The sequence below is a fragment of the Chrysemys picta genome, chromosome 7 (assembly GCF_011386835.1).
Source record: "Chrysemys picta bellii isolate R12L10 chromosome 7, ASM1138683v2, whole genome shotgun sequence".
Taxonomy (NCBI): domain Eukaryota; kingdom Metazoa; phylum Chordata; order Testudines; family Emydidae; genus Chrysemys; species Chrysemys picta.
The window spans coordinates 125,852,810-125,989,462 of NC_088797.1; the positions used below are offsets into that span (position 1 = coordinate 125,852,810).

A 136,653-nucleotide genomic window follows, 5' to 3' on the forward strand; every position below is an offset into this window, starting at 1 on the left:
GCCCTCCAGTGACGCCCCCCATGCCTAGGGGGTGCTGTGCTGCAGGGGGGAGTCAGTAGGGGGCCCTCTGCCCTCCCAATGAGTACTGACCCCTGATGTGTAGGGGGCTGCAGCCTTTTGAACAAGGCAAAGATCCAGTGGCATTTTGCCCGAGACCCACATGCTGACCCTGCCCCTAAATGCTCCCTGCCCGGTGCTGCTTCCACTGGGTCTGGGATTCCGCTGCCCCCTGGTTTGCTCCCGAGGGGTACAGCTCAGCCCCACCCGATGGTGTTTCCAGGCCAGCCCCTGGCCCCGATGTGGCAAAGTGGGGCCGTCCTGATGCCGTGGGGCTGTGACATCCGTCTTGGTGGGGCAAGGCCACTGGGGCAGCAGGGCAGCTTTGTACAGCACCTGGCACAATGGGGTCAGCCTGGTACATAACTGGGGGGTGGGGCTAAATGCTACCATAATATACACAAGAAATGGGTACTGACAAAATCCAGGGGGCCCCCCATCCCCATAGCAGGATCCTATGGTCTCCTGCCCCTAAAGGGCCCCCAGGGGAGCGCTGATCTGGGGGGTTAGGGGTCCCCAGCCCCATAGCAGGATCCTATGGTCTCCTGCCCCTAAAGGCCCCCCAGGGGAGCGCTGATCTGGGGGGTTAGGGGTCCCCAGCCCCATAGCAGGATCCTATGGTCTCCTGCCCCTAAAGGGCCCCCAGGGGAGGGCTAGTCTGGGGGTGGGGCGGGGCCGTCGCTGGGGCCGGGCTCCGTCTGTAGGGACCCCCCCGAGTCGGGCCCCTCCCCAGCTGCGGCTCCTTGTCGGTGCCCTCCCCGCTGGGGGGGCTCTAGGGGGGTGGAGGCGGCCGGGCGGAGCCTGGCGCTGGGGGCTCCGGCGGGGGTAGGAGCCGCCGTGCGGGGGAGCGCGGGGCGGGCGATGGGAGCGAGCGGAGCCGCCCTGGCCCGGGACGGGAGCGGAGCGCGGAGCCGGGGGGCGCCGGTGAGTGGCCGGGAGGGTCCCGGGGCCGGTGGGTCGGGGCGGTGGGGGGAGAAGTTTGGAGGGAGTTTTGGGGGGATGCTGGGGGCAGCGAGGTGAGGAGTTTGGGGGCTGTTGGGGGAAGGAATTTGGGGGAGTTGTGGGGAGATGTTGGGGGAGGAGTTTGTGGGGAGTTGTTGGGGGATGGCGGGAGGAAGGACTTTGGGGGAGTTGTGGGGGGATGGTGGGGGCAGCGTGGGGAGGAGTTTGGGGGGATGTTGGGAATGGTGGGGGAAGGAGTTTGGGGGGTTGGGGGAGGAGTTTGGGGGGAGTTGGGAGATGGCAGAGGGAAGGACTTTGGGGCAGTTGTGGGGGGAGGAGTTTGGGGGGAGTGTTGGGAGGATGCTGGAGGCAGTGGGGGAGAAGTTTGGGGGATGTTGGGGGGGGATGTTGAGGTGGGGGAAGGACTTTGGGGGAGTTCTGGGGAGATGTTGGGGCGGTGTGGGGAGGAGTTTGGGGGAGTTGTGGCTGTGGGAGGCTGGGGCATGGTGGGGTGGTGGGGTTGGGGGGCTGGTGGAATGAGTGGGGGATATAGAGGTCCAGTGTGTCAGCAGTGAATGGGGTGGGTTGTTGGGGGAAATGGGGTGAGGGTTTGGGGGATGTGTTGTGGGGGGATAGGGAGTGTTGGGGGTGGTTGGGTTTGGGGCCATAGAGGGGTGAGGTGAGGAGGTGGGAGGTGAGTTGTGGGGGCATGTTGAGGGGTGGTGGGGTTGGGGGGCCAGGATATTGGGGGTGACTGGTCTGTGGGGGGGTAGGGTGAGGAGGTGGGAGGTGAGTTGTGGGGGGATGGGGCATGTTGGGGGGCAGTGGGGTTGGAGGCTGGGATGTTGGGGTGAGGACTGTGGTGAGCGGGGTGTTTATGGGCCTTACTGGGCAGTGGGGGGGACTGTTGGGAGAAGTGGAGGGTTGTTGGGTATTTGGGGGAGGGGGCAGTAGAGGGCAGTGGGGTTGAAGGCTGGGATGTTGGGGTGAGGGGCTGAGGACTGCGTTGAGCGGGGTGTTTATGGGGGTTACCGGGCAGTGGGGGGGACTGTTGGGTATTGGGGGAGGGGGCAGTGGGGTTGAAGGCTGGGATGTTGGGGTGAGGGGCTGAGGACTGCATTGAGCGGGGTGTTTATGGGGGTTACCGGGCAGTGGGGGGGGACTGTTGGGTATTGGGGGAGGGGGCAGTGGGGGCATGGGGACGGTTCACACCACGCTGGGCACTGCCCTGCTGCCCTGATTGCTCCATGTCCCCAACCCTCAGTGGCGAGGTCCCATCCCCAGAGTGCTGGGAAAGTGTCTGGCCCCTCGCTGGGCTCAGGAGGGTGACTTACAGAGGAAGCAGCCCCTGCCCGCTCTCCCTTTGGGTTAAAAGCCGCAAGGGGCCGACCCCTTCTGTGTGACCTGGGCCAGCCAGGCCTCTCTTCCCCCAGCCCTGGCCTGCCCTTCTAGCCTGGACAGCTGCTGTGGCATATGGATCTCCGTCCTTTTGGCAAAGCGCAGGGGTGCGTGTTAGGGGAGACGTCCTCTTTCTCTGCCCCCTTCCCATAGGGCTGCTTCTCCTGTCACCTTTGCTGCCCTATGCAAACTCCTGCGGTCTAGCGTGAAAGGCGGGTCTGTGGTTAAGACACTGGATTTGGACTGCGGAGAATCTGGTCTCAGCTCCTGGTTCTCGGGCGAGTTGTTGAGGGCCGGGCTGGAGTCCTTCCATTCGCTCGGGTAGGGGTTGGATCCTCCCCTTAGCCTCTCGCTCCGTCCCTCGGTGGAATGTAACGGCCGGGCTGGAAAGCGCGTCTGCAGCGCAGTCCTCCAGAGCAGAGAGTCTCATTCCGGAGAGCATCGTCCGGAAGCTTCGTCTGGGGAGTTACGATGGGAGAACGCCAAGCGTGGGGCTGGCAGGGTGCCCGGAGAAGGCTAGGAAAAGCGTGTGTAGGGGGATGCGTCAAATGCACCCTGGTCTGGTTTTGGAGGAGCTGGCTTTCACCTCCGCTCGATGGGGAGGGCAAGCCCTCTCCTCTCCGGCTCGCTTTGGCTGCCACGAGAATGCGTGGTTATCGCTGCGCTGCAGCCAGCCCCGGATTTCGAGCCGACGCCAGCTGCGCCGTGAGCTGTTCCTTGAGCCCAGCATAATATGCCTGTTTGCGGCCGGAGCTCGAAGGTCTGAAGGGATCTGTAATGTGATTCTTGGATTGGGAAGGCTGGTGGGGGAGGGGGAAGAGCTGTGACCTGCTCATGTTGATGCCAGCTGGAAGGAGGAAAATCTCACAGTCCTTCCTCTGGCTTCATGCTTTGCTGCCCAGCAAGGACACAAGCACCCTCCTCCCCCCCCAGTTGCTGCATTAGGGCCTGATCCCACTGAGGTCACCGGAACGGTGGCCGTTAACTTCGGTGAGGCCCGTAGGGCGGGCGGTATGGGAGTGGGTAAACGTGACCGGATTCCCACGTGTGAACGTGCACATGGGATCCAAGCCACGAGCATGAGAGAGACATGCAGCGAGAGGCAGGCCTCCCCCCCCCCCCCAGTACGTTCTGATTAGCTGGGGAGGATATTTTGGTGTGACGTTGGAGCCATCGGCGTCGACTTGAAATGGCAAATGGTTTGTTATTGCAGGGCTTGTGAGCTGATCTCATCTGACTTTCTCCTGTGCAGACAAGCTTCTCCAGCGGGTTGTCATTCCTTTCTGAAGGCTGGCTGCTTTCCCCTTTTCATTTCTCCTGCCCGTGTCTCTTTCTTTCCCCCACCGCCTCCCTTCCCTCCAGCGGGGTCACGTCACTGAGGCGTGCACAGCAGCACCCCAGCTTTCGGCTTGGTTGGCAGGAGCGTGTGACGATGCCTAGAGGAAACCTCGGCCCTGCCCTGCTCCCAGTGGCATAAATTTCACTAGGGAACACGACACCCACTGTTTGGCAGCTGTTACATTAATTGCTTGTGTTGTACTTTGGACTCCAAGTCTGGCGGCTTGGGTGGGGAATTCAAACTCGGAGCAGCGGGAGGTGTAGTAGGATCAGTGCTGTGTGGGAGAACTGGCATCTCATCAGCTGTGTGGAAAACCTGAAGGTAGAAAATAGTGTGTGTGTGTGTGTGGGGGGTATGTACACGTGCGTGTGTGCATTGCTCCTATGCTTGGATTCTCCATTCTAGTATCAGCAGGGTTATGAACATTGACCAGGCACCTCTGAGCCTGAGGAATAAACCTAGTAGCCCTAGGCAGAGAAGAAAAACCAGGGGGAAAAAGCTTTCCCAAGCAGTTTCAGAGTGAACTTGACATGAGTCTTGTCAGTTTCCCTTCTGCCTTGGCCTTCTGAATAGCTGTTGTGATACTGACCAGAGTCTTGTGAGTTTCACACTGCTGCTGCTTCAGAAACTTCTGAGCAGCTGCAGAGGAGAGCTGTCTGTCTGCAGACTCAGGGTTCATCAGGATGCTTGGAAGGCTTTCTTTGCAGCCATAAGGGATAGAAACTCACTCACAGGTTCCAAATTCATTCACACAGCACACATTAAAATCTGACTAACCGATAGGTCTCAAAATGCAACAAGGAATCATCGCTGACCGGGTCCGTTTCCGCTGGAGTCCTGCAGGGGTTATTTCTTGGTCCTTCGCTATTTAACATCTTTATCAATGAGTTGAGAGAGCACATACAATCATCACTGATAAAGTTTGCAGATGACACAAAACTTGGGTGAGTGGTAAATAATGAAGTGGACAGGTCACTGATTCAGAGCGTGCGATCTGGATCGCTTGGGAAAGTGGGCGCAAGGAAACAGTTTGCATTTTAACGTAGCTCGATGTAACTATCCATCTGGGGACAAAGAATGCTGACCATACTTATAGGGTGGGAGATTCTATCTGGGGAAGCAGTGACTCTGAAAAAGATTTTGGGCCGTGGTGAGTAATCAGCTGAATGAATGTGATCCTGGGATGCACAAACAGGTAGGGTGACCAGATGTCCTGATTTTATAGGGACAGTCCCAATATTTGGGGCTTTTTCATATATAGGCCCTTATTCCCCCCCCCCCTCCCCCGTCCCGATTTTTCACACTTGCTATCTGGTCACCCTACAAACAGGGGAAGCTCGAGAAGGAGCAGAGAGGTTGTTTTACCTCCGTACTTGGCACTGGTGCGACCGCTGCTGGGATCCTGTGCCCAGTTCTGGTGCCCGCAGTTCAAGAAGGATGTTGATCAGTTGGAGAGGGGTCAGGGAAGAGTCATGGGAAGGGTTAGAAAACCTGCCTGATAACGACAGACCTAAGGAGCTCAATCTATGTAACTTAACAAAGAGAAGGCGAAGGGGTGATTTGATTACAGTCTATAAAGTACCGACACGGGGAAGAAATCTCTAATCTGGCTCTGCAACCTAGCAGAGAAAGGTATAAAACGTTCCGGCGGCTGAATGTTGTAGCTAGACAAATTCCGACTGGAAATAAGATGGATGTTTTGAACGGTGAGCGTGAGTAACCATTGGAGCAGTTTACCAAGGGTAGACATGAGTTCCCTCTCACTCCCCATTTTTAAACCAAGAGTTTTCTAAAAGATCTGCTGTAGGAGTTATGTGGGGGCAGATCTCTGGCCTCTGCTACACAGGGGGTCAGACTAGAGCATCACAATGGTTGCTTCTGGCCTTGGAATCTATACAGTTCTACCGAGATTGATGGTGTCCCCCCCGCCCCATTCTAACTTTCAAGATGTCCCGTGACACTGGTGTACTTGTGTATACTGAGGAAAGATGGAAACTATAATCACCCTTCACCATCGCACGGCCCCATAAGGCGGTTGCTTAAGAGGGAGGACATCTGTTGTGATCCCCCGAGGGGGAATGACTGTGGAGCAAGTTACAAAACAGCATTTCTGCAGAGGCCACGGGGGCGCTGGGACAGAAGCGCCAGTGAAAGTACATGCCCTTCTAATCCATTTACCCACATGCTGGCAGTTCCCGCTTCCAGGCAGAGGAAGTAACAATGAACGCAGAGCAATGAAAGTTAATCTGCGTGCAGCGGGGAAGGAAGAGCCGGACGGCCACGGGTCTGGCATCTTCTCCTGGGTGTCTGGCAGTGTCTGCACGGTGCTGGGCTGCTGGGTGTCTCAGGCTAAGCAGGGGTGGGTCTGGTCAGTACTTGGACGGCAAATCGCCAAACAAAACCCAAGTTCTGGAGGAAGTGAAGTTGCTTATTTCCTAGGAGGTGCCGTCCTCTCTCGCTCTCTCCATCCCCCACCATGGTGCTGCGCTGCCGGGTCTTTCAAAAGAAATGTCATTCCAATTAAAGGTCTCCTGTCCCTTTCCCCAAGAGCGATTACAGGCGTCTAACCTAAAATTCCCTATGGAATTTCAACTGGACCGGGGGATCCCTTTTCACTTCCTCATCTAAACAGTCCCCTCGCGTTGCTGTGTGACATTACACGACCCAGAGGTGGCTGCATTTTGGTGGCAGGCACAATAATTCCTGCCTACGTTGTTCATGTCTAGTGAGCTGTGAAGCTTTGGGATGTCCCACGCTCTGGTTTTGGTTAAAAATGAGGCCAGAGAGGCGTACTTGGGAAGGGCTTTGCGGGTCGGCTTCCCCCACGTGCCCATTTCAGGCAATGGCCCAGCTCAGTGGTTTGAGCATTGGCCTGCTAAACCCAGGGTTGTGAGTTCAATCCTTGAGGGGGCCACTTAAGGATCTGGGGCAAAATCAGTACTTGATCCTGCTAGTGAAGGCAGGGGGCTGGACTCGATGACCTTTCAAGGTCCCTTCCAGTTCTAGGAGATAGGATATCTCCATAAATTTAAAAAAAAAAATTTCAGTGGCCCTAACCCCCCGATGGCTCCATTGGCAACTTCTCAGGAGCCAGAGGGCGAGTCCTAAACACTGCCCCAGTCATAGCCCCCCCCGCCTGAATGCAGCTATTGTTATTTGTCTGGTGGTGGTCCCGGGAGCAGGACCCGTCTGCGCTAGATGCTGTACAAACAGCACAAAAGACAATCCCTGCCCCCGAAAGCTCAGCTTGGAGGTCCCGACTCCTGATCCCAGGGGAGACCGGTCACATCACGATGGAGAAGCGTGCTCGGGGTTTTACAGCCGGGGGTGTGCCCATAACAGAGGAGGGCAGCTACGGGCCGCGTGCCAGCGGGATGCCCGCAGGCTGTCCCCAGCAGAGTGAAACAAACCTTGACTCGGGCACGCTGGTTTCTAACTGATCCGTGCCCGTGCCTAGGACGGTGGCAAATGAAGCGATCGCTTTCCCCTGGCAGAGGCGGGGGGTGGATTGGTGAGGACACATGGGGCAGGAGTTGGAAGTGATATCCAGGGGAACTAGCTTGAAATATTTACGCTTTCTGGTGGAAAAACCAGCTCTCCCCTGCTTTGCTAGAGTCCTGGGTCCCCAGCCTCTTCTGTGTAAATGCATCGGCTGTCCAGCCCTGCTAGCCTCCGTGAGCATATTCATGCTTGTGATTTATTCACAATAGGTTTAAACTGTCCCTTCTGCCCAGGCCTGTATGTCCCCCCCCCCTACGATCCGTGGAGACGCTGCCATGGGTCTCACTAACCTGGCCCAAGTGTATTTCTCTGCCAGGTTGTTGAGTGGAGCAGCCGTTCCCCGGAGCTTTATTTCTCCTCGGCGGTTAGTCCCTTAGCGTCTCAATTAACCCTCCCATTGTAGTGGTTCAGCTACGCCTTGGGGGGGACCCACTGCCTTTCCTTTTCAACCTGCCCCTGTGGGCAGGCATGTCTGTGTGGGCGGGGCCTCTCTGCAGAAGGGGGTGTGGCTTTTCAGAGGGCGGAGCCTGGCTGCTGAAAGTGCCACTTAGCCAAGCGGGTGATGGAAACCCCCCAAGTTGATCAGCTCATCTGCTTTTCTTTTGGGGTTTTCTCCTGAATGTAAATAGCTGCTCGGCAGAGCTCCCGGGGAGAGAGAGATGCCGCGGGGCTGAGCTCACCGCCACAAGGGCTTGACTGTGGGTGTGATCAAGGGGAAGAGGTGCCAAGAGACTTGAATGGCGTTGGGTGACTTGATGTGACCCCGGGGTGACTGGCGGCTCGTCTAATTTCTGGGTGTGTTTCTGGCCCACGGGGTGCTGGGCCTGGGGCCTGGCTGTCTGAGGTGCTGGAGGGGAGCTCCAGGGGCCCATGAGACAGGGTTTGAAATCAAATCCTGCCTCTCCCCCGGCCCGGCAGAACGGCCCTGGCTGTGCCCCCCTGCTGTGGGGTGGGGGGCAGGGCCAGTCCCCGAGAGGGGGCTCCGCAGGGGGCTGTGATTGTGGGCGCCGAGGCTGGCTCCCCCCCGGCTGTGACGAGGGCAGAGCCGCCGCATCCCAGTCCCGAACGGGGACGGCCCCCTGTGCGCACCCCGCTGCATGTCTGGGGGGGCCTTCCCCCCGCCTTCCAGCCCCACCCCGGGGCCCTGCTGCCAGGGAGGAAGATCCGCTGCCTGGGGAGCTGCTGGGAGACTGGCACAGGGGACCCACCAGCTCCTGGCACCCGAGGCCCTTCCCTGCGGGTCCCTCTGCGGCGGGCGGCACAGCTGGGTCATTCTGTCCCTTGGGCCGTACGAGAGCCGGCCCTGGGCCACGAGCTAAACAGATGAGAAAGGGGAGCTGGACCTAGACCCCCCTCTCCTGGGCCCCGAGCTGCACCCTGGTCTCCCAGGCCACGCTGCCCTGCACGCTTCTGTCGGGGTCCCCAAGCTGAGGAGGGGGCCCCGGGCCAGCCTGAGCCGCGCTCACATTCTGGGCTGTTGATTGCACAGTGCCAGGCAATGCCCTGCTGCCAGACCAACCTGGAGCCCGTCTGTGTCCCTGGCCGGCCTGGGCGATGCCCTGCTGCCAGACCAACCCGGAGCCCGTCTGTGTCCCTGGCCGGCCTGGGCAATGCCCTGCTGCCAGACCAACCCGGAGCCCGTCTGTGTCCCTGGCCGGCCTGGGCAATGCCCTGCTGCTAGACCAACCTGGAGCCCGTCTGTGTCCCCGCCCAGCCTGGGCGATGCCCTGCTGCCAGACCAACCCAGAGCCTGTCTGTGCCGGCCTGGGCAATGCCCTGCTGCCAGACCAACCTGGAGCCCGTCTGTGTCCCCGCCCAGCCTGGGCGATGCCCTGCTGCCAGACCAACCCAGAGCCTGTCTGTGTCCCTGGCCGGCCTGGGCGATGCCCTGCTGCCAGACCAACCCGGAGCCCGTCTGTGTCCCTGGCGGCCAGGGCGATGCCCTGCTGCCAGACCAACCCGGAGGCCGCCCGTGTCCCTGGCCGGCCTGGGCGATGCCTTGCTGCCTGCCCCTTTAAGGAGAGTTTGTTTTCCTCCACGCCCGGCAGCTATTTTCGTGCCAGAGCAGCTGAGAAGCGTGTGGGCTCCGGGGCTCCACCCGCGGCAGGAACTGAATGGGCTGCTTGCCCAGCCTTGGCTCTCGGGTACAGGAGCACCAGCAAAGCACCTTGGTCTGCCTCTGCCCTCCTCGCTCTGGCAGGGCCCAGGCGCCTTCGGCCGAGGCAGGGCAGCACCCGCGGACGCTGGGAGCTCCGGCGGAGACGCCAGCCACGCGCCAGCTGAGCAACTTGGAAGGTTGCCTCTTCAGAGCTTCTTGGAGGCTGATTGTGGGGGGCCGGGCACAGCCCTGTGCCCACTCCCTTGGCACGGGAACGGTGGGACGCTACCTTCCCCAGCAGGGAGCGGCCTGTGGGGCTGCCCCCTTGGGCAGGCGGGCGGCATCTGTGCCAGGTGGTTCCTGCTTTTGCAGCCTGTGCTGCCCCCTCTGCTGGTGCCCCTCTGAAATGCCGCGGGGTCCCTGTGCCACCCAGCAGCCGCCGGTCCTCACCTGCAGGCCGGGATGTGGAGGAATTGCATCCGGTCCCGAGGTGGCAGTTCTCTGCTGAGTCTTCCCAATCCACTGCAGGCCTGGCCGCTGTTGAGGGGGGGGGGCATGTTTGGGGGGCAGAAGGGTCCCGTGGGTCGGAGCACTGGCCCAGGACTCCGGAGACTGGGTTCTCTTCCTGACCTTGGGCAAGTCGCTGCACTACTCCGTGCCTCGGTTTCCCCCGCTGTAAAATGCAGATCACCGTCCCGACCGCGTCTGGAAACTGCTCTGAGATTGGCTGATAAGGGGCCGTTCGGCGAGGACGTAGGGTTATCAGACCACGTCTCTGCCCTGCAGGGTCTGGGCTCGTGACGCCTTCGCAGCCCTCTGTCAATGCGGACCGCCATTACCTCTCTTGGGGGGGGGGATTAGCCTGTGCCCCAATTTACAGATGGGGAAACCGAGGCACAGAGCAGGGCCCCAGCGTGTTGAGGCCATGCTGCGGATAATAGCCCGGGAGCGCCGGTGCTCAGAGCACTAGGCCGCGCTGCCCTTCACCGCAGCTCTGCCCTGTCAGCCCTGCCCAACCCTGCTCTTCTCGGAGGAGAAGCTGGCACTCACCCTGCCTCTTGTGCCAGGCAGCATTTCCCTGGGGCATGGCACCACAGTGCCCCCGGCAACCCATGAGGTATTTGCCCGATGCCAACTGGGGGGGGGGAGCGCCGCCAGCCGAACAGCTGGGGGCTGGGGTCTCCCCTCCACGCGCTGCCCATGCCTGGCCCTGCTTGGCGGGCGCAGCCTGCGTGGGTGGGGGCTGCTGGCGTTTGCAGCCCCTCCCCCAGCCTGGGGCCGCAGTTGCTGAAGGTTTTGCTTGAGGAGCTCCTGGGTGGGGTGGAAAATCGGGGTGGGCGGGACAGCGACCGGCCTGGGAGAAACTAGCAGCCCTTTGTCCCAGGGCCTGACCTCAGTGGCAATTCAACCCACGTAATGCTCTGGAAACAAACAGCCGGGGCTCCCGCGGGGTGGGCCTGGCTCCCTAGCTGGGGTGGTGGAGGAAGGAGCGGGCGTCTTTCCTGGCAGGGGTCCCTGCAGCCACGGGACAAAGCGACCGGCTGAGCAACGCTCTTGCCGGGCCTGATCCCCAGCCCCACTTGGGCTCCTGGTGCCGTCAGTGGGGCAGGCCTGGGGGTCGGTGTGTGGCAGGTGGGGAGACGGGAACCCTGTTCTAATGAGTGCGGCTGGCGACTGACCGGGCACAACTGGGCTGGGGCTCCTGTGAGATGCTCTGTGTCTTCCTCCTCCTCCCCCGCCTGCCGCCAGGGCTCACCCCACAGCTAATCCCCAGCTGCCAGCGAGAGGCACGTGCTTCCCACGGGTACCCCAGAATCCTGGCCTGCCCCTAGCCCCCTGCCCCTCTAGATGGGCCCTCCAGCGGGCGCTGCTCCAAACGGATCAGTCAGCTGGTGCCCAGGTGCCCGGCTGGGTGGGCATGGGGCACGGTGGCTGTGTGGGGCCAGAGCTTCTTGGAGGCTGATTGTGGGGGGCCGGGCACAGCCCTGTGCCCACTCCCTTGGCACGTTTCCTTGGCACAGCACAGCTGGGAGCACCGGCCAGCAGGATGTTCGCTGACCCCCTTGAGGCTGGCTGGGGACACTCTGGAGTTGTCTCAAGCTGGGGATCGGGGTGGAAAGGCACAACAGGGGGAACCCCTGCCCCAGAGCTGTCTGGGGGCCATCAGGATTCCTGGGTTCTAATCCCGGCCCTGCCATTGCCTCCCTCTGGGGCACCTCCCAGCTCTGTGCCTCGGTTTCCCCAGCTGTAGCCTGGAGGGGATTGGGAGGATGGGGAGGTTAGTGCTTGTGGTGGCGACGGGGCTAGGGAAGGGTTAAGTGCTGGACAGCACCAGACGGGACCCAAGGCCCTCCATCCGTGGGGTGAGGTACATGCCTGCAGCTCCGTCGTGCCCTGGGGTCATGACGGGTGAGGGGGGCTGATCTCACCCTACCCCATAGTCTGTGGGGCAGCATGGACAGTGGGCACAAAGCTGGGAGGAGGGTGGGACTAGGTGGCTGGTGCTACCCGGCGGTGGGGCTGTTTGCTCCCGGATCCCAGGGCTGTGGCCCGTGCAGGGTGGTCCGTGCAGGCCGAGCACTGGCTCCTGGTGAAATCGACACGCCCCTGTTCCATGCAGCGCTAGCGGGCCCAGCCGAGGGCTGAACGATAGCGGGACCCAGCGGGCCGGGGCTGAGACGAGTTTGCCGAGCAGCAGGGGAGCAGTTCAGACTGGCCCCTACCAGCAGACAGGTCGGGGCTGGACCCCAGACCCCTGCTGAGCCCTGTGTGCCTGGAGCAAGGGGAGACGCCGAACTGTCCCAGAAATCGGCTGGAAATGCGGGTGCTCAGTGCTGGCTGCCTTGTGAGCGTGATTCAACAGGGAGCGCTCTTCCCTCCAAGGGTGTGAGCCTGGGTGGCCCTGTTCCCATGGCAGCTCTGAGCTGCCCCCGCCCAGTACCGAACGCACGGGGCAGGGACTTTGCGTCCTCTCCTGCTCTGTTAAGCAACATTGCGGTGGGCTGTTAAACAGCTGCTGTGCTCCGCTCCAGAGGTGGCTGCATTCCAGTGGCGGGTGCTGTAGTCACTTGTAAAGGGTCTCTGGGGTGGAAGGAGGCCGGAGAAACGCTGGGCCAGTTGGGGTTTGACGAGATGCCTCAGAGGAGGTTTGCTCGGGCCCAGACGGCGCAGGGCCTGTAGGACACAGAGCTACAGGGTTTGTCAGCCGGCACCGGCGAGGTGCCAGGAACAGCTGCTGGCGAGTCATGTGGCCGCCCCAGGCTCGGGGCTGCTGGTTAAAGAAGCAAAGATCAAATGAAGGCCCGGGCCACGGCTGCCCGAGCGGCACTCCCTGGGCGCGTGATGTGGAGGGTGGGGAGAGGGCCGGGGGCTTGGCATGAAGGGTAGATCCCTCCCTCCCAGAGCCAGCGTGTGGCCAGGCACCCCCGTCACTCCCACAGGGGTCGGGAGCCAGTATCACTGCCAGTGAACTGGTGAAAGAGGGTAGGGTGGTGGGGGCTGGGCACCTCCCCCCACAACGCTGCTGGTGCCCCTCACTCCCGACCCGCAGCCCCCTGCTAGCCCAGCCCTGGGCTTTCTCCTCCCAATTCTGCTGGTGCCCCTCACTCCCGACCCGCAGCCCCCTGCTAGCCTAGCCCTGGGCTTTCTCCTCCCAATTCTGCTGGTGCCCCTCACTCCCGACCCGCAGCCCCCTGCTAGCCCAGCCCTGGGCTTTCTCCTCCCAATTCTGCTGGTGCCCCTCACTCCCGACCCGCAGCCCCCTGCTAGCCTAGCCCTGGGCTTTCTCCTCCCAATTCTGCTGGTGCCCCTCACTCCCGACCCGCAGCCCCCTGCTAGCCCAGCCCTGGGCTTTCTCCTCCCAATTCTGCTGGTGCCCCTCACTCCCGACCCGCAGCCCCCTGCTAGCCTAGCCCTGGGCTCTGACACCTCACTCCCCCCAATGCAGCTCCTTGTCCCTTGTGATCCTACCCAGAATTTGCACCCAGGTCTGTGCTGGGTAGAACAAGGTTCTGGGCTGGATGGGCGAGTGGTCATCCCCAGGGGGCCAGTCTCCCCCCATCCTCAGGGCCCTTCCTGCCCCCTCACTGCAATGGGCCGACTGGCGGAGTGCCGAGGTGTGGGGGGTGCCAGGGTCATTGGGCTGCAGGAGTGGGGGTGTCGGGGTGTCGTGGCCCCACGGGTGTGAATAGAGCGTGTGCGGGGCCCTGGTGCTGCAGGCCCTGGGGTGGGGCCGCACCAGGTGTGGGTTGTGATACTGCCTCTTATGGGGGAGCCGTTGCAAGCAGTGGAGAGGTCGCTGGGGGCCTCCATTTCTGTGCCCGGGGTGGTTTGCGCTGCCCCCAGGAGCTGCGGGTGGGCGCTCAGGGTGGCGGGTCGCTTTAGTCTCCATTCTGCTGGGAGGAGGAGGGGAAGGGCCTGTGGCCTGCCCCAGTGTCCCCGTCACGGGATGCCCACAGGGGCAGCGCCTGGGGAGGGGTCCCAGCCTCAGAACCAGGGCGTGGGGGCTACAAGGGAAGGTCCCAGAGGGGGGACGCCGGGCGTGGAGTCCGGGTCTCGCTTTGGACTGGAACCTCCTGCCAGCCTCCTGCCTATTGTCCGCCCCCAAACCTTTGGGTCACCAGGGTGGGCGAGGGAGGCAGTGTGTTGGGGGAAGGCCCAGGGCATGGGGGGGTCTGGATCCAGCAGCTGGACGTCCCTCTGCCCCACCCCGCCCCGCCCCGCCACCAGTTTGAGTCCAGCCTGGGTTGACTGGGACTAGAAGTTGTTCTGGTCAATGGCCAGTCCGTCTGCCTATCCAGGTCCTCGTCTGGGCCTCACACGCACTGCTGGGTCTGTCCTCCCGGCATGCCCTGATTCTGATCCCAGTTCTACAGGGGGAAACCGGGGCACGTGTAGGGCAGGGTCACAAGGAGTGTGGCAGAACTAGGGATTGAACCTAGCCTGCTGCCTTAGGTCAAGCCCATCCTTCCTGAGTGCAGCGAGTGGACAGGCCTCAGCCCTGGTCCTCACGGGCTGGCGGTCACCGGACCCAACCATGGCTGGGTGTCTGGCAGCTTGGTGGCAAGGCCCAGGGATACCTGGGGTGAGGTTAGAGGGGGCTGTTTAGGGAGCAGCCCCTCCAGGACCTAGTGCCCCCTGGTTTGGTGCCTGGGGGAGCTCTTCCATGGGGGGCAGGAGGAAGAGGAGGGGCTCCGGCCCCACCCTGAACTGGCCATGGCAGGGTGAGTCTGCCCGGCTGCCGAAGGGCATGGGGCTCTGAGTGGTTGTGGGGTGGGGCCATGGGGCACAGGGCGGCCCACGGAGGTCTCCTAGCCAAAAAGTTTGGCCCTCGGGTCTCCGCAGATGAGGGTTGCCCCTGGGCGGGGCCGTGGCACCACGGGTACATTTCTGTCTCAGCTGGGAAGGCAGAGCCCCCACCCATGGGGCTGGGGGTGGGGAGGGGCAGGAGTTACTGGCATCTGGCTGCTGTGAGTCCGTGTCTGTCCCCCGGGGTCCGTCTGTCAGGGCGGTTCCCAAAGGGCTGTTGCCTGGCACTGTCTGCCACTGGCCCAGGGCTGAGCTAGCAGGGGCTGCGGGTCGGGAGTGAGGGGCACCGGGAGAGCTGGGGTGGGGGGGAGCCCAGGGTGGGGCTAGCAGGGGGCTGCGGGTCGGGAGTGAGGAGCACCAGCAGAACTGGGGGGGGAGCCCAGGGTTGGGGGGCAGCAGGGTGAGGGGTCTCTCATGAGCGCCCAGTCCCCCCCTGGACGAAGCTCCCTACCCTGAGCAGTGCAGCGACCGGGGTGAGCTGATCTCGTGGGTGGGCCGATGGACAAGGGGGATCCCCCCTCCCCCCCACCTTCACCCCCCTGCCGTCTGCTGGGCTGGGCCCCTCCCCACCCTGCTGCTCCAGGGCCAGGATCCCTGTGTTGCCCCCTCCCTGGGTGATTTTCTGCCCTCCCCCCGCAGGAGGCCGTTTTGCTGCCTGGGGTGACCTGGATCTGAGCTGGCCGGGGCAGGTGGGCGGCCGGCGCTGCTGGTGAGTTGGGGCTGCAGCTGTGGGGGTGGGTCTGGGGCTGCAGCCTGGCCCCAGGGCTGGTCCATTGCAGAGCGGCCAGCGGGGGCTGGTCCGTTGGCCCCAGCCCCAGTGATCCCCTGACCCGGTTCCCCTGAGGTTCCGCCCGCGCCGGTGCCTCTGGTCCAGGCTCTTTGGGATGGGAAGGGGCCTCCCCGGCCCGGTGCCTGGGTCCCATGTGGCTCCAGGGCCAGGTTAAGTAGTCGGAGCGTCTGGGCCTGGCCCACACGGGGTTAACACTGGCCGGAGGAATTCTGTGGGGTGGGGGTGGATGAGCAGCGCTGCCCCCTGCTGGACGGTGCCACACCGCCATGCGCAGCCCTGGGAGCCGAGCAGCTGGGGCTGAGTGGGAATCCCAGGGGCACAGGGACGTCCGTCTGTCTGGGAGGGGAGACGCTGGGGTCCCTGGTGGGAGGCACTGGGGTGCTGGCAGGGTGGCAGGCGCAGAGGACCTGGTGGGGGGATACTGGCAGGGTGGCAGGGGTCTGGAGGTGCAGGCAGGGTGGTGGGGTCTGGGGACCCTGATGTGGGGGGCACTGGGGCCCTGGTGGGGGGCACTGGGGGTGCTGGCGGGGTGGTGGGGCTGGGGGCCCTGGTGGGGGGGCACTGGGGGTGCTGGTGGGGTGGTGGGGCTGGGGGCCCTGGTGGAGGGGCATTGGGGGTGCAGGTGCAGAGGTGCTGGGGGGGCCCTGCATGTCCCATGTGCCTCTGGCCCGTGTGGCTCCTCTCCCTGCGCGTGGGTGGATTGATTGGAGGTGGCAGCGAGGCACCGGGCTCTGTGCTGCCAGACCCGTGCCAGCTGCATCCCTGGCTGCGGGCACTTCACAGCCGCTGTGCAGCGTGAGAGCAGGCAGCCGACTGGGCGGGCGAGGGGGCGCGGTGGTCTGACCCCTCAGCTGGCGCGTGTCACACGACTGGCTCATGGCATGGGCTGAGGGGTGGGGGATGTGTGTGCCCAGTTAGGGATGTGTTCAGGGCCTAGGACAGGCGTCGTGGGGGGGGTTGTGAAATCCCCCCCTCAGTCCCAGTGCCAGCCTACAGCCCCCCCTTCACTCCTGCACCAGAGCATCCATCCCCCATTGACCCGGCCCCCCCGCCCCTGCCCCCACTGGTCGTCCCGCCCCATTAACAGCCCCACTCTTCTCCTGCACCCGGGGGGCTCCCTGGCCCAGGCCTGGCGGCTCTCAGGGAAGGGATTGGGGGGTGAGCAGGGTCCCCAGCCCTGCCTGTGAGTGGGGCCAGCCAGGTGGGAGCTGGCCACGCTGTCAGGGCCGATTCCCACCCAGCTCCGCTGCGTGTCGAGGCAGCCGGGTCATGGGGCATCTCCTGGGGGTGTGGGGGCAGGAGGCACAGGTCACTGCCCCCCTGAGCTCCAGTGTGGGGGCCGGGGTCCAAGCAGCCAGGCTGCACGCACACCTGATCAGAGCCGAGAGAGCAAAAGAGAGCTAGCGCTCCTCACTCCCGACCCGCAGCCCCTGCTAGCCTAGCCAGCTGAGGGGGGCCCGTCCGGCCAGGCTGTTGGTCTGGGACTGTGGTCTGGGCTCTGGAGAGCTGCTGAGTCCTGGGAGGGTCCCTTGCCAGGCAGGGTGTAGGGCTCTGGCAGGCAGGCGAAGGGCAGCCGGAATAACATTATAATCTCCCTGTGCTGGGCATCACGGCCAGGGATAGGGCTGGTATCCTGCTGATCCATTCGAGCTAAAGGAGAATCCCCCTGAGGTGTCAGCAGTACAGGGCCTATGACACACTGGATCAGTTCCGATTCCATCCAGGAGAGGGCGGCATTGCTCAGACACCCCAGCCAGCTCCTTCCTGCCTAAAATAGTCCAAATCTGCCAATCTGCCGCGCCCGCAGCAAGGCGCCTCTGCGGAGGAGAAGCGAGTGGTTGGGGCGGGGAGAGGAAAATGGTGAATTTGGAGGGTTTGGGGCTGCCTGGTTTCTCGGATTCTCCCGCGCTGGGAGCTGCTGTTGGCTCCATTGATCGTTTTGCAGTGTGTGGGCAGGGAATGCCGGGGGAGGTGCCTCTTGGCTGTTATGACTCTACGGAATAAATAGAGCGACTGGAGAAAGAACAACTTTTCTCTTTGCCTTTTGTGCCTCGCTCAGCCATTTTCGAAGCCGAGGAGGAGAGTTTAGTCTTGTCCGCGGAGCTGCCCGGGTTTGCCTTTAAATCGATGGGGAACGTCGACAAGAGACCCCAGTTTTGCTGATTTCAGTGGGGCTGGGTCTAGATCCCTCTCCTGGCTTTAAAGAATTCAACCCTCGTGTCTGGTCAGTTTCCTCTGTCCCAGGAGGTCTGTTGGGGTGGGTGAGCTCTGAGCTCTCTGGTGACCTTCCCCAGACCTGAAGAAGGGCTCTGTGGAGCTTGAAAGCGTGTCCCCTCCACCACCAGCTGTTGATCCAATAAAAGACGTTGCCCCTGACCCAAAGACAGCTCGCCCCTTTGGCGCCAATAGGGACCTCCTCGCCTGCGTGGTCCAGACACAAAGGGTGAGGGCTTCCCCCGAGCCAGGGCATGGAAGCGTCTCCGTGTGCAGCATGCTTGAGGGGGTATGACTCCGAGCTGTGACCTTCATGCTCCCTTTGCTTTCCCAGCTCTGCGGGTACCACTGCCCTGGCGTTATCCCGGCTCCGTGCGACAAATTGCTTTGGTGGCTAGAGAGAGCCCCGTGGAGGGAGCTGGGCCAGCGTGGGAGCCCTGGAGCACTCCCACCGGCGAGGGAGCGCAGGTCGTCAGCGGCTGTGCGTATGCCAGTGCGCCACTGTGGTTTGGTTTGGTTTCTTCTACTGCCAAGCTGAGTTCACGGGGGCACCAGCAACAGATGGGCGGGGGGAGGGGGTCCTCGCCGTGGAACTCACATCTTTTGGAGGATTTTGCTGTTGGCATGTCAAAGAGAAATGGACCCCTCCCCCTGCAGCTTGATCGAGCAGGAGCCCTTGCATGGTGGCGATGTCTCAATGGGCAGATGCCCGCTGTGCACTCTGAAAGGGGGCTTTCTGGTCGGGAAGGCCCCAGTCCTGCAATGAGTTTGTCAAGTGTGTGGCATTGAGGGTCCAGCAGAGATAAGAATTTAAGCTCTCAGCTCGTCTTTGGAAGGTGTCGTGCAGGTTTCCTTTGAGGATGAGGAGCGAGAGGTCAGCTAGGGAGCGATCTCTTTGTGAACCACCGGTGATATGGTGGTTTTGGGTTTGATCGTTTTCCTGGGTGAGCTCATTCGAGGGCATCGTGATTGGTTTCACCCACATAGTTGGTATTGGGGTATTTGATGCACTGGATGAAATACGCCACATGTTGTGATAGGCGTGTGTGGGACCCCTGGATCTTGAAAGGTGTGAACATAAGAACGGACAGACTGGGTCAGACCAAAGGTCCATCCAGCCCAGTATCCTGTCTACCGACAGTGACCCATGCCAGGTGCCCCAGAGGGAGTGAACCTAACAGCTAATGATCAAGTGATCTCTCTCCTGCCATCCATCTCCACCCTCTGGCAAACAGAGGCTAGGGACACCCTTCCTTACCCATCCTGGCTAACAGCCATTAATGGACTTAATCTCCATGAATTTATCCAGTTGTCTTTTAAACCCTGTTATAGTCCCAGCCTTCACAACTTCCTCAAGCAAGGAGTTCCACAAGTCGACTGTGCGCTGTGTGAAGAAGAACTTCCTCTTTTTTGTTTTAAACCTGCTGCCTATTAATTTCATTTGGTGGCCCCTAGTTCTTATATTATGGGAATATATATTATATTCCTTATTCACTTTCTCCACACTACTCATGATTTTATATACCTCTATCATATCCCCCCCCTTAGTCTCCTCTTTTACCAAGCTGAAAAGTCCTAGCCTCTTTAATCTCTCTTCATATAGGAGCCGTTCCAAACCCCTAATAATTTTAGTTGCCCTTCTCTGAACCTTTTCTAATGCCAGTATATCTTTTTTGAGATGAGGAGACCACATCTGTACGCAGTATTCAAGATGTAGGCATACCACGGATTTATATAAGGGCAATAAGATATTCTCCGTCTTATTCTCTATCCCTTTTTTAATGATTCCTAACAGCCTGTTTGCTTTTTTGACTGCCGCTGCACACTGCACTTATGAAGGCCAGAAGAAGGGGTTCAGAAAAGATTTCTTTCAGGATGGGGCCCTCATCAAATATGGGTTGTAAATGTTTAATAATACCCATAGGGGTTCCTGTGTGGGGTGGTAGGTGACAACTAGGGGTGTGCGGTCAGTGGGTTTTGGTTTTTTTCTGTATTGAAAGAGGTTTTCCTGGGGTATTTGGGTGGCCCATTCCATGATGGAATGTCCGGTGGAGTGTCCTTTAAGGTGGTTTAAGTGTGTTAAGGTGTATATCCTCGACTTTCTCCTCCAAGCATGTTCTGTGGTGTCTGAGTGCCTGGCTGTAGATAACTGAGGTTTTGGTGTGTTTGGGGTGGTTACTGGACCTGGGAAGGGAGGTGTGCCAATCCGTGGGCCTCTTGTATATAGTTGTCTGTAGGGTTCCATTGCTGAAGCTGATTGTGATGGAAGTTGATGCTGGTATGGGAGTATTCTAGAGAGAGTTTAATGGATGGTGGTGGTTGAAGTTGTGGTGGAAATCTATGAGGCAGTTCAGGTCTGTCCAGAGGATGAAAATACCATTGATGTCCCTCAGGTTTATCATTGGTTTCGTGGTGCATTTGTCCAGAAATTCTTCCTCAAGGTGGCCCATGGAGAGGTCAGCACACTGGGGAGCCGTCCTCGTACCCAGGGCTGTTCCCACGGGTTTGGACAACGGGTTTGTTGTTGAATGTGAAGCTGCTGTGGTTGAGGAGGAAATGGATGGGTTTGGCATTGTGTTTCGGGTGGATTTCTGAGCGTTGCGCGTTAGCTTTTAGATACGTGAGGCAGACGGCGATGCCATCCTGGTGAGGGATGTTGGTGTTTAGAGAGGTGACACCATGGTGGTGAGGATGGGGTTCTGAGGGCAGTTGTTAATGGTGTGGAGTTTCTGGAGGAAATCATCTGTGCTGGAGGACGCTGGCCCTTTGTGCGGTGAGTGGTTTGAGGCTGGTTTCTGTGAGTCCCGATACGCCTTCAGTCAGAGTGCTGCGCCCCGATATGATGGGTCTGCTGGGTTCCCTTGTTTGTGTATCTTGGGAAGCACGTAGAAGGTCCCTTTGATGTGGGCTTGTGGGGGGTAGGCTTGTAAAGTGTTTCTTGGAGTTGTTTGGGGAAGATTTGATGGTATCGTTAAACCTCTGGGTGTGAGGTCTTTGAGTTCTTCACGGTGGGTGGTGTCAGAGAGTTGTCTGTTGGCCTCGTTGATGTAGTCATCTTCTTCTTCTTCTTCCATATGGCTGGTGTAGAGCAGCAACTGCAATTTCACCTGAAGCTGGTCGAGCCAGGCGGCTACAGCAGGAGTGGCAGAATTTATTGCAGTGACGCCTCCTTCATATTTATACATTGGGCAGTGGGTGGTGAGATGTTGGTCGTGGGGACACACTCGGAGGCCGGGGAGTCCTTGACTTTCCATTTGTGCGTCAGATGCCCGCATCTACCATGGTTGGTTCGGATTCGATTCAGAGATGCCCAAGATGACCGTGGAAGGTGAAACCCAGGAACCTCCTGCGTGGGATCCGGCACAAGGTGCTTATTTTTAAAGTCTTGTTTAGCCCAATCTGCTTCACAAGCCTCCTTCTGATCGTAGCCCGATTGCATGAGGCTAAACGAATGTTCCCAGAAAGGCTTGCGGGACTTAAGATGCTGCGGGGGGAGGGGGAGGAGCGGGGTTTGTTGAGGTCTTGGTGGATAGGAAACATCTGTTTTCTTGGATTCGCTGAGCTTTGTGGAGCATCGCAGCGTTTGACCTGCCGGCGGGGAGCAGTTAGACAGAGCGGTGTTGGAGTTGACTGAAGGGTTCCCGTGACACGCCGCATCACTGTATTCAGCTGGGTGTCCACAAGTCATGGGCGGCTGCATCCGCACAATATTCAGCTACCAAATATACAAGGGACATTGCAGATGTTCGCAGCACTGATGCTGTAGTCATTGTAATTAAGGACTGCAGTAGCGCCCCCTTTGCCTGCTGGTTGGATCACTAGCTGGTGGTTGGATTTCAGGACAATGTCGCTGTCCTCTCGGCAGCAGAGCGAAACGCCGTGTCTACACAACATGCCTTTGCCGGCGCAAGTTACATCAGCCCAGAGCGGCCGCAGTTAGTCTGTCGCTTGTGCCTGCACATCCTTGGCTCAGTGTGGTGCACCATGGGTGGGTAGCCCAGGATGCAACGTACCACCCTCCAGCGCACTGTCTCTCGGGAAGTTTTGGCAATGCATGATGGGGCAGAAAGCAGTTGCTCAGGGGTGACTGGGAGCAAGGGGACAACTTCCCAGCATACAATTTTCTACATCCCATTATTTGTGCACCTTTTAAAAAACTCCCATGAACTCGCGCGTCCCGCCTCGCTATCCGCCATCTCTGACAGAAGCACGGAACCTGCACAGCTCTGAATTATTGTCATGGGCATTGCAAGCACAGGATACACAATCCTCTGGTATGTGCCGAGCCGGAAGAAGAACGGAATCAGCGCGGAACATGATGGTTGTTGGAGGACAGATTGCTGGGGGACAGACCGAGAACCAATTCAAGGTTGTTGATAGCATTCACGGATCAGCAGCACATGGTGGGTCACCACTTCTAGGCCTGAGAAACGAGCACTGACTGGGATTGCATCGTAATGTAGGTTTGTGATGATGAACGGTGGCTGCAGAACTTTTGGATGTGGGAGGCCACGTTCCTGGATCTGTGTCCCAAGTTTGCTTCAGCCCTCCAGCACAGGGACATCGGAACTAGAGCTGTACTGACAGTGGAGAAGCAAGGGCCAATCGTACTGTGGAAACTTGCAACGTTGGATTGCGACCGGTCAGTGGGAATCATTCTGGAGTTGGAAAATCCACTATGGGGGCCATTGTCATGCAAGCACATGGGCCCATTAATCACCACCTGTTATGCCAGACTGAGAGTCTCAGCAACGTGTAGGACATAGTGGATGGATTTGCAGCAATGGGGTTCCTGAACTGCTGTGGAGCAATAGATGGCATTCACATGCCTATTTTAGAACTAGTCCACCTTGCACAGAGTATGTCAACAGAAAGGGCGACTTTTCCATGGTTGTGCAGGCGCTGGTGGATCACCAGCGACGCTTCACTGACATGAACATTGGCTGGCTGGTCAGGAAGGGTGCATGACGCTCTCATCTTTAAGAACACAGGACAGTTCAGAATGCTACAAGCAGAGACCTTCCGTCCTGACCGGCGGATTACCATTGGCAATATTGAACTGCCAATAATGGTCCTGGGGGACCCAGTCAACCCCTTTCTCCCCTGGCTCATGGAACCGCATACTGGCCACCTCAACAACATCGAGGAAAGATTCAGCTACCAGCTCAGCAGGTGCAGAATGACAGCTGAATGTGCTTTTGGTAGATTGAAGGGACGCTGGCGTTGTATACTCACAAGATTGGATCTCAGTGAAAAAAACTTGCCCCTGGGGTGTAGGGAAGGGGCAGAGTGGCTATCGGCTGAGTTTGAACAGTCAGACGTAAGGGCTATTAGAAGAGCTCAACACTGAGTGATACAGTTCAGGGAGGGTTTCAAGAGCACTTTAACAGTGAGCCACAGTAATGCATTGTGATGGACTCTGCTCTACCTGGCCCTGCTGTTTTGGGGCGTGTTAAGAATTGTGTGGTGCTTGGTGTACATGTATGAATATAACACTGTCAATGCACCAGATAATTTTTTGTTTTTTGTACAACAATTTGTTGTACTTGCTGTACATTTATGATTATTACTGTCACTAAGACTATGAGTTGTCACACTGCACAGTAACAAGTACTGAAGTGGGTGCTTTCATTGCTCTTTGCAGCATACGTTGGGAATGAATAAAGATGAATTATTTTCCAAACAATAGAATTTTGGGTAACAAAACCGGGCATAGAAAAATCTGTGCAATTTACAAACAAATACATAAAAAAGTAATAAAGTAAGGAAATGGAAGTTAACAAGGGGGAAAGAACATTCATGTCCATTTAATCTACACATACAGCAACCATGGCTGTCACAGGTCAGTGTAGGTCAAGCTGTGTCTGTCTGCGCTTGCTCTTAGTGTGGGTTGGTAGAGGTAGGCGTGTAGGCCCTGAGGCCATATGGAATGGCGCGGGCGGCGGGGGGTGGTGGTGTAGGGACTGCAATGGGAGTCGAGCCCAGGATTGTTGAATCTGGAGGTCCCAAGAGTCTGCAGCATCTGCGTTTGCTGGTGGAGAAGCCCCATTGTGTCCTGGTCCTTGTCCTGCTGGGACTCCTGGGCCATTCTTCTGTCCACGAATTCCTTCCCCAGGCTGTCTGCAATATTCCCCCTCCTGCCCTTTGTTCGTGGTCTGATGCAGCACCGGCTTGTAGGATCTCACTTAACGTGTCACCTCAAGTCCTCTTCTTTCTTCTCCTTGTCTGGCTCAGGTGTTCCAGGGGTGTGGAGAGGGAACCACTCAAGGCTGCAATGGCAGCAGCTATAGATAAAACACCCAGAGATACCATTATCACTATAGTCACAAGGGAAAGCGAAAGTTAGGGTTCAGAGCTGCTTTCTCTTGCTCCTCTAAAGTTCTGAACAAGACCTGCTTACTGACGCTTCTGCTTCGGAGGGATTGTGCCCGGCACCACTCGCGGTACTGGCCACGGTGAGTATGGTCCACCAGAGGCGAGGGGAATGAGGGGGGAATTGCTCGGCTGCAAGACGTGGAGAGTGTCGGGCAATGGCACTGGATACTGGTCCTGTTTTCCACAGGTGATGGTGATTTTAGCCGATCTATCACTCCAGGGGAACGAGAGCACAGAGAGCACCGCTGCTGCTGGCGACCTGAAGCCTGTCCAGGCCCGTATGCCGTTAACGTGTTTACTGCAATGGTGCCTGCTAAAGTTATCACTGATTGGCATGAGAAAGTGTCCTACCGTGGAGGAAGAAATAAAGCTGCCATCCCTAGAAACCTTTGGGAGAGGATTGCAGAGAACCTCCCTGAAAGTTTTATCAAGATCTCTCAGGAGGTCTAAAAGGACATCCCTGTGTATATAAACAAACTGCTGCCCCACCCCCGCTTAACTGTCTAGGGGAACGAAAAGCGGATAACTTTACCTCTTTTTGTTGTACCACTGCCTCTTCTAGTGCGACTAAATTAATGTGATGGGAAATACATTTACACACTTACCCAAGGTGCCTTCCCCTTATCGGGCGCACCCCTGCTCGCTGCCAAGACTGACTGGATTGTGGGGGAGTCTCAAAGAGGTGCTGGCTCGTGGCATAGCTGGATCCCCTGGGCTCATGTCACCTATTTTCGTCCTCGCTGTTCATGCCAGGGGTTTGTGACTCATGCTCCTTGGAGGTATCCCCGGCGCTCTGCGGGATGTGATGGGGTCTCCACCAAGTATGGCACACAGCTCTTTGTAAAAGCATCAGGTCTGTGGCTCTGCTGTGGATCGAGTATTGGCCTCCCTGGCCTTCTGATATCCAGTATCTCCTGTCTGCTCCGTGCCAGAGTGTGACTGGAGCGTGGAGCCGGCCCGGCCAGCTGGGCAGTTGCACACAGTGGAGAGCACGCTGGGCAATCAGGAAAAGGCATTTCAAAGATGTGTGGGGTTTTAAAGCAGGGCGGGGAGGGGGCACTTCCTGTCTCTGTGACCCCTGAGCAGTGGAGTTCCCAACTGTGACCAGAGCAGTCAGTGTCAGGTATTGTGGGACAGCTGCTGGGGGACTTTGAGGGTTGACACAGGTACCCAGATCCAGGCAAGGCTGCTGATGTCTATCTAACTTTGCAACGTAGCCCAGGCGGAAGCAGGGGCCGTGATGTTTGTTACGGATTTCACAGTGGAGGTTTTTTCCCCCTGAAGCAATCGAGGTAACGACCCAGTGTGTGGTTTCGCCTGCTGGGGGTGTCCAGTCGGTGGCTGACTGTGGGTAGGAAGGTGAAAGAATTCTTGGAGGCGGAGTTGGCGGAAGAATTCTTGTGGTTCTCCGCACGTTAGGATGGTATCAGGTTGGTTCAGTCCCTTGAAGCGTGCACATAGTTCCAGTCAGGGGCTGTCTTGATAGGTTGACGATGTTGGCGTGTCGTGTGGTGGCCATGGGATGGGTCCCGGTGCCGTGGTTTCTCTCAGAGGTTGGGTGGGGGGTTGTTGGAGTCAGTGACATGCCTTGTTTTTGGGTTGGGTGACCATCATTGTTTTGAGTGTCCTGCATGATCTCCAGGTAGGTTTCTGGATTTTTTCTCTTGCAGTGTGTGGGAGCAAGGGATGATTTCTACTTTGAGATGGTCCCTTCTGGAGCACGTGGGGTGCAGGAGATGGTTCCCCAGTGTCTCTGAAGTCTCTCTGCAGAGCTGTTCACCGTATCTGGAGTTGTGCGTAGTGATCAGAGGGTGGTAATTGGCGAGTCCTCTGGGCATGATGTTTTGTTTCTTGCATTTGCTCAGGAAGTCGATGTCGCTGTTTAGCCTGGCTTCCTTCTTCATCTTGTGACATTTCCATTTTCAACAGCAAAATTCAGTCTCTTCCCGAGTGGTTTTTAGCGTAGTGGTAGCTGGGTTGTTCACACGTCCACCCTCGGGGGGTTTCCCAGATGTTTTCGAGCTCCTGGAGGAAAGAAGTCAGTCTTAAACCGCACAGCCATTGTCTAATCGTCTCTCTTACTTGTCATTCTCATGTACTGTGTGTATTATCACAGCGCGTAGGTGCTCACGTTGGGTCCCATTGTGCTAGGGGCTGTACAGACACATTTCAAAAAGCCAGTCCGTGCTCCACCTTACATCTAAGTGATGCCCAATCTCTAGTAACTCACAAACCTGTACAGGGATTTTCCTTGGACTTCCCACCCAGCAGCCCACCATCAGCCATGGAACTATTTAGATTTCATGAGGAGTGAGATGCTAGCGACTGCCTCATCCGACCCGACCCTGCCACGAAGGCCCCGGCTCAGACTGCGCTCCCCAGCGGGTGCTGGGCCCTTTGCCCCTAGTGCACAGACAGGGACCAGAAGCACAAAGAGTCTAAGGCCAAAAGTTTCAACAGTGCCTCTGATTTCTGGGTGCCTGGTTGGCACCTGTAGCTCCCACTGATTCCAGCTGGCATGGGAGGTGCCCAGCACCCCGGAAAATTCAGCTCTAGGTGGGTCTTGTGAAAGGCACAAATAAAACCTTGACGTCCCAGCCCAGAACTCTAACCGCTAGGCTACACTGCCTCTCCTCCCTGAGGGGTGCAGGCTCAGCCCATGGGTGCCAGACATCACCCGTCTTGCCTGGCGCTGGGTGTTCCTGGGGTTGCAGTGACTCCCCCTTTCCCCCCGAACCCGTGCTGTGTGCCCCAGGAGCCTGCCTTGAGGGGGGTGCTGTGTGACATGCACTGGGGTTTCCCCTCTGATGCAGGGCAGCCCTTGGTGCTGCCCTGTGGGGTGACATGAGTGTGGTCGTTCTCAGCCAGAGGGCATGGCAGTGGGCTAGGGATGGGGAGGCTCCCAGTGGAGCTCCAAGTGTTGAGGTGCTTTGTGCGTGTCCTTGGGCAAGTCGCTTAGCCTCTCTGTGCCTCAGTTTCCCTATCTGTACCATGGGGACAATAGCCCTGCCCTGCCTCCTAGAGGGTGTTGGGAGGAGAAATCCATCCAGGGCTGTGAGGGGGGGGGGGGGGCAGGAAGAGCCGGGGACAGTGAGTGCAGCAATGCAGTGGAGGGTGTGGGACCGTGGGGGTGTTTATGGGGCAGTGGGGGTATGGCAGAGTGTTGTGGGGTGCAGGGGGCGGGGCTGAGCGGGGATGGGGGTGGGGCCGGGAGAGGGAGGGACCGGTCTGGGCAGGGGGCGGGACCAAGCGGGGCTGGGGGCGGGGCCGGTCCGGGCAGGAGGCGGGGCCGAGCGCGGGGTGGGGGAGGGACCGGTCCGGGCAGAGGGCGGGGCCGAGCGGGTCCGGGGGCGGGGCCTGGCCGGTCTGGGGGCGGGGCCGAGCGGGGCCGAGTCCAGCCGGCGGCCGGGCCGGGCCGAGCCAGGGGAGCCGAGCGGGCGGGGCTGCGGGGCCGCCCGGCGTCGCGACATGGAGGCGGCCGGCGAAGGTGGGTGCGGGAGGGCCGATGCCGGCCCCGATCCCGCCGGGGCTCGGGGAGCAGCAGGTGGGGCGGCCTGAGCGCCAAGGGGCCGGGAGCCGGGCCCTGCCCCCCCCCGCGTCCTCAGCCCCCCCTCCTGCCCCCTCGTCCTCCTCCTGCCCCCAGCCCCCCCCGCGTCCTCAGTCCCCCCTCCTGTCCCCCTCGTCCTCCTCCTGCCCCCAGCCCCCCCCGCGGTCCTCAGTCCCCCTCCTGCCCCCAGCTCCCCCCCGCCACCTCTACTCCCTCCTCCTCCTGCCCCCAGCCCCCCCCGCGGTCCTCAGCCCCCCCTCCTGCCCCCAGCCCCCCCCCGCCACCTCTACTCCCTCCTCCTCCTGCCCCCAGCCCCCCCCGCGGTCCTCAGTCCCCCCTCCTGCCCCCCGCCCCCCCCCCCGCCACCTCTACTCCCTCCTCCCCCAGCCCCCCCCCTGCGGTCCTCAGCCCCCTTTCCCCCGGGGCCGGTTGCCCCATTGCACCCGCGCGGGGCCTCTTGCGGGGGTGCTGGGCTGCGGGAGTCCCGCCTTAATGCCGGGCTGGGGCTGGGGCGCCCGTGGGACCACGAGCCGCCGGGCTGGCCTGTGGGGAGCGGGGGGCGAGGGTGTTGGAGGTGCTGGTCTGGTCCGTGCATGGTGGGGGGCCCTGAGGTGACGGGGTGGAGGTGCTAGTCTGCTCCATGGGGCAAGGGGGGCTGGAGGTGCGAGGCTGGTGCGTGCGTGGTGGGGGGCACGGGGGGCTGTTGGTGCGAGGCTGGTCCGTGGGCGGTGGGGGGCACGGGGGGCTGGAGGTGCGAGGCTGGTCCGTGGGCGGTGGGGGGCACGGGGGGCTGGAGGTGCGAGGCTGGTCCGTGGGCGGTGGGGGTCACGGGGGGCTGTTGGTGCGAGGCTGGTCCGTGGGCAGTGGGGGTCACGGGGGGCTGGAGGTGCGAGGCTGGTCCGTGTGCGGTGGGGGTCACGGGGGGCTGTTGGTGCGAGGCTGGTCCGTGGGCGGTGGGGGGCACGGGGGGCTGTTGGTGCGAGGTTGGTCCTTGGGCGGTGGGGGGCACGGGGGGCTGTTGGTGCGAGGCTGGTCCGTGGGTGGTGGGGGGCACGGGGGGCTGGAGGTGCGAGGCTGGTCCGTGGGCGGTGGGGGGCACCGGGGGCTGGAGGTGCGAGGCTGGTCCGTGGGCGGTGGGGGGCACCGGGGGCTGGAGGTGCGAGGCTGGTCCGTGCGCGGTGGGGGACACGGGGGACTGGAGGTGCGAGGCTGGGCCATGGGCGGTGGGGGGCACGGGGGGCTGTCAGTGCGAGGCTGGGCCATGCGTGGTGGGGGCACCGTATTGCCCGGGATGGCAGTGTGCTGTTGGACACTGTTTATCTGTGGAGTTAGTGCCCGGTGGCTGTGGGGAGCCCGGCCCAGGGGCAGGCCTGTGTGCCTGTCTCTGTCCTGGGGTGGGCAGTCATGCTCTGCGGGGCTCCCAGTAGGGCTGGGGCACCCCCCGCATAGCTGCGTGGCAAGTTGGCTTCCCTGGCCCGGCGCAGCCCCCCGGAGCCGCCCGCGTGGGTCTCCTGACGCAGCCTGGCCTCGCGCCACGTGCCAGGCCTGGGAAAGCTGCCGGCACCAAGCGGCAAGTGGGGGCTACGTGCCAGAGGCTCCTCTGAGCCCCCTGGGGCCCGCTGGGAATGCCGGCCGGCCGCGGAGCCCCCCACGCCCGCAGGGGGAGGGCGCTGGTCCCGGCACCCAGCTGGTTGGGGTGGATCCAATGGGGTTACCCACTGGCCCCAGAGGGAAGGGCCCATAGTCTCTCGCTCTGTGCCCCTGGCTGGGCCGGGCAGCCTGGTCCCGCTCTGGGCCCCTCGCTGGGCCGGGCAGCTCCAAGCGGAGCAGGGGCCTGGGAGTTGGGGGAGACCCAAATGAGGCTCCAGGTGCGGGGCTCAGGCTGGGCCGGGGGCTGACCCCAGTGATGGGCGGGGCCCGGAGGACGGGAGGAGCCCAGTCAGTTGGGCCGCAGAGACCCAGGCTGACCAAAGCCATGGCAAGGGGGTAGCGTGGGAGAGGCTGAATTTGGGAGGTGGGGAAGCGCCAGACCCCCCAGCTCCCATTACTGATGTCTGGGGGTCAGCGGTGGTGGCCAGGTTGTGGGGGGTGAACTCGGCATCGGTAGGTCTGGCTGGGTTGTGGGGGGCCCTGTGATGGGGACATGGCTCCTGGGCCATCCCCTGAGAAGCTGGCTGGGCTATCCACCTGCCCTGCAGTGCGGGGTGCCCATGGTGGGGGGGGGGGGGTAGTGACTGGAGCACTGGTGCGAGGCCCCCTCTCCACTGACGGGCCCCATGGGGGGGGGGCAGCTCTGCAGGGCTCCCTTGGTGCAGAAGGGCAGTGGTTGGGGGTCAGATGTGTTGGGGACCCAGGGGACTGGCCCTGCTGGGCTCTGCTGATTGGGGAGCCCCTCCCCTCCCCCGTCTTCCCCCCCCCCACACACCGCCCGTGCTTGGGCTCAGCGCTCTTGTGACTTTCTTCCCAGGCCTTGATCTCCCGGTAGGCCAAGGGACGCTGGAGGGGGGAGGCTCTTGAGGAGCATGGCCTGACTAACCCCCCCCCTTGGCATGGCTGCCCCCCCACGTGGCCCCCCGGGGGACTCCTCGTGCAGAGAAGCAGCAGCCGAGCCTGCGCCTGGAACGCACTGGGCTTTGTCCTCCTAGCCTGGGGAAATAGGCCGCGCAGGGGAGGGGCACGTGGGGTGGGGTGGGGGGGGAACAGGCTGCTCCGCGCGGCTGGATGCAGCCTCCCACCAGCCCACGTGCTCCTGGGGGAGGCTCAGGGCCTGGGGGGCCGAGGTGTCTGAACGGTTCGGAGCCTGGCTTGGGAAGCTCTGGGCCGGATCCCGGCCTTGGCTCCCGTGTCTCGGGCAGCCCAGCCCGCAGGGCAGGGAGTCCAGCGAGCGGCTCTGCACTCGGCCCCTCAGCAGACCTGGCCCCAGACCCCGGCGAGCTCACACATGCAGTGAGCTTGGTGGGTCTCTGCTAGTAACTCACCTGTCGACTGTGCCCTTCCCAGCTACCACCTGGCAGGCACCATGGTCACCTCTGCGCAAGAGAGGCCCAGAGGGCTGCGGGTTGGGATTGAGGGGCACCGGCAGAGCTAGGAGGGGGCAGGGCTGGGCTAGCAGGGGGCTGCGGGTCGGGATTGAGGGGCACTGCAGGGCTGGGCTAGCAGGGGGCTGCGGGTTGGGATTGAGGGGCACTGCAGGGCTGGGCTAGCAGGGGGCTGCGGGTTGGGATTGAGGGGCACCGGCAGAGCTGGGAGTGGGCAGGGCTGGGCTAGCAGGGGGCTGCGGGTCGGGAGTGAGGGGCACCGGCAGAGCGGGGGTGGGACCCCAGGGCTGGGCTAGCAGGGGGCTGCGGCGAGAGCTGATGCAGGTTCCCACGCCTGCGGGGGCAGCTGGGGGTTGTCTCTTGGCAGGCGTCTCTGGCTCTGCTCCACGGCCCGGGAAATGGGAACGGGCCCAGATGCTCGCGTCGTGTCAGCGTCACTGAGTCTGTTCCAGGCCGATGGGCTTCTACCTTGATAGCTTCAGCAGATGCCTCCCCTGCCCTGGAGGGAGATGAGCTGGGTGGGGGAGGGGAGGTCTCACCCCCCTCCCTTGCTGGAGGGGACCCTGGCCGGGCTGGGGGTGCAGGGGAGCTGTTGGCTCCGGGCTAATACAGGAGCCTCCAACTGCCAGACAAACAGAGCCGGGAGCAAAGCTCGCTGGGCCGGGGTGAGATGGATGAGGGGGGTCTGGGGGGGCCATGGGGCTGAGCCCAGGGTGATGCAGGCCAGGTTGTGGGGGTTGTGAGCCTGGGGGATTGTCTCCCGGAGGAAGAGTGCGGAGCCCAGCCCGGGCCGAGGGGGGAGCCAGTGTTCAGTCTCCCAGCGCTGGGCCTTGCAGCCCCTTTTACAGTTGGGGAAACTGAGGCACAGAGCATGGGAGGGTCCTAACCATGTGCTCAGACCACCAGTCCCTCCCCGCCTGGGATGGCTGTGTCCTGCCTGTACAGTTACCCTAATTGAATGATGCCTATGGGCAGGGCCCCAAGGCGTTGGCTCTGGGTGCAGCACCCCTGGGGTGTCCTCCCTAACTCTACCAAGCGGCATCGTGGTGCCCCCTCGTGGGGCATGGCCGGGACCCTTCTTCTATTGCATGGCCGGTCGGTGGTGGGGGTTACAGCAGAGAGCAGGCCCTGTGGGTGGGGGAGGGACACGCGGGTGCGGCTGGAGGTGGTGGGGGGCAGTGGGTTGGGATTGAGGGGCACCAGCAGAGCTGGGGGGAGAGGAGGGGGAACCTTGTCCAGGAGGCACCTGTCTCAATCCCTTGCTTCCCTCCTGAACCAGCACCTGCTGTAGGGGTGGGGGAGGGCATCACTCTGGGTCCCTGGGCGAGTGATCATCGCTGGTTAACTCCCCGTGTTCCTCACGTGGCCCTAGTGCTGGGGAGGGGGGCAGGAATGGCTCTTAAAGGGACAGGCCCTGCCCAGCTGGGCCGCTGAGTGGTCTCCAGGGATTCCTCCAATTCATTTCTCTGGCCTCGTTTCCTGATTGGCCTTTTCGTCTGTCAAGCTCCTTGTAGGGCCCGGCTTTACCCTCCCACCCACACACCCCCTGTTGCGAGGGAGGGAGCGGTAATCCCCATTTTGCAAGTGGGGAAACTGAGGCACAGAATGAGTCAGTGACTCACCCGAGGTCACATGACGAGTCAGTGGCAGAGACGGGACTTGACCCGAAGTCTCCTGTGTCCCAGTTCATTGATTTGTAAATGGCCGGCTGGAATCCGGAGCGCGTCCTGCCCCACGTGGTCCCTGGGTGGTACTGGCTGTCAACCCACTGCATGGGGTCCTGTCTCCTCGCCCTCCCTGGGGTCTGACACACAGAATGGGGCGGGGGGGTGGGGGTGACTGAAGAGATTCACGAGCAGCTGCTGCCCCCTGTGTGCTCGGCTGTGTGGGGGGATCAGGTCTGGAGCTCGCTGGCCCCTGCTCCGATTTAAGGAAACACAAACTCACGGGTTCCCTTAACATCCCCCCGATGAAAACCCTTCCTGCTTGGACTCTGTTCTCCCCGGGTCCGGTCTCTGGCTGGGCCTGCGGGCGGAGGTTCTAGGGCGCTTGGTTTGGCCCAGATGGGAAATTGGGATCCGGGCGCCCCCCAGTTTCTGGGCTGGTGGTTCAGGCGTGGCTCTGCCAGGGGCATTTACTGGAAAACCGGCTCTTTTATCTCCTCCGAGTTGAGTGGCTGCGGCTGGATTATTGCTCCCTAATCCGCGCCCAGCCCAGGCCGGTTGCCGGGCGATGCCGATTGTGCTGGGAACAAGAGGACCCGGCCATCCGAGGGGGAATGCGGCAGCAGGAGCTGGGCCAGGGACGAACAAATGCCTGCAGCAGGAGGGGAGGACGTGGGGCTGGGGGTTGCCCGGGCAGGGCTGGTTGAAACAGCTGTGCCGTGCCCGGGGTCTGGGCTGGGCGAGGAGTCGTCGGGCTCTGCTCCGGATGGGTCCAGGCCTCAGACCCGTCACTGGTGCAGGGAGCCAGTCCCGGGGAGGGGCAGGGGTCCCTGCTCAGCAACCATGACCCAGGGTGGGGAGAACAGACTGGGTTCGGGGCCCCCTGAATTGGCCAGGCAGACCCTGAGCTCTGCAGAGAGCTGGTTGGAGGCGGGCGGGGGGTGCGAGTGGGGTGGTGTCCCTGGCAGGTGGGTGATATGGGGGGTGGGGAGCGGTGCCCCCGTTGGAGGGCAGTGGGTGGGGGAGACAGTGTCCCTGCAGTGGGTGGGGAGCGGTGCCCCCGTGGGAAGGCAGTGGGTGGGTGGGTGGGGGGAGCGGTGCCCCTGCAGGTGGGTGGGGAGGGCAGTGGTGCCCCCGTGGGAGGGCGGTGCGTGAGGCGGGCAATGGTGCCCGCGGGCTCAGTGCTGGTTTCCCTCTCTCCCTGCAGGCTGCCTGCGTGGTCCCCCCCGTCTGAGCCCCGCACACCATGGCCATAGTGCAGACCCGGCCCGTCTCCATCGAGCCCGCTTCTGAGGCGGCCACCCAGCTCCGCGCCGGCGCCCGTTCGCCCGCCTCTGCCTGCGGCGCCATGGGGAGCGTTAGCAGCCTCATCTCCGGCCGCCCCTGCCACGAGCGGCCGTGCAAGGCCGCGCCCGGCCCCTTCCGCCAGCAGGACGGGCTGCTCCAGGGGCTGCCCCCCGCCAAGCCCTGCTCTGGCCCGGTGCCCGGGGGCGGCGCCTACGCCAGCGAGGACTTCTGGGCCAAGGCTGTGTCCCCCGTCAGCCCCTGCAGTGACGCCGAGGAGCCGCGGGACGATCGGGCTCGGAGCGGCAACATCCAGGGGCCGCCCCCGAGACTGGTCCCCGTCTCCGGGCAGCTGGAGAAGGTGAAGATGGGGGGAGGGTGCATGTGGCTGGGCTGTGTCCATCCCCTCCCCCGGCTGGGCCAGGCCATTGGGGCATCTGGGTGGGGCATCCTGCCTCCAGCAGTCACCAAGACCTACGGCTCTGGAGACAGTTGCCCCATTCCCCAGCGATACATTTGCCCTGTTTAGTCGTCCATGGGGCGGGGAAGGGCTAGTTACTTCCTGACCCCCCTCGCCATGGGCTTCCACCCTGACGTACAGCGGTGCTTTCCCCTCCTTACTTGGTATCCGTGCCATCATTAGTGGTGCCAGCAGGTAGACAGCACCAGGTGGGCAGGAGCTGCCCAAGGGAGCCTAGTCCAGCCCCAGAATGCTGCTCCTACCTTCCTGCAGCAGGGAGTTCCGCAGGCCCTGAGCGGCGGGCATCGTCTCTCCCTGTACTTGGTCTTGGGGCCTGCTGTTGCATGGTGGCTCCTTTGCTTCGCTGGCACGCTGGCAGCGTCCTGTAGCTGCAGAGGCAGTGGGCAGCTGCCTGGCATTAGTGGGTACCTGCTCCCCTACATTCCAGCTGCAGAGACGGGGTCAATTGACCTGGCAATGCCACTGAACCCACAGGCGTCTCTGGCTTCCCCTCTGCCCTGGGGGGGGGGGGGTTCATTGTCACCAGCCCTAGTTTGCCAGGTTGACTGGGCTGTGGGCACACCCTGCTTAGTGTAAGAGCCGCCGATCCCTAGTGCTCCTGTTCTTATAGGGGAAGTGGGTTCTTCCAGCCCCCCGCTGCCCCGTCAGACCCGGGGCGCACTAACCCATTGGTGCCCATCGAGGGTGAGGATGGCCCCGGGCGCTTCCAGGCCAAGCTGTGGGAACTCTGCTGCTGGTGCCCCCCCGGGAGGATGATCGTTGGCGCTGGGCCCTGGACAGCTGGTGCCCATGTTTGCCTCGCTACTTGGAGCTGGTTGTTTGCTGGCTTGTGCTTCAGGGAGCATGGCTCTTAAATCCCTCCTGCAGGCAACACCCCCTGGTGGGCAGCAAGTACCCCCCCTCTTCCCTCTGCCCCGAATGTGCCCTGCCTTGAGGTTTGGGGATCCCAAGTGTAGGATGTGGGGAGGAGTTCCAGGGAGCTGGAGCGGCTGGCAAAGTCCATACCCCAGCCTGGCCTCGCTCGGTGGCATTGCTTCAGCCCCAGAATGTGGCTCCTGCCTTCCTGCGACAAGGAGTTCCACAGGTTCTGCTCCGGGAATCCTTTAACCCGGTGAGATCCCCTGGCAGGCCCCATCTGCAGGAAGGGGGTGGCCTGGGGCTGGGGAAGGGATCAGGGTCGATGGCGGCTGGGTCGTCACACCCCTTGGATGGAGGGGAGCGCTCCTGGGGGGTGGGGCAGAGGGATGCCAGAGCCAGCAGCCGAGCGGTGGTGTCTGAGGAGAGGAGGCGATGAGCTGCTCCAGGCCCCCTTGGGCGACTGGGAGCTATGGGAAACCCTGGGGTCACGCTAACCTGCTGGCCTGGGCCCCTCGGATCCAGCTCGGAACCCCAGCTGACCTGCCCCTTTAGCCCGCTAGAGCTGCCCTGAGGTTCTGGGTCAGGAGCCCAGCCTGTGGCGGGAGCTCGGGGGGGCGGGGAGCGCAGAGGCGGGCTCGGTCCCCGTAGCCCGTTCGGCCTTTGGCCTCTCTGCTGAGGTTGCCCAGCACTGATGCCCCCCTGGCCCTCTGCGCTGTGGGCAGCTGGGCCGAGACCCCCCTCACCCAGGGTTCTGAGCGCTGGGGGGCCTGGGGCTGGCTGGGAGCCGGCGATGGCTTTGGGGGGGATCTGGCTCAAAGCGAGTCGATGGCCCCGATCTGCCAAACTGCTCCTGACCCGCCCTTAGCAGAAGAGGGCAGTTTAGAAAATGGGCTATTGGGGGGGGGGGTCCCCCTTCATTTCAGTGGGGGAGGGGGAACCACACAGAGGATCCGTGTCCGCTTTCGTCAAGGAAACGGAACATTTAGAGGTTTTTTTCCCAGTGAAAACCAAAGGCCGTTGCATGGCCAGAAGGAACCATTGCAGGGCCCCCTCCTGCCTCCCTCGCCCAGCCGCGCTCGCCCAGGCAGAGCCAGGGGGCTTGGGACAAGTGGCGAAGTAAAATGAATTGCCGCTGCTGGATTTTTCTCTTATTGGCCTCAGGCCCGGCTTGTGCTCCCCTCCCGGATCTCAGCTCCCCTGCCTGCCTCCTCATTCAGCCGCTGCTTTACAATTTTCAACTGAGGAAAAAATGTCCTTTTCGCTGTCTGTATTTGAACAAAGGAAGGTGTGGGGTGGGGAGCCAGGACTCCTGGGTTCTATCCCTGGCTCTGGGCCGTGGGGTCTAGTGGTTAGGGCAGAGGGGTGGGGAGCCAGGACCCCTGGGTTCTATCCCTGGCTCTGGGCAGTGGGGTCTAGTGGTTAGGGCAGAGGGGTGGGGAGCCAGGACCCCTGGGTTCTATCCCTGGCTCTGGGCAGTGGGGTCTAGTGGTTAGAGCAGAGGGGTGGGGAGCCAGGACCCCTGGGCTCTATCCCAGGCTTTGGGAGGGAGTGTTGCCTAGTAGTCCAGACTTGTGGCTGCTGGCCCTGCTGCTCATTGGCTGGGTGACCTTGCTCAAATCACTTGCCCGCTCCGTGACTCCATTTCCTGGCTGGGGAGTGGGGGTGACGATCCCGGCACCGTCCCCAGCCCACGCTGTCAGACAGCGCGTAACAGCCGGAAATCCCAAAGCGCATTAGGAGGATGGCATCGCTGTCATTTGACAGAGGGGGAAACTGAGGCACAGAGCGAGGCAGTGAGTTGCCCAAGGTCATCCACCCAATGGGCTGGGGGCCAAACCGGGGCTAGAACCCAGGTGCCCTGAGTCCAAGTCTGCTAGGCCACGCTGCGTCCCCACGAGGTGTTGATTAGAAGGCGCCAAGTCTGGCAGGCCGCATAGACTGGGGCGCTGGGCCGGGTCTGAACACCTGGCAGGGGTGGCACCGTGTTGTGTCAGTGGGGGGGGGGGGGGGGGAGGGTGTCCTCAGCCCCCGTCCTGCCGCCCCATGGTCTCTGCTCTATGCCTTTCAGAACGTCGAGAAGACCCTGATCCGTCCGACGGCTTTCAAGCCGGTCGTGCCCAAGGGCAGGAACTCTTCGCTACCGGGGTACGTGGTGCCGCGGCCTGGGGCGTCGGTGGTCCCCGAGAGCCAGGCCAGCCTCGCCCACCTCCTGGGCGGCACCGCCGCGGCCAGCGCCGAGAAGCACCACTCCCTGAGCTGCCGCCACAGCGCCCACTCGGGCACCCTGTCGGACTCGGGGCGCAATTCCCTCTCCAGCCTGCCCACCTACAGCACGGGCTGCAGCCAGCCGCCGGAGCCGGCCAGCATCTCCATGGGCCACCTCAGCCTGGACAGTCACGGCGGCTACCCGGAGCGGGGCTCCCGGGGCCTGGCCGGCCCCTCCAACTCGGACAGCGGGCGCTCCTCCTCCAGCAAGAGCACGGGCTCCCTCAGCGGGCGGGGCCCCCCCTCCTCCGACGGCGGCTCCTGCGCCCGCTCGCCCGTCGAGGGCGACGAGGCTCTGCTTGTCCGCGAGCTGGAGGAGAAGCTGCGGGAGCGGGAGGCGGAGCTGCAGCACCTGCGCCAGAGCCTGGATGAGAACGAGGTGGCCATCTGCCAGGTACCCGGCTCGGCGGGCGAGCCCAGCGACTCCCAGGCCTGCCGCCGCGGGCAGCTGGAGGCGCTGGGCGTGTCTGCGGGGGGCTGGGCATGTGGGTGGCAATTGGACACTAGGGGGTGGGGTTGGTGTTTGAAGGGCTGAGGTGGGGGAGGGGCAGGTAGCAGGCTTGTGCATTTGGAGCCTGATCCCTATGAGCGCCCCCTAGGGGTGCAGGCAGTAAATGCCTTCCCCGCTCAGGAGCGCCCCCTGCTGGAACTGCTGTAACCTCGGCAGAGCTGTGCAGGTGGGCAGGGGCACCAGAGGCCTGGCCTGAGAATGCCAGTGCCGAACATGGGCTCCCCGAGGGGGAAGGCAGGCAGGGGGCAGGTCTCAGGGTTGTCCGTGGGGCCCCATGTTCTCAGTGTGAACAGGCAGCCCGTGAAGCCTACAATACCCAGCATGCCATGCGCAACCTCCTGCAGAGTAGCCATGGCACTGCAATGCATGCTGGGAGCTGTAGTCTTGGTGAGCCACACCTCCACATGTGCTCAGGCCCTGGCGATGCAATGCATGTTGGGAGCTGTAGTCTCGGGGAGCTGCACCTCCACATGCACTCAGGTCTGGGCACTGCAGTGCGTGCTGGGAGCTGTAGTCTCTGTGAATCAGACCTCTGCATGTGCTCAGGCCCAGGAGATGCAATGCATGCTGGAAATTGTAGTCTCACTGAGCTATGTTCTTACATGCACTCAGGCCTGGGTGATGCAATGCATGATGGGAGCTGTAGTCTCTGTGGGTCACATCTCCACATGTGCTCAGGCCTGGGCGATGCAATACATGATGGGAGCTGTAGTCTTGATGAGCCATGTCTACATGCACTGAGGCCTGGGCGATGCAATGTATGCTGGGAGCTGTAGTTTCCTGAACCACATGTGCTCAGGCCTGGGCGACGCACTGCATGCTGGGAGCTGTAGTCTCTGTGAACCGCATCGCCACATGTGCTCAGGCCTGGGCAACGCACTGCATGCTGGGAGCTGTAGTCTCTGTGAACCGCATCTCCACATGTGCTCAGGCCTGGGCGACGCACTGCATGCTGGGAGCTGAAGTGGGTGCAGGGCACCCCCAGCGTTAGCGGAGGACGGTTGCGATCAGGTGCAGCCCATGGGCTGCGCTGGGTCTGCGGGGCAGAGTTTGGAGGCCGTGGCCGCGCGGGGCCCCCCGGGTGACGCTCTTCCCCCGCCCCAGGTGTACGAGGAGAAGCAGAAGCGCTGTGAGCAGGAGACGGAGGAGCTGCGCCAGGGCTACGCCTCCCAGGTCAAGCAGGCGGCCCAGAAGGCCCAGCGCACGCAGCAGGTGCTGCAGCTGCAGATCTTCCAGCTGCAGCAGGAGAAGAAGAAGCTGCAGGAGGACTTTGCCCAGCTGTTGCAGGAGCGCGAGCAGCTGGAGAAGAGGTGCGCCTCCTTCGAGCGCGAGCAGACCGAGCTGGGGCCGCGGCTGGAGGAGACCAAGTGGGAGGTGAGCCGGGACCGGGTGGGACGGGGCCCCTGGCTCCAGTCCCAGCTGGCCGGGGCGCTTGGAGCCCTGATGGTGAGACTCGCGGGGCTCCGGCAAGAGAAGGTCGAGGGGGGACTCGATCCCAGTCTAGAAACCTCCACCAGGGGAGCAAATACTCAATAGTGGGCCCGTCGGCCTCGCAGGGACGGGGCTGCCACCCTTCGATGGCCGGCAGGGGACGCTAGCCAGCCACGGCGGACGTTTGCACAGGGAGGGTAGTTCACCGTCGGAGCCGTTCCCCCAGGGCTGTGCTGGATTCTCCGCCCCTGGCAGTTCCGAATGCTGCCTCATGGTCTCCCTACTCGCCTCCCCCGTCTTGGAAGGCTGTCGCGGGGGGATGGGGGAGGACTCCTGTTCGGTGGGGGTGGGGGGCTTCTGGTTCTGCAGGCTGCCCCGTTTGGTGCCGGTTCTAAAAGCCAAGCCGCCCCGTTGGGAGGCAGCTCCGGTTCTGGAGGTCGCCCTCTTGGAGGGCGGTGGGGCGGGAGGGCTTGCTTAGGCCGATGTGTCATTGGCAAACATGTAACTTAGAGGTAGGATCCTGGTTCTGGGGGCCACCCCATGGTGGAAAGGGGTGGGGCCTGGCTCGGGCAGCCCCATTGGTGATGGGGAGGTGGGGGCAGAGTTCTGGGGGCCACCCCATGGGGAGAAGGGGCGGGTCCTGGCTCAAGCAGCCCCATTGGTGATGGGGAGGTGGGGGCGGAGTTCCAGGGGCCACCCCATGGTGGAAAGGGGCAGGGCCTGGCTCGGGCAGCCCCACTGGTGGCTGGATGGGTGGGAGGTTCTGGAGGCTGTCCAATGGCTCGGGGGACCCTAGCTCTTTTTGGGGGTGGGGTAGGGCCAGCCCCAGGGTCTGATCCCCATCCCGCCCCCCAGGTGTGCCAGAAGTTGGGCGAGATCTCCCTGCTGAAGCAGCAGCTGAAGGAGTCGCAGACGGAGCTGGCGCAGCGGGGCACCGAGATGCTGCTGCTGCGGGCCCAGCTGCGGGAGGCGCGGGCGGAGCGGCAGGCGGGCGAGGAGCAGGCGCTGGGGCTGCAGGAGGCGGCACGCACCCGGGCGCTGGAGCTGGAGGTGTGCGAGAAAGAGCTGCAGCGCCGGAAGGGCGAGGCCGAGCTGCTGCGGGAGAAGCTGGGCCGGCTGGAGCAGGAGGTGGCGGGGCTGCGGGGGGCGCGGCGCCAGCCCCGCTGCCCGGAGCCGCCCGAGCCCAGCCTGCTGTGGGCCAGCGACGAGGCCAAGGCCCAGCGGCAGGCGGCCGAGACGCTGCAGGGCCTGCGGGCCGAGCTGCTCCAGGAGCGCCGGCGCGGCCAGGAGCAGCGGGCCGCCTTCGAGGCCGAGCGGCTCACCTGGCAGGGTGAGAAGGACCAGGTGATCGGCTATCAGAAACAGCTGCAGCACAACTACATCCAGATGTACCGGCGCAACCGGGAGCTGGAGCACCACCTGCACCAGCTCAGCCTGGAGCTGCAGGCCCAGCGGATGGACGAGTGTGGCCTGCACGGGGCCGAGATCTGCTTCGAAGAGATCACCGCCACCGAGATCTGAGCCGGGCTGTGCCGGCTGCCCCGTGAGCTAGAGGGGGGTTAGCCGGCTGCTTGGGGGGCAGCTGGCAGAGGGGCCCATGGCTGGTTCATGGGGGGGAGGGGGAGCTGGGCCTCTGGCTGCTGGGAAGAGCCGATTAACAGCTGATCCCTTTAGCGCTCGGGAGGGGATTAGCAGCACCTGCTTGTAGCCGGCTGGGGGGTGGCAGGATCATTTCTCTGCCGTATGGGCCCTGTCACCCTGCCCGCCGTGCCCCAGAGCCTCTATCGAGCTGGGAGGAGATAGCAGGGCTGTGTGGTGGTCTGCATGGGGTGAAGCCCCCTCCTGTGCCGGGGAGAACGGGTCCCTCCGTGGCTGCCAGGTGGGCTGGCGTGAGCGCCAGGCTCGACACGCTGCGGGGCTGTGCCACCGCCTGCCAGCCTGCTGTGAGGTGGGGCTCCCCCAGGGGTGGTCTGCGGTGCCAGCAGTGAGAGCAGCGCCGTGCCCCGAGCATGCCCCGGGCTGCCCCCCCAGGGGGGCTTGCAGGCTGGGGCTTTGCCCAATCAGTGGAGGGTCCAGCCCAGGGCTTGGGATCTCCACGCCCCTCTTGGAAATCGGCTTCCTCCTCCTTTTGTGGGCCTGCTCCCTGCAGAGGCGGTATCGGCGGGCAGGGCACAGGGCAAACACCGAGTGGGGGACGCGCCTTGCGGCTGGACTCACCAGGCAGGAGCTAGCGGGCTGCGTGCAGGGCTGCTCTGCCCTCGGTGTTTAGCCCCCGTGCCTGGCATCCCCTGCCCGCGGCCCATCGGGTTCAGTGGTCCCTGCGCCCAGCCCTCTGCCCGGAGGGATCCTGCCCGGCCAGGCTGCCCCTCTGCGTTCCAAACACCCGGCTTTGCAGGGTTGCGTTTCTGTGCCATGCAAAGGTACTCTATTTTTGTAGGCCCTACAGAAAGGGCTCTGGGCTCCCCGGGTGCAGCAGCAGTTCATTAGCCGGCGTGATTCCGCTTCCCATCCCTTGGCCGGGAGGTCTGCGCACACCCCTGCCCTTTGCCTCCTGTTCCCGTGTGCTGAGCTCTGCCCCTGCCCCTCCATTGCCAGGGGCCTGCTGCACGGTTTTGCTAGCCAGCCCCAGCCTGGCTTTGCCTTTTGCTTCTGGCCCAGCAGCTGCCTCTGCCCGGCACGTCCCGTCTCTCTTCCCCTCCCGCCCCCCCTGCTGTGAGCACCTCTGCATGGGGTGCTACTCACTGCCCCACCCTTGCCCAGCCCCCACCCCCATGCCCGCCTATGGCGAGGCAAGGGCAGCGGTGCTGTGGGCGGGGGCAGGGCTGTGTGGTGCCTGGCTGGCAGAGGCTGAGCTGTTGCCCCTTTCTCCCTGGCGTGTCCCAGGCTGCCCTGGGACTGGCCCCATGGGCACTACAGAGCTAGGCAGGGACTTTGCTGGGCCAGGCCCTGGGCACCAGCTCCCTCCCGGGGCGGGGGATGGGGGGGGAATGCTCCAGCCCTTCCTGTGGGAGTTTCACATGGAGGGGACCATGCAGCAGTAGGAGGCACCCGTCCCCCACCCGTGTGGGGGGGGGGGTGTCCTGTGCTGGGAGAGATGGGGTGTGGGGGGGGGGAATGGTGAGTGGGCCAGACGTCTGCCAGCCCTTGGCTGAGCCACATCCTCATTGGGCCCCTTTCCTTACATTGGGCTGGGCCCCCATCCCGCCCGCAGGTGCCAGCCCCCTCCTGGGGCCTGCTCATACTGCGTGATACCAAGCCGAGGGCACAGAAAACAGGGGAAGCTGGGGGTGGGGGGGCGCCTGCCTCGCTGGAGTGTAGCCGAGGGGCTGGGGCAGCTGCTATGCCCAGCCTGTGCCCCCCTCTGGGAACTGATGTGCCCAATTGGGCACTGGCAGCGTCCCCAGCCCTCCAGCTACAGCCCCCCCCATCTGCCCTGGGGTGCCCGGCTGCCCTGGCACGAAGGGCAGGGTTGGCACTAGACCAAAGGAACATCTGGGCTGGCTCCATCCATTCGTTACCAATCCTCCCCCCTGCCCCAGGCAGTGCCAGCCAGTGGGTCGGGGTTTTTTTACTTTATTTCTGACCTTGTCTGGTTCTCAGGCTGTGTAAATTTCTTGTACAAACCGAGAGGAACGTGCTAATAAAACCCACCCCTCTGTTTTTAAGAGACGTGTGTGTGTCTTGGGGAGGGAGGAGGGCAATGTGAGCACCCCCCACGGGCCATTGCCCTGCTGCCCCTCGCCCTCTTCTGTGAGATGCCAGGGGCTGGCTGAACCCGGGTACCTGTAAAGTGCATGGGGTGCCCCATACAGGTTAACAACCTACAGTGGGAGCCGGCTAGTAGAGCGCTCCCTGGGGGGCAGGGGTATGGGGGGGTCATTGCACAAGCAGCCTGCTCGAAGCAATGCCCCCCCCCCTAGCCAGGCTGTGGCAGGGGAGCGGGACAGCCCCCCAGCAGCTCCTGACAGCAGTAGTAGGGCTTTTAGCCTCTCCCGGGCCCCCCAGCTCAGAGAGGGATTGTGGGGCCGTGGCTGGGAGCTGCCCCGGCCTGCGAGGTGCCAGCTGGACTGCGGCACAGGGGGGCCTCGGGCGCTGCCCTTCCAGCCTCCCCCCAGGGCTGCTGGAGCAAGGACAGTCCCAACCCCGTGACCCCTCCTGCGGGAGCTGAGCACCCTCGCTGGTGCCACATGGTCCCCCTAGGGGCCGGCCCGGCCCCCTCACTAGCCCAGCATAACACGGTGACCTGTCACCTGCAGGAGGCGACACATGGGGGCAGCCTGGCTCAGCTGGGGAAGGTGCGGGGTAGGCGTGGGTTGCAGCCCCATGGCATGGTAGCCCCCTGCTGCTCCCCCCTGCCCCCGGGGCTGAGTCTTGCCCATGAACCCAAGACCAGCATGTCAAGGACGTGCCAGGCCCAGCTGAGGCCACCTGGTGCTCTCGGGCAGCGCACTGAGCCGGGGGCGGGGGGGGGGCTCTTCCCCCACTCCTGCCAGGCTGCAGTCAGGCTCGTGGGGCTGGAGGCCCGTCGCCGCGGGCTCTGCTTGTCCTGCCGTGGGCCTGGAAGACGTCTGTCCGGCTGTCCCCTCAGCCCGTCGCTGCCGGCCTGGCACCGTCCCTGGCTGGGCTGTGTCACGCCTTGGGCACCTTCACCACCAGCTCCATGGGCGCCTGCCGGTTGGTCCTGTAGGCCTGGCGGATGAGGTCCACTGCTCGCTGGTGGGTGACCTTCTGCAGGCTTGCCCCGTCCACCGACACCAGCTCGGCCCCAGCCTGGCAACGCCCGAGAGACAGGGTTGGGAGCCTACAGGGATCGGTCGCCAGCCACTGACATGCAGCCACCTCTGGGGTGGGGTACGGCAGCTGTGGCAACCCTACACTATGATGGGGGCCAAGCAGTGACAAACTCCCCTGGGCCCGGGGGGTTGGTTAAGGGCAGGGCAGTCATGGTGGGTAGGATGCAGAGCACCGAGGGGAGGCATTGCCCTCCACTCTGCCTGCAGTGGGGCACCTGTGGGCCTGGCGCCAAGCCAGCTGCCAACTGGTGCTGTGGGGCAGGGCGAGGGGGTGGCGGCTGCTGGGTGAGCACCACACTGGGACAATGGGGTCTGCATGGGCCGCCCACCCCACCGCTCCCCCGCACAGCCCAGCTTTGCCAGGGCTGGGTGCAGTGGCTGTGGGTGTACGGAGCAACCCAGGGCAGGGCAAGCATGTGGTTTCCCAAGTTGCATGCAGGCAGGGGCAGCTGGTTCTGGGGGGCACCTAGCCCTCCCCACCCCCCAAATGGGGCTTGACCCCAGCCAGCTCCTCCCCACTCTGGGGGTTGCTGGATGTCCTGGGCCAGTGGCGCTAGCTAGCTCCTGCCTACTTCCCCTTGGGGCTGGGCTAGCCCCGCAAACTACGGCCCGCGGGACCCTCCTGCCCGGCCCCCGAGCTCCTGGCCCGGGAAGCTCGCCCCCGTCCCCTCCCCCCATCCCCCATCCTTCGCAGCCTCAGCTCGCCCCGCCACAGTGCTCTGGGCTGTGAGCTCCCGGGGCAGCGCGGCTGCAGTGCCCGGCCTGACCCCCTCTCTGTGCTGCGCGGTGCATGGCTGTAGCGCCGCCAGTGCTCCAGGCAGCGCGGTAAGGGGGCAGGGAGCAGGGGGGTTGGATAGAGGGCAGGGGAGTTCGGGGGCTGGTCAGGGGGGAAACGGGGTTGAATGGAGGCAGGGGTCCCGGGGGGCAGTCAGGAAGGGGAGGGGGGGTTGGATGGGGCGGCAGGGGGCAGTCAGGGGACAGGGAGATGGGATGGTTGGATGGGGCAGGGGTCCCGGCGAGGGGGTGCATAGGAGGTGGGGGCTGGGCCACGCCCCCCTCCCCGGCTCTCCATACAATTTACGAACCCCGATGCGGCTCTCAGGCCAAAAAGTTTGCCCGCCCCTGAGCTAGACCCTGGCTACTTCCCTGCCAGGCTGGGCTGGCCCCACAGGAAGCCCTGTCCCCCCCACTCCCGTCTGGGCTCCAGGCTACATCAAGGGTGGTGGCAGAGCTGAGCAGACAGGGGTGCCAGGGAGGGGGCTAGTGGGCAGAGCGCTGGGCTGGTACACTGGAGTCCTGCGTCCAGTTTTGGGCCCCGGACTACAAGACGGATGTGGAAAATTTGATACTTTATGATTCTATGACAGCTGGGTTCTAAGGGTCTATCCCAGCCTCCCTGAATGTCACCTCATCGTGCCATGCCTCAGTTTCCCCACCGCTAGTGGGGGGACAGTGACCCTGGACAGCAGAGTGAATGGCTGTTAATGCTTTAAAATTTGGGACTGCAGGGGCCCATCCTGCCAGCTGCTTCCAGGGGTCTGGAAGCCATCAAGCTCCAGGCTGGACACATCCTGCAGCCTTGCGCTTACAAAGAACCCTTCCAAATGTGACCTGAAGAGTACCTGACGCCAGGGCGCCTGCCTTTGGCTGTAGCCAGCCTGAACCAATGGCTCTGGGTGCCTGAACTGCCCCTTCTCATTCCAACGGACTGTTAACTCTGAACCCTACTGATGGCAAAGGCACCCGTTTTGCCTCTCTTGCCCCTGAGCAAAGCACACAAAGGTGCGCGATGCTCCCGCTATGCAGAGCTGTACCACCCACCATGCGCTTTGCCATCTCGCGAGGAGGGATGTGGGGGGCACGGGCAGAGAGGTCCGTGCTGGTGTCTGAGTTTAGTGCAGGCGAGCAGCTGGGCGTCTGTCCTTCAGCTTTTGTGTCCAACTCAGCCCTGGCCAGTGCCGCGGTTGTGCGTCCCTCCCTGGGCACCCCCAGGACCCCCGTCTCTGCCCAGTGTCTGATCACAGAGCTGGTCTGTCCCGCAGAGAGACCAGTTAACCGCCCCGGGGGTTAGCCCCAGCCGCAGCAGGGAGCTCCCACCCTTCCCCCGCCACTCCCCCTACCTTCAGGACCCCGCTCAGGAATGCCGCCCCTCCAGGAAAGATCTTCTCAATCCTCACCATCGGCTGCACCTTGGACTCGATCCCGCCCGAGATGCTGATCCCTGGAAGGCAACGAGGTAGCGGTGGAGCAGCCCCAACCTGTCCAGTCTGCCCGGACCCCTCCGGCTGTGGGCGGCCCCCAAGGCCTGACCCGCTTCAGCCAGCCCCGGCCCTACAGCTGGGATGTGCAGGGGGTGGGGGGCGGAGGGCTAGTGACCCCACATTGGCACCATTGCAGGCGCCGGTACTCACACCCGCTTCCAGCCCCATCCCCGGCCCGCGCCCCACTGCGCCCACCCAGTGCTGGGTCCCCCGCCCGGTGCCTTTGGCACCCGAAACTGGATGGAGACTCATGGGGGGAGGGGGAGGAGCGCGCCCTTCAATACAGATACCAGCTTCCCACCCCCCCCGCCGACCTCCAGGACCAGGCTGGGCCCAACTGTGACCCCTCCCAGGCATGGGCCAGGCTGGTTTTCAAACGCCCACGTGACGGGCTCCCACGTTCCTGAAATTCGACTCCACGGCCGGCCCGGCGCTGGGGTCTGTGATCACGGCCCTGGGGGGACTCGGCTGCCCCGTGACTGTGCCCGTCTCCAGCCCCTGCGTGGTGCCCACCGTGCCCCAGCCCACCTGGCGTCTCCCTGTCACAGCCGCATTTCAGCTGCCACCTGGGAAAACCCCAGCCTGGGTGCAGGAGCAGCGGGGCGGCCTGGGATGACAGGTGGAGGCTGCAGGGAGCCCAGAGGCAGGGGGCTCAGGGGGTGTACAGGGGGCAGAGAGGGGCTGCAGGGAGCCCAGCGACGGGGGGTGATGGGGTGCACAAGGGGTAGGGAGGGGCTGCAGGGGTGCACAGGGGACAGGGAGGGGCTGCAGGAAGCCCAGCGACAGGGAGCTCTGGGGGTACACAGGGGGCAGGGAGGGGCTGCAGGAAGCCCAGAGGCAGGCGGCTCAGGGGGTGTACAGGGGGCAGGGAGGGGCTGCAGGGAGCCCAGCGACGGGGGGCTCTGGGGGTACACGGGGCAGGGAGGGGCTGCAGGAAGCCCAGAGGCTAGCAGCTCAGGGGGTGTACAGGGGGCAGGGAGGGGCTGCAGGGAGCCCAGTAGTGGGGGGCTCTGGGGTACACAGGGGGCAGGGAGCCAAGCAGTGGGGGGCTCTGGGGGTACACAGGGGGCAGGGAGGGGCTGCGGGGAGCCCAGCAGTGGGGGGCTCCGGGGTACACAGGGGGAAGGGAGGGGCTCTGGGGGTACACAGGGGGCAGGGAGGGGCTGCAGGAAGCCCAGCAGTGGGGGGCCCGGCAGGGTGCCACTCACCCAAGGACTGCCTGAGCTTGGAGAGGCGGACAGTCATCAGCTCGCACTCCTCCTCGGCCGGGCCGTTGTGGGCCAGCCCCTCTGCCCCCTGGGCCCCTTGGCTGGGCACCGAGGTGCCCGCAAACAGCTGGCAGAGCCGTGGCCGGGCCCGGCGGGGCTTGCTGAGCCCCGCGTAGAGCCAGTCCTCCCCTGGCTCGGCCTCCCCCTGCCCGTTGGGGGAGCTGGGGGCATGCGGCCGCTCGCCGCCCTGCCCTGCCGGCTGTGCCAACGCCTCTGCGGAGGGGTCGGGTCGCGGCACCAGTCCCGGGCTCTGGGCAGGCTCTGCCAGCAGCCAGCTGGGCCCACTGGCAGCTGGAGATGCAGGGGGGCTGGAGGGGGCAGCGCAGGCGTCCACGGGCACGTCAGGCAGGGGCGTGTAGCCGCGCGGGTGAGTCTGTCTGCGGGAGCCCTTCAGCCGCTCCGGCCCTGCCCTCGGCACCAGCCCCACCTCCTCCTCGGCGCCCCCCGGCTCCGGGGCCTGGAGCGGCTGCAGCAGGAAACCTCCCCGGCGGTCTGCAAGGGAGAGACGGGCTGTTAGCAACGTGCTGGGGCAGCCCCCAGCCCTATCCCCCACCCACCTGGCCTCCGAGACCCCCCGGGCCTAGCCTCTGAGACCCCCCCCAATCCCAGCCTCCGAGACACCTCCTCAGCCCTGCCCTGTCCCCGGCCTCCAAGCCCCCCCATCCCAGCCTCCGAAACCCCTCCTCCTAGCCCTGCCCTGTCCCTGGCCCCCGAAACCCCCCAATCCCAGCCTCCGAGACCCCTCCTCCTAGCCCTGCCCTGTCCCTGGCCCCTGAGACCCCCCTAATCTAGCCTCCAAGACCCCTCCTCAGCCCTGCCCTGTCCCCCGAGACACCCCCGAAACCCCTCCTCCTAGCCCTGCCCTGTCCCTGTCCCCCGAAACTCCCCAATCCCAGCCTCCGAGAGCCCTGCCCTGTCCCCGGCCTCCGAGACACCTCCTCAGCCCTGCCCTGTCCCCGGCCTCCAAGCCCCCCCATCCCAGCTTCCGAAACCCCTCCTCCTAGCCCTGCCCTGTCCCTGTCCCCCGAAACCCCCCAATCCCAGCCTCCGAGACCCCTCCTCCTAGCCCTGCCCTGTCCCTGGCCCCTGAGACCCCCCCCCAATCTAGCCTCCAAGACCCCTCCTCAGCCCTGCCCTGTCCCCGGTCTCCGAGATCTGCTGGCCTCCGAGAACCCTCGGCCCCAGCCTGGCCCTGTCCCCCGAGAGGCCCCAGCCCTTTCCTGCCCCATGGCCTCTGAGCCCCCCTGAGTTCAGTCCTAGACACACCCCGCCCCCCCGCCCATGGTCCGAGCCCCCCATTGGTGGAGAATCAGAGCATCTAGCGACTGCCTTTCGGATCCCGGCCCCAGGGCTCCAGCCACCCTCGCTGCCAGCCCCTGGCAGGCCCAGAGCCTGGCCCTGACGGGACCCACAATCCCGTGGGCGCTTGGGGCCGGCTGGGAGGTGCGGGAACCACCTGACTCAGCCGGCGGCCAGTGACTGTGTCGCCCTCTAGTGGACAGAGCCCACAGTGCAGAGGTGCCAGCCCAACATGTGCAGCCAAGGTGGGGGGTGGGGGGCAACAGGGGGAGGCAAGCAGTGGGGGGGCTGGGCAGTGGGGGGATCTGGTGGGGGGAGGGGGCCAGTACTGACCAGGCACGGGTGTGATGAGGTGTCTCCTGGGAGGCATTTCCTGCTGCGCTGGGCGGAGCGCGGGCGATTTCCCTGCAGGTGGGCGGAGAAGCGCATCAGAGACAGGTTGGGCCCTTTGCTCCGGTTCCTGGTGCCCGAGGCTCTGGCTGCTGGCACGGCGCCTCCCCCCCAACCAGCCCGGCTGCCCACGCGGCGCCAGGCTGCCACCCCCTTCCAGGCCGAGCCTCGCTGGAAAGTTTGGGGCTTCTGCCACCAGCCCACTGCTGACGGCAGCTGTGCCCCCCTCCAGCTCTGCCAGCCGCGCCCTGCCTGGCTGGCACCTGCTGGCAGGGCACTGACCCCCCCCCCACCCCCGCTAGGGTGGGGCCTGGCCCGTGGAGCGCATGTGCTGACCATCCAGCCCTGTGCCCGGCTTCAGTGGGGGCTGCTCCGAGCCGATCACAGGCCTGCTGCCGGGGTGATGGGCTGAGCACACCCCCATGGGACACAGCGATGGGGCGATGGGGGCGAGTTTGCAAGGTGCCCACCCAGCCTTGGGTTTGGATCCTCATCCGCTGGTCCCAGGGTGTCATGGTGCCCAGATTAGAGGGGTTTGTGTCAGGACCCAGGGACTCTAGGAAGGGCAGGGCCTCGTTCATCACCAGGGGAAAGGCAAGACTGGCAGCCCAGGATCCCCGAAGCCAGCCCCCAAGACGAGAGGAGTTGGGAGCCAGCTGGGCCTGGCTCTCGTGGGGGCTCCCCCTACCTGCTCTGCTCTTCAGGGTGTCGTACGCCTCCAGCTCCAGTGGCACGACCATGCTGTCGAAGCGGCCCAGGTCGGTGGAGGTGACCAGGCTCCTGCAAGGAGCAAGGGGCAAGCTGTTAGTGCAGCCAAGTGACCGCCACTGAAATGCAGCCACTTCTGGGGTGGAACTCAGCGGCTGCCTAACAGCGCACAGCAACATGAGGTGACAGAAGCATCTCACATTCAATTGCCATAGTGCGGGTGATTCTAAGGAGCCCAATGTACTTACCCGGCCAGGATCTGCCCAGGGCGTCACCTCTACGCTCACTGTGAAAACTGCCCCACGAATGGAGGGGCACAAGGGGTCAGGGGCTTGGACCCAGCCCAGAGCAGCACAGCGCCCCCTAGCACCTTGTGCGGGCAATGCCTCAGTACCTCTTCAGAGAAAAGAGCACCCCCTAGGGACCTGCCTGCCTCATGCCCTCGAGCCCCCCAGAAACGCATGGACCTTGAGCCAACGTCCCAGCAGGGCCACGGGGCTCAGGGCTGAGCGGGGGCAAATCCAGCCCTGGTGAAACCGGCAGCCCTGGCTGTGTAGGACAGACTGGTGAGGCAGGGCGGAGTGTGAGGCCGGAGAGCCTAGGAGAAGGTGGCGCCGGGAGGCCTGGAGCGCAGAGCAAGTGTTGGGGGCTGTTCACCGTCCTGGGGCACAGAGGGACGAGGAGCTAAGGGCCGGGAGCATGAGCCAAAATCTGCTCCCAAGGCTGGGGGAACGTGCAGGGACCCCAGGGAGTTAAAGGAGCTGCCGGCCGCTCAGGGCCGAGTTCAGAATCTGGGCCACGCAGCCTTCCTGTCCCATCTCGCAACCTGCCGCAAGAGCCTTCTCCCTCGCAGCACGTGTGCTCTTTGATTGCAGAATAAACGCCCCAGCTGAGACAGGACCCAGATGGCACCGCGGGCAACCACTGGACCTGTGACCCCAGCGCTCCCCATCAACAGCCTCAGACTTCTTGACATATTTCTTGACACCTTAAATGACTGCTTCTTGGAGCAGCCAGTCCTGGAACCCACCAGGGGAGAGACAATTCCTGATTTAATCTGAAGTGGAGCACAGGATCGGGTCCAAGAGATGAATATAACTGGACCACTTGGTAATAGTGACCATAATATAATTACATTTAACATCCCTGTGGTGGAAAAAACACCACAACAGCCCCACACGGCAGCATTTCATTTCAGAAAGGGGAACTACACAAAAATGAGGAGGTTAGTTACACAGAAGTTAAAAGGCACAGCGCCAAAAGTGAAATCCCTGCAAGCTGCGTGGAAACATTTTAAAGACACCGTAATAGAGGCTCAACTTAAATGTATCCCCCAAATTAAAAAACAGAGTAGGCGAACCAAAAAAAATGCCGCCGTGGCTAAACAACAAAGTAAGAGAAGCAGTGAGAGGCAAAAAGTCGGCCTTTAAAAAGTGGAAGTTAAATCTTAGTGAGGAAAATAGAAAGGAGCATACAAAAACAACAAGGAGTCTGGTGGCACCTTAAAGACTAACAATCGGGGGTGGAGGGATAGCTCAGTGGTTTGAGCACTGGCCTGCTAAACCCAGGGTTGTGAGTTCAATCCTTGAGGGGGCCACTTAGGGATCTGGGGCAAAAATCAGTACTTGGCCCTGCTAGTGAAGGCAGCGGGCTGGACTTGATGACCTTTCAAGGTTCCTTCCAGTTCTAGGAGATAGGATATCTCCATTAATAAAAAAAAAAAATCTCCCTGGTCCTTCTATTACAGATTTAAAAGTCACTGTCGTTGAACAAAAAAACTTCAGAAACAGACTTCAAAGAGAAACAGCAGAACTAAAATTCATTTGCAAATTCAACACCATTAATCTGGGCTTGAATAGGGACTGGGAGTGGCTGGCTCATTACAGAAGTGGCTTTTCCTCTCCTGGAATTAACACCTCCTCATCTATTATTGGGAGTAGACTACATCCACCCTGATTGAATTGGCCCTGTCAACACTGGTTCTCCATGTGGTAACTCCCTGCTTCTGTAACTTTCACTTGCATCCGAAGAAGTGAGGTTTTTACCCACGAAAGCTTATGCCCAAATAAATCTGTTAGTCTTTAAGGTGCCACCAGACTCCTTGTTGTTTTTGTAGATACAGACTAACACGGCTACCCCCTGATACTTGATACCAAGAAAGGAGCATAAACTCTGGCAAATGAAGTGTACAAATATAATTAGGAAGGACAAAAAAGAATTTGAGGAACAGCTAGCCTGGAGCGGCGAACCACGGCTAGCGGGAGCTGTGATCGGCTGAACCTGCGGATGCGGCAGGTAAACAAACCTGCCAGGGTGCTTACCCTGGCGAGCCGCGTGCCAAAGGTTGCCGGTCCCTGTGATAGAGGTCTATAAAATCATGACTGGTGTGGAGAAAGTAAATCAGGAAGTGTTATTTACTCCTTCACATAACACAAGAACTAGGGGTCACCCGATGAAATGAATAGGCAGCAGGTTTAAAACAAACACAAGGAAGTATTTCTCCACACAACGCAGAGTCAACCTGTGGAACTCCTTGCCAGAGGATGTTGTGAAGACCAAGACTATAAAAGGGTTAAAAAAAGAACTAGATAAATTCATGGAGGATGGGTCCATCAATGGCTATTAGCCAGGATGGACAGGGATGGTGTCCCTAGGCTGTTTGTCAGAAGCTGGGAATGGGCGACAGGGGATGGATCACTCGATGATTCCCTGTTCTGTTCATTCCCTCTGGGGCACCTGGCATTGGCCACTGTCGGCAGACAGGATATTAGGCTAGATGCACCTTTGGTCTGACCCAGTCTAGCCATCCTTATGTTCTTATACCCCCAGGACAGGGGCCTGTTTCTCTGTCCCCTGGGACATGCTCCACGGAAAGCAGCACAGAGGGAACCCTCCACCCCAGCATCGTTCACCCACCTGACATCCCTCAGAAGCAGGAGTTTCTCAGGCCGGTCCAGGATGGCCAGGAGCGGCCTCACCAAGTCCTCCACCCCACCTTCATGGACATACTGCAGGCAAAGGACCGGCAGTGTCAGACGGGCCCCTTTGCGGGCCAGAGCCCAGAGCACCTGGCAGCACTTAGCCAGCGCCAAAATGCAGCCACCTCTGGGCTGGGACGCAGGCAGGGTTTCACAGCACCCAGCAACAAGCCGGAACAGCTCTGAAGAGGGAATCATAATTTCTCCTGGGGGTGGGAGGGAGGCACAACCTGATCAACCCCCGCTGGCATTTGGCCAGGACCCTCGGGCTTTCGTGTGGGGCGATGAGTGACTCCCTCCACTTTAAATCACTTCCCTGCCCTTAATCCAGATTGACACCAGCGTCAGTGAGACCAGGATCCAGCCCCAGGTCGAGCAGCGAGCACAAGGGGCAGTGCCTGCCGGTGCTGCGGTTCGGGACTGACGCGGGGGGCCAGCGTCACTGGCAGCTGTTCCTGCTTAGCCCAGGAGAGCCAAGGGCCGGGACACGGGGCAAGCTGGGAGTGTGACCCCCGGGCCACCGCTCAGACCAGCCACGCCTCGTCCCACCCTGAGGCTGGCAGCTGCCCCGTGCCGGGAGTGGGAGAGCGGCACGGGTCTGGCTGTGACGCCCTGGCAGGGGGTTGCCACCAGAGACCTTTGTTACGAGGGGCCCCTGGGAAACGGTTTCTTGGCCAGGGGCCTGCCCCAAAGGGGGGCACTGGGGTGGCCAGGAGGGGCGGGGGGCCCCGATGGGGGCGGGAGAAGTGAAGCAGACTAAACCCTTGTGACCAGCACGGTGCGGGAGAGTGGGGTCTAGGGGCTAGAACTGGGGCCTGGGAACCGGGAACCCAGGGCTTTGCTTGTGACCTGGCGCCAGTCCCACCCCGTGCCTCAGTTTCCCACGCTGTCTGATGGGGCTAGTGACGCCTGCTCTCCTCCCTGAGGCACTGGTCGGGCGTGGGTGAGCCAGAGGTTGGCCTCACTTTTACCCTCTCCCTGCCAGCTGGTGGGTGACCCTGCGGAAAAGGGGGGTCTCTGCCCATGGCACAAGAGCCCCCCTCCTGGGCGGCCTAGTGGAGATGCCCAGGAGTGGGGATTGCGAGGGGTTAATCTGGATTCTGTCTGGGTCCAGCCCTTGTCCTGACTCTGAAGGGGGGAGGGCAATGGTGTTGGGTGAGCAAAGGGGCAGTGGGGAGGGAGGGCTGAGCTCTCAAGGACACACAAATCGGCCACGGGAGTGTCCAACGGGCAGGCTCCGAGCGCCATCTAGTGTTCACTAGAGACACCCGCACCTAGCAGGCCCCGGGGTCAGCGTGTGCCCAGCCTCCCTGGCTACAGGGATGGGTCTGTGGGGGGCTCTAGGGGGAAGGCTGCCAGGGCACGGAGGGAGAAGGCTGCCCTTCTCTAGCACTTTCATCCCTGCATGCAGCCATGAGCAAAGCCAGGCACCGTCCCCAAGGAGAGATCCAGGTGGGGAAACTGAGACACGGAGAGGGTGACACGTGAACGCAGAGGCAAGGACGGATCTGGGAGAACAACTCAGCTCTCCTGCCGCATGGTGGGCAATGGGGGGGGGCACAGGGTGGTGAGCCGAGGAAACAGGCCCTGGAACAGAGTCCAGAGCCCCCGCCGGGTTGAGGGAGCCAGCTGGCCAGGCCGGGGTGCCCTTCCCGAGATCCCATAGGACAGGACAGCCTGGTTACCCTTTGCCCTGCCCCCTCATTGCTCTCTGCTTTGGGCACCGCGGGCACTGGTCACACCCATCCCGCGTCCCTGCTGGGCTCCTGGCTGTGGGGCAGGTAACAGCAGCCCAGGCGCGTTCCCACGCTCCTTACCCGGGTGCAGTGGCGGAGCACGGCCGTCACCTCATCCTCCGTCAGCAGCTTCCCGGCCATGTCCCGGAGGAGCGGGAGGCAGCTCTCAGCGGCTGGGCTGGGCTCGCGGCCGGCGCGCCCCGGGGAGCCCAGGAAACTGACGGGACGGCCTTTGTCTGGGGAGCAGCAAAACGGGGTGAGCGCAGGGCCGCTGGTGCGGAGATGGGAGCTCCAGAGAGGTGGCCCTCACCTGAGCCTGGGCTGCAGCCCGCTGGCTGTGTAGGTCCCCTCCCCGCCCAGGAGCTCGGCAGCTATGGGTCTACAGGGAGCAGCCCAGCGCGGCGTCCCCGGACTGGCCACGGTACAGCTGAGATGTCCCCGGCCTTCAAATCAGGAATGCATAACATCCCCTCCCTGAAATCCCCTTGGGGCTCCAATCTCCTCCCGCCGCCGGCACCAGGGGAAAGAAAGGGAGCCGGGTCTCTCCGGGACAGCAAGTGGGGAGGCAAAAGGCAAACACAACAGCACACACATGCGCACGCACACACTCACCAGCACACGCCTGCACACAAAAGCACATGCGCACATATAAAAGCACATGTGCACCAGCACACACATGCACACACCAGCACATGCATGCATGCACCAGCACACGCATGCCAGCACATGTGCACCAGCACACGCCTGTACACACCAGCACACACATGCACATGCACACACATCAGCACACACATGTACACGCATGCCATCACACACATGCACACACGTGCACCGCAGTTACCCCGCTTCAGGCTCCGGCTGACAAATTTCTGCAGGGCGCTGGCTGCAGGTGGAAAGCAGAGGGCAAAACCAGCACACCAGGGGTTAATACCCCGCGGGTGAGCTGGCGCCAGGGGCCTCGAGACTGCGACTGGCTCCCCCAACTCGGGGGGGCGGGCGGGCAACGTGCAAAGCAGGACAGCGCTTTGCGGTTAAGGGGCTGGGAATGAGGAGACCTGGGGTTGACCCCTGACTCCGCCACAGGCCACCGGCGACCCTGGGCAAGTCACTTCACCTTTCTGGGCCTCGACAATCCCAGCTGCAAGGGGGGGGGGGCTGTACAGGCTGTCAGCTCTGGGGACAGGGCCCATCTCCCTGGGTGTGTGGGGGAGCAGGGTCCCTTTCTCCCTGGGCATGGGCGGAGGCAGGGCCATCTGTCCCTGGGCGCCGGGCAAGGCAACCCCAAGCAATCAAAATTCATGTGATTTAAAATAATAAATTCCCTGGGGGAATCACCATGGGGCCAGACCCCACCTCGGGCCCATTCCAGCCCCCGCCCCCCCGACACAGCCTCGCCCACTCCCCAGGTGTCCCGGTGCCCGTTACCTTTCTCCCGCTCCGGGCTGGCTGGGGACCTGGCCCGTCTCCTGCGCCCTGGCGGCCCAGCCCCCTCACTGCCTGGCGCCCAGCTCTGCTTCGCCCGGCTGCCTCGGAAGAAGAGGTTGACGAGGGTCTTGGAGCGCCGCAGTCCGGCCTTGTCCTCGGCGGGCGCTGGCGTCTCCTGCCTCTTCTCCTCTGGCATCGGGAAAAGAGCCACGGATCGGACCGGGGCCAGGTGGGAGCAGCGGCTCGGAGCCAAGCACGTCTCACCCCGGCCCCCTTGGGCGCCGCTGGGCATCGGACCCGGGCCCCGATCCCTGCCTGGGTTTGCCAGGCGACCACCACAGAGCGCAGCCATCACCAATCACAGAGTGCACCCCCCCTCCTCATTCTTTCCTGGCCGGGCCCAGTCCCCATCTCCCACCTCGGAGCTTCCTTCTCCCCCCCTGCCCTGGGGCATCGAACGCCCCGGTACACATTCTCCTCCGGGCCTGGACATAGGGGAGGGTGACGGGTCGGACCCCCGGACAGCTCGAGGCCCCCCGGGCTGGGGGGCAGGGGAAACGGCAGCTCAGGTCAGACTCCAGAGATGTCACCGTCTGAAAGTGGGGAGTTGGGACCAGCTAACGCCCCACCCGGGGGCAGGGCGGCTGGAAAGTAGAGGAACCTGCCTGGGATACACGGCAGGGAGGGGGCTGCTCTCGCGCCAGGCAGGCAGCGGGCACCTGCTCCCCGGGCTGGGCTGATTCCCCCGTAGCTGGCTGAACACGAGTCCCCCTCCGAGGCGGAGTCACACCTCTGGACACAGGCTCCAGCACTGGGCGAGGAGCTGGGGGCGGGGCGGGGGGGAGCAGGAGAGGAGAGCCCAGCGTGGGGGGATTTAAGGTGCTCCCTGCAAGCTGGGGGACAGCAGGTCAGGCATCAGTAGAGCTCTGGGGGGGTGGATCATAGGGCTGGCAGGGGTCTGCGGGTTGGGATTGAGGGGCACTGTAGAGCTAGGAAATGGGAGAGCCTAGGGCTGGGCTAGGAGGGGGCTGTGGGTCGGGATTGAGGGGCACCGTGGAGCTGGGGAATGGGGGGGCCCGGGGATGGGCTAGCAGGGGGCTGCGGGTTGGGATTGAGGGGCACCGTAGAACTGGGGAATGGGGGGGCCCAGGGCTGGGCTAGGAGGGGGCTGCGGATCGGGATTGAGGGGCACCGTAGAACTGGGGAATGGGGGGGCCCAGGGCTGGGCTAGGAGGGGGCTGCGGGTCGGGATTGAGGGGCACTGTAGAGCTGGGAAATGGGGGGGCCCAGGGCTGGGATAGGAGGGGGCTGCGGGTCGGGATTGAGGGGCACCGTAGAACTGGGGAATGGGGGGGGCCCAGGGCTGGGCTAGGAGGGGGCTGCGGGTCGGGATTGAGGGGTACCGTAGAACTGGGGAATGGGGGGGCCCAGGGCTGGGCTAGGAGGGGTCTGCGGGTTGGGATTCAGGGGCACTGTAGAGCTGGGAAATGGGGGGGGGCCCAGGGCTGGGATAGGAGGGGGCTGCGGGTCGGGATTGAGGGGTACCGTAGAACTGGGGAATGGGGGGGCCCAGGGCTGGGCTAGGAGAGGGCTGTGGGTCGGGATTGAGGGGCACCGTAGAGCTGGGGAATGGGGGGGCCCAGGACTGGGCTAGGAGGGGGCTGTGGGTCGGGATTGAGGGGCACCGTAGAACTGGGGAATGGGGGGGCCCAGGACTGGGCTAGCAGGGGGCTGCGGGTCGGGATTGAGGGGCACCGTAGAGCTGGGGAATGGGGGGGCCCAGGGCTGGGCTAGGAGGGGGCTGTGGGTCGGGATTGAGGGGCACCGTGGAGCTGGGGAATGGGGGGGCCCAGGGCTGGGCTAGCAGGGGGCTGCGGATCAGGATTGAGGGGCACCAGTATGTGCACACAGGGGGAACCCATTCAGCTCATGCTCTGGCCAGTCCCGGTGCCAGCACTTACCGCCTACGGTGAGGTAGCTCTGGGATCTCTTGAGGGGCTGCCGGGGCCGGCTCAGTGCCAGGAGCAGGGCCATCCGGGGCGAGCTGGAGAAGGGCCTGTGCTTCTTGCTGGGGAGCGGGTCCCGGAGGCTCTCGGCCCGGATGGCCGTGTCCTTCAGGATCTCCGGCGGGTGCACGGTGCGCCGGGTCTCGGGGGGCAGGTCTGTCTGCATGGCCGTCTCCACTCGCTCCAGGGAGCGGCTGCGCGCCGGAGGGTCCTCCGTGGAGATGGAGACATCCACCATGTGGGCTGGGGAGGGGCTGGAGAGCAGGGCCTGGGGCCGCCCGTCCAGGGAGCTGTGGGGGGTCCCCGAGGAGTAGGAGGAGATGGAGGAGCTGGTCTCTGAGGCCTGCGAGAGCTGCTGCAGTTGGCCATTGGTCACTGGGAAGAGATGAAGGGGTGAGAACCCGTGGGGAGGGAAGGAGCCATCCCAGCCTCGGCCCCTGGGATCTCACAGCGTCACTGTCTGGGCCCCGTGGAACCCAGGCCCTGCACTGGGAGCTGCAGGAGAACCGCCAGAGACGCTGGCTGAGTACATGTCTGTGCGCACCTACTACCCAGCTATGTGTCATAGGCCCTGTACTGCTGGTAGGTAATGGGGATTCCCCTTGAGCTCTCATGGCCAGGAGCTCACGCTCTTGGGAGCAGCCGGGTCTGGGCAGCCGTGGAATGCAGCATAGGGACCCCTGGAAAGAGCCAGCCGGCCAAAGATGGGTGGTAAACCCGGGCACCAACACTGCACCTGTGCCCGTGAATCTCAAGGCCTGTTCCAGGAGCGACCGGGTGGTGCCATCGTCTGAAGGCAGCCGGGTCACTGAGCCCTCAGCAGGCAGTTCCCGAGGCCATGAGGCGAGGCAGGGTCCGACACCGGAACAGGACCCAGGCGTCCTGGCTCCCAGCCCTTCGCTTGCTCAGCGAGAGAGAACTGCACTGGCATCTCATTATGATTCCCAGTGGCAGATGGTCCCCTGGGGAACTTGCCCCCAGCCCCCAGCTCTAGGCAGGGATGTCCCGGGGGGGGGGCGTCGAGGGGGGCTCTCTTACACCGACTGAGCCAGCAGTACTCGGCCACCATCTCCTTGTAGGCGGGGAAGCGGCCCGTCTCCTAGACGCCGAGGGAAGGACGAGGGTTAGTGTGTAACCGGCTGCCCCGGGCCGCGTCGTCGACATGAACCCGATCTGCGCGCCGGAGCCTGCCATGAATAATGCAGCCACCTGCCAGCGCCCAGCTGGGCTGAAACTGGATCTGCCCGAGAACGAGGCCCGTGCCCCGGCTTGGGCACCAGCCAGGAGCTCCCCAGAGCTGCCTACGTCAGGGGAACGCCGAGGCGGCACCCAGGGCATTTCAGCCACCAGCGCCAGGGCGGGGGAGAAGCAGAGTGCCTGCTCCGTGTCCCGGGAAGGGCCCTCGGGCTGGGAGTCACCGGAGTCCCTCTCATGGCAACGTGCCGAGTGCCCAGGCCATGATGGGCTTCTCCAGCCTTTCCCAGGGTGGCACGGTCCCACCTCCCCCTCCCCGGGCCGATCCCAGCCCAGCGTCCCGGGCGGCAGGTCCTACCCGGATGGTCAGCATGATGTGCGTCTGCCCCTTTAGCACTTCCACTGCCTTGCTATGGCTGATGGCGTCGAACTTGACTCCGTTGGCTGCAAGGACTTGATCTCCCACTCTGATCCCGTTCTGCTCCGCCAGCCCGCCGGGGTCGACACTGGAACGACAGCCCACGTCAGGCGGCCGGTGGCTCTCAGGCCCCCCGAGCCCAGTTCATCTCCCTAAGGGGCGCATGACCCACTGCTGGGGACATGTGAAACCAGACTGGGGCGATCAACTCAAGGACCTGATCCCACCCTGGACAGGCTGCCCCGCCTGCTAGATCCTGCCCCACCTCCAGGGCCGGGAGAAAGCCGGATTCTAGCCAGGCAATATCTCCAGACAAGGCCACGTGACACCCCCGATCCCCACACCTGACCCTTCCAAGCCGGGTGCGGGTCCAGCTGTTCTTGCCATCAGCTGGGGGACGTTCTGGCTGAGTGGCTGGCCCCTAGCTGAGTGCCTGGCCGCTGCTCCTTGCCCCACGTTCCCTGGCTTGGATGGGGCTGGGCCTGCCCTTGGATGGAGGAGGGGGGTGGTCTCTGGCCTTGGCTGGAAGGGGTCTCTGGCATAGCAGGACCAAACCTCCATGAGTCTCCATTCACCCCCAGCGCTTTGCCCACCATCCTTCAGACACGGGCGATTTTTGCCAAGCTCAGAGAGAAGCCGGGCGCGCAGCCCCGCGGCGTGGGAACCATCGCATTTCAGAGGCCACTGCCGAGAATCTGGCCCCGGGAGGTGCTTTGCTGGAGAAGGGACCGAGAGACTGTAAACACTGAACATATCGCCTGGAGCTCCCACGTGTCCCTTCGTTCTTCGCTTTGGAAAGGTGGAGACGTCGGAGTGAGGAACCTGCTGAATTGGTCTTAGGGACGGGGCAGGGCAAACCCGCCTGAGAGCTGCAGGGGAAGACGAATCCCCAGGGGGATCCACGCTAGGATGGAAACGGCCTGTGAGCGGGACCCAGAAAATCCCACAGGCTCCTACATAGGCGCTTGCTCCCGCAAACACCTGGGATGGGGCTCCTCACATGCTGGGCAGAGGGGTCCTGGGACAGCAAACTGATAGGTCCATCCCCAGCCTTAACTCCACCCCCGTCCTAGGGATATGCACCATCCAGTGATCTGATTGGCGGAGCATCCCAGCGGTCAGCTGGCTCCTTGCTCTCATGTAGTCCGGAGACTACAATTCCCAGCAAACCTTGGTCTTAAAGGGCCCCACACCCCACACACCCCCTGGCTGTACCGGCCCTAACTTGCTTTGTAATGCAGTTAATTAGATTTCCAGCTGTCCCCCATCTCCCAGGGCTCCGTAAGCAGTAACTGGTTTATCTCGCAGACGTGGAAGCCCGGGGAGGCCCCAGAGACGCTAGCGGGCGCCGGGCGCAGCTGCTAGGGGCCAACGTACCTGGAGACGTAGATGCCGAGGCCGAACTCCTTGCCCCCGCGGATGTTGAAGCCCAGACAGTAGTCGTCGGAGGTGGTGTAGAGATGGACCATGCGCCTCACGCCGCCCTCGGAGCTGCTGTCCGACGGGGTCGAGCCGCTCTTCTCCACAACCAGGCGCCTGTTCACGACATCCACCCTGCCACCAGAGCGACAGGATTCAAACAGGGGGCCGAAACCCCGGGCCTGGCTCTGGCACGTCTACACGGAGAACCCTACGGCAGCCCGGCTGCAGCAGGCGCTACAGAGGGGAGGAGTTCTCCACTCGCCGGAGCGAATCCACCTGCCCGAGTCGCTGGGTTGACAGAAGAATTCTTCCCTTTCCCTAGCGCTGTCTACACGGGGACGTACGTTGGCTTAACTACGTCGCTCGGGGGGTGGATTTTTCGCACGTGGCTGGGTTGATCTCCACCTCCAGCGCAGCCCAGCCCAGCCCCCGCAGCCTCACGGAGCAGCTCCCCCAGGGTGGCAATCTCATGCCGTCAGACAACCCGTGGGAACGGCAGAAATCTCATGAGATTGGCTCTTTCTCCAGCCACTTCTGGGCCCCTGCTGAGGTGCTGGCTGCATCCGAACTGGAAAACGGTCGTTTGGAGACAGATGGTCAAAAGTGCCTGACTCCAAACGAACGCCAGTGGGGACTGGCTGCCAGCTTTGAAAAATCTCCCCCCAGACCCACAGAGGCAGGCGGGAGCTGGTGGTTCAAATCAGACTCCCCCTCGGATTTGCAGGGGGCATGGATCTGTGGGTCCAGTTTCGACCTCCCTCTAGCTTTGATGCTACGTATAGAGGGAAATCTCACCTGCCCGGAACCTGAACTGCAAATATTGGGAGGTTTGGAAAAGGTGGAGGAAGTTTTCATTCCCATGGTGGGACCCCATCCCCCTTCTGGCCAGTAGATGGGCCACCACGAGAGAGGCTGTCCTGGAGGTTTGACCAGACGCCTCTCCCGAGGGAGCCTGACCATGAGTTTCCAGGCCAGGGGACTCTGCTAGATCAGGGAAGTTTAGGATCAGAATCCAAACTTTCAGGAGCAAATCCACCCCCAGTCTCCAACCCCCCCTAAGATTCTGCCCTCGCACAGCTCCTGAAGCCTGCTCTGCTCCCCAACAGCTAACAGGACAGCGGGGGCAGAGTCACCCGCAGACCCAGAGATAGGCACGGCGAGGAATCTGGCAGGAATCCAGCGTTCCTCTTCTCACAAGACCCCTGCGGGGATCAAACCCACGACCTCTAGATCAAGAAACAGGCACCTTTACAGCATGAGCTAAGGAAGCCAGGCTCTGTAGGCTGATTCCAGCCTAGAACTGGGGGTTCGTTGGGGGTGAGATCTGGAAAAACCAGTAATGGACAAACCAACCTCTCAACCCTTTAGCCCTCGTGTCTCACTGCCCCTGAACGCCAACCTTAGGCTCTTACACATCGTGGCACTGAAGCCCACCTCAGGCCCAGCCCGCCACGAAGCTCTGCTAACCCAGTCTGGGCTCTCCCTGCACATCTCTGCCGATGCCCCTCAATCCCAGCTCACAACCCCCGCTATCTTCCCCCGGCCCCCTGCCAACGTTCCTCAACCCTTCCCCCGCTATTCCGGTCCCCGCCCGTGACCCCAGGCTGCCCAGCGGGCAGATCTGTGTGATGCGGACAAACAAGGGCCTAGCATATGACCCTGGGACACCCAATTCTCCGAGGGCCCAATGCAGGATTCGAACCTGTCCTCCGGAGGGGACCGCTGAGCGCATGAACCCCATGGGACACCGAGTCCCGAGTTCATTCCAATGTGCTCTCCCGGCTTCTCGTGAACCCGAGAGCTCCCGCTCTGCTCAGAGGAGTCCGGCTTTGGCCCACCCGCATCAGACACTGTCAGGCACCTGGGACGGGCCGAGGACAGCGGCAAGGTGTAGGTAGCAAGTGCGCCACTGCTTACCAGGTGGTCTTTTCTCGGGAGAATTTAATCCCTGGCACTTTTCCCATGCGTCTCACCATCATCCGCAGCCGGTTGTTCCCAGTCAAGACCTTGACGGCACTCCCCATGGTGATGCTCTCCAAGCTCACGCTGTTCACCTCCGTGATTTTGTCCCCGATGCACAGGCCGGCCAGGTCTGCAACGTTAAACGGAGACCCCTGAGATCAGGCTGAGAGGAGGCGGCTGGGCTGCGCGGGACGGGGGAGCTAAAAGCTGGGGGATGGCTGCCTGGTCCAGCCAGACGTTCCCCGAGACGACAAGTTCTCAGCTCAGCAGCAGCCAGATCTCACCTGGTGTGTTGTAGTAAACACCTCGACCTGGAACGATCAGGTGGGAACTCACCCTCCAGCCCTGGGAATGGACGGCCATGGCCGTGCGGCGTGGGGGAGAGCAGTTTCCTTGATGTCACGCTCCCCGCTTCCCTCATGTGCAGCTGTGCACCGAATTTCCACCAGCAATGACCACGGCCACGGGTCTCAGGTACTTACCTGGGCCCCATCTCTGCAGTATCACAAGCTCTAATGCATTTAGCCTCCCTAATGGCCTGCGAGGTAGAAAGTACCCCTGCCAGACAGAGGCTAAGTGACTTGGCCAAGGTCATGCAGCAAGCCTGTGGCAGACACTGGGAAACTGAACCCGCAGCTTCTATTTCCCAGGCTGGCGCTCTGACCATTGGGCCAGGCTTTCTCCAGGCTCACAGAAAAAGGCCCTGGCCCATTGCTGAGACCAGACACACAAGCTCCTCCAGGCTATCTGGGCGTCACGTTTTGACCCTGCCCAAAGAGGCGGCTCAGATTTTCATCACCTGTCCTCAAGCTAATTCCCACGACGAGCTAATTCCCATTAACGAGCACCGAACCCGCCAGGACCTGGAACAGAGCCTGGGGGTTGTTATTTCTGACGACAGCGTGTTATTCGGACAGCCACCCTCTGCCCGCACTGAATTGCTCCGGTGCTTGCAGAATAGATCCCGCCCCTCCCGTAAAGGGTTAACAGAGGAGGTGAGGCAAAGGGCTCCCCATGCCCCACAGAGATACCTAGATCCCCTCACTTCCCACCCCAGTGCAACCAGCCCGACACGTGTTCAAGGCCAGAAGGGACCATGAGATCTCCTGCATAGCGCAGACCACAGACCCTCCCCCAGCTCCCCCTGGATTGAGGCCAATCACTTGCATTTGACTAAAGCAGAGGTCCCCAAACTGTGGGGCAAGGAGGAACATTGTGGGGGATGGTGGGGCACGGCTGGGGCCTGGGCCAGCCTTCATGGGGGGCGGGGCAGGAGCGCCACCCAGCTCTGCTCTTGGTCCCGCCCCCAGCTGTGGGCCCCTTACCTCTCTCCATATCCCCCACTCCCGCAGCCGCGGCCCCGGTCCTGGCTCGGGGATGTGTGTGTGCAGACAGGGGTAAGAGGTGCACAAGGTAAAAAGTTTGGATGTAGGGTGACCAGATGTCCCAATTTTATAGGGACAGTCCCAATTTTGGGGTCTTTTTCTTATATAGGCTCCTATTACCTCCCCACCCCCATCCCGATTTTTCACATTTGCTATCTGGTCATCCTATTTGGACAAAAGCATTTTCCAAAGAGGCACCAGGCTGGATCTGAAGACATGAAGTGCTGGAGACCCCATTGCGTCCCTTGGCAGCTTGCTCCCGGGGTTAGACACCGAAAAACACCAGCCTGATTTCAATTTGAATTTGCCTGGTTTGACCCTCCAGCCATGAGTCCTGGTTCTGCCGCTTAGTACTGGGGGTTTTCTCGGTGGCTCCTCTCCAGTTTCCCCAACACCCGCTTTCCAACGCAGAGCCGGTGCGGGGTGGCTGACCCCAAAAAGTAGGAGTCAGACCGCAGCGACCCGTCAGATCAGTCCCAAGATCACGTGACAGGCTAACGTACGTTTGCTGGGCCGCCCTCGGAGGTTTGCATTCCCCCGTCCCCACTTCGTGTTGCCGATTTAGGCTGAGGAACACGATTCTGGCCCCTGCACCCCGACAGCTAGTCCTTTTGGGGGGCTTCCCTGCAGCCCCACATCTGCTCCTCCAGCCGCTGTGGAATTCTTCCCCCACACACCCCTGGCCTCTGGGGGGCACCTCCGGGGGGGAGGGTCTGCGCGTCTCCCCCTGCCAGGCCTGGTGCTGCAAGGGAGGGGTGGGGGCACCCTGAGCTGTTGGGTTCTTTCTGCCCCCTCCTGTGAGAAAGTTGTTGGCTGCTCCCCCGTCCACTCCCCTCCCCCAAAACTCCTCTGGGGAGCTGGGGAGCCATTTGCCTCCCTTCTGCTGCAGCCCGGGTTGGGGGCTCTTCCCCTGGAGGCAGGAGGTGGGGCAGGCAGACGATCAGAGGTGGGGTTCCCCATGGCAGCTCCTATGGCATCATGGCAAAACTGGCTCCATCACGGGCCAGTCTCACGGTCTGCTGGGGGGCTCTCGGCGCTAGGCAGGACAGCCGCAGGTTAAGTCTGGGGTCGGTAGCCTTGCGAGCAGCCAGGCAGGAACGACTTAATGCAAAGCCGCATCAAGCCCTTTGGTCTCCCACGGCATCGGGCCGTCGCTCCGATTGCACCTCCCACACGTTCCGCGCCTGGCAGAGCGCGGCCCCTCTCTCCTTGCGCCAGGCCCGGGTCTCCTCCAAAGGCCCCGTCACCAGTGCCCGCAGGCCCCTCAATTTGCTTCCCCCCACCCGTTCTGCCAGCCCTAGGACCCAGCTCCCCACCCCCGGGTACTAGACCCGGAAGAGAACTCAGCACTTCGGAAATGTGGGGTCTGTCCGGATCCAGCCGGGCACGACCTTTGTGGAATCCCGATTCCCCCGGCAGTCCGGGAAGCTGGGCCCGGGAACCCCCCTGGGCACCGACTCCCACTGCAGGGCTGATTGGTGCAGCGAGGGAGGAAACCTTGCAGGAATCCCAGACCGGGCAGCCTTCCAGAGGATTCACGAAGCCCACAACCCTCCCAGCCCTCCAGTAAACAAACCGGTGGGACAGCACCCAGCCTGGTAAGCTGAGCTGGGCGCGGGGCAGCTGTACGGCACGGGGCCACACCACACAGGCTTCTTCTGCCTCCTGTGCCCCGATGCATCCCTGCCCCAGCTCACCCCTGCTCCTTCCCCACCTGCCCACCGTCCCCTGCCGTGCAAGGAGAGCCCACAGACCGGGACTTGGAATCAGCACTCCCCGCACGGCCCCCTGCTCTCCACCCAGACATGGGAGCTGCCCGGTTTCTCCTTCCAGGAGGTGCAGCCCCTTGGAGACTACAAATGCCAGCATGCCTCAGTCGGCGCCTCCCTGGGCAGCCCTGCGCTTGGACCCAAGACGGAGCGCTGCCTCTTGGGAGCGCTGACAGTCCCCAGGGCACTTGCATCTTTAGCCAAGGCAAAGGCTGCCCGGGTCAAGGTGGAGCATTGCATGCTGGGACTTGTGGTCTCCCCATGATGGCGGGCAGAGGCGGCAGGCGGCCCCTCGGGCACGGCACCCCTCGACGAGCTCCACTTACCGGCGCTGCTGCCCTCCTCCACTTTGCTGACGAAGATGCCCAGCCCGTGCTCCGAGCCGCCCCGCACGCTGAAGCCCAGCTTCCCATCTGCGCTCTTCTCCACCGTGATGGCGTTGATCACGTCGCTCTCATCGCCGGTGGCTGTGGGGACAGGGCCCAAACACGCGGGAGAGAACGGGGTGGTTTCCGCAGCCACCAGGCCCCGCATCGCAGCCCGCTTACGCGAGAGCCGGGCCAGGCCTAGCAAGGCACGTGAACGGGCCAGGCTGGGTTACGGACACACGGCTGCTTTCTGGTGGCCTCTGGAGTGCCGCTGCAGGGCTCACACCGCATTTACAGGGCTATTGCCCTGTTCCCATACGCGATACGGGCCCACAGAGTCAAGTCCTCACCAAGCCCGTTAGAAGTGTTAACAGCCAGGGATCGCAAAGTGCTTTCCAAAGATCAACTAACTGCGCCACACCCTGCTCCCCTCCCCCACAGCAGCAGGTGGGATTATCACTCCCATTTCACAATAGGTAAACTGAGGCATGGAGGAGTTGGGGAGTGGCTCACCCAGTGATAGAACCCAGGTGTCCTGGCTCCCCGTCTCCAGCTCCTACCCTGCTTGGATTTGAACGCAAAGGGCCACATTCTTCCCTGGCGTAACTGCCTGGGCCCAAGCGCGTAGAGCCTGACTCCAGGCCACGCAGCAGCCAATGGCGTTACCCCGGAGATGAATTTAGTGCTAAGAGTTTTGCTCCTGCTCAGACCAATGGAGCACGTGCAAGGAACGAAGACAGTGGATCCCAGCTTTTTCCATACTGGTACCTCCCCACACCCCTGACCTCCCTTGCATCCAGCCAGGATGGGGGGAGACTCGGGGGACCAGGTCAAATAAAAAGGGGGGCCTGGGTCGACCAGATGGGGAGACACAAGAGCCAACTTCAGGGGCGCTCTCCTGCTTTTGTCAGGGCCAAAGTTGTCCCTTGGGGCACTGCCCTGCCCGAGCCATGGCTTGAGAAGGGGGCTGGGAATCGGTATCTGGGTGATGAAGGGTGACCCCAAAAGAACCCCCCCCGGCAATGGAAGCAGAGAGAGGCCCCGGCTGCTGTACCTTCGATGGGCGAGTTGATGAGAATGACCCGTCCCATGGGCGACGAGGTGCGGATGCCCCGCGGGTGCCCGTTCACCAGCCGGTTCTGCTTCCTCAGCAGGTAGCGGGTGGCCGCGCTGGCGTCACTGCCCGAGCTGCGGGAGTGGGTGGGGCAGGCCGCGTCCCTCAGCACAGAGTCGGAACCGTGTGCCATGGCGGGGCGGGGCGGCCGCTAGTCATGGAGGGACCCCGGCGTTCGGGGGACGTCTTCAGCGGGGGAGCAGGGAAGGACCCTGCCCCCTGCCCTGGGAAAGCCTGATTCCGTCGGGCGGGCGGGGCGGATTGTTACATTTTGGCTGCTCGGGTTTCGTCCCGCCAATGGAAGTGGGCGCCTGACGTAGCCCAGTGACATGTTCCTCCGGGTGGGCGTGAAAGGGGGCCGGGGCCGCGTTTCCCGTCAGGTCTCAGCTCCGTCCGGGGGCCTCACGCGACGGCGCCGTTCCTGTGCCTGCAGCGTCAAATCCAAACGGACCCGCATCAGCCCCACAGCTCTCCCCACCGCCAGGGTCCAGGGCCCCACCAGTGAACAACAATGGTCATTAGGAACAGCCCGCCAGCGCTGACACCCCCACGCGCAGGAAAAGCTCCCAGGCCAAATCCAGAGAGGAGCTCTCCGATCCAGTCATTTCCACTGGCTTCCAGCGGAGTCACTCCGGATTTCCACCCGCGCAGGAGGGGATCGGAATCAGTGCTGGCACCTCATGGGTCAATCAGATCCCCAGGGGGCAGTCAGACCCAGGGGCAAGTGGGAGGAACAGCTCTGCCAAGCTCGCTCTGCTCTGCAGCCAGAGAGCCACAGACTTTTAGGCCATATGGGCCCAGGTCGATCGACGGCCTGGCCGGATCTACGTAACACAAGACACCAACATTCACCCACTCATTCCTGTATCAAGCCACTATCTTGGGGACGAGCTAGAGCCCATGTGTTAGGGTCTTTGCCACCTGGAACAACACTGGCAGTCCAGTAAGCAAAGGACAGAGGGATAGCTCAGTGGTTTGAGCATTAGCCTCCTAAACCCAGGGTTGTGAGTTCAATCCTTGAGGGGGCCACTTAGGGAACTGGGGCAAAATCAGTACTTGGTCCTGCTAGTGAAGGCAGGGGGCTGGACTTGATGACCTTTCAGGGTCCCTTCCAGCTCTATGAGATAAATAGGGCAGTTAGACCAGAAGGGGCTATAGGCCAGATTTGGTCCTTAATCACACTGGTGCACATTGGAAACATCTCTGGGGGAGTTACTCCAGATTTACACACCCCCAGCAGAGATCAGAATCTGGCCCTAGCCCCAGGCACTACACCGGAGTTAATCCGGATTTACACTTGACGGTGTGAGATCAGCTTCCAGCCCCAACCTGGCTGATTTAAAGGGAATCCCGCCGGGGGTGAGGGAGATCACAGTCCAGCAACAACCCCCTTGGTTTTGCCGGAGCTCCTCTAGGTTCGCCCCTGCGCCGGGGAGATCGGGCTCCGGCTCCGGCTGTCTCCTGGTTTACAGACAACCCGGCACACTTCCCTGCCCGGGGCTCCTGAATCCAGGCCAGGCTCCCAGGCCTGATGAATAAGTGATGCGGCCCCTGCGCTGGCCGGCCGGCCCGGGAGGCACCGGCCGCGGGGGAAGGGACGGAGCCGGCCGGGGAAACACGCGTGGGCCGGGGCAGGATGTCCCCCTCCCTCCCCCCGCACCCTCCACGTGCGCAACTTTCCTCCACCCAGCGCCCCGCTGCGCCCCCCGTGGATCGGAGTGTGGGGAGGGGGGCTCTGCACCTTGGACAGACCCAGCCCCCCCCCCCCCCGATCCCGGGGGCGGGGCTTGGACCCCAACCTCCCCCCCCAGGTGTCTGCAGGTGACCCCCGGCTGGGTCCCTCCCCGATCCCCTTGCGCCAGAGGGGGCAGCAGCAGCGGGGGCCCAGGTAAAGGGCCGAAGGGGTTAATGGGGGGGGGGGAAGAGTCTGACCCCCCCACCCTGCCCACCCCCTCACCTGTCTCCATGTTGCTCTGCAGCCTGCCAGCCCCCTCACCTGGCAGAGCCACCGGCCTGAGGCTGCTCCGCCCCCCTCCCCCTCAGCCCCACCGATAGGCCGGCCCAGCCGGGACCCAGGGCCCCCATAGGCCAGCCTGGCAGTCAGTCAGTGCCAACTCTTGCCTGGTGTCTGTGCACAGAGGCCGGACAGGTGAGCTGGGATCCCTGCTCCGGGCCTGGTGGTGCCCCTCCCTGGTGGGCAGCGGAGCGAGGGCGGCTCTGCCCAGGGGCCCGCGGCCCGGGATGGCTCTGACGCCCACCTGGCGGGGACAGTCACACTCCATCGGTCACCTGGGGCTGGGGACCGAAGGCAGCAGGTGACGGCCTGTTGCTGGGGTGCCCCCTGTGGCACAGAGCTGCCCCCCATCCCCCAAACCCTCCCAGCCTCCCTTTGGGAAGCCCCGTCCGGCTCCTCCTTCCGCTGTCCCCAGGACGGTAGAATTTGGCTGTATTTTGTGGCAGGGCATCTGGCACTTCGGCGAGCTCGGCCGTATAAATCCAATCCAGCTGTTCTTAGTAAGAAGGCCGAGCGCTCCTACGAGATCGCAACCCGCTTTCCAAAGGGCACGCGGGGGGTGAGCCCCGTTGGACAAGTGGGGAAACTGAGGCAGCACGGCACGGCACTGAAACACGTGTGGCACTTTAAGCCCATCCGGGCTTGGATGTTCAAAGGGACACATGCCAAAGTGCCTTGCTGAACTGGGCGGGTGACTTGCCCAAAATTACACAGCACCTCAGTGGCAGAGTTGGGGACACAACCCACGGGTCCTGCTTCCCAGTCCCCCCTCTTCCACCCACTGGACACCACTCCCCTTCCAGAGCCGGGAAAAAGAACCCAGGAGTCCTGACTCCCACCTTGCCCTGGCTCTCATCCACCAGCCCCCACTCCAGAGCCAGGAAGAGAACCCACCAGTCCTGGTTCCCACTCCTATTGTTCCTAATTATTATGAGTGGGCTGAACCCTGAGGTCCTCGTGGAAGGAGCACAGAACTGGACCAAGGACTCTGTCCCAGCGATTCCCTCCTCCCCGCTCACCCTAGGCCGTGCTCTGGTGAAGTCAAGAGGAGACTGTTTGAACTCAGTGGCTTGGTTCTACCCCCTCTCTCAAAGAAACAGCGTAGAGGCGGGAGCTGGGGCTGGGTCCCTCCCATGCAGAGAACTGGGCATATTCCATCCCCTCCTCCCAAGGTGCCAAGGGCACCCCCGGGTGTCCTGGGCCCCCTCACCTCCCAGCCCGAGGCCTTGACACTCCTCTCACCCGGGGAAGCGGTGTCTGCCCATCGGTTGGTGCGGTTCCCTCACTGCTGGGATGGCCGTGACTGTCACCAGGAGGCGAATTTGATACCAGGCCGGTTTCAGGTGATACGCACCTGCCAGGTATTGGATACCCTGGGGAGAGGAGCTGCCGGGTGGGGGATGACGGGTGAAAGATCTGCGCCGTTTGGAACAGCCAGGATCTTGGTAAAGCCATCGGCAACCTGCCCCCCCGCCCCACTCCCATGGAAAGGCATCTGGCTCCTCATGTAGCCCCACTGATTTAGGAGTAGCAGAGCACCCCCTACCCAGGCCGGCAGAATCGGCTCCTTTTGCACCAAACTCTGCCAAGGAGCAAAGGAGTCAGGTGGAAACTTAATTCACATACTAGCAAAGCAAATGCCCTTCAAGATGCGGGGCTGAGCCGGAGTCATGGCTGTCTGTCTGTTGTTATAGCCTCAAGGACATTGTCACAAGGCTTGCCCGTCTCAGGTCAGGGAGTTTGGGACTCTGTCTCTGACTGGTGCTTTGGAGAAAAGCATAAAACCAACGCACCTGTCTAAGTAATATCCCACGGGGCAATTTCTTCCTGACCACAGCTGGTGTGTACCATGAAGCATGAAGACTGAGAACCCACTTTACTAATCAGTTTCTCATAGTTTTTTCCTCCCCCTTATTTATAATGATCCAATGAAAACTTGAACCTAAAATTTTACTTTCTATCAAAAATGTGTCCTATGGATATAGTCCCATTCACCACAGTGACTGAGCACCTCACAGTTGGGAGTTGGGATTTTATCTTCCCAACTCCCCTGGGAGATAGGGAAGTAGCATTACCCCCTTTGCACAGATGGGGAAACTGAGGCACCAAGAAGTTATGCAACCTGCCTAAAGTAACACATCAGGTCAGAAGCAGGAATTATATCCAGATCTCCAGGCCTGTGCTTTAACCGTCAGATTATCTTTCCTTCCATCAAATACAAATAAATAATATCATATCATCATTTCTCTAGAGCAGTGGCTCTCACCTTTTCCAGTCTACTGTCCCCCTTTCTGGATTCTGATTTGTCTTGCTTACCCCCAAGTTTCACCTCACTTAAAAACTACTTGCTTACAAAATCAGACATAAAAATACACAAGTGCAACAGCACACGATTACTGACAAATTGCTGACGTTTCCATTTCTATCATATAATTATAAAATAAATGAATTGGAATATAAATATTGTACTTACATTTCAGTGTCTAGTATATAGAGCAGGATGAACAAGTCATTGTCTGGATGACATTTTGGTTTGTACTGACTTTGCTGGTGCTTTTTCTGTAGCCTGTTATAAAACTAGGCAACTCTCCTGATGAGTTGATGTCCCCTCTTGAAGACTTCTGTGTACCCCTGGTTGAGAGCCACTGCTCGAGAACGAACGCAAGTGACAACCATAAAATCCGTCATGATCACAGACTTCTTACAATACAGTCGAGACGGCGCAGCAATTTCATTCCAAGAGCGCAGGAATCCCTGGGTTAGTCCCTTGGCATTGTACAGGGAGAAAGTGTTGGATGGAACCAGTCTGATCTGAAAACCCGTGTTGCTGTCTCTGAACCGAGCAGCCTTGCGTCTCGTAATTCTGCTTTCCATGTCAATGGAAGTAAAGGGGGCAGGGCAGGACTCAGGGGCCAACCTTGGCACTATTTGTCCCTTTGCTCCTTCCAACTGTTTGCAAAGTTCCCAGAATTACAAGGACAAGTTTTTCTCAGAATGTCAGGGCGTTGCCTTTCCCCCCTTCTTAACAACTAGATAACGGTCAGCAACCCTACAATAACATAGCCGTCTTGCCAGCGTGGCCCTCACAAGCAGCGCGGTGCCAGGGAAGCAAACTCGCATGTGCAGCTGAGATATTTGTGAGCGACCCTACAATAACAAAGCAGCCTCCTTAGCCTAACACTTGTGAGCCCTACAATCGGGGTGAAAGTAACTTAAAGGACTTACTGGTACGCAGGGTTGGGGTCCTGAGCGGGGGGGCGGGGCCTCAACTCAAAGGGGGCGGTGCCTCAACCAGAAGAGGCGGGGACTTTAAATCCTCGATTTAAAGGGCCCGGGGCTCTGGCTGCGGTAACGGTGGCTGGGAGCCCCAGGCCCTTTAAATCACTGCCAGAGCCCCATCATAGTGGTAGCTCTGGCGGCAATTTAAAGGGCCAGGGGTGCGGGCCGCTGCCTGGAGTCCAGGGCCCTTTTAAATTGCCGGCCTGGGGAAGCTGCCCTCTGCCAGTACAGTCAGCTGTGTACTGGCTCTTGGTGGTACGCCGTACCGTACCGTACCGGCTTACTTTCATCTCTGCCTCTGATAACAAACCTGCGTGCACAGCTCAGCATTGACCCCGGCGACATTACAGTAACAAAGCACACTGGAATGCAACACAAGGTAATAATTGGGTATCCAGGTACATTTCAGTTACAACTTTCCTCAGGGCGATTATAAAACAGCAAGGCAAACCAACCCGGGATTTCCAAAAGTATGAAAATGAGGCCTGGTCAAAGGGCCTGTTCCTGAGCCATGAGATAGCAAGACGGCCTGAATGTGCTTCGAATTGTTGTACAATCACACGTGGATGATTCTTTTAAAATAGACTTTAATATAATCGTCAGCTGAATTTGCTACTAAGAAAAGACAGATTTCCCCTAGGGCTCTGGTGCCTTGGTCTAACACTTGCACTATAACCAAGTCATTCAAATAAAATCAGGACGTTTCCCTTAAGTCCCCTCCCAGGGGATATTTTTCGGTATTTTCCTCGCTACAAATATTGATTAAAAAATAATTAGGGGCACCAGTCTAAATCATTAACCTCCAGGGAGTTAAATCAGGGATTAATCTGGAGTGTTCTTTGTCTCCTAAAGCCTGTTGCTTGGAGCTGCCGGTACAGAAGTGGCTGCTGGGTTCCACCCCAGAGGCAGCTGCATTTCCAGTGTGAGATTAATCAGGCCAGCTCCTTCAGGTTCCAGTCTAGTGCAACTCCTAGCACTCAGGATGAAGAGAGCTGGAGAGACATAAAGTCGCTATTATGCCCCCCTTAAAATAACCCAAAAGATTGTCGAGAGCCAGAGTACAAACACAGCAGGTGCTTAGTATTACAGCGGGTCTCTCGTGCCCTAGGAGAGCTGAGTCTTAGCTGCAGTCAATATAAAGGGGGTGATTTATTGAGGCTGACGCTACGCCCTTCTCTGCCGCAAGTCACATGATGTGACTCGGTTTCCCTGTCTGTCTAAGGAGGGTGATAACATAAAGCCACCCCGCACGGGAGTTGTGAGGCTAAATTCCTGGCAGATTTTAAAGTGTGTTGAAATCTGCAGATGGAAAGTTCTCTAGATGAGCAGTGTGATTAATCACTATTGATAGTGTGAAGCGTGTGTGGGGGCGGGACGGGTGCACACAACAGTGTGTATATGGGAGAGTGTCCTGGGAATGTGATGGGTGCACACACAGAACTGTGCAGGTGGGTCAGGGTAGGGCCACACCTATCAGACTGTGTGTTTGTGAGCACGAGTCAGAGGGGGTGTGTGCACATGGCAACGTGTGTTAGTTTGTGTATAAACGGTAGGGTTTGTGTGTGGGGGGTGTATCATTTAAGGGTGTGTATGTACATGTGTGTGCAATGTCTGAAGGACAGGGGGTGCCTGTGTGCACACAGTCTGTGTGTGTATGTGTGCCCACGGATCTGTGCGACGGACGGGGTGTGAGTCTGCGTAGCCAGCGTTGCGTGTGCGTGCGTGGGAATGTGTGTGTGTGAAGCAGAGGGTGTTTGTGCGTGCGTGTAGGTGCCACACTGACTCTCCGTGCAGCGGGCGTCCCCGCCTGCCCCTCTCCCCGCCGCCTGCCCCGGGCAGCCCCCGCCAGCGCTGCCTCTGCCCAGCAGAGCTGGGTCCAGCCCCGGCTGGCGCTCAACAGGTTTTGCAGTACACCTCGAAGAGGCTGGCCACCGAGTGCATGCGGTAGAAGATGCCCAGCGGCAGGGAGATCTTGACGATGATGACCCAGAGGGTGAAGCCGTAGAAGGCCTGCTCGATCTGGCTCACCAGGTGCGGGCGCGTCCCGTAGGCATAGAGAATCCACACCTAGTAAAGCAAAGGGGGCAGGCGTCAGCCGCAAAGGGGCGTGGGCCGGGCTGGACCCTGTGTCCATCACGGCCACCTCCTGGATGGACTCAGATGTGCAGGGCCCGATGCCTGGCGAACCCATTCGCTCCCCGCCCCGTTGAACCTGTCACCAAGGCAGGGCCAGGCCTCGTGCTTTCCTCCGGGGTGTGTCCATCCATTGGGAACGGGGCTGAGAACCACCAACTCATTGCACGTCATCAGCCACCGAGCACCAACCCAGCAGTGATGCCTTTCGGTCCCTGCTGGGCCACGCTCCGTTCCGCCCAGCAATGAAAAGCCCCTGGGGGCTGGCTCTCCCAGCCTGAGCGCTGCACAGATTTCACCCCCGCCGGCAGGACCAGCGCAGAGCGGATGGTGCTTAGCGCATATCCCCATGCCATGCACTGCCAGCAATGTGGGGACAGGGCTTGACTGGGGCCTGCCAGAATCTATGGGGTGTGTAGGGGGTCCCAGCTTCATAGCGAGGGTGCTGGTGAGGGGGACCCATGCGGAGGGACCCTGCCAGGAACAATCCTGCATTGGGCCAGAGGACGGACTGCATTACATGATGGGGGAACCCCCTTACATGATGGGGGGCCCTTGGACTTTGCTCAGTGATTATAAGGACAGATTTGTATTGGCGCAGAGCCCACAGGTCTGGCTGGGCACCGTGACTCCCCACACGGGGGTCTCTCCACAGCACTGTTTGCTGACAACCAGTCTCATTTGCCCTTTTCCTGCACCCAGCCCAGGAGGCGGGTGGGTGGCGAGTGCGCTCAGGGCGGCAGTGTGTGAGAGGAGGGGTGGGGTGCTGGGTTGTCCCTCCCAGGCACCATGAGGAGATGAAGGGCAGCGCCAGGGCTCTGCCAGGGATAGGACGGGTACCATTGGGCACTGCTGCCATCACCCTGGACACAGCGATCTCTGATCTGCGTGGGCTGAGTCCATCCATCCTTAGAGTGAGAGCTGTCTATTCAGCTGAACACAGAGCAGGGGAAGGGGTGACTGATCATGGCCTGTACACACCGACATGGGGAATACGGATCTGATACCGGGCTCTTCGCCCTAGCAGACAAAGGGCTCACACCATCCCCTAAACCCTCCCCCACACAGAGTCTTATTCACTGGGCAGAGCGTCAGGGGGGAGGGGGGTGAAGCTCCTGTGATCTCCGCGCAGGCCTGGGGGCCCTTACAAGGCACGGGCGGCGCAGGGAGAGGGAAGCTGGCATCTCCCAGCCCCACCGGCCACCCAAACACAATGGCCTCGCCTGAGAGAAACTGACTAGGAGACCTGCAGCACCTCAAACCACTGAAATGGTGGGAAGCAGTTTGGAGGTTTAAAGTCCATTCACTGTCAATGTGCCAGGGCCAGATCCTCAGCCGGTGCAAATCGGCTCAGCACCATAGGCTGGATCAAAAGAAACCTGATGAGGTTCAACAAGGACAAGTGCAGAGTCCTGCACTTAGGAAGGAAGAATCCCATGCACTGCTACAGACTAGGGACCGAATGGCTAGGCAGCAGTTCTGCAGAGAAGGACCTAGGGGTCACAGTGGACGAGAAGCTGGATATGAGTCAACAGTGTGCTCTTGTTGCCAAGAAGGCTAACGGCATTTTGGGCTGTATAAAGTAGGGGCATTGCCAGCAGATCGAGGGACGTGATCGTTCCCCTTTATTCGACATTGGTGAGGCCTCATCTGGAATACTGTGTCCAGTTTTGGGCCCCACACTACAAGAAGGATGTGGAAACATTGGAAAGAGTCCAGCGGAAGGCAACAAAAATGATTAGGGGGCTGGAGCACATGAACTATGAGGAGAGGCTGAGGGAACTGGGATTGTTTAGTCTGCAGAAGAGAAGAGTGAGGGGGGATTTGATAGCTGCCTTCAACTCCCTGAAGGGGGGTTCCAAAGAGGATGGATCTAGACTGTTCTCAGTGGTGGCAGATGACAGAACAAGGAGTAATGGTCTCAAGTTGCAGTGGGGAAGGTTTAGGTTGGATATTAGGAAACACTATTTCACTAGGAGGGCGGTGAAGCACTGGAATGGGTTACCTAGGGAGGTGGTGGAGTCTCCTTCCTTAGAGGTTTTTAAGATCAGGTTTGACAAAGCCCTGGCTGGGATGATTTAGTTGGGATTAGGTCCTGCTTTGAGCAGGGGGTTGGACTAGATACCTCCTGAGGTCCCTTCCAACCCTGATATTCTATGATTCTATGACAACTCTTCTGTCTCCTACTGTCCCCTTGCTGGCAGCCTCAAAAGGGCTGAATGGGGTTGTGACACTGAGCCCCCATCTCGTCCCTGGCCAGGGTCCCCCCAGCAGGGCTGTACGGATGAAGCTCGCTCTGGCGCTGACTGCCCAGCTCCCACTCGGAAGATAGACTGAAGACCTGAGCTCAGATCCTCAGCTGGGTGATGGCTCGGTGGAGTGACGGCGATTGACACCAGCCGGGGGTGCGGCCGTCAGCCTCCAGTGCTCCCCGTGGGAAGCTAGAGCCCCGGGTCCGGACAGTCAGGCACCATGAGCCAGCTCACCGAGATGTTGTAGAAGATGAGGAGGATGGAGATGTTCTGCAGGATCTTCCTCCGGATGCTGATGCGTTCCAGCTCCCCGCTGGGCCGAGACTGCCGGCCCCCGGCGGAGATCTTGGCAAGGGAGTCATTGCTGCCGCTGCAGGCCAGCCAGCACCCCGGCACCTGATCCTCCAGCTGGGCCACCATCCTGGCTGGCGTGTGGCGGCTGGCCGGGCAGATGGCGCAGTTACTCTCACGGCGGGCAGCCTCGTCCTGCTGGACCGGCTCTTCGGCAGGGCCTCCGGAGATGGAGAAGACCCATTTGTTGCCCGGGGGGCTGTCGGGGGCGTCTGGCCGGTGGGCGGGCCTGGAGTAAAGGGCTTCGGTGATGAAGAGGTTCTGGCCCAGCACTTGGATGGTTTTGCAGAGGGAGAAGCAGAGGTCCAGGAGGTGGAGGCTGCCGTTGATGTGCAGGAAGAAGATGGCCACCAGGGAGAAGACGGAGACCATCAGGGGCCCGCAGGAGCTGCCCAGCAAGAGGGTGACGTCCAGGCTCCGCACCACGCTCTTGGAGCAGTCGGTGGAGGCCGGGTCTCTCTGGAGCCGGTAGGCAGCGATGCCGACCAGCGAGGCCAGGAACATGGCGGAGAGCAGCACCGAGTTGAAGATGTAGTAGGTCCGCAGGGCCTCGGGGACTGTCTCGGGGGCCTTGGCCAGCACCCCGAAGGAGATCATCACCCCGAAGGTGGCCGAGATGGCCAGCGCCCCCAGCACCAGCCCCACGAAGGCCCCGCTGAGGTGGAAGCGGCCCCGGGGGTGCGGGCGGGGCTGCCGGTGGCAGGCCGCCTGCCCCGTGTTCTTCCACACCACATAGAGCATGGTGGAGGAGAAAAGGCTGAACTCGATGTTGAAGGGGTGCAGGTAGGCGGCGCCCTCGGAGAAGATGTGGCACAGGCTGGTGGCGCACGAGCAGCTGTTGGTGGGCGAACTCCCTGCAGGGGGTGAGGGGGGGTCACTCAGCGCCAGCCTGGGAGTGGGGCAGCATGGGAGGGAGAGGGACTGGATGGGGGAAGGGCTGTGCATGGGAGAGGCTGGGGGCGGGGCTGTGCATAGGGATTGGAGGGTAAGGCTGTCTGTGGGAGGCTGTGCCTAGGGGTGGGGAGGACAGGGCTGTGGGGGCGAGGGGCTGTGCCTAGGGGAGGGGGGACAGGGCTGGGTGGGGCTGTGGCTAGGTGAGGTGGGAATGGGGCTGTGCATGGGGGAGGATGAGGGAGGCTGTCCAGGGAGGTTGTGCAGGGGGGTAGGGGCTGTGCTGGGGGGTGAGGGGAAGGCTGTGGCTAGGGAAGGTGGGACGGGGCTGTGTGGGGGGAGGGGGAAGGCTGTGGCTAGGGGAGGGGGGACAGGGCTGTGTGGGGAGGAGGGCAAGGCTGTGGCTAGGGGAGGAGGTTCGGGGCTTTGTGGGGGAGGGGGAAGGCTGTGGCTAGGGGAGGGGGAAGGCTGTGGCTAGGGGAGGGGGACGGGGCTGTGCGGGGGAGAGGGGCTGTGCTGGGGAGAGGGGCTGTGCTGGGGGGCAGGGAAGGCTGTGGCTAGGGAAGGGGGGACAGGGTTGTGTGTGGGGAGGGGGAAGGGTGTGGCGGGGGGAGGGGGAAGGCTGTGGTTGGGGGAGGGGATGGGGCTATGCTGGGGGAGAGGGGATGGGGCTGTGCTGGGGGAGGGGGGACGGCGCTGTGCGGGGGAGAGGGGACGGCGCTGTGCTGGGGAGAGGGGCTGTGCTGGGGAGAGGGGCTGTGCTGGGGGGGCAGGGAAGGCTGTGGCTAGGGAAGGGGGGACAGGGCTATGTGCGGGGAGGGGGAAGGGTGTGGCTAGGGGAAGGGGGACAGGGCTGTGTGTGGGGAGGGGGGAGGGTGTGGCTAGGGGACGGGGGACGGGCTGTGCGGGGGGAGGGGGAAGGCTGTGGCTAGGGGAGGGGATGGGGCTATGCTGGGGGAGAGGGGACGGGGCTGTGCGGGGGAGAGGGGCTGTGCTGGGGGGGCAGGGAAGGCTGTGGCTAGGGGAGGAGGTTCGGGGCTGTGCGGGGGAGGGGGAAGGCTGTGGCTAGGGGACGGGGCTGTGCATGGAAGACAGCCTGACCTAGCAAGCAGGGTGCGCGGGGAGCGATGGCCGCACGAGGGCCAATGCAGGCAGTGGTGGGGATCTGTCTGTGGGAAGGCCCATCCCTGGGAAGGCCGAGGGGCAGATAAGGGTGGGATCCAGGCAGGGGGCCTCTGAGCTGGGCAAGGGGCAGGAAGGATGGCACCATCCAGCCAGAGGGCAAGTCAGCCTCTCCTCTCCCAGCCCTCCCGGAGGACGTCCCATCCCATCCCATTCCCTGCCAGGGTCTGGCTCCTTAGCGGCCCCCCAGCCCCATCTCACCACCGGTTTGGGGGGGCGTATAAACCCCGTCCCAGGGACCCTTGGCTCGGCTGGCCCCAGTGAATCTCCATGGCACACACGGTGGTGGATCTATGGGGGAAAAGGGGTGCTGACCTCCCTGCCACGGGTCCAGCCCCCCACCCCGGGGGCCCTCACCATGCACGGGCCAGGGGCTCTCCGTCTCGTGGGCGTCGTAGATCTCCTGCAGCTGCTTCATGGACTCGTCCAGCACCACGCTCATCCACATCAGCACGTTGGTGGCCAGCGTGTGCATCAGGCCAAACCTGGGAGGGGGGAGAGGGCAGGGGGAGCTCACGGCCCGGCCTGGCCCCAAGGGGCTGCCAGCGAAACAACCAGCCCCCGCCCCCATCCCGGCGCCCCAGCCGGGAGCACGGATACCTGTTGAGATGCTGCTGCTCCTGGATGCAGACCTTGGCGTGGAAGGACAGCAGAGACACCTGTGCCGAGGGCAGGGAAAGGCAGAAGACAGGGTCAAAGAGCAGTGATACGCAAAGGGAAAGGACTAGCCGCTGCCCAGGAATGGCTGAAAGCCCCTTCCACCACGCATGCTGCACCTTTAACTGCAGCGGCCATCTTGAGAGGCGGGGCTCCCTCCTGGGGACCTGATGTTGGTTCTTTCTTGCTTCGTACTTTCCCTCCTTCTCCACCCAGCCTGTCCCACACGGCCCTAGGGACACCAAGGCTGGACGAGTCCACACAGAGCCCTCCCGTGCTAACAGCCCACGCTAGGGTAACAGCCGACTACAGCTGCCCACTAGTGGAGTCACTCCTTGAGCTCATGTGGCCTGCGCTGTGGGGCTAGTGTCACCCGGGTGGGTCGCTCCTGACAGTCTGACTCCTCCCTCCTGGCTGCTAGTGCTCTGCGCGTGCGAGGCCCCTCACCTGGATGATGGTGAAGACGGCTTGCACGACAGGGAAGGCAGTGATGAGGACGGAGGTGCAGTGCTGCAGCTCGTAGTAATACCCCAGGGACAGGCAGTCCAGCACCAGCGTGGCCAGGGCGAAGAGCGAGAGCCCGCCTGCCGGGGCAAGAGAACACCGTCACCGCAGCCTTGCCAGCCACGGGGCAAGGGCCAGGCTGGGTGCTGTGGGGCCAGTGGAAGGGAGATCCTGGGGCCTCCGTAGCCATGGGGCTGCAGTGGTTTTGTTTTCTGTCTGCAGCACCTATGGATATCTAAGGAGCAGGTCTGCTGGGCGGGGAGAGGTGATGGCCACGCAGACGCAACATGTGACAGCAGAGATGCCCCCACTGCGCTCTCTCCTGGAGCCTCGTGCCCGTGTGCTCTCATTGTGTTCTTGTTCCTGGTTCTAGCCCTGGGCTGGGAGAGCAGGGGGGTGGGTCGGGATTGAGGGGCACCAGCGGAGCTGCTGTGGGGCGATGGACCGATCCCCATGATTGTTTTCGCCCCACCCGTAGGCGAGTCACCGAACCCCGGTGCCGTGCAGAGGCTGCCGCGGGGCCAGGGGGGTTCCCGGGGAGCAGACGGTACCTTTCAGCCAGCTGGCCCCGGCGTGGTGGTCCTGGTGCAGTTTCCGGCGCTTGTTCTGGGAGGAGCGCCAGCCGAACCACAGCATCCACGCGCAGGACGTGAGCATGAGCGTGGCCAGGAAGCCGTGGACATTGCGGCTCTGGGGGCTGCGCTGGTGAATCTCGGCCAGCAGGACGGCGCTGCCCAGGAAGGTGAGCAGCACGAGGTAGAGCAGGGACAGCAGCGAGCCCGCCCGGGCGTTGGCCAAGTCCTGCCAGCCTGCGCCCTCTGGGTCGGCGGGGGAGTCCGGGGCTCCCTGGCCCTGCCCCTCAGGGGGGTGAGGGGAGCCCAAGGGGAGGCACCGCTGCAGCACGTTGCTCATCGTCCCGGGGATCATGGCTGGGAGGGGAGGGGACAGGGAACCATCAGGGAGGGGGCGGGCTGGGGCCCAGTGCAGAGGTGGGACAGGGGAGGGGGATATACCCCGCGGGTCACCCCCAGAAGGGAGACCTAAGGGGGGGTTACACTGCTCCCCTCACACCTACTCACAGGCATACACCTCCCCTCGCACCCCCACGTGTCCCCACACACCCATCAGCCCATCTCGCTCTGACTCACCCCCTCCAGCTTTCATCCTCCCGGCGCCGGCCCTTTCCCTGGGCATAGACGCCATTGCACGGTGCTGGGTGGGGCAGGATCCGGCCCCCAGGAGCCAGCAGAAGGAGGGGATCGACGTCACTCCGGCCGCCCACTCCTGGCTCACGGGGGTCTCTGGGCGGCTGGGAACGGTCATTCCACAAGTGGCTTTTGTTGGGCTGAGCCGAGCTGCCCTGGGCCTGGAGAAGGAGGCCTGCAGCCCACCGCCCTTCCCCACCCAACCATGCGGGGGCATGTGAGCACTGCCCCGCCTCCTCTTTCCACGCACGCCCCCGGCCACAGAGATGGACACACGGACACTCCCAGGTGTGACTCAGAGCAACAGCATGACGGGGGCAGACGCCGAGCTCTGTACTCTCCACACGGCCAGTGGGACCATCTCCTAGACTTCCTTGGGCTGTGCCTGGGTCCAGGGGATCATGCCCACGGTCCAGGGAGCTGTGCCCCGGTCCAGGGGGTCGTGCCCGGCATTCACGGGGCCGTGTCCAAGTCCAGGGGGCCGTGCCCCGGTCCAAGGGCCGTGCCCACCCTTGTCTTTCTGGCTGGATGGGTGGGGGGCTGTGGGGAGCTGGTTCGGTGAAGGTGGGGAGTCAGCGGGCTAGGAGCTTTAACTGGGGCTGGGCCAGACTCCCAGAGTGACGGCTGCAGGGCCCCATCCTGCTCTCGGGGGAAGAAGGGGCTGGTCGCGCCGGATAGGCTTCCCCTCCCAGCTTTACTAGGATCTCTGGTGCCATGACAGACAGACAGATGCCTCCTCCCTCTCCGTCCACACAAACCTGCCTGGAACGGACCATGTCGGCGTCTCGCCCGAGACATCCAGCCCTGGGCAGAGATGGCCCTAGACACCCTTGGGATGGGTCCTTGCATCTGCCCCACACTTACACGGTGCCACCGGTCACGCTGGCGACTCAGGAGCGTCTCTCATGCCACCCTCTGTCCTGGCCGGCTGTGTGGGGCATTCTGCCCTGGGGACGGCTTAATATTCCAGGGGGTGGGTGGTTCCTCTGCCAGCCTGGCACCTCCCACTAGAGTAATCGGGGCTGGGGAGGTTGCCACAGGCAGCCCCCTCCCCGCTGCACACACAGAGGGGAGCTGCCCCTCCCTGGCCGCTCGCCCTTTCACGGCAGATTGGAGTTTAATAACCGGAGTGTTTCTGGAGCGATTGTAGCAGCAGCTCCCTGCTGCCAAAGGCCATCGGGGAGACCTGGTGCCGAAAATCCAAGGGCAGAGGAAGGAGAAATCAGAAATGGCTTGATTTTGGGGTGGGGGGAAGCAGGGAAATGTTAGTTATTTAAATCTCTCTATGTACAGAAAGAAAGATCAGCTTGTTTCTCCAATCACTAGGGAAGTGCACCCAGCACAGCGCCTCTCGCACCAGCGGGGCAAATCCAGGGGCGACTGCGAGGAGAGAACATGGACTCTGCTGTTCTGAAACCACAGGGTCGCATTCTTTCAGCTAAAGGTGAATCCTCAGTACCCCTTAGCAGTACAGGGTGTAGGCCACACAGTGCACAGTTTGGATTCCATCCAGTAGGGGGCGGTGGTGCAAGCATGCACCTGCATAAACACAGCCACACACACCAGGCAGCTAACCACGGCCTAGAAACACACTAAATTAACACTAGCTCGTTAATTGATTATTATTTTGTCATCTTGAACTGCGGGCAGCACCCAGAAGCCTGCAGTCATGTGCCAGGCTCCCACGGTGCTAGGTGCTGTACACGCAGAGAACAAAAGAGACCAACAAGCTAAGGCTTATTTATCTCCCGAATAAAAGTGCGTTGAGGTCAGCGGCAGCATGCCGCAGAGCAGAGGCACACGCTGTGCTCTCTCTCCCGGAGACTTGACTCTGGGTCTTTTTTGTGTTCATGGGTTTTCTCCTGGTAGCAGGCGAAGAGCCGTGATGCCAAGGGCAGGGCAGGAAGGGCACGGAGGGGACCAGGCAACCTCTGAGATTGGTAATCGCAGCCTGCCCAGCCAGGGCGTGGTGCTAGCAGGGGGGCCCGAGGCGGCTGGCACTAGCCCCAAGGATGGCCAGTGTGGTAGGGTGACCAGATGTCCTGATTTTATAGGGACAGTCCCAATGTCGGGGTCTTTTTCTTATATAGGCTCCTATTACCCCCACCCCCGTCCTGATTTTTCACACTTGCTGTCTGGTCACCCTAAGTGTGGCACAGATTTGGCACCCCCCATTCAGCCTGTCGGTGGAGCTCCTGGGCAGCGCCAGCTGCACCTGGCAGCCCCCTGGGGCAGCCCCGGGCAGGGGAAGGCGGCCGCACTGCCAGCCCTCTCCTGGGTGCCCCCTTGGTGCCAAACTGCCCCAGCGCGGGGAAGGGAGCCCGGGGCATGAGAGATCCGCGGCATGGATCACGGCGGGCCCGGTCCATGGAGCAGAATTAGTCCGTGTCCCCCCCCCCCCCGGGCATCCAGCCCCCGGCCTCGCAGCCCGCGCGGTCCCCGCCGCCTGGGCATGGCCCGTGCGCCCGGAGCCTGGAGCCCGGGGAGCCGCCTGGCTCCGCCCCGCCGTGCCCGGCCCCTTCCAGCTGCGCTCCCCGCCCTCCGGCCTGCGCGCCCGCCTGCTCCCTGGGCGCGGCGCCGCTGCGCACTGGGCTGGAGCCGGGGACCGGAGGACGGGCGGGGGCCGGCGCTGTCAGCGAGCCGCGGGGCGAGCCGGTGAGTCGGAGCCGCCCCGGGAGCCGGCCCCGGGGGTGCGTGCGGCTGCCGGGGCGCGGGGAGGAGGCGCCCGGGCGGGGGTGTCCGGGATCCATTGGTGCCCAGCGGGAGCCCACGCGTGCCCGGAGCCCCCCCACGGGCGCTGCTGGCGGGGGGGTCGCTTCCCCTTCCCCTTGCCCCCCCCCCGTGGCAGCAGCCGGCCAGCCCAACCTTGTTCCATCTGCCCGAGCTTGTGCCCCCCCCCGGAGTTTTAGCTCCAGGCTCTGGGGCTGGGTTTGCACCGTTGGCGGTGCAGAGATGGGCTGCAGGGCCCCAGGGGCATTGGCCGCTGAAGTGGGGGTTGGTGTGGGCCCCTCCCGAGTCAAACCTGCCGGGCTTTGCCGTGATGCCGCAGAGCACGAGTGGGCCGGGGGTTCGCGCCCCTGCCAGCCGGCCCGGGTTAGCTGGAGCACCCCAGGGAGCTGTGACCCAGTGGGATTTCACAGCAGGTGCCTGGCACAACTCAGGCAAGGGGCGAGCAGCAGAGCGGGGCTGGCGGCTGGTGCATTGGCCTGGGGGCCAGCATAAGCGCTGGCTGCCAGGGCTAGGCCAGAATCACTCGCCCGACATCCTCCTAGGTTTGGGAAACCTGCTCGGAGTAACTGTGGGTCCTGGGTGCTGAGGGCTTGGTGCATCATAGCATGCAAACCTCTCCCTCCCATGCTGCAGCTCCCAGGCAGATGATGCTAAGAGCAGCGGTCGGCCCCCCCAGGGGTGGGCAGAGAGGAGACATTGGGAGACCAGCCTCAGTCCTGGCCTGCCTCTGGTCCTTGTCTCACTCCACTCCCTTCCTGGCTTCCTTGCAATCTCACGGCCATGGGCGCAGGAGCCTTCTCCTCTGCATCTCCTGCTGTCCACAGCAGCCTCTGTTGGTCTCTCCTCCCCTCCCCTGAGGAAATAGTCTTCTCTGGGGTGTGGTGGCGCCAGCCCCCTTGGGTCATTTCCACTCAGCTGGGAAAAGGCCCTGGGGAACAAGCCTGGTAGGGAACAAGCCTGGTAGGGGGGCATCAACGGGGGGGACGGGGGGACCGGATGCTCCAATCGTTCCTTTCTATTGCTAGTTTCCTCATCTTGCTGTCTCAGCAAGAGACAGACTTGGGACCCGACGGCCCAGGGAAGCCGCCTTGCCTTGGAGGGAGCTGAGATGCTGGCTAGCACCTGGCCCTGTGCAGGGGGGCCCTGGCACGAGGATCCCAGGCTGTAGAAATAGGGGCTCCGGGCAGAGTAGGGCATGGAGTTTAAATCCTCCTCCTGTCTGGGGGTCGGGCTGTTGGCTGAGGCCTGTTTCTGCTCTCAGGAAGGCTGGTTTTGCCAGGGGGTGGGCAGGCTGCCCTGGTGCCCCCAGGTTACACAAACGGCAAAGCGACTTCACAGGAGGTACTCCAGGGTTATGCTGATGTCAGCAAGGTCAGGATCTAGCCCGAAGTCCCAGATGCTCCTGGGCAGCCTAGCAAATGGAGGGGGGGTGCCCTTTGGGCTGGAGGTAGCAGACGCAGCACCTCCCTTGGTAGATGTGCTCGCCCCTTGAAATGGACTATGGGTCTTGATTTCACACCTTGCAGTCCCCTTCTCCCCAGCGCTCGCCGTTTGGGACAGCCTCATGCCCTCTGGCCACCGGCTCGGGGTGAAAGAGTCACTTCTCTGCACGGCACTCGCCTGCTTTGGGGGAAACAAGACTTCAAAACAAGAGAACAAAACAACCCGGGGATAAGGGTTTTAGCAGCTCAGCTGCGGGCAGGCCCCGGCGTCTGATTCGCTTCATGACAACCGGCCGCCCCCTGCTCCTGCGCAGGGATTACTCTGGCTGGAGAGCATTAGAAATATTGGAAATAAATCCGGGGCGAGCTGCCAGGGAGGGCTGACATTTCCGAGAGGCAGGGAGTTGGAGGCCAGTGGTTTTTCTGGTTGCTGGGGGAAATGCACAGACTTTAGCTGGGAGCCAAATGGCAAAAGAGGAACGGAAAGAGCGGGAGAGCGCCAGGACCTGACTCTTGCTCACGCCAGGGATACGCCCTGGCACACCACTGACTGCAGAGGAGTCACTCTGGATTGACACCAGGGTGTGTGAGGTCAGAGTCGGGCCTGGTTCCCTGGAGACGCGACTTTGCTGGGTTCTGCCCTTTATCGCTCGGGGAGACGGGGCCTCGGCCAGCGCCTGCCAGTAACTTCGGAGGAAGTTGGGGTTGGAACGTGGCAGCTGGGGGTAGGGGCAGGATTCCTGTTCCTCTGCTCCAGCCACATGGCTGTTCCACACCCTGAGCTCGCGCTCCCCGGCTTATGTCAGTCACCCCAACTCGGGGCTTGGCTGGGAGAAGACGTGCTTATGGGAGCGATCCGAACCTTTGAGGGTCTCTCAGTGCACCAGGGACTCCCCGCGCAGCCCTCTTGCCAGCACATCCTGGTGTCACCCCGCACCCCTGGGTGGGTCAGCAGCCGCCGAGGTTGAACCGGAGCCCTCTGGCTCTTAAGGCCAAGCACGCTCTGGTGTCCAAGGCTGTAGCAGCCTCTGTGTGCCCCCTTGCAATTGGGTGACACAGCCTCAGTTTCCCTCCTTGCATGGCCCACTCACGGGGTGGGCTCACCCTGTAGTCCTGGCTTCCTGGGCAGCTTCTCACCAGCCGGCAGCTGAAGGCTCCTGCTCTCGGTGGTTCCTTGGCCTCTCCGTCGGCTGCCTGGCACCCCATCACCCCAGCTGCTCTTCTCCTGCCGGCCCAGTCCCTGGGGCTAAGCTCCTTACAGCAGCTCTCCTCTCTGACTCATCCCCAGCGACCCTGCCGACCTTCCTTCATAGGACCCACCCAGCCTGGTTCTCCCCAGCTGGGTCGAACCCCCAATTGCCTGCGTCCCCCCCAGGTGCCACAGAACCAGCAAATTGGGCTCGCCCGCTCCCCGTAACCCCGTCACTGCCAGTGTGGGCTTCAGACTTCCTCTTGCAGGAGCCCAGCCCGCACTAGAGGGGGGCTGAGCGCCGCCCGGAGGGGGTGTGGGTCCTACTGGCTGCTCCCTTCTGAAGGGGCCGGGGGGGGATCAAGCCTCCTGCTCTCCCTTCCCCCAGGCTCGGACCCTGGCCGAAGACTCTGCTCCCCGTATTAGCCCTTTGCTTGTCTGTTGCACCTTCGGCTCTGGCGCCTCAAGGCGCTTTCCAGGCAGCGTTGAATTTCGCCCTCCGCCGAGGTAGGGGAGCGTTAGCCCCGTTTCCCAGGGGGAGGAACCAAGGCCCGGGGAGGTGAAGGGACTTGCCCGTAGGCACATGACGACTCTGGGGCAGTGCTGGGGATAGAACCCAGGAGTCCTGCGTCCCCAGCTCTGGGTGTCGGCGCCAAGGGCAGGGTAAGGGGACGGCCCGTGTGCATATGCTTTGAGATTTCCTGTTTGCTGGGTGGATCCAGGCTGGTTCTAGCTGGCTCCTGGAGGTTTTCGCTGTGGGTGCCGAGCAGGGGGGGCGGAGGCAGAGCTCCGTGATTACAGAGCCCCAGGGCCTCTCCGGGTGAGCCAGGGATCCCATGACATCCCCAGGAAGGAGACAGTGCCCTGTGCTGGGACAATGCAGCAGGGCTCTTGAACAACCTCCTCTGGCCCCCCCCCGGCTCAGGACACATGGGAACGAATTGCCCCCAGAGTGGAGGAAGGACCGTGCCCCAGTAGACCTGGGAACCCACCGCCCCTCCAGCCACGTGTGTGTGTGGGTCTTTGATGGAGGGAGGGCCGCCCCTGGGCTGGGTGTGCGGCATCCTTGCTCATAACCTCCCTGCTTGCCGGCTCCCCCCAGAGGATGTCGGAGGAACTGCCCTTGCACATCAACATCCGGGAGCCGCGATGGGACCAGAGCACTTTCCAGGGGCGAGCCAAGCACTTCTTCATGGTGACCGACCCCCGCAACCTCCTGCTGTCCGGGGCGACGCTGGAAGACGCCCGGAGGGTGGTTGAGAATTACAGGTTCGCTGTGAAGTCTGGACTGAGTTTCCCCTCCAGTGGTTGGGGAGTGGTGGTGGGACACATTATCTGAGGGAGGCTCTGCAATCCAGCCGCTATGCCACGGCGACCCCTAGTGGCGGGGTTGGGGGCGACGCCCTGAATGTAGGGGGGCCGGGGGCTGGTCTGTGCCATTGGCTCGAGCAAGCTGCCCTGGCTCCCGCCTGGGAAGGGGGCGACGAGGCGTGTGGCCCCTCTGCAGGGTTGGGCAGTAGCTGGCAGGAGAGGAGGGGGGGTCTTCTGCTGCCTGGACCCTGTATGCGGACACTGCTTGGAGCCACAGGCATGAGCCAGAGGGCAGTGGCGTGAAGGGGCACAGGTGGCTTCGGGGGTTTAAGGACAGAGGGAGGCTTGGCACGGCAGAGGCTGGGAAGGAAGCCCAGGGGTAGCCTGTGGAGGGGCCCCGTGGGGAGGGGAGATGCAGGAGGAAACCAGGTGGCACCAGCCTTCTCCCCAAGGGAAGATGTAACCTGTGGTGGCAGGGAGAGCCGGGCATCGCCCACCAAGGAGACCACGGTAGGGCTTTCGCTCCATGGAGACGTCTTTCCCGGCTGCCTCAAGCAGCGGGTTTGGGGCGATCTGCCCTGGAAGTGAGGGCAGGCGGCACACAGGCCTGGGTGTGGGGAGGCCCCGGTGCGAACAGGGGTAGTCACGGCTCCCTCTCCCTGGCACCACCGCAGGTCGGGGACGGTGTCACCGGGCCTGACGGAGGACCAGCTCTGGCGGGCGAAATACATCTACGACTCGGCCTTCCACCCCGACACCGGGGAGAAGATGATCCTGATCGGGCGCATGTCGGCCCAGGTGCCCATGAACATGACCATCACCGGCTGCATGCTCACCTTCTACAGGCATGTTAACTCTGCGGGGCAGGGACCCCCACCCTGTGCCCTTCAGCGCCCCCTGCTAGCCTGGGGGCGGGGACCTTCCTGACCTCTCCAGAACCCCCCTGCTGGCCCGGGGTGGGGACCCCAACCTCTTCAGCGCCCCCTGCTGGCCCTGGAGTGGTGAGCCCTGTCACATGACCTCCGCCACCTGCTGGCCCTGACCTTTCCACCTTCCCCTGCTGGGCTTGGGGCAGGGAGCCCTGCCACATGACCTCCAGCGCCCCCTGCTGGCCTTGGGGCAGGGATCTCCCCTGACTTCTCCAGCACCCCCTGCTGGCCCTGGGGAGGGGACCCCCCACCTCTCTAGTGCTTCCTGCTGGCCCTGGGGTGGGGAGCCCTTCCCCATGCCCTCCAGCGCCCCCTGCCGGCCTTAAGCCGGTGGCAGTAGCGCAGTCTGATCAGCGGCAGCGCATCACCAGGCCTGTTGCCCTTTGGACCACACAAGCCCTGATGGAAGATGGGCAGTGTCCCTTGGTAACACGCCACCAGGTTAACATTCCCGGGTAGGTTCCCGGGGGCTCAGTGCCCCAGCGAAGGGCAGGGGACTCGGCTAGGCACAAGCCCCGGGGTAGGGGTCTGAGGCCCCCTTCCCTGCTCTGCACTGGAGTGAGCGACGAGCAAGGGGTCAGGCGGGGGAGAATTCCAGGCGGGTGGGTCCATGTGACACTGTGGGTGTGGATGGGGAGGGCTGATCCGCACTAACTCCACCAGCCACACCTCCCCGTGGGCGCGTGGCCCCTTTGCGTCCCGTCTCTGTCCGCTCGGGCCGAGCTGCCGGGACCTCGCCTCTCGCTCCACCGACGGGCTCTTCTCCCCCTCCTCCCAGGACGACCCCCGCGGTGTTATTCTGGCAGTGGGTGAACCAGTCGTTCAACGCGATCGTGAACTACACTAACCGGAGCGGAGACGCCCCCATCACGGTCGGGTAAGGGAGCTGCAGAGACGGAGCTCCAGCTGCCTTCTGGGAGAGCCGGAGCCACCCAGTACAGGGCACTGGTGCCACAGGGCAGGGCTGGTGCCTTCCCCATGGCACTGCCATGTGCCGCGCGAAGGCGGCTGCTTTAAGAACAGCATCAGCCTGTCGCTTGCAACGTGGTGGCTTCACCCTGGCGGCCTGCCCGGGGCGGTCGGACTGGAAGCCAGTGCTGCAGGCTCCCTGCTGGGGTGATGGGCTGGTCCCCGGCTATTCTCGCACGGAACCGGGGCAGGCCACTTCAGGGCACCCTCCATGCCTGGAGGGAAAGGTTCACCGTGGGGCAGGCAGCCTGGCAGGACGAGCCCCTCCCGCTGCCCTGCGCACAGACTGCACCAGCGCGGGGAGGGCTGCCCGGCGGGTTCCCGGCCTCACCGGACTTGCCTGCTTCCTTTGCAGCCAGCTGGGGACGGCCTACGTCAGCGCCACCACCGGGGCGGTCGTGACGGCGCTGGGACTCAAATCTCTCACCAAGGTAGGGGGCCCAGCCCCGCTTCGGGTCGGAGCACGCCAGGCACGGGGGCCGCCCGGGCTCTACGCTGCAGGACCCATACGCTGGCAGGCAGCAGGGACAGGCAATGGGTCCCGGCCGCTTTGCATCCACGCCCGGCCCCCCAGGAGCGACCCAGAGGCTCTCCTAGCTCTGGGAGGAGCCCTGGGGGTGGAGGATGGGGTCTTGCTTGGGGAAGGCCCAAGCATGTTGCTCCCACCCGTCCCCCTTCGTCGGGTGTTTAAGGCCCCATGTCGTGTGTCTGCCCCAGCTAACCCAGCGATAACAGACCCGATTCTGATCTCCCGCTGGGGTGTAAGTCCACGGGCCTCCCCGGAGTCGTGCCCTGCGGGGTTAGGGAGAGCAGGGCCGGCGGCTCTAAGACGAGCCCCGGGATCCAACCGGAATCCACCGGAGAATTGAGCAGCCGCTTCCAGCCCCCCTCGGGGCCCCAGCCAAGATGAGGGCCCCAGGTGCTGCACTGATCGTCACACAGTGACAGATCGCCCCTGCCCTGACACCCTGGGAGTCTAACCAGACAAGACAGACGTAGGACAAGTCATTATTCCCGCTTTGCAGATGGGGAAATGAAGCCTAGAGAAATGAAATGACCGGCCCAGGCAGAGCCAGGAATGGAACCGAGCCTCGTGCTCTAACCACTAGACTATTCTTCCTTCTACCCTGCTGTAGTCTCATTCCCTGGTGTGTGATTCTCTCTTCTCTCCCTCTGCAGCATTTACCGTCGATTATTGGCCGCTACGTGCCTTTTGCTGCCGTGGCAGCTGCTAACTGCATCAACATTCCTTTAATGCGGCAGAGGTAAGGGGCCTTCACCCTAATAGAGCAGCTCTGTGCAAACGGGGGAAATAGATGTTGTTGAAGGACATGGATCTGTCTAGCCGGGTACCTTGCTTTGGGCAGTAACCACAATCTGATGGTGTAGGGGGAGGCGAGACCCTCCTTGTACTGCACTTGGTCAGCAGTGCAGTGCGGTGACAGGTGGAATTCCTTCCTGACCCCCGCAGCTGGTCAGCACATGCCCTGAAGCATGAGGGTCATTTTAGTTTATAGAACTCCAATAATGGTCATTTTCCAGAGATTAGCCATGGTATGAAAGCCTCTCGCCAACCACAGACCCAGTATGGCCCAGGCAGCGTCACGGTGAGCCTCACGCCAGTTTGCACCTCACACCTGCCATCGCAGAATTCAGTCCTTGGACTCTCTGCTGAGACCGCTAACGAGTGATGTGACCCCTAGGAGCTGGGCTGAGAACCCCCGCACTCATTCACACCGTTTGCAGACACAGCCCGTGGAGGGGAAGGGCTCTGTGCCCCATTACCCATCCCTCTGCCCCAGCCAGGCTCCCTGGCACGCAGGTAGCGGTAAGGGACCCCACTCTGTCTCTTTCGCAGGGAGCTGAAGTTTGGGATCCCCGTCACGGATGAGGACGGGAACCGGCTGGGGGAGTCGAGGGCAGCGGCCCAGCAAGCCATCGCTCAGGTGGTGGTGTCCCGGATCGGCATGGCCGCCCCCGCCATGGGTGAGTCACTTCCCTGGCAGATCTGCCCTGCGCATGGGCCGGATCCGGGGCCCCCCTGCGCTCGGGCGCCACAAACTCCTGCCTCGCTTCCTGCTAGAGACGCCGGTCGCAGTTAGCGGCGCCTGTTAATTTCCTTCTCCTTCGCCCCTCCTAGCCATCCCTCCCGTGATCATGAACGCCCTGGAGAAGAGAGCCTTCCTGAAGGTAAGTGCCCGGCATGGGGCCGCCGGGCTTTCCCTGCCCAGCCACACCCCAGCAGCCTCTGCAGGGGGCTGGATGGCACCACGTCTACGCGGCTTGGGGGGTCTCCTCTCATTACGGCTGGCGCCCCGTCCACACTTGGCCAAGGGCATCGTTGCTACATGTCCCCTGGGATTCATGGGAGCGCCCCGAGATCTGCCCACCTCCCTGGGAGGGTATCAGGATTCCAGCCCGCCCCTGCCGGTGTAATGGGGCAGAAGGGTTAATGTCGGTCCGGCTGATGGGCACGGTATAAAGCTCATCTGAGGATATGGCTACACTGCATTGTAACCCCAGGGCTGGGGGACCCGGCTTGTCCACTTGGTGTTTCCAAACCCGGGCTTAAGGATCCACATTGCATTGTAACCCTGGGCTTACAAATGCTGGGCCTGGGTCTCCCAGCTGTGCAACTGCATCCACAGAGATGTGGCTTGAGCTGCGTCTACACTGCAGACTGACAGGGCTTGGACCTGAGTGGCTTTTACTCACACTCCCAGCAGGGTTCTAGGACCCGGGCCCTGAGCGCTCGCGGACCTGTGTGTGGACGGAAAGGGCTCAAACCTGAATCAGAGTCAGGGCGCGGTGTAGACAGACCCTTAAGCGCGAGATTGCGCAGAGACAGGAGATGGGGCTAGATGGACTGTGGCTCTGGGGAGAAGTAGCAGACCCCAGTCCTACCTGACAGCTGTGTGCAGGGCTGAGTTCCCTGTGCGCACAGAGATCCGGGGATTGTCACGGTCTGGACCGGGTTCTGACAGGGATCGTCTCCTGGGCCCCCCGCCCCGCTCGTGGTGGGGCACCAACTCCTGCCAGTGCCACTGAGGAGAAGGAACCCTAGAAAGGACCTTTAGTGCCTTTCAGAGCTAGCTGGGAACCGGGAAAGGAGGAGGCAGCTCTGCATGGATCACCTGCTAGTGCCCCGTGGGCCTGCCACAGTGTATGGTGCCTACCCCCTAAACTGTCCCCTTGGCCTTGATGTATAAGGGAACCCCACCCCCCGTAAGCCGTAACCCCCCCCATCAATATAACCCTCTTGCTAACCCAGAGCCCCCTTGTCTTTCCGTGTAGCGATACCCCTGGCTGAACGCTCCTTTGCAGGTCGGACTGGTGGGGTTCTGGTAAGTGACGGCTGCGAATAGGGGAAACTCGCCCAGCCTAGCTGAAGGGAAGAAGCCACTCGGGGATGACTTTCCCCTGGGTTTGCTAGCCTGGTCTCGGTGTTGGAAGCATCGTTTGCTTCAAACCGGTTGGGATCAAATCGGAACCACTGTGAGCCTTTGAAGTGAAGCCAGCCCTTTCAGAGGCTCATTCCCCACCCACTCCCCGTCATTGTTCATTTTGCAGTTAAATTCATGGCCAGGAAATTCAGACCAAGTCAGTGGTCAGACTGTTCCTGCTTTGCCTGGTGTGCACACACCCTGCGGAACTCCCTGCTGCAGGATGTTGTCAGGCATGAGGCTTCCTAGGTCAGGCCGGAAGCAGGAGTGCCAAGAGACCCTGATTTCCCACTCTCCTGGCAGCAGGAGGGGATAAAACGCACAGGAGTGTGTGTCTGGTGAGGTTTCCAGCTCAGCGGTGCAGAGACAAGGGGTCTGGATAGTTCAGGTCAGCAGTCAACTGCCCCGTTAGAGTAATTTGGGGAGGGGAATGGCAGCTGGCTGGGAGGTTCATCTGGGGAAGGCAGAGGAGGGTGAATGGAATTTCCTTTGGGGCAGTGTCTCTCTCTGTCTCATCCAGCCCTAATTACTGGGGGTCCCTTGGTACCTCGCTTTTGTGGGGGTGTTTATCCTCGAGACACCCCAGGCAGCAGGGGTAACAGCTCTCCTGAGTCCCAGCCCAGAGCCCTGACCACTAGTCCGTCCTTCCTTCCTGCAGTGGGCCTGTTTGGGCGTGGGGGGGGGGGGCTTCCTGGCCCTCATGCCAGCACTTCCCCAGTCCTAGCCTCTCGTTCCATGGGATGCTGCTTCGTTCCCGCCGTTCTCGGCCTCTGCAGCAGTTCCTGGCCGAGGCGTTAGCAATCAGCTCTGATCTCGGTGTCTCTCCTTTTGCAGCTTGGTGTTCGCGACCCCGCTGTGCTGCGCGCTCTTCCCACAGAAAAGGTAGGGGTTGGCCGGTCTTCGCCGGGCCCTCTGTACGCCTTGGCCTAGCTGTGAGCGATGCACCGCATGGCTTAGGAGTGCGGGGGTGTGTGTGTGTGTGTTTGTGTGCGTACGTAGGCACGAAGGTGGTTTAAGACCGTGGCTCTCAACCTTTCCAGACAACTGTCCCCCTTTCGGGGTCTGATTTGTCTTGCGTACCCCAAGTTTCCCCTCACTTAAAAACGACTTGCTTACAAAATCAGACCTAAAAACACAAAAGTGGCCCAGTGCAGGATTACTGACAAATGGCTGACTTTCTCCTTTCTACCGTATCATTATAAAATAAATCCAGTGGAATATAAATATTGTACTGACATTTCAGTGTCTAGTATATAGAGCAGGATAAACAAGTCATTGTCCGGATGAAATTTTAGTTTGTACTGACTTTGCTGGTGCTTTTTCTGTAAGCCTGTTGTAAAACCAGGCAAATATCCAGATGAGTTGATGTCCCCCCTGGAGGACCTCTGTGTACCCCTAGGATACGTGTAGAATCATAGAATCTCAGGGTTGGAAGGGACCTCAGGAAGTCATCTAGTCCAACCCCCTGCTCAAAGCAGGACCAATCCCCAACTAAATCATCCCAGGCGTACCCCTGGTTGAGAACCACTGGCTTAAGACATCTTTGCTCCCTCAACCCCTGGAGACACTTTTGCACCAGTTAGAGAAGCGGGAAGCTGTGATCAATTATTCTTTATGTTCAGTGAAGGTAGGACAAGAAGGAACGGGCTTAAACTGCAGCAAGGGAGATTTAGGTTGGATATTGGGAAAATCTCTCTAACCCTAGGGGAGTTAAGCTGTGGGACAGGCTTCCAAGGCAGGTTGTGGAATCCCTGTCACTGGATGATTTAGTTGGGGTGGGTCCTGCTTTGAGCAGGGGGTTGGACTAGATACCTCCTGAGGTCCCTTCCAACCCTGAGATTCTATGATTCTATGGAGGTTTTTAAGACCAGGTTGGACAAGCCCCTGTCAGGGCTGGTCTAGGTTGACTTGGTCCTGCCTCAGCACAGGGCTGGACTTGACGACCTCTCGAGGTCCCTGTGATTCTGGATGCACAGCCCCATCCGGCGCTTGACCCGGTTCTTGCTAAGAGAAGCAGAAGGGCATTCTGGGCAGCCGGTCTCTGCAGGGCCGTTAGCAACGGCTGGCACAGGAAACGTTTGTGCCACCGTCTCGGATTCTCTTTGCTCCGCTCCTGCCTCCTCCTCTTAATAAAAGTCTCAGACAGCCACTCGGAGAGCAGAAACGCTCCCACGTGACGGAGGTGGCCATTCGCGGGCTGCAACTAGCTTGCGAGCCAGCCCGTAGGCTGAGACTTGCCGCGTAATAGTGCATTTACCGGGAGATCTGTTCACATCTGCTTGCAGACCGTCTGTGAGCAGAAACAAGAGACTAGAGTCGCTGGGTGAGGATGGATTGACTGTGGAGCATTCTCCCGTCTGTACGGAAAGGGAGACTTCCTTAGACACCTCTCCAACCGGTAGTCCCAAGTCCCTTGCCCTCCCTGCCTCCTCTCTGAATGGGTTTGTCTCCCTTCCGCAGCTCGATGCGAGTGAGTCGCCTGGAGCCTGAAGTCCAAGCGCTGGTCCGGGAGAAGAACCCCCACATGGAGATTGTCTACTTCAACAAAGGGCTTTAAGCGAGGCTCTCCTCCCCCCAGCTGCCGGGAGAAGAGATCAGGGAACGGATCGGAACCCAAGTGTCCGGGGAGAATGTTAAATGTTGTACTAGACTAACGCCTTTGAGCTGCTGCGTTTTCTGGCTGTCATGTCTCAGTAGGTCCTGTGTGTCCGGTGTAGGTTGCACTCAGATGACCCATAGCGATAGGTAGTGATAGATGCTTCTGTGATGTAGATTGTTTTTCCTGAACAAAACAGAAACAGGCAGAGCTGATCCTCTCCGGTGGCAGGTCGAGAGCGGCCAGGGCCCCTAAGTAACCCTCCCACCACTCCACCCTCCTGTTGTGCGTGGTCCCAGAGTGGCTCACATGTCCATCTTCGCTGCTGTGGAGAGTAATGCTCTTGAGACGCTTCCATGGGACGCGTCATCGCAGAGAAGAGGCTGGAGTGGGTGATGCTCATAGGGCGAGCAGCCGTCCAGGGCTAAAAAACGAGTTGTCCTCCAGCTTTGTTGTTCTCTGGTGGGATTTCAAACCTGATGTGAAGCCAGTGCCGTCAGAAAGGCCAGTAGGACGGACCAGAGTCACAGTGGGGGATGGCTCTGGTGCAGTGGCTAGGCGTGAATTTTACAGCACGTTGAAAGATCATTCTAAATGTTCTCGCCGTGTCTGCGGATGGTTTCCTGCCTTAGCAGCAAGGACAGGAGCTCACCTGACTTTCCTAAGGGAGGGCAGTAGCCAAGGAGGAAGACATCTGGTCATCTTCCCGTACGGCAGGTCCGGAGCGGCTTGGCATGTTGAAGAGTAGGCCAATCCCAGGTGGGTGAGCAGGTGGCTTCTCAGCGGGTTGGTTCACCAGAATGAGGGCTGAGGCAGCCGTATACAGCGTGAGTTGGCTGTTCCCTTTCGCCATATTGGCGGATCTCTCTCGGGTCAGGGCATCCTCCATGCTCTTGGTCCTTTTAGCGTTGGCCTGGCTTTGTTCATCACAGGCTGAAAGACTTAGCTTCTCTGTGGGGTGGGAGGTAGTCACACAGCCCGCCTCTCCGTGCCAGGCTCGTAGAGTGCAGTGTTTATAGACACTTGATTGTGATGAGGCGGACTGACTGCTGGGGAAAGCTGCCGTCTCGGATACAGCAGAGGCGCTCAGAAGAAGATTGCGGGGGGGGGGGGGGGGGGGGGGAAGAAACTACTATACAAGGGAGCTTGGGGCAGAGATGGACCCCAGAGAGTTTTGGGGTGTCCCGATCTGGGGTTTCTCTGCCTTCCGGAGGAGAATTAGCTGCAATGCGTGAATGTGGGGAAAGCCCGCTCCCAGATCTGTAAGTCAGCTTTGCACTCAGGCCCGTCGCTGCTGTTGGGACCCGGTGTTCGGAGCCAGCTTTCACTCGTGTGTGTGTGTGTGTTTTTGCACGCTCAATGCCTGTGCATGTCCGGGCTCATTCCCAACCATCGTCTCTGCAGGGACCAGTTCTGAGACCTTGCACATGCAGCATAATGGAATTTCCATGGGGGAGAGTTAAACTGTCCGCGAGGAAATTCCCCTGCCTGTCTGCACAGATCTATCCCTCTGCCCTTTGCATCGTCCCTTTTAAACGCGCTCCGGGAGGTGTGAGGGACAGTCAGGGCCCCCCCATTTTATTGTGAATATTGACCTAATACACCTACGGTGCAGGGGAAAATGCATCGCAGTCATTTTAGGATGCGAAAGACAATCTCCGGGCGCAAGAGATCACTGCTAAATAAAGCCCCTCTTCTAGTATCCGAAGGAACAGGGATACGGAGACTCCTCCGCTAATCACAGCTCTGTTGCAACCTGCACCAGCTAGCTTAAAATAGTCCTCGGCCAGGGCTGATCCTGCCCCGTTGAAAGCTGCAGGAGTTGTACTGTTGGCTTCAGTGGGTGCAGGAGCAGGGGTCTGGATGCATCTTTTTAAAAATAGCATCATCAAGGAAACTAACGTAGGTCTGATGGCTTGGAAATGCCAGGGAATGTCACAGCTAAGCACGTGGGGCCCAAGGCTACTCCAGGTCAGCAATTTAATCCGGTTTTCCGCTGCTTTCATCTCCAGAGCAAATTACACATTCTAATCTCCGGAAAACAGCCCGGGGTGGGTTGTTTTTTTTTAATGTCGCCTTTGTTCCAGGCTCAAGTCGCATCCTGGGGCTGCTAGACGCCCTTTGAACATGTTTACTTCTACGGGGCTCCTGTCTGCTTGCTGTAAGATCACCTTGCTGTTTGCTAGACCAGCCTCCCTTGGAACATGTGACGTTTAAAGGGATCTGGTCACACTGCTTTAAGGTCACTGTGCTTTGTGGCATGGGTGGGTGGGTAGCTACGTACCGATAAAAACTGGATGTTTTACAACATCTAAACCAGACAGAAATGTTTCTGTGACATTTCAGAATTTCAGTGAAAACAGGTTTAGTCCTGGCTGGGTATAAACCTTCCCCTGCTATGCTGGGGACGGGCCCTCTGCTACTGCCAGAAACCGAACCGGAAACCGAGTAGACTCAAGAGGTGAAACTGACCTGCCTGGTTTGCGGGGCCCAGCTGAGAGAGGTGCACAGAGCAAACAGCCCGGCCCTGGAGGAGAAAGGGAATCGGATATTTCAAAGTAGAACTAGCTAGAACGAGTAAGAGCGGCCAGGATAAGCCTTTGCCTGTGTCCTGGAGGGAGAACCAGCCCCATCCTATGAGAGACATAGCGAGAGGAGATCTGCTGTGTTCATGTCTAGCCCCTTCCCTGCAGAAGATGGCTTGTTGCTCCTCCCAGATGCCTGTGGTGACTCTAGTTCCCAAAGGGAAAACGGGACACTGTGCAGGGCTGGCCTGAGGCCCCCACCCCCCCCCACGGCTGGCCCGAGTCGCTTGCCTGATCCCTGCCTGCCCCCTGCACGGGGCTGGCATCGCAGCCCCACCCCCTCGCATGTTCCTCTGCGCCTCGTTTTTTTTGACACAAGTGGGCGTTTGGCCTGTTTGCTCTTGCCAGCTGATCAAGTCCTCCCCTAGAATGGCCCTGACAGAATCAGGTTCAGCGCTTGTCTGTAATTTGCCCAGATTGCACTGGCTGGGAGGGCAGTGATAAGGACCGTCAATCCTCATGCTTCAGGGCACAGAGTGATCAGCAGCCGGAGTCAGGCAGCAATCCTCCCCCCACACTCATAACAGTGCATTGTGGGTGTTTTACACTTCCCTCTGAAGTGTTTGGTACAGCAGTGGGCATTGCATGGGGCTAGCTAGGACATCAGATTCCAGAGGACTTAGATAGGGACGGGCTGACTTTAATAGTCATGTCCGCTGGGGGGACAACCCTTTTCAGTGGTTTTAAAAGCCCTTAAGTGTTGGTTTTGAGGGAGGCTGGAGGCAGCTTAGTTGAGTGGTTTGAGCAGGGCCCTGGGAGTCAGGACTCCTGGGGCCCCTTCTTGGTTTGGTCATCGATTTGCTGTGTGCCTGTGGGAAAACCATTTCACCTGGCCACACCTCAGTTTTCCCGGGTGAGGGGAATGGGGGCGCAAAGGTCATCTGGTCTAACCCCCTGCCGAGCTGCAGGAGTTGTTGGGTCTAAACCATCCAAGACAGACGGCTTTTGTAAACCTCCGGCCTGTGGCCCCGATCACTTCAGCCCCACCTCAGAGTCACTCGGCTTGAGCACTGGGGGCACAACAATGGAAACTGGGTGTAAACGAAAGAAAATATGAGAAACTCCAAGTTTTGACAGGGACGAGGAAACAAGGAAAATCACGTTACTCTCGTCCGTAAAAGTAGCTGGGTGTCGTTTCTCCTCTGCATTGGATTCATTTCCAGCAGGGTCTGGCCCAGAAATCAAATCTTTGGAAGGGCAGGACGTTTAAAATAAAATAAAATATAAAAAAGCACCCTGGAAGCTCCCAGCAGGAGTGTTATGCAATGCAACGTTTATGTGTAGGTCCTACAAAAAGTGGGTTGATGCTTTCTGGTGACACAAAGGGGCCCTGTGCTGGCAGCATGTGGGAATAGGTGCTACAGGATGGATGGACTTCCAATGGGAGCGAGTTTGGCAAATTCCCTCCAGTTACGTGCTGTTTGTAACCTCCCTTGCCTGAGTCTTTGTCCCCGGAACCCAGGTCTGCTCAGAAAGGGCGCGGGCACGTCTCTGAGGACGGGTTCGCTAAGGAGACGCCGGCTTTGGCGGGCAACGTGACTGAAACGAACACTGTCGCTTTTGTAACGATCTTGGTACCGTCTGCAGCGCGTGGCGCGGCGGGGCCTGGGAGAGCACCAGGAGCAGAGGAACTGCGGGAGTGTTCCATAAAGAGTTTTGGATCTTGCCTTTTGGGGAAAGATTTGGGGGCAGGGGGACGCTGCAGGATGGTGGGTTTGCCCCAACTCCAGGATGTTCTGGTGCTCTCCCATGGGGGCCCGGCCTCCTGCCGATCGAACGCACCTGCGTGAGAGCAGAAAGCTTTAACAATCCTTGTGCAATACGGCCAGGGCTCTCAGTGTCTGTTGGCGTCACCCCTTCCCCAGGGGCAGGGGGCGAGTCACAGCGCAGGGGCACGTCCGATCCCTTCCTGCCGCAGGTCCATTGGTGGAAGGCCTGGCACTGCGTGTGCTGCTCGCTCGGCTGGTGTCTGTACCCTGAACTCAGACCCCTTTCGGCGGGGCACTGAGCCCCTGGCTGACCTCCATTGTCGCTTTAAACAGGGCAATTGTTCCAAAATAAAGGTGATATTTTCTGTCTCTTGCATGTGGCTTTGCTGCCTTTTTGGTGTCCTTGTCCAGTCCCAAATCAGATGGGTACGTTCTGGCTCCTATATGGTGTTCTTCTCCAGTGCCTGTCCTAAAGGGGCGTGGTGCAAAGTAACGGGGTGAAGTCTCCCTCTAGTGGCTGGCTGAAACAGAGGCTAAGAGACCTACTATAGCTGCCAGCTAAGGGAGTGCTCCTTTAGCTCAAGGGGGAGAGTGCTGGGCTTCTGATGTCCCAGGTCCCTTTATGCACGTGGGTTAGTGAGCGAGCTTCTCCGTTGCCCGGGGATTTGTCACAATGGAACTGAGCTGTGGAACGTGGATACAGCTCGACATCCCAATGATCACAGATTCTTGGATCCAGGACGTGGTCCCCCTGGGAGAACAGTGGCCGTGTTCCACCCCAGCAGGGGCTGCAGAGTGACACAGGCTGTGACGTGCCTTGGGCCAGAAAGCAGCATAGAAACACCAGCTGCTGTTTTCTCTCCTTCCTGACTGTGGGGCTAGCTCCAATCCCAGCGCACCTGCGTTCTTCAGAGGTTAATCCCATTTCACATGGCTAAGCTGGCTCAGAGCCCATCTCGCCGCCTAGGAGTGGTGACCTTCCGTGAAGCCGGCGGCCTGCGGCGGCTGCTCCCCCGGGGGTGTTGGATCTGGGCTCTGGTCAGGGGCTTAGCCCTGCTCCAGCTCTGGTCTCTGCATGCTCCAGGCCATGATTCTGGAGTCTTGACTCTTGCTTTCACTGGAGCAGGGACAGACCTAGCCTGGCTTCAGGCCCCTCTGCTGCCTCAGTTTCCCTTCCGGCGGGTCTCTGGCTCCCAGCATGGTTAGTCACTGAGAGGACTTATCCCTCCGGGTAACACCGGATGGCAGCGTTTAAATCAAAGCCAAACCAAGAAGTCAGCCCAACCCAGAGCTCCCTTCCGCCCCCGACTTGGCAGGCCCAGCCCCTTCTCTTCGGGCTGGCCCCCCGGCCCTCACCCGCTCCACTCACTCCCTTCATCACCTCACAAGGTGGCAGCATGCGGGTAAGCCCCCCTTACCCTCTATAAGCTCTGAGCCCTGGTACCTTAACCAGCTGGGCTGAATCAAACTGCCCTGTCTCCTTCCCACTGCCTCTTCCTAAGCTGCCAGCCGAGAGCACGTGCCCCCAGCTGTGCCCCCCCGGAATCTCCCCTGGACTGGGTCCGGGCGGTCCTTACAGCGCCCAGCAGGCCTGGGTCCTAATCACAGGACCCTGCTCGCGTTCCCCACACCGGGGGGAGAGGGGGCTAAACCTGGCACGGGGCAGCTGAGCTCCAGCCCCCTTCCCCAGCCATTTGGGGGCTGTATGACTGGCTGGCGAGAGTCCAGGGGGGCGCTGGGCATCTATACGAATGTTCCAGCATTGCTGTTACGGAGCCAGGTCTGCAGCAACGCCCGGGCATGTGATCCCAAATGGCCCTGCTTTTTATAATGGGCAGAACCAAAGAGCCAAATGGCCTCACAGCATGGGCTGTGGCTCCAAGCTCATCTCGGCCTGAAACAGCCCCAACGGTCTGTGAAACCCAGTGGCCGGGTCGCAGCAGTGTCCTGTACTGGGTGGGAGACCGTACCCCAGGCATTGTGCATTACAGATTCAGCCCCACACGCTGGGCTGTGGAGACCTGAACACCTGCATTCTGATCCCGGCTCTGCCAGGTGCCCTCAGGCGAGTCGCTCTGTGCCTCAGTTTCCCCACCCTTACTCTGGGGTTGGCAGGATGAAATAATTATTAATTCTTTGCCCTGGGGCAGGAGCAGCGGGAAGTTTCTTCCTGGCCTTAGCTGATGTCCCAAAGCCAGAGGACGGGTGGTTCATGCAGTGTTTATTGGTCAAACTGCCGGTGCCTTCTCCTGCGTGCACAAGGGTTTCACCCTTTGCTTGAAATTCGCTACGCTGCTTTTCTCCAGCCCGGTCCTGCAGCAGGGAGTTCCGCAGGTTCACACGCTGTCCCAGGGCAGCAAGGTTGCCACGGGTGGCACCGTCACGCTGCATTTGCCTCGTGGCCTCATCTTGCATCAAAACCCCTGGGCATGCAGCACCTGCAGCCTGATTACCCTCTGGCGTGTTTATTGGGGGAAGGGAGGAGGTGTTTGATCTGGAAACTTGAAGGAAAATTTGGGGTGAGGAGGGCCCGGGAACCGCAGGCAAAATACAAGGGAGAGAAGGAGCCGAGTGGCAACCTGCAGCATCCAAACCTGGGTCTGCCTGAGGCTCGGTGTGGGGCGGGGGGGGCTGATCACCCCTATCTGATGAGCTCCCACCTGGCCAATGCTTTCCCTGGGCTAATCCAGTGCTCACCCCTGGGTGCGTAACAGTGACTTGAACTCGCCACTTAGCTCTGCCCCTCTCCCAGCTCCCTCCTGCAGGGAGCTGGGCGCCCCAGCAGAGGGCGCTCTGCACCCAGAGAAATTAGGCAGCGCTTCCCATGTCCTGGCTGGCTCCTGCTGGTGGGTCTGACCCGCGTGTCAGCCCTGACGTGCACCTGCCGGGGTGTGCTCCCATGTGTGCCAGCCGGGTGGGGTGGGAGTGCCGAGGAAATCCTCGTGGGGCTGGTTCCGGGCTGCATGGCACCCCCAGCCTGGCACCAAGCAGTCATGCGGGGCCCCGTCTGGCCTGGCACGGCGCTGAAGTCGGAGACCATCTGGCTTCCTGTGGTCCACCCACCTGTCGCCGCGGGGTCTGCGCCCCGCCTGGCCATCACCACGGCGTCCGGGCCCCACGCGCCCGGTGCGGCGGGGTCTTCGCCCTGCCTGTTGCTGTAGGGTGGGTGCTGTACCTGTCACCGCAGGGGCTGGGTGTTGCCCAGCGCGGTGGGTCCATGTGCCCACCCAGCACCACAGGGTCCATGGCCCAGCCAACACTGTGGGGTCTACACTGGCCTGTTGCTGTGGGTCCTACGCGGCGCCCATCGCGGCAAGGCTGAGTGCCTGGGGGATATCTGAGCACCTGGTCTGGCTGGGCAGTAACCACTGCCAGCCTGAACCTTTGCCCCGAACCCCAGCTCCCCTGGGAGATGGGCCAAGCCCAGGGACCCCAAGGTGGAGGCAGGAAGAGAGTAAAGGAGGTGCAGGGGCAGCAGAGGAAAGCCCCATGCCATCAAACGAATCCCAGCCTCCCCTGGGACTGGAAACGGCTCCTGACCCCCCTCGGTCGTGAGTTCTAACCCCGCGCTATTCTGCATCCAGCCACCTCGGCTCCCGCACGTTGCTGAGCAGCTCTGACAGATCCCGACCCGGCTGGGCCCTGCTAAGCCCATCCGACTCCTGGGCCCGGCAGCTGGGATTTCAGCGCATTAGCCCGGCAGTGGCGCAGTGTGTCTTTCACCAAACGTCTCTCGCAGCTGGGCAAAGGCCAGGCTCCCTCCCACTTTTAGATTTACCCCCCTTCCTTTTCTGTCCATCCATCACAAGCCAGAGCGGAGGGCCAGGAGAACACGGATCCCCAGGAACCCCCAGATCTATTTTGCTTGTTGGAAAGTCATGACCTGACAGGGAAAAGGCAAGAACCCTCTTCCCCATTCGTCCGTTTGGGTTTGGGTCCTGGGCGCCTGCTGGGAATGAAATCCAGCTCTTTGATGGACGTGAAACAGCTGCAGCTTTTAGCCACAAGTCCTGAGAGGAAGTAATCCGGGACAGGTGGAAGGTGTGTTTCCTGCTCCACCTGGGGGCTCCCTCGCATTCACACGCACCCCTTTGATGCAGCTGTTGCAAGTGATTTCTGACCCGTTTCCCCGTTGTGAGATTTCTTCTCACTGAAGCCGTCCTCCTTTACAGAACGGCTCCCAAAAGTTCTGCTTCCAGCCGGGGCAGGACCAGAGCGGCAGGACGATGCCATGTGAATGACGGATGGTTCAATAAATCACCCCCCAACCTACCGCCGCCTCCTCATTCATCTTGGGGCTAATGCGTGTCATAACGGGGACCTAATGAAAAAGTAATGAGCAGCCATCGGGCGAGCTTGACGCACGAGGTCACCCACGGGCAGCGCCACTTCTTCAGGGCCGTGCCCGCCTGGTAGGAAAAGCAGCCGGAAGCATGGGGAGAGGTGACGGATGGCTTTAGTCATCGGATTCTGGACTCCCCCCTACCCCCTTTCTCTCCTTGTGTTTTGCAAGCACCTTCAGTCCCTGGATGAGAATTTCACTAACCACTTAAACTATTATCCTAGCCAGCTGCAAAAGCAATAGCTATTAATGACCTTCTCCTGATTGCATTCGGTGTATTTAAATGGATATTGTGTCCTCTGGGCACTAGCAATATGAATGCCTCATTTGTCTGCTTTCCTTTTAGCTCCCCCTGCCCGCTCAGAAAGGCGCATGCTCGGAGATGCCCTTGCCAGGGTGGGCTCCAGCCCGGGCTTTCAGGGCAGTATCGGAAGCACAGGAGCAGTTGCATGTCTGGAACTCCGCCCCTTCGCTCAATAGATTGAGGGGTTCCCAGCAGGGCCCCGAGAGCCGAGCCCCCCTGGGCTTTGGAAAAGAACAGACGTGGATGAAGCAGGTGTGAGCCTGACTTTTCTCATGGACTTGAACCAGAATCCCAGATCCAAACATGATCTAAACACTGGAATAAACTGCCTAGGGAGGTTGTGGAATCTCCATCTCTGGAGATATTTAAGAGGAGGTTAGATAAATGTCTATCAGGGATGGTCTAGACAGTATTTGGTCCTGCCATGAGGGCAGGGGACTGGACTCGATGACCTCTCGAGGTCTCTTCCAGTCCTAGAATCTATGAATCTATGAACGCTGAGACTTGAATCTCCAGGCTCTAGGCCCGAACTAGAGTTTCCCTCCAGATCCAGAGGGAATAATGGGCCGTTACTTGCCAGCATAATAGACAATCTGATGATTATTGTTACCATCAGCTGGTGTTAGCATAATTGGTCATAGCCTTTCCTGAGCACCTTCATACCAGAAAGATGGGAGGAATTCAAAGAGCAATAACCGTGATTAAGGAGCCGGAGGGATTGATTTATGAGCAAAGACCTGAATGCGTCTAGCTGGGCTAAGCGAGGAGGAAGGGGACATGATAACCAGCTACAGTAGAATATTTGAATGGTTGTAAAAGCCAAGGAAGTTGGTATGAAGGGCGTTAACTAGGAGCCCTGGGATGAAATTAAGGAAAGTGGCAGGACCTGTTGACTCCCTGGTTCGGGTGGAGTGCCAGACAGGGTGTGGATGCTGGTAAACGAGAGACACAAAGGTAGAACTTGAGCCGTGTGGAAGCTTGTTTGCTGTATTGGCAACTCTACGAGTTGGGTCAAAAAAATCACGAGTGTGTCTTAAAAATCAGGAGATTAAAAATAAATCAATATTGGCTTCTTTATTTGCCCTTTGGTTTCTGAACGGTTAGATTGCACTTGGGCCACCTTTTCAAGCTTTTCTCGGTGACTACGAGGGCTGGAAACGTACTTTTTAAATAAGTGAAAGGTGAGATTCTCATCGCATCACAGGACTCCAGGAGCTAGGGTTTTAAGAAACACACTGAACATCGCAGCAGCTGGCAATACTGTGTTTATGCCTGTTGTGGCTGCTGGTTTGCTGTAATAAAGACCTCACGTTTAAGGCCTGTGGCTCCATAAATCATAACAGAAGGGAAAAAACAAGGCTGATTATCAGGAATCACTTCCTTTCAGCTGCACTAGATCATGGAATGGCCTGCGGAGAGAGTGATGCTAGACTGGAGACATTTCAAACTAGATTGGACCAAATCTGAGCAAATAAGCCAAAGGACACAACCCCGCATTAGCCCCGCAGCGCTGGGCTGGGAGGCCTACGTGGCCTTTTGCATCTCCGCTTGCCATAGCTCACACTGTAGCTGGAAATTTTCTAGAGCAGAGTTCTAGAGTTTTGACTCGAGAACCCCAACGGGTTCTCTGCCTGATTAAAAAGCGTGCCCGTTGCTTTTCACGTGGATACACGTAAGGTACACGGTGTGCTTCAGAATGTTACTTTTTACGATCACACAAGACGCTGGGCTCAAGACGGGAGTAAGTGGGCGATGTTCTCCGGCCGGTGCGCTACAGGACTCAGACTGGATGATCTAATGGTCCTCTGTGGCCAGAAGATCTGGGAAGTGCTTTAGAGGACCTGGCAGAGCGCCAATTACTGATGCCCGTGGAATATAGCTGGGGCCAGACCAGGTGCTGCCCTACAGCAGGTGAGGAGGTGGCACGGGTCAAAAGCGGCAGCAGCTGGAAGCAGCCCTGGTGGAAGCCATGGGCCGATGGCCTGACTTTCCCCATACGCTCTGGGGCAGCAGAGATCATCTGGGGCAGCCCCTCCCGGCCCAATTCCTGCCAGAGGCGGGCGGATGATCAGTGGAGCCTGCCGGAGGTTCTGGGCTGACCCAGCGGGCGGGCGGCACTCGGAACAGGGTGATGGTTCTCTCTCCAGGCGGCACCAATGGCCTGATCTCACGCCCAGGGGAGTCAGCGGGGAAACTCCTGTTCTCCACGGGCGTTGGGTCAGGCGGTAGCAGTCTCTCGAGGGGGTGCCAAAGGCTGCAGCCAACCCGCCAGTGCTAATCGCCACTGACCCTGTGGGGAGGTGTCCCCCAAAAATGAGCAGGCACCCGGACCCGCCATTCAATCCGCCCCCCCTCTGCAATGGGCTGACCCCAAATCCTGGATCCCATTGAGGAACAGAGGATTCCTCCAGCCTATCTGGCTGCAAGTTCATTATCCTTTGTCTCTCAGGGGGACCCTGAAGCATTGCATGCTGGGAACTGTAGTCTCCTTGGGCCTCCCCGCTGCGCCGGCTGTCGGCTCTGTATTGTGATCTCCACAGCCCTCGGCACCGAGGCCCTGCCCCTGACTGGACTCTCCTCTGCAGGCTGAGGGTTGGGAGGAGCTGTCACTCCTTGATCCTCACAGGCACCAGGCCGGGGCGATCCCTCCTGCACAAAGGGAAACTGAGGCAGAGACGGCCTGCTTTTAGACCGCCTGAGCGCTCACAACTTCCCCTGCCCGTGTGAGTCACAGGGGGCTGCTGCAGGGTCCAGCCCAGGGCCCTGCATATTCTCCTCCTCCCTAGATCTCACTCAGACTCCTTCAGCTCCTGCTCCGCTTCCCAAACCTGACCTCATCCCAGTCCAAGCTGGCGCCAGTCCTGCTCTGATCCCATTGCTGATCCGAACCTGATCCTGACGTCACTCCTGATCTCATTCCAACCTTCCTCCCATCCCATCCTGACCCCGATCCTGTTCTAATCCCCTTCCGCTCCTGCCCCCCCCTGGGGGGGGGGCTGCAGTCTCTAGTTCCTCAGGAGACTAGGAGCTGGAGGATGTTATGGGAGGTGGGTGCTCACGACTCCCACCGGCAGCATCCGGGTGGCTGTGATTTAATTACCCACCTATCAGACAAAATAAACAAAGGCTTAATACGCTCCCTTCCCCCGCCCCCCACATGGGGATTGTTTAACACATCCAGGCCGGCCGGCTAGCTGGGCCCACATTCAAGGCAAGAGGGGCTATTCTGGCCAGGTGCAGCCCCTCCCCCCGTGAGCAGTTTTGCGGGACAAGGTCAGCCGAGTTCCCACGATTCACTGATTTCGAGGCGTTGTGAAACCAGTCACCGCTCTCGAAGGCGCCTTCCCACAGCAAATTCCCCGCACCACTTTGCTTTGTTCAAACGGAGAGCTGTCCAGCCGGGGGGCAGACAAGGCCGACAGGGGTAACAAGCAGCCAGGAACAGACAGCATGTCACGGAGTATTGGGGAACTCAGGGCCCTGCACCCCCGGCTTCCTGCGATTCACCATGACTCTCAGCCAGCCAGTAAAGCAGAAGGTTTATTTGGATGACAGGAATACAGTCCAAGACAGGTCTTGCAGGCACAGACAACAGGGCCCCCCTCAGTTAGGTCCAGCTTGGGGTCCCAGGGCATGCCAGCCCACCCCCTTGGGGGTCAGAGCCATCTCTGCCTCCCAGCCATCTCTCCAGCCTCCTTCCAGCCTGCTTCCAGCACTCTGCCTTCAGCGACCCCTCCCACAGCCTTTGTTCAGTTTCCCGGGCCCCGGAGTCATCTGACCTCCAACTCCCTCCTGGGTTCTCATGTTACAAGCTCAGGTATGTTCCCTTGGGCCGGCTCCCATCCCCCGATGCAGACCATCCTAGTCACACTCCCCTGTCAGCATTCCCACACCCCAGCAAGAACAGTCCCAGTTCGTCACATCTCTCCCCCCTTCGAGACCGAACTGAGCGGGGTCACTTTAGCCAGTGACCTGGGGAAGTTCGAACCTACCCCCGTTCCCATGGATGCCCCCGCATCCCTCCAGTTCCTTGGTGGGAGTTACACCAGGCCCCTTCCGTTCCACGCCCCCCCTTAGGTCGGGGTGCTTGATGGCACTCGCAGTTCGCATGTGGGAAGGTTTATGCGGCCTGTGCCCTTTTCCCACCCCCATACCTCTGGGGTTCCAACTGGGCTGTGGTCTTCTCCCAGCACTCCAGTCTGGAGGTCTGTGCTTTGGGCTCTCTTGGTTCAAAGCCGCCCTTTTTACCTTGGCCACCCTCCGGAAAGGCTCCTCTATGCTGGGCAAGGGTCCTAAAGCTGTTTTCCCCTTGTCCCAGGCCTTCCTCCCCCTCTGACAGGGGTCACAGGATCCGCAGTACTGTCGGACAGTAACAAAGACCCCAGGCCAGTAAAAGCTCCGTAGCAGCCTCTGCTGGGTACGCCAGGTTCCCTGGTGCCCTGAGAGGGGAATGTCATGGGCCTGGTACAGCAGCTGGCGGCGATACTTCTGGGGTACCACCAGCTGCCTCCTGATCCCCCCTGACTCCATTTTCCCTGGGGGAGCCCATTCTCGGTACAGGAACCCCTTCTCCCACAGGAACCTTTTCCGGCCACCTCGTCCCATGGTCTGTACCGCATTGAGGTCGGCCAGGTCCCTTATCTTCCGCAAGGAGGGATCTCTCTGTAACTCGGCCTGGAACTCAGCAGCTGGGACAGGGATGGCCACCTGCTCTTTCTCGCCCGCTGGGTCCGAAGCTGCAGCCTCCCTGAGCCGTGTCCCTGGGCGTTCCCTCCCCACCAGGTTAGGGTCCTGCGCCTCAGGCAAGGCACCCCCCTCAAGGCCAGGGCGCAGTGCCCCTCGCCGGCTCTGACTGCGGGTCACAACTAAGGCGGTCTGGGGGCTGCTTGGCCAGTCCTCTAGGTCCCCCCCCATCAACACCTCAGTGGGCAAATGGTGGTGCACTCCCACGTCCTTGGGGCCCTCCTTGGCCCCCCATTTCAGGTGTACCCTCGCTACGGGAACCTTGAATGGGGTCCCGCCCACCCCGGTCAGGGTCAGGAAGGTGTTGGGCACCACCCGATCTGGGGCCACCACCTCGGGCCGGGCCAGTGTCACCTCTGCGCCCGTGTCCCAGTATCCATAAACTTTCTTCCCATCCACCTCCAGGGGAACAAGGCACTCGCTCCGCAGGGACAGCCCCGCGCCAACCCTGTAAACGGAGAACTTTGAATCCGGAGCATCTGGCCCCCCAGAGAAGCTGGCCTGGGGCCCTTCTCTTTCTTGAGCAGTTGATAAGCTGCCAGCCCCTCTTGCGTGAGAAGCCTGCCCCTCGTCCGTCTGGGCCTCTACCAAGTTAACCCGGTGCGGGTTCGGTCTGCTCAGTCTGTCCTTGAGCTTGGGGCACTGGGCCCGAACGTGGCCTCTTCGGCCGCAGTAATAGCAGCTCAGGTCCCGTGGGTCCCCTCGAGCCGGTCGGTTGTCCCTGATGCTGGGCATTTCCCGGGGGAGGGGATTCCCAATATTCCCCCTTTGGGAGGTCCCAGGGTGACTCTCTCTCTGCATCGCGGCGGGCCTGTTCCTTTGGGGCTCCTCCCTGCCACCCCCTGACCGGCTCTTTACAAACTCATCAGCCAGCTGCCCGGCGTGTCGCGGGTTCTCTGGCTTTCTGTCCACCAACCACAGCCTCAGGTCGGATGGGCACCGCTCATACAGTTGCTCCAGTACCAGCAGTTTAATCAGGTCCTCCTTCGTCTGGGCCCCACCAGCCCACTTGCTGGCGTATCTTTCCATGCGGACGGCTAGTTGCAGATATGAGATCTCAGGGGCTTTATCTTGACTCCGGAACCTTTCCCGGTACATCTCAGGAGTCAGCCCAAACTCTCGTAGCAGGGCCTTTTTGAATAGTTCGTAGTCCCCTTTCTCTGCCTCTCCCAGTTGGCGGTACAATGCCACGGATTTGGGGTCCAGTAAGGGGGTAAGGACCTGGAGTCTGTCCGCGGGATCCACCCGGTGCAGCTCGCAGGCCGTCTCAAAGGCCTCCAGGAAGTCATCCATGTCCTCCCCCTCCTTGTATGGGGCCATGATGCACTTATCAAAGCTCCGTGCAGTCCTGGGTCCCCCCTCACTCACCGCAGCCGGGGGTTCGCTGCCCCTCAGTCTCGCCAGTTCCAGTTCATGCTGTCTTTGTCTCTCATTCTCCTCCCGTTCACGCTGATGCTGTCTCTCATTCTCCTCCCGTTCATGCTGTCTCTGTCTCTCTTCACGCTGATGCTGTCTCTCTTCATGCTGTCTCTGTTGTTCACGATCCTCCAGCTCCCTCAGTTTTAGCTCTTTCTCCCATTCCAGCCAATTCCGCTCCCCGGATGCCGAACGTCGCCGGGAGGCTCCTCTGTTGGCCGGCGAGCTTCGCCGGGAGGGTCCCCTGCTGGCCGGGGGGATCACGGCGCCTTCGGTATTTGCTGGGCTCCTCCCCACCCTTCCCCTAGGCATAGGAAGGAGGGGTCTCGGGAAGCCCTCAGCAGCCGGCTGACCACTCCCAGCTGGGACAGACACTGGTGCCTGCGCTGCATTTGCCAGGCTGCTTCCCTGAGACACAGGGATCAGTTCATTCGCGCGATCTTCCGCCTCCAGCTGGGCGATGAGCTGTTCTTTGGTGAGCCTCCCAATGCGCAGCCGCCTCTGCTTGCACAGCTCCACCAGGTCGCTCTTAAGCCGCTTGGCATACATCTTCCTGCTGGCCACTCACCGGCCTGTGTGCTCACAGCTCCCCACAGTTCCCAGGGGGACCCCTAGTGTGCCAGCCCTTCTCGGGGTCACCACCTCTCTGCCAGGGTCGAGCTGCAGACTCCTCCGCCCCTGGGACCACTCGCTGCGATCCCACGGGGGACCCTGTTACTGCAAAAGTCCTTCTCGCTGGTCACACACTCCCAGGGGTAATAACCGTCTCTCTCCCACTCTTCAGCAGGCCTGGTCCCCGTCAATCCCCCTTCGTTTTACTGCTCCCCAGTCACTTACTGCAGGAAGCGCCGTCCACGGGGTGCAGTAGATCCCACCGCTGCCACCAGTTGTCACGGAGTATTGGGGAACTCAGGGCCCTGCACCCCCGGCTTCCTGCGATTCACCATGACTCTCAGCCAGCCAGTAAAGCAGAAGGTTTATTTGGATGACAGGAATACAGTCCAAGACAGGTCTTGCAGGCACAGACAACAGGGCCCCCCTCAGTTAGGTCCAGCTTGGGGTCCCAGGGCATGCCAGCCCACCCCCTTGGGGGTCAGAGCCATCTCTGCCTCCCAGCCATCTCTCCAGCCTCCTTCCAGCCTGCTTCCAGCACTCTGCCTTCAGCGACCCCTCCCACAGCCTTTGTTCAGTTTCCCGGGCCCCGGAGTCATCTGACCTCCAACTCCCTCCTGGGTTCTCATGTTACAAGCTCAGGTATGTTCCCTTGGGCCGGCTCCCATCCCCCGATGCAGACCATCCTAGTCACACTCCCCTGTCAGCATTCCCACACCCCAGCAAGAACAGTCCCAGTTCGTCACACAGCAAGCGACCGACGCGCTGTCATTCAGCCATTCAAACTATCGGGCAGGCACTGCTGCATAAGGGCCGGGCCGGGGAGACTGGGGACCCAGGAAGTGGCTACGTTCAGAAGGAGCGTTATCGACAAGGAACAACTCAAGTAGCCCTGATACCGGTGTCTTTCACCGGGCCCGGCCTGGGAGATCCACCGCCGTTCAGCCTCCCCTAAATATCACCCTCACCTTTTCACAGGCGGCGAAACAGAGAGGATGGGACTTGCCCAAGGCTAAAAAGTGACTCAGTGGCGGAGCTGCACCTAACCTCCACGGAGCCTGACTCCCAGTCTAGCTCCCTAACTGCCCAGCCACATGCTTCCTTGTGAAGGCCAACTCCTAAGCCTACACAGATCATCTGTCCACTGATGTCAATGGGCTTTGGCTTAGCTTACTCCGCCTCTCCTTGATGTCACGGCAAAACGTCCCCTGACTTCAATGGGAACAGGTTCGGGGCCGGAGCAGAGAGAGGGGCAGGTACCGCTCGCCTCCCCTCCCCCCCAGCCCCACCTTGGCATATTGCATATCTCAATACCCTGCCATCAATCGGGGGCTGATAAATAATGCAGGCGTCTGCTGCGCGATAAGACTTGTCAATTGCTGTTCTGCTCTCATAAATTAAAGATGAAAAGGTACAAGGCTCTTGCCAGAAAAATGAAGACAAATTTTTAATAGCTTGCCAAGACGCGGGGAGAGGGAACGCTCGGGAAAAATGAATTACGTTTTTATTATGTGTCTTATTATGCTGTAATTGACCAGGATTAGTTGAGAATACAATATATTTCTAACGCAGCTCAAGGTAAAAAACCAATCCACACACACACACACACAACAGCCCCCGAGTCTGTCGGGCGGCAGGGCCACAAGTGTGGCGTGCGGGGGGAGGGGGGGGAGACAGTGCCAGCGAATTCTCCAACTCGCAGGGGAGGGGCTGGAGCCAGAGCGATTGCAAGATGAAGAGGGGGCGGATGCTACTAGGGACCATCAGAGAGAGAGTGGGAGGCAATGGGGATAGATAGAGTAGATGAGGATGGATAGATAGAGGGGGTGGATAGGGATGGATAGATGGGGGAATGGGGGTGGATAGATAGAGGGGATGGATAGATAGATGGGATGGATTGGGATGGATAGATAGAGGGGGTGCATGGGTTGATGGGGGTGGATAGAGGGGGGTGGATAGGGATGGATAGATAGAGGGGGTGGATGGGGATGGATAGGTGAGGGAGTGGATGGGGATGGATAGATGGGGGGTGGATGGGGATGAGAGGGGATGGATAGATGGGGAGTGGATAGGGATGGATAGATAGGGGGTGGATGGGGATGGATAGATAGAGGGGGTGGATAGAGGGGGTGGATGGGGATGGATAGATAGAGCGGGTGGATAGATGGGGGGTAGATGGGGATGGATAGATAGAGGGGGTGGATGGGGATGGATAGATGGGGGGTAGATGGGGATGGATAGATAGAGGGGGTGAATAGACAGATGGGGTGGATTGGGATGGATAGATAGAGGGGGTGGATAGATAGATGGGGTAGATGGGGATGGATAGATAGAGGGGGTGGATAGATAGATGGGGTAGATGGGGATGGATAGATAGAGGGTGTGGATGGGGATGGATAGATAGAGGGGGTGGATAGAGGGGGTGGATGGGGATGGATAGATAGAGGGGGTGGATAGATAGAGGGGGTGGATGGGGATGGAGAGATGATAGCCTGATGACTTGTGTGTTGGGAGCTCTGACTAACTGGCCGAGTCCTGTGGTGTAGGGAGTACTCCAGGCAGGGATGGGTTAACTTTTTGTAGGCCCCTCGGGAATGGCGCGATCAGCCAGGCCAGGGCCAGCCCTGGCTGGGCTCCCTCAGGATCCACATGCCTGGAGGGGCCCAGCCAAGCGTCCCACACTGCCCCCCCCACCCCACAACTGGCTGAGACTGGCCAGGCTTCTGCACCACCCAGGCGGCTCAGCTGCGGGAGGACAGGTGGGGCCCCACAGGGGGTGGGAAGCAGAGACTGCCCGGAGCCGGAGGTGCACTAGGGTCCGGCCAGGGGGCGGAGAGGAGCTGGTTGGTCTGGCCAGGGGGTGAAGAGGAGCCCTCGGCTGGCCGGCTGAGAGGAGCGGGTGGAGGGGGGGAGCCAGTGGGGTCTCGGGGCACAGTGCGAGTGAAGCAGCCGGAGCCCCTTCTGAGCATGGGCCGGGCTATGTGCCGGCACTGAGCCAGTCTCTCTCGTGCTGGCTGTCAGGCTAACCGGCAGAGCTGCAGGGCCGCCCAGAGGATTCAGGGGGCCTGGGGCAAAGCAATTTCAGGGGCCCCTTCCATTAAAAACAGTTGCAATACTATAGAATACTATATTCGTGGGGGGGCCCCTGTGGGACCCGGGGCCTGGGGCAAATTGCCCCACTTGCCCCCCTCCCCCCCCGGGCAGCCCTGCAGAGCTGCTGGAAGGAGGATGCGGGTTTGCCAGGGAGCCAGCAACACGCTGCAGAAAGCCAGGCCTGCACGTGCTCTGGGGTGAGCGCTGCATTTCACCGGCCCGCTCTGCAGGTGGACATGACGCCCCTGATTGTCTGCCTTCCGTCGTCTGCCGCGGGGGTGTTGTTCCGGGTCACGCAGTTGGATCTTTAATTCACTGATCCCCCAGGACGCTCGCGCGTGTGATCCCACGTGGGCACCAGGAGCATGAGCACTGGATTCCCACCCGCAAGGAAGGAGCGGACCGTGTCCAAGCAGTGAGGAAGGAGAAATGCCCATGGGGGCCATCAAGGCCTATATGAGACCCCAGGGCAGGGAGGCTGGTAGAGAAGCGAGATGCAGCCGTAGGGAGCAACGGGGAGACGCCTGCCCCAGAGTTGGGTTGGATCCTAGAATCCTAGTATCATAGAAGATCAGGGTTGGAGGGGACCTCAGGAGGTATCTAGTCCAACCCCCTGCTCAAAGCAGGACCAATCCCCAACTAAATCATCCCAGCCAGGGCTTTGTCAAGCCTGGCCTTAAAAACCTCTAAGGAAGGAGATTCCACCACCTCCCTCGGTAACCCATTCCATTTCCAAATATCCAACCTAGACCTTCCCCACTGCAACTTGAGACCATTGCTTCTTGTTCTGTCATCTGGTACCACTGAGAACAGTCTAGCTCCATCCTCTTTGGAACCCCCCTTCAGGTAGTTGAAAGCAGCTATCAAATCCACCCTCACTCTTCTCTTCTGCAGACTAAACAATCCCAGTTCCCTCAGCCTCTCCTCATAAGTCATGTGCTCCAGCCCCCTAATCATTTTCATTGCCCTTCCCTGGACTCTTTCCAATTTGTCCACATCCTTCTTGTAGTGTGGGGCCCAAAACTGGACACAGTACTCCAGATGAGGCCTCACCAATGTCGAATAAAGGGGAACGATCACGTCCCTCCATCTGCTGGCAATGCTCCTACTTATACAGCCCAAAATGCCATTAGCCTTCTTGGCAACAAGGGCCCACTGTCGACTCATATCCTGGGTGGGGCAGAGCAGGCAGTGGCAGAACAAACTTCCCCTCGGGACTCTGCCAACAAGCCACCTGTGCCAGCTCCAGACCGGAGAGTCTCCATGGGCCGTTCCATCCTGGGCCTCTCGGGTCCATGGGGTCTGCGCTATGCCCCAGCTCTTACTCAGCCCCCCGGCGGTACCCCTGCCCTGGTTCAGACGCCCACCCCCCGGGATCCCACTTGTCTCTAGGGGGGGCTACACGGCCTCAACGTCCTTGAGACTGAGCCTCCGGGCGCCGGCGTGCTGCTCTCCCCCGGGCGCTCTGCCCAGCGAGGGCTCCGGGACAGAGACGTGTCCACCCGCCGGGGCTCAATGCCCCTCCGCCCGTGTTTGCGGTGACACCAGGCCGCCTTCCCAAAGCCGAGCAGGGCTGGTGAGTGCCTTGGAGCACGGCCCGGGGAAGGGCCTACGTTAGCAAAGGCGAAGGCAGCGTTCAGACTGGCCAGCCTCAGGGCTTCACCCAGCCACGCAGCTGCACAATCCACTTTGTCTCTCTCCCTTGCTCTGTCCCTTTGTCTTTTGTTCCCTGGGTGGGTGCCCTAAATCTCTGTCCCCACCTGTCCCCTTTGTTCTCCTGCTTGGGCCTTGTCCTGCAGAGAAGTGGTGGTGGTGGGATCTTCTCCTTCTTGGCTTCGTGCTCCTGTCACTGGGGTTCCCATGGTCTCTCTGCCTCCTCCATTGCTATGGGTCGGTTTCAGCCAGATGACCTGGCCGTACCACCCCCAACAGGTACGTGATCCTCCCTCCCCTTGTCTCCTGGTCAACCCCAAGAGCAGCTATTTAACCTTTCTGCACCCGCTGGGTAGCCAGCCCTAGCCGAGCAAGTCACTGCCATGCACGTCACTCATAAAAACACTGCAGACCGTTCCCGCTTCGCCACGGAGACGCCCAGCAAGGACGCGGACTGGAGCCTACCAGGAGGGCGATTTGGACGCACTAGGACCAGCTCATCTCTCAGGACCCACCAAGCAGCCGCCAGACGACAGCAGTTTGATCAGCGTGGCCTGGGAGCCCAGAAACGAAAAGCACCGTTGCACCCCCCCACCCCCGAAGCACCCTGAGTCTGAGCCAGGGCCTGACCCCCAGCGGTGCCAGAGCTGAGGTGGGACCAGGAGAATGCCCGTTGTGCTGCCCAGGGGACATCTCAGCCAACAGAGGAGCCGCCTTTGAGTTCTCACCTTCAAACTAGCTTCCTTCAAACTAATTTCCTTCTTACTCGCAGTTATTTGTTCAATAACCCTTACAAATGTCTCACTGGGATACGTTGCCTCATTGAATTGTCATTTTCCCCATCATACACACACTGGTTTGTTGGTGGTGGTGGGTGTTGGGCTCAGCACAGTGCGTTGTTATTGTAGGGTTGCTCAAGAGAGTTGAACTGGACGTGATAGTTTGTTATTGTAGGGTTGCTCAGGAGTGCTGGGTTTGTTTTTGTAGGGTTGTTAGTGGGTGTTGGCCTCAGCACACGGCTTTTCCGGGCTGGACACACTAGTTTGTTATTGTAGGGTTGACCAGGAGTCCGGGCTGGACACACTGGTTTGTTATTGTAGGGTTGCTCAGGAGTGCTGGGTTTGTTTTTGTAGGGCTGTTAGTGGGTGTTGTCCTCAGCACGTGGCTTTGTTATTGTAGGGTTGACCAGGAGTGCTGGTTTATTTTTGTAGGGTTGTTAGTGGGTGTTGGCCTCAGCACATGGCTTTTCTGGGCTGGACACGCTAGTGTGTTATTCTAGGGTTGCCCAGGAGTGCTGGGTTTGTTACTGTAGGGTTGTTAGTGGGTGTTGGGCTCAGCACACGGCTTTGTTATTGTAGGGTTGTTCATGCTCTAGATATTGATGTCTTCTACACCAAAAGAGCATCAAAGCATTTATTGTGGAGAGAAAAGAAGCCAAACCGCCCAAAGAATCCCAGTGAAAGAAATCGAGAGGGGAGGAGACGCTGGATTTCCAGGCCTGACAGACCCAGGTCACCTCCCCCTGGCTGACCGGATTTCGCCTTTTGCCAGCCCAGCGGTGCTGCGGAGTTGTGGGGGAGCAGATGGCCTCAGACCTACTGCGGCCTCATCTGATGTGGGAAACTGCCCCCTTCGCAGAGCCGAAGCGCGAGGGCCCAGCATTGCCCCACCGGCCGGGAAGATCCCTGGTCCTTTCGGGCCCCCACGGGTGCTCTGCTCACCCAGTGCCTGCTGGGTAGCTAGGCCCGGTTTCCTAGCACAGCTCCCGTGGCAATCTCACCGAGCCCAGGGGAACTTTGAAAAGAGAGACATCAAACTCCCATGAGCCTCTGGGAATTTCCCAGAATTCCCTCTCCTGCCTCCTGCCAGGAATACCGAAGCGTCGGCAGGTCAAGCACCGGAGTGTGTTTTTCTCTTCCTAGCTTCATTAGTGCCCGGGTCTGGCTCACCTGCAGCAATCTCTGCAATCCCCTTTCCTCCTGCTCCCAGGGCCCCTGGCGCTTGGCTATGATTAAGCAGGCCATTAAGTGGAAAGTGCTTTTACCTTTAGGGCTGGAGCCGCTTCTACCTTTCCTCTCAATTAGCACTTTGGAAACCGTCAGCCAAGATTAATAGTTGCACCGCTCTGGGGCAGGGTAAACGAGGGCTGCGGAAGGCAGGCTGGAACTGGAAGTTCCCAGCCAAGCTGGGCGGGGCCTTCAGGTTTGCCAATGCCTGCTTCTGCGCTGGCAGGGGGCCGGCGGCTGCTGCTGACCCCGCTCGCTGCTCCCTTGTGACGGAAAAACCATGGCGGGGAAAAAAAACAAGAAGGAGCCTGTTCTCTTCCCGCTGGCTCCCGCCATCTGGAGTTAGATGGCAGATCTAGCCGCAGTGCAACGTGCAATCCCCCTCCAGTTCAAACGCTAGATCCTGTGCCCCTGCTAATGGCCCGTTCCTGTGGAGGGTAACAGCCTACTACCGCCGCCGGCCAAATACTCCTTCAGCGCTGCTGAGCTCCGTCTTTGCTGCTGACCCACGGTGGGGTTTGTTACATTAATGTAAAGGACGATCGGGGAGGGGACGGGGATTGTCATGGTCCTGTCACCTCTTGCTCATGAGTTTGAATCCACCCCCCCGTGCGATATGAATCAAAGCTGATGGACCGGACTGTAAGCTCTTTAGCACGTGGGATTTTGCCTTGTTTGCTTAAACCCAGATGCACAAGCCAGCGAATTCAATGGACATCTTTCCCTGGGTTTCATTCGTGGATTTTAAGGCCAGCAGGGGCCTGCCTTCCTGCTAGCGCGGCCCACACCATGCCGCCATCCCTCGCAGCGCCAGATAAACGGTAACGCCACAGGCTGTGCCATCCTGGTCGCTCCATCAGTGTCTCCTAACTGTGCTGAGCCGGGTTCTGCTCCTGGGTCCCCCAGTGTGTGTCTCGCGCCCCGGAGCGCCCTGGGTGTCGAGCAAGTGGCTCCGTCTGCTGAGATCAGAGTCCAGGAACTGAGCTCAAAAGAGCTGGCTCTTAGCCTAACACAGAAGGGCTCCAGTTGGGGATGTCTAGAGGCTTTGACGGGAAAGTGAAATTTCCGGCAGCAGATGGGGCTGGGGAATAAAATGGCAAACCCCTTTACTGTGGGCATTCGTTCAGATAAATACACTGCCCCCTGGCGTCTTTCGGTGGCTCCCTACACAGCCCCTCTGACTGTGACACGTTGCAATCCTTGTCTCTCATCAGGCACCCCGTGCGGCAAGACTATTATCCCACAGTACTGAGCCACGGAGCGGCTCACGCTCACCCAGGAACTCTGGGGTAGTGCTGGGAACTGACCTGCTGTCTCCCCAAGTCAGAGGCTCATGCCCTAACCACTGGGCTCTCCTTCCTCCCCGTGGTGACCCTTGCCTCTGCCCAGTCACTGCTGAGAGCGATTGTGAGCGGCGTCTGCCAGGCCCGGCTCCCTCCGCCACAGACAGGCCTGGGGAGTGGGAGTCTGGCTCCCTTGTGGGGTGGCGGCAGCAGCTGGCCTTACCTAGGACCAGCCTCTCAGGGTATCTCTACACTGCGTGTAAACCGGCTCGGTGGGCCCCGGGCTGGTGCACTCGGCGTTCCCCAACCTGCGCTTGGGCGTTCACACTGCATTTACAACCGCTGGGCCTGGGTCCCACAACCGTGCCAAGGCCTGACGCTGCACCACACAGACCTTCTGGCTCGTCCACACTGCAAACTGACAGGGCTTGGGTTCTGACCCACCCCCCCAGCATAGGGTTACCATATTTTAATAGAACAAAAAAAGGACAATCCACGGGCCCCGGCTCCGCCCCTTCCCCAAAGTCCCCACCCCAACTCTGCCCCCTCCCCTGAATGCTCCGCCCCCTGCTCCTCCCCCTCCCCTGCTTCCCGCGAATCAAATGTTCGCAGGAAGCCTGAAACAGGCAGGCAGGCAGCAGGTAAGCTCGGGCAGGGGCGGGGGGTCGCGGCCCACTCTGGCCCCCCCAGGCCGAGCGGCTCCCTCCGGTGGCCAGCCCCGGCCAAGAGGCTCTGGCCCTGGCGTCTCTGACCCGGCTTGGTTCGGGCCCAGGGGTACTGGCCTCGGCCGAGCACCCCCAGCCCCGGTCCCAGCGGCTCCGGCCTGGCCCGGCCTAGCTTGGCTCGGGCTCCGGTTCCAGCCGAGTGGCGCCGGCCTCGGTCCCAGCGGCTTCGGCCCGGCTCAGCTCAGGCCCCGGTTCTGGCTGAGTGGCTCTGGCCCGGCCCCAGCCCTGGGCGAGCAGCGCTGGCCGGCGGCCGAGCACCCCCAGCCCTGGTCCCAGCGGCTCCGGTTACGGCTCCGGCCCAAGCGGCTCCAGCCCAGACCCAAATCCCACGACCCCTCCCTATTTTCCCAGACGTGTCCGGCTTTTTGGAATTTCCTCCCGGACAGGGATTTGAGGACCAAAAAGCTGGACATGTCCGGGAAAATCCGGACGTATGGTAACCCTACCAGGGGCCTAGGACCGGGCCCCGTGGTCTTGCTGACCTGAGTCAGACAGATTTGTGTGTGGACAGAAGCGGGGCTTGGGCTCAACCCTGAGCTAGGCCCGGGTTTAGTGGGCAGTGTAGACAGACCCTTATTGGCCAGCCTGGTGACAGCTGCGCTGATTTGGTCCCAGGAATCTGGTTTTCTCTCCAAGTGCATTTACACTGGGGCCGTGGGGCGTCCCACGAGCAGATGAACCTTCCCAGGAGGCAGCAGTGGGTTGGGTGTGATGCTTAGAGAGAAGCACAGAGACCACGGATGGAGAGAGAACCTCACACAGAGGGCAGGCCCAGCGGTGAACGCTCCCCAGAGGCTGGGATTAGAGGCTGAGCTGTGATTTCTCTGGTCCCTAGATGGCCCCGCCGCATTAGAGCCACTTACATTATTAATTGTTCCCTGCTGTTCCCATAGCCTGGGGAGGCTTTGAATAGATTCACTAGCTGGACATGCACAGCCAGGGCTGGTGGACAAAATGTGGTGGTGCTGGCTCATCTCGGGTGCCTGGAGACCGCGGTGCCGTGGCTTGCTGCGGCCGGAAGTCCCAGGTACTCTGGATCACCGGCCCTGATCCTGGTGCCATCAAAGTCTCTAGGAGCATGGCAACTTGAGCGGGAGCAGGGCAGGACTTGGGGCACACGCCTGGGGCAAAAATCTGGGCGAGAGCCATCCCAGAATCAGAACCAAACCGGGCCCATCCTCCGCCCACCTCCAGCTGGGGCGCCACCTTCGGAGAGCCAGGTTGCAAAGGTGGGATGGCGGCTCGGTGGATAGCGCAGGGGGCGGAGTCACGAGACCTGGGCTCTGTTCCCCTCGGGGGAATGCCCTGGCCTCAGTTTTGCCATCTGTAAAGCGGGGAGAATGACAGACATGTCCCTAGAGGGGATGCTGAGTGCCCGGGGACTGGTTCTTCCCCTCCCCTCCTGGATCTCTGCTGAGAGGGGGCGGGGAAGCTCTGACCCTTTCGAGCACCAAAGAAGAGCGCCCTTTTGTGGGGAGGGATCAATACGGCCCTGGGATTTTTAATGAGCTGCCGCAACCGCAGACTTTAACCTTGCAGATAATGGGCTGAGCGGCGGGTAATGCCTATTGACAGAGCCGGCTCCCCCAGCCTTAATGAGCTAATCAATACTTGTTCTCAGCTTAATTTCCATCTAATTGCTCTTTAACGACGCCAGATAATGGGCAGCCCCCTGTGTGGTGGCGAGGGGGGCGGGCGTCGCGGGGGATGGCACAGTCCTGCCCCTCCCGCATATCACACCCCTCCCCACCTGAGATCATATGGGGGAGGAGGGCAGTTTTACTGTCCGAGGAGGCAGAGGCTGGGGGTGGGAGCAGGGCCTGACTTTGCTTGGATACCTGGTACCGGCTGGCATGGTGCCACCCCCAGTGCTGGCGAGCGGCACGCCCCCTAAGTGCTCGGCACAGACGGGCCCATCCGTCAGGCAGATCAGCGGCTTAATGCGTTATCTTAAACGAGGCTCATTAATCTGCCACCGCAGCCCGATCGGGGACCCCCCACCCCGTGGCCTTTCCCTTTCCCATGAACCTTTGAAATCCTTGTTCTTTTCTTCCGGCGAGGCCAAAAGAAGGTGCCCTGCTGGGAGCCCGAGATACCGACGTGCTGATGCCGGGGGTGCGCCCACCATAGGCAGGGGCAGGCAGGGGATGCTGGGCAAGCCCCCCAGGGGCAGCTCTCCATGACCCAGCAGCTCCCTTCCCGTCCTATGCCCCTGCCCATCTCTTGGACGGGTGTGAACGGATCTCTGTCTCCGAGGCCCGTGGCGCCCCGAGGCTGCCAGTGGGGGGCAGTTAGGGCCCATTGTGGGGCAGGGATTTTGATGTAGTGGGTCAGGAATGGGTGGACTTAGCCCCTGTGGCTTGTCCTTGGGAGCATGTCCCAGCGATGCCCCTCTCACCCTGCGCCCACCTGCCCTTTATCAGTCCCGGTCAGCACAGCGGCTGGGCTTTCTTCAGCCTGGCAGCCATCGATCGACATCGATCTGCCAGCGGCCAGCGCACCAGGTTCCTCGCTTGGCTTCCTTTGGCGTGAGACTTTTTAAACGTCCCACGACTGGAGAGTTGGACACGGCAGAGATCAGCGGTTCTCCTGGACTCTTCCAGTGTGTTTCCGGCTGCTCCAGTGCCGGGCTCCCCCCACCCCAGCCCCTCATCCCTGACACACAGCCCCCTGCTAGCCCATCCCTGGGCTCCACGTGGCTCTGCCGGCGCCCCTCAGTCAGGACCCGCAGCCCCACTTGCTAGTCTCATGCTATGACTTCCCCGCTCCCTTTGCCACTAAACTCACCCAGCCATTTTAAAAAGTCCGTCCAGCAAGGGTCCTCTCTGCTAGGCGCTGAGTGCCGGGCGGAGTGCCGCTTGGCGCTTGGCTGTAGTCTGCACACGGTGTCTGTACCGTGTCCATCATGGGGGTGACGAGCTGTTATTGGACCCGCTTCTATTGGTGGCGGGGACAAGTCTCTGAGCTTCGCGGAGCCAGTCTGCAGGGCTGGGGGAGGACGCAGAGTGTTTGCGGGATTGTGGGCGATGCTTTACCCATAGCCCGGTTCTGCCCTCCGCGTTATACCTCTGGAGAAAGGTGCTTTGTACTGGTCTAGCTTCTAGCCCCGTCCAGGCAGGAACCCCGCCACCGGTGTCCGCCACCTTTACCCCAGTCTCCCTTCACGCCGGGGTGTGTGTGTCTGTGTTTCTCTAACTCGGCTGGGCTAGGGTCAGCCACTGGGGGGTGGGTCAGGCCTCAGCCTTGTCAGTCTATGTGGGAACGAAAGATTCATCCCTTGGGGTGACAGCAAAGAACCTGGCTGCACTGGGACCCAGCTCCGATGGCCCATAGGCCGAGCAGGGGGCCCTGGTTGCCAGGCGCTGCTCCCGCGTAGCTGGTACGTTGCACGAGGACCCGGGAGGGGCCCCAGGTTTTCAGAGTTACAGAGGAAGCCTCCTGCCCAAATCACAGACCCGCCTGCCTGCCCCATCCCACCCGCCTGCCCACAGAGAGGGGTCCTGGCGCCCCACCCGGCTGGCAGAACAGCCCTGCCTGGAGCGCTGAGCACAATGCGGAGAAGGATCAGCGCAGATTCCCTGTTGATCTGTTGCCTCTCGTCTTCCCGCCCTGAGACCTTGTATGTTCTGATAATAAAATGGATTGTACACCTGCACAGTTGGCAGAGCCACACGCACACACACACACCCCCTCACCAGCCCAAACTGGCTATACAGCAAGTCACCACTAGATGGCAGCCTAACCAGTCACTCCAGGGCTGTACCAGTCCCCAGGTATTAGCCCTGGGCCCTGATCCCTCGTAGGGTGCCCAGTTTTGGTTGGACGTATTCCTGAAGGTTTCAGCACATGACAATCTTTAATGAAAGATTAATCTTTTATTCCTTGAGACTCCAGGATAATCCTGGAGGGTTGGCAACCCTACTCTTGGGTCATAAGAACATAAGAACGGCCAGGCTGGGTCAGACCAAAGGTCCATCTAGCCCAGTATCCTGTCTTCTGACAGCGGCCGGTGCCAGGTGCCCCAGAGGGAATGAACAGAGCAGGGAATCCATTGCTGGCCTGCAATGGGCACGATGGGGGCTGGCAGTCTGGTTTCTGGCATGCCCTGGTGCAGGGGAATGACGCTGCCGAGTGAGCGTCCTGGGGGGATGCTGGATTCCTGGCAGATCAGAGGGTGGGGGATGGATTTGGGGAGTGGGTACAGGGAGCCGGAACCGGACCTGGGACTGGGAGACCGGGTAGGGCTAGCAGGCAGGCCGGGACAGCTGGACTGGGCAGGGCAGGGCACTCTCGGGGCTGCAGCAGAGCTAGGCGTGGGCTGGGTCATTTCCCCGGGGGAACAGGAGTCTTCAGGAGTGGGGGGTGGGGAGGGGAGGAGGAGAACTCCGGAGCTGCAGGTGAGCGCAACTAACTGAGGACAAGGGGCGTTGCCTGTGGTGCTCAGAGGGTTAAACCCTTGGATTGCTAAGTCCCATTGTAAGACGTGGCCCCACAGCACATCATCTGGCCTGGGGAGGTGGGCTCCAGGCTCCTGCACTCTGGCCTCCATCCTGCACACAGACTCTGTCCTCCAAGGTGCCGCAGGGGGAGGTCAGAGATTGGGAAGCTGTTTAAGGGGTGGGGGGGGACACCCACTGTTGATTGGGTGGGTGGGAGGATCATCAGTCCACCAGCTGGGGGACAAGGGCAGCAGGAACTGCAGTGTGGGTGCCCGTCGCCAGCTGATCCACAGAGGGACATTGGCCCCTGTCTTGGGCAAGGCCATGGAGCCAGGTGAGCGCTGCAAGGAGCTCCCTCCACCTCTGCCCAGGGCTGATGGAGGAGCGCGCCTGACTGCCCTGGGCAGCCGTGGGGAGATAGGGCTGGGACGGGAGCTGTCTTTGGCACCAGCTGCCTAGCCCCCGAAAGAGAGCCCCGAAATAAATCAAAGCGTGCGGCCTAGTTCTTCTACGCACCCTACAATAACAAACTAGCATGAACAACACGAATAAGTTAGCATGTTGCAGCCTGACTGGAACCGGGGGAAGAGCAAGAGACCACTGCACAAGGTGGGTGACCAGACAGCAAGTGTGAAAAATTGGGACAGCGGGTGGGGGGTAATAGGAGCCTATATAGGAAAAAGCCCCAAATATCAGGACTCTCCCTATAAAATCGGGACATCTGGCCACCCGACCCTCACACCCCCTTCGTCACAAGCATCTGTATGAACAAAGTTTTGCTTGCACAAGCGTCGGTGTGGAGGGAATCCCGGGCCCCTCGCTGAAGCTTCAGAAACAAAATCTCTTTTGTGTGGAGCTGAACTTTGTTTTGGGCACCAGGCGTTCAGAAAGGCGAGGTCCTCCAATCAGGGAGCAGAACCAAGGCCATGTGACTCAGCTGACCAATCCCACATTGCCATCTCTCGCAATTGTCTCATGACTCCCAGGATAGTTGGTGTTTTTCTTAAGCCCCAGCTGCTGGAATCAGGAGATCGCATAAAAGCGTCAGCTTCCATTAAAGCCAGTTTCTAGCTCTCACGGTGGCAGAGAAAAGCCTGAAATACGAAGCAAAGGCACTGTAAAGGGCTGAAAACGAGAATGCAAAGGAAAAGAACTCAACATTTAAAAAAAATCTCATGATTTTTCAGCCAGTCTCACGATTTTTGAATGTCTGGGCTTGGCCATGCAGCTCAGAGGCTGAATACTCCTGGGTCCCCCAGAGCCTGGGACGGCAGCACAGAAAACATTGGCCCAACAGTTCTGAACAGAGAGACTCTGGGAAAACAGTACCTGGCTAGCTCGCCTAGAGCCTTCCTCAGCAGTGGATCTCACAGCCCTTGGCAAAGGAGAGCAGTCTCGTAATACCTAGTTCGTATATAGACTTTGTTCCTCTGTAGATCCCCAAGCCCTTTAAAAAGGAAGTCAGTATCATTATCCCCATTTTACAGATGGGGAAACCGAGGCACAGAGAGCGGGTGTGACTTGCCAAAAGTCACCCAGCAGGCCAATGGTAGAGCCAGAAATAGAACCAGGTCTCCTGAGATCCAGTCCTGTTTGGTCCATGCTTCATTCGCAAGCAGGGTTGCTACATTGGCTGGCTAAATTATATTAGGTCACAAATTGTTCCCCCAGCTCAAATTCCAGCACTGATGAGCTACCCTGATAACACAAGCCCTTTTGCAACGCGCCCACCCTGCTATTCTGAGCAACCCTACAATAACAACCCAGCTACACAGCCCGGCACAGCCATGCTGATAACAAGCAAACATGCACCGGGCCATGATTTATGCGCATCCCTACAATAACAATTCAGGGTATGCAGCACAGAGCTCACGCACAAGGCTGTAATAAACCAGTCTTCCTCGACGACCCTACAAAAACAACCCACTAAGGTGCACCTGCGCACTCTTCAGCAAGGAAACTGATTTGACTTCCTAGGGGCCAAGAAGTTGCTTATAAACCTCAGAGCACCAAATTATTATTAAAAAAACCCCAGTGTCTTTTAAGCATAAATAATGTTCGTCTTTAATAGTGGGATGGGCTGAGACTGGAGTCAGAGCAGGGTGTCCCTAGGTTCAGTGTTCTAGTTTGGATCAGGTGTGTGTGCCCCGCACTGCTGGAATCTCCTGAATGGAGCTGTCTAAAGCACGGAAGTCCCTTCCTGGGAAAAAGTTCACATTTGGGGACGGGGGGAGATAGTCCCAAATTGGGACAAAACCCCCAACCACCAAATTTTTCACAGAAAAGGATCCTAAGAAACATTCCATTTGGGGAGAACCAAACAGAATTTTCTGGTTAATTTCACTGAAATTGACAAGAGGGGACCAGGCAGGCTGCTGGAGGCTGACCCCCTGCCTCCCGGGAATTCAGCCTCTGGTAGCCCCCTGCAGTGTCTTGTTGATTTCTCCCTCTGCCTGCCAGCCAGGGAGCCGTCCTTTCGATCTTCTCCAACGGACATTTGGCCAAATTTCCACGTGGAAAACTGTTCTGATGGGAAATCCCCGACCCGCTCTACTCCCTGAGTTCTTTTTCAAGGCTTTGCCACAGAGCGGAGGAAATCCCACGGCATGCGTCCAGCTCACCGTCCGCTACGGTGGAGAAATGTCCCGAAAACAGCTGAGCTCTTGACAATTCCACCACCTGGGGCCACAGTCTCGCAGGGGCAGCTGCATCCAAACTGGTACTGGAAAATAGCCCTGTTTCCAGTGTGGGACCTGACCCAGCCATGAATACACAGGGGCGGGGTCAGTTTTGGCCCCTCCTGTCACCTCCGTATTACAAAGGTGGTGGCCGATTCGGTCCCATCTCTACTGCGGTGGGCAAGAAATGGGGCAAGAAGGAACTTTCAGCCCCGTTACCCAGACTCGCCCCGTCCTGTTGGCTGTTTCATATCGGACTTTGCCCTGTGTGCCCGAGGCAAGGCCCACTGTCTCCCCCGGCTGTGTGGGGGGCTGAGCCTTCGCCTTCCCAACCTGCCGGAGAACAAGGCATCCGTCCCAGCCAAGGCCCTCTGACCTCTCCAGCGGGGGCAGCGCCTTGTCTGTTCTCACACCCCATAGGTAGGGCCCTATTCCTACCAAATTCACAGCCATGAAAAACTCATCACGGACCATGAAATCTGGTCTCCCCCTGTGAAATCTGGTCTTTTGGGTGCTTTTACCTTATACTATACGGATTTCATGGGGGAGACCAGCATTGTTCAAATTGGGGGTCCTGACCCAAAAGGGAGTTGCAGGGGGCCCGCAAGGTTATTTTAGGAGAGACCGTGGTATTGCCACCCTTACTTCTGCGCTGCCTTCAGAGCTGGCTGGCCAGAGAGCAGCGGCTGTTGGCCGGGCACCCAGCTCTGAAGGCAGCGCCGCCGTCAGCAGCAGTGCAGAAGAAGGGGTGGCAATACCATACCATGCCACCCTTACTACTGTGCTGCTGCCTTCAGAGCTGGGCGGCTGGAGAGTGGCAGCCGCGGACTGAGGGCCCAGCTCTGCAGGCCGCAGTGCAGAAGTCAGGGTGGCAATACCACACCAGACCATCCTCACTTCTGTGCTGCTGCTGGTGGCGGTTTGGCCTTCAGAGCTGGGCTCCCGGCCAGCAGCCGCTGCTCTCCAGCTGCCCAGCTCTGAAGGCAGCACTACCGCCAGCATCAGCACAGAAGTAAGGGTGGCAGTACCACAACTGCCCCCACCACAATAACCTTGCGGCCCCCCCACGACTCCTGTTTGGGTCAGGACCCCTACAATGACAACACTCAGCTGCCTGGATGGATGCTCTCCAGCAGGTTCTCCCACTCCATCCTCTCTGCATGACCCAGAAGGGACCCTCCTTTCAAGGGGCAAGAGGGGAGCTTCACTTAGTCCTGCTGGGACCACCCCTGGGGTGGCTGACGGGCCATGCCGCCGACCGTCAGGGACTAGAGGACCCCCCTCACGGGCCTCACAACGGCTCTGAGATTCCCAGTCACCCCCCTCCAGGCAGGATTCAAACAGCCTGCGGCCCCTGGGCTCTGGGAGGTTTGCGAGGAATCCAGCCCCGTGCTGCCTGTGGCCCCAATCACCACTTCGAGTGGCAGGGAGGTCCCATCCCAAAGAAACAGAAGCAGCTGCATCGGGGCCCCTTTCACCCCAGGAACAGCACTGAGGGGTCCTTTCCCTTCAGGAGCAGCAGGGTAACAAGGGTCCTCCTTGCCCGTCCAGAATAAGGGACTGGGGGATCCCCAGTACTAAGCCCAGCAGCCGGTGTCTCTCTTCAGGGTGGAGTTTGGTAGGTCTTGGGGTGCATTCCCCATTGAACTGCCCAGGGCAGTTCCTCTTCTCGGAGTAATGGGCTCAGGCTCTCTGCAGACGTGGGCAGTGTCACTGTGTCAGTTACTCCCTCTCACAGCGATGGGTTCAGGCTCTCTGCACATTCAGGCAGATGTGGCTATACTCAGTGCAGCTCCTCCTTGCTCTCAGAGTGATCGTCTGAGGCTCCCTGCAGACTCGGGTAGTATCAGGGCAGGCCCCCCTCCCAGAGAGATTGGCTCGGGCTCTCTGCAGACGCAGGCGGCGGTCAATGCTTCGGTTACACACAGATCACATCTCCAAGCTTTTCCTTGCAGCCAGGAGAGCTGGATACATAATATTCTGTTAATGACAGCTGAGATTCTGATCTCACCATGTGACTCCAGGAGCAGGGGCCTTAGACACAGGCCTGTGGGGCGTCTGCTTTAATACAATTGTGCTGGCAGCTCCAGAGTATGTGTGGGGAGCATGAGGAAAAGAACGGATGATTCTAGGACTTGGAAGGCTTCCCAGCCCTGCCCCTGTGGGGTCATCATCAGCTGGCTTCATAAGCTCACCTTTGGATTTGGTGGGGGGCAGTGGGTCATCTCAGCTGATGGACAATGGGGGTGACCTAATGGGCTCCGGCATTAACTCCTCATGGAGTGGGGGTGGATGGGGAGGGAAGGAGAGTGGCCCGGGGGACCTGGAAAGGGGGCTGGGGGAAGAAGTAGGAGCTGGTGGATCAGTGGGGGGTGGGGGAGTTTGCCCAGGCAGAGGGACCCCTGAGTAGTTCAGCTCGGTGAAGGGAACAGGGCAGCTGGCTCTCCGTCGACCCGCTCAGAGATGGCCCCTCACAGCTGTCGCTGATTTCAGCTCTGATTTCAGACCTTGGCCTGGCCAAGCCCAGAAGGGGCTCAGGGACTCCGGAGGGGGCCAGCCAGGCTTGGCCGGGAACCGGCCGGCTTTCCAGGAACTCCCGCTGCTCTGGCTGTGGGACAGCCCTGGGGGATGCATCCTGCAGCCTGTAATTAACCCCTTTTCCTGCTCCCCAGCCCGGCCCATCGCAGGCCGCAGTGCGACAGGCTTGGCAAGAGAAGAACTACGGGTCCGTAGTGGGACAATCCGCCCATGTATGGAGCTGCAGGCCCATCATCCCGGGTTGGACCAGAGGCTGCCTCAGGTGGGTGCTGAGAGCCCATCTTCCCTGTCATCAGGCACCACTCTTCACACTCCAATCCCTCCCAGAGACCCTACTCACTGCCTTCCCCAGTGCAAGCCCAAACCATGCTCTCCTAGCCCGGCAGGGAGGCAGGACCCAGGGTCCCACAGTGCTGTGTCGCCCAGCGACTGGTTTGTGGGTAGCTGGGTGGGCACAGACCCGAGCGGGGTGAGGGGATCTATCTCCCCTGGGAAGAGATTTAAAGCGGTGGCTGAATTTTACCCCGGGACTCCCTACAGCGCTGGGCACCGCGTGTCACTGCTCTGAGTCACACGGGCCCAGGCCGGGAGGTCCGGTTGAGACTCCAACGCCTGGAGCACCCACCCCGGAGCGATGACGTTTGAAAGATCCTCTGCAGAGCTTTTTAGTCAGCCAGCTCATAAGGGAATCCGTTCTTAAGGGCACAGGGCAACTCCCGCACAGCGGTGACCTGGCCAGCTACCTCTCCAGGGACCTTGCCAGGCTCCATGCGTTAACGTGGGCTGGGCACTGAGGAGGGCCCAAACCCAGAACCGTGGAGCCAGACTCCCCGGGGAACAGAACGGACTGTGGTTCAGAACCGCCCCCAGGCATGAGGCTGGGGGATTTGCAAACGCAAACTCGCTTCTGGGGGTTTAGTCAACCCAAACGAACTCCCAAACGCTTGTGGTTCAGCCAGCAGTGCCTTTGCTCTGAATGTAAATTCCAGTGTACATTACGGTAGCCTCCCTGCCCCCACTCACCCCCCCAGCGTGCCCCAAACGCCAGGGCTTGCAAAGGGGTCCTTGGGGCAGCTCCAGGGCTGTGTTCCACTGGGTGACCCCTACCCTGGCTGGATCCTGGGTGATGCTCTGGTGCAGCGAAAAGGGGCTGGAGCAGGGGCAAGGAGCTCACGCTGGGAACCCTCTCTCTCTCCAAGCATGTCTAAGCCACACATCCCTGTAGCATGGGCGGGTTCTTGAAGAGAGATCAGAGTCTAGTGGTTAGAGCCCTGGAGCCAGGACTCCTGGGTTCTATTCCTAGCTATGTTATTGACTCGCTGTGTGACTCAGAACAAGTCCCCTTGGCATGGCCATGCCACAGCTTCCTCGGGGAGCAGATGAGGACAATCCTTCTAATCTGCCTCCTAGGGGGGTCGCTAATGAAGCAGCCTCTGGAAAGTGCTTTGAGATCCTCGGAAATGGTATTAATAACAGCACACGCCCTGCCGGTGGAAGGGAGACCAGGACAGAGGGAGTGAAGAGGGGCCTGGTGAGGGCAAGAGAGGGACTGGGAATAGGCCTAGAGGGAGGGCCTGGGAGAGAGAGAACAGGCGGAGGAGGAGCGCGGGGAGGGGAGGATGGTCAGAATGAAAGAGAGGAGAAAAGAGTTGCAGGGAAAGGGCCCAATCCTGCGCCCGTTGGTGCCCAGGGCCGCTCTCCCCAGCGGAAGTTGGGCTGGGCCGAAAGGGTTTCCGGGGGGGGGGGGGATTTTGCAGCCGTTGTGGGTTTGCAGGGGAGCGGGGAGCATTGCAGGTGCTGGCTCTGCTCCCCTCCTGGGATGCTGCTTTGGAAAGTGCCATTTGGCGTGGAACAAAACCACCCCCAGGCAGGGGCCTCAGGCCGGCGTGTGGGGCAGTGCTTGGTCTATTGCAGTCTGAGGGGGCAGGGAGCGACTCCCGCCTCCCTGCTGTCCTGGCCAGGAAACACGCTGGGACTTGGCAGCAGTAGGGTTACCATATTTCAGCAAGCAAAAAAGAGGACGGGAGGAGCCCCGCCCCTGCCCCTCCCACTTCCCGCCCCCCAGAACCCCCAACCCTCCCCCCGTTCCTTGTCCCCTGACTGCCCCCTCCTGGGACCCCTGCCCCTAACTGCCCCCCAGGACTCCACTCCCTATCTAAGCCTCCCTGCCTCTTGTCCCCTGACTGCCCCAACCCTTATCCACACCCCCACCCCCAGACAGACCCCTGGGACTCCCACGCCCCATCCAACCACTGCCCACCCCCTGACAGCCCCCCCCAGAACTCCCAACCCATCTAAACCCCTCTGCTCCCTGTCCCCTGACTGCTCCGATCCCTCTCCGCACTCCTGCCCCCTGACAGCCCCCCCCAGAACTCCCAACCCATCTAAACCCCTCTGCTCCCTGTCCCCTGACTGCTCCGATCCCTCTCCCCACTCCTGCCCCCTGACAGCTCCCCCCCAGAACTCTCAGCCCCCCACCCCGCTCCTTGTCCCCTGACTGCCCCCTCCTGGGACCCCTGCTCCTAACTGCCCTCCAGAACCCCACCCCCTACCTAAGACTCCCTGTTCCTTGTCCCCTGACTGCCCCCTCCTAAGACCCCCCCAACTGCCCCCCAGGACCCTACCCCCTACCTGTACCCTGACTGCCCAAAACTTTCTCCACTCCCCCCAAAAAGCCCCCCCCCCGTTTCTTGACTGCCCCCTCCAGAACCTCCCTGCTCCTTCTCCTGCCCCCTGGCCCCCTTACCCTGCTGCTCAGAACAGGGTGTTGGGCTCTGTGCGAGCCGGACACGTGGCTGTGCTCCCCAGCACAACAAAACCCGGTCCCTGGCCCTGCACAACAAAACCCGGTCCCTGGCCCGGACCGGGCTGCAGGGGAGAGCTGCCCTTGTATCAGCACAAAGTGCTCTCGCTCCCGTTTTGCTACGCTGCATGGCAGTAACCGCTCCCAGTTGCAAAAGGGGAGGGCTGCACTTTGTGCTGAGACACTTGCTCAGAATGCAGGGCGGATCCGGCTCCTCTCCAGCTGCTCCGGAGTCCAGCCCGGGACTTTCCTGCAGCCCTCCCAGCCGCTCGCTCTGCTCTGCCGGGGGAGGGGGGAAATCCCGGACATTGTGAGTGCTTTACAAATTCCCCCCGGACGCTATTTTTAGTACAAAAAGGAGGACATGTCCGGGTAAATCCGGACGAATGGTAACCCTAGGCAGCAGTGCCCCAACGCATGAAGGGGCCCTGCTTAACCCCTTCCTTGCCGCCTGCCTAGCAGAAGGCAGGAGTGTCACGGAGTCCCCGGGCGATGCTCTGGAACTGCTCCCCACGAAGCCAGTCAGGACTCTGGTGAAGTCTCCTCTCCCTTGGAGCAGACTGTCTCCAGGGCAAGAAGCTCACACGGCTTCACCTCCTGGGTCTGGCCTGGGAGCATTCAGCATATGCCCCTCCGTGCGCTTCCCACAGTGAGTCCGCCCCGGCGGGGTCCTGGGGCAGCCAGAGGGTCCTGCACCCCAACTCCGCAGTCAGACGTGACTCTCAGCCAGCCAGTAACACAGAGGTTTATTAGATGACAGGAACATGGTCTAAAACAGAGCTTGTAGGTCCAGAGAACAGGACCCCTCGGCAGGATCCATTTTGGGGGGCAGTGAGCCAGACACCCACGTCTGCACTTCATTCCTTGTCCCCAGCTAGCTCCAAACTGAAACTCTCCAGCCCTCCTCTGGACTTTGTCTCTTTCCCGGGCCAGGAGGTCACCTGATCTCTTTGTTCTCCAACACCTTCAGTTGGCACCTTTGCAGAGGAGGGGCCCAGGCCATTAGTTGCCAGGAGACAGAGTGTCGGCCATTCTCTGTCCAGACAGTATCCCAGGGGCCTTCTTGGGCTCTGCAACAATTATACACCCTGATCCCCCCACCTAGAAATGCATTGGGGAAACTGAGGCACCCACACAGTATTCAGAGGAAACATTAAGAACATTCCCACTTCGTCACAAGCTGCTCCTCACTTGGGGCAGCCGTGTCCAACGTGCCATTATTATTAGCATCCTGAGACCCAGGAACGGCCAGAGCAGATCAGACCAGGAGCCCATCTGGCCCGGTGTCCCGTCTCCGACAGTGACCAGCACCAGCTGCTTCTGGAATAGGTGCAAGAAACCCTGCCCAGTGGGCACTGCTGGAATAACCTGCCTGGAGAGGAGGTTTCTGCCTCACCCCAGCTAGTGGGTGCCCTGACGCATGGGGGTTGAATCCCTCGCAGATTTGTGCCCTGCCTTACGTAACAGCGGATGGTCTTCTTACCCCTGGAAATGCCACATCCTTTCTGGAGCTCTTGGCTTCAGTGAAGGGGCGTGGCAGGGACTGTGGCAGGTCAATGATACACCGTGTCCTCAAGCAGTTCCACAATGTGGCCTAGGAGCTTGAGCATGGGACCCAGGAGACCTCAGTTCTAGCCCTGACTCTGCTGGGAGACGCTGGCTCATGCCTCAGTTTCCCTATCTGTAAAATGGGAATAGTGATAGTGTTTGGAGCTCTACAGAGGCACACGTTCTATATAAGAACTTGGTATTAGGCTTCTCGTTAGTTTTAAATGGGTTGCCTCTCATTTTCATCGAATGCCCCTTGTTCTTGTAATAGGAGCGAGATGAATAGGGTGCCTGATTTACCTTCTCTGTCCCTTTAATTGATTTTAATCTGCCTCTATCCTGGCCCCTTTTATTCGGCCCCTCTATAAATTTCAGCCTTGTCATACCCTCCCCGTGGCTGTATATACGCCTCACACCCCTCCCCATTTACAGGACGTATTATTTTATAGGTGCTTTCCGTTTACACAGTGTTGTTGAAGCTGCGTTGGTCCCATTATATCAAAGCCACAAGGTGGGGGAGGGAAAAGATAGTACCTCCCCCATCTTGTCTTTCCGTTTATTTCGGGTAAGTCTCTTCCTATTGTTTGGCTCACAAACTAACAAAGTCTGATCTCACGTGAGGACCGTCACCTCGAAGGTCTGAAGATGCTTTGCAAGCTGTGCTGACAGTACCGGGATTACTTTGTGATCGGTGGAATGCAGCCACCTCTGGGGTGCGATGAAACAGCTGCTTAACACTGCACTCCACAGGACCCTTCCGGGTAGGAAGGAGCCTGTATCCAGCAGGGGCAATTGATGGAGGCAGAATACAATTAGCCGGAGCTGGAATCTGCCCAGGATAACATTCCTGTACTTGTGAGGAACGCTGTGGGAGCTTTAACGAGCGCAGATGATCAGGGATAAAGCCGTGCGTCGGATCCAAAGGCCGTAACTGTGCGATGGGGCTATGCCAGGGTGTTTATCGCAGCATCAGCCACCCTGGGCGTCACACCTAACCAACACCCCGGTTTAGCTATACCCTCTGGTAGGGCCCTGCACCCCCCTTCAGGCTTTTTCTGCTCCCATCTCATCCGGAATCGTGGTTCTCCCATAAATGGAGACGCTTGTTTTTCCCCTTCTCGGCTGTCGTCATGGCTGAGAAAGGCTCCTGGTGGGAGAACTAGTCAAGTGCACAGGCTGGAAGTCCATCAGCGTGCAGATGTGGGTGGGCTGGGGGGGTGCAGGGGGTACATTTTGCCAGGAAACGCTTGGGTCCCTGTGGTTCTGCATGGATTCAAAGGAGAGGCTTGAGGTCCCTGGGCGGGAGGGGCCAGGAAGGCCTGGAGTTTATTGGATTTCCCTAACATCACCCAGCTGTGGGGCCACCTCGGTGGTTTGCCCAGGACCCGGAGAAGGCCCATCCTCCCTTTAACACCCAGGTGTGGCCCCTGGAGACTACGTGTCCCAGCATGCACTGCTCCGTGGCTCTGCTCTCCAAGGCGGACCAGCACCTCTGTTTAAATT

The 136,653-nt window shown here is 60.9% G+C and overlaps 4 protein-coding genes across 10 annotated transcripts; 2 read left to right on the plus strand and 2 right to left on the minus strand.

The window, feature by feature from the left end:
- The first annotated feature begins 825 nt into the window (after positions 1-825).
- On the plus strand, positions 826-42,765 carry LZTS2 (leucine zipper tumor suppressor 2). 5 transcript variants are annotated; one of them, XM_042845202.2, is made up of 6 exons: positions 843-981; positions 15,282-15,351; positions 33,478-33,915; positions 36,962-37,552; positions 38,774-39,043; positions 39,956-42,765. In XM_042845202.2, exons 3-6 carry the CDS (start codon positions 33,517-33,519, stop codon positions 40,619-40,621), a joined length of 1,926 nt encoding a protein of 641 aa, XP_042701136.2. In that variant the 5' UTR covers positions 843-981; positions 15,282-15,351; positions 33,478-33,516; the 3' UTR covers positions 40,622-42,765. The 5 variants fall into 5 exon arrangements, with proteins under 5 accessions (XP_005303579.2, XP_042701136.2, XP_065408729.1 ...); XM_005303522.4 differs by lacking the exon at positions 15,282-15,351 and having other exon boundaries at positions 826-981; XM_065552657.1 differs by lacking the exons at positions 843-981; positions 15,282-15,351 and adding an exon at positions 2,201-3,157.
- PDZD7 (PDZ domain containing 7) lies at positions 41,393-72,570 on the minus strand. 2 transcript variants are annotated; one of them, XM_042845201.2, is made up of 16 exons: positions 72,084-72,570; positions 67,537-68,023; positions 66,441-66,581; positions 62,916-63,090; positions 60,954-61,130; positions 59,517-59,664; positions 59,003-59,063; positions 57,920-58,339; positions 55,959-56,147; positions 54,615-54,769; positions 52,736-52,827; positions 49,800-49,891; positions 49,055-49,126; positions 47,363-47,914; positions 46,014-46,114; positions 41,393-43,870 (listed from the first exon to the last, which is right to left on the minus strand). In XM_042845201.2, the coding sequence occupies exons 2-16, from the start codon at positions 67,727-67,729 to the stop codon at positions 43,730-43,732; spliced, it is 2,709 nt and encodes a 902-aa protein (XP_042701135.2). In that variant the 5' UTR covers positions 67,730-68,023; positions 72,084-72,570; the 3' UTR covers positions 41,393-43,729. The 2 variants fall into 2 exon arrangements, with proteins under 2 accessions (XP_042701135.2, XP_023956222.2); XM_024100454.3 differs by lacking the exon at positions 72,084-72,570 and adding an exon at positions 69,554-70,203.
- Positions 72,571-74,672: 2,102 nt separating this feature from the next.
- Positions 74,673-83,224, minus strand: LOC101952870 (proton channel OTOP2-like). The gene is made up of 7 exons (XM_008179787.4): positions 82,929-83,224; positions 81,411-81,788; positions 80,803-80,939; positions 80,299-80,357; positions 80,056-80,183; positions 77,509-78,479; positions 74,673-74,956 (listed from the first exon to the last, which is right to left on the minus strand). The coding sequence occupies exons 2-7, from the start codon at positions 81,784-81,786 to the stop codon at positions 74,783-74,785; spliced, it is 1,845 nt and encodes a 614-aa protein (XP_008178009.2). The 5' UTR covers positions 81,787-81,788; positions 82,929-83,224; the 3' UTR covers positions 74,673-74,782.
- Positions 83,225-84,465: 1,241 nt separating this feature from the next.
- On the plus strand, positions 84,466-101,341 carry SFXN3 (sideroflexin 3). Of its 2 annotated transcripts, none has more exons than XM_005303471.4 (11): positions 84,466-84,719; positions 88,528-88,694; positions 89,411-89,581; positions 90,444-90,542; positions 90,990-91,065; positions 91,814-91,899; positions 92,493-92,620; positions 92,775-92,824; positions 93,929-93,978; positions 94,912-94,959; positions 96,538-101,341. In XM_005303471.4, exons 2-11 carry the CDS (start codon positions 88,531-88,533, stop codon positions 96,632-96,634), a joined length of 969 nt encoding a protein of 322 aa, XP_005303528.2. In that variant the 5' UTR covers positions 84,466-84,719; positions 88,528-88,530; the 3' UTR covers positions 96,635-101,341. The 2 variants fall into 2 exon arrangements, with proteins under 2 accessions (XP_005303528.2, XP_065408730.1); XM_065552658.1 differs by lacking the exon at positions 84,466-84,719 and adding an exon at positions 85,824-87,932.
- Positions 101,342-136,653: the final 35,312 nt, after the last annotated feature.

Excerpts from the sequence above, each read along its gene's own strand:
- LZTS2 (XM_005303522.4), top strand. The coding sequence starts at position 33,517 with ATGGCCATAGTGCAGACCCGGCCCGTCTCCATCGAGCCCGCTTCTGAG. Across the intron at positions 33,916-36,961 it reads TCTCCGGGCAGCTGGAGAAG|AACGTCGAGAAGACCCTGAT; the intron begins GTGAAGATGGGG and ends TATGCCTTTCAG. Across the intron at positions 39,044-39,955 it reads TGGAGGAGACCAAGTGGGAG|GTGTGCCAGAAGTTGGGCGA; the intron begins GTGAGCCGGGAC and ends CCCGCCCCCCAG.
- PDZD7 (XM_042845201.2), bottom strand. The coding sequence starts at position 67,729 with ATGGCACACGGTTCCGACTCTGTGCTGAGGGACGCGGCCTGCCCCACC. Across the intron at positions 59,665-60,953 it reads CTCGGCATCTACGTCTCCAG|TGTCGACCCCGGCGGGCTGG; the intron begins GTACGTTGGCCC and ends CTGTCGTTCCAG. Across the intron at positions 49,127-49,799 it reads CACCCTGAAGAGCAGAGCAG|GGAAATCGCCCGCGCTCCGC; the intron begins GTAGGGGGAGCC and ends GCCCACCTGCAG.
- LOC101952870 (XM_008179787.4), bottom strand. The coding sequence starts at position 81,786 with ATGATCCCCGGGACGATGAGCAACGTGCTGCAGCGGTGCCTCCCCTTG. Across the intron at positions 80,184-80,298 it reads GAGCAGCAGCATCTCAACAG|GTTTGGCCTGATGCACACGC; the intron begins GTATCCGTGCTC and ends CCCCCCTCCCAG. Across the intron at positions 74,957-77,508 it reads TCATCTTCTACAACATCTCG|GTGTGGATTCTCTATGCCTA; the intron begins GTGAGCTGGCTC and ends TTGCTTTACTAG.
- SFXN3 (XM_005303471.4), top strand. The coding sequence starts at position 88,531 with ATGTCGGAGGAACTGCCCTTGCACATCAACATCCGGGAGCCGCGATGG. Across the intron at positions 90,543-90,989 it reads GACGCCCCCATCACGGTCGG|CCAGCTGGGGACGGCCTACG; the intron begins GTAAGGGAGCTG and ends CTTCCTTTGCAG. Across the intron at positions 91,900-92,492 it reads ATTCCTTTAATGCGGCAGAG|GGAGCTGAAGTTTGGGATCC; the intron begins GTAAGGGGCCTT and ends TCTCTTTCGCAG.